Source organism: Saccostrea cucullata, unplaced genomic scaffold, assembly GCF_032062105.1.
Source record: "Saccostrea cucullata isolate Sc308-1 unplaced genomic scaffold, CSIRO_AGI_Scuc_v1 ctg525, whole genome shotgun sequence".
In the NCBI taxonomy this organism is placed as follows: domain Eukaryota; kingdom Metazoa; phylum Mollusca; class Bivalvia; order Ostreida; family Ostreidae; genus Saccostrea; species Saccostrea cuccullata.
The window spans coordinates 9,305-153,483 of record NW_026932767.1 but is presented as its reverse complement, the minus strand read 5'-3'; the positions used below and the strand labels follow the sequence as shown (position 1 = coordinate 153,483).

The window sequence follows — 144,179 nt, the reverse complement described above, 5'->3', positions numbered from 1 at the left end:
CCTATGTAATAATTTGTTTGATTTTATGATATGATATTGAGAATGAATATTTTCTAAATTGATAAGCTGGAGTAAGGGTAAAATATAAGTAATTAATATTTCTTATCCAGTTTCTTTCGGTATGAAATAAATATTCATCTAAAATTTCATTTTTGGGGTATGGAGAATTAAGGAGATAATGGGTTCTACTGATAGAGATTGTTTTCACTCTCAAGAAAATACAGTCATAATAGAATGAGATTTTTTCACTCTAAAGAAATGAAAAGAGAAATTAAACCTGTCAAAATATTAGTTGAACATGATGTAATCTCTTTATGCTTTGACAATTCTCCTTTTGTATAAAAAGATTTTCTCAGTAACCTAATATATTTGATAAAATATGAAATTGTCTGAATTTGAATGGAATTTGCAAATACTGAATCTCAGTTTAATAACACCCAGGAATTTATATCTTGACCTGCGGGAATAATTAACAACACAAATATGTGGCTTTAGATGGTGAGGTTTTAGATTAGTATCAGAGAGAGAGAGAGGTGGAGAGAGTGAGAAGCTAAAATCATAAAGTGATTGAATAATCTACGAAGAATAAAACCCTCTTTAAAAGCCAGGCTTTGTGATTGAAAACTATAAAACAGTCGCTGTTTAATTTCTGCTGTGTTCCAGCAGATACTTATCTGTCCCTTTAACTTGGGTCCCTCTTTTGTCCGTGGGATGGTTTATAGCCTTATTTTAACTGCTCTATGAGCAAGTTCGTGTTTATTTTCCTTTATGAAGGAACAATTACAATTACTTTTCAAGATTTCAGAGCAAATGATTGTTAATGTTATGTGTGCATGCCAAATACTGCAATAATTTTTTTTTTTAAATACATGCATTGTATTTTATTTCACAAGTGATCACTTATCTGTAAAAAGAAAAATTGAAATGAATTCCAAATATTTTGAGATGAAAAAGTTTAAGGCATTAATATAAATGATTCCATCTTCTTTCCCCAAGGGACCCCTACCCATCTGGTCTATCTTCTGTGGAATAAGTGACAATAAGGTTTTCTTTCATTTTTGGACAACAGCTGTCAATTATTGAAAAGATAAATGTACTGGAAAATGATATTTAAAACGTACATTGAATTGTTTTATCTTTCTCTTTTGGACAACAGATGTCAATTATTGAAAAGATAAATAAAATGTATTTGAAAATGAGATCTGAATTATTGATACTTGATTTTAATTTTGTGTAAATATGCTTTTTAGGAATATATCTAGCTAGACATTGATTTGTACTGGTAACTATATATCTCTTCACTGCTACTAACCCTTTTTAACACATATTTTTTTTTATCCACATCTGTTTACCCCAAAGCCTTGCTGTTTAAGATATTAATCTCACATTTGCTTCATCATGGTGACATTGAAAAGAATACTTTTGATTTCAGGGGCAAATTTATTTTTATATTATGGTTTATTTTTTTCATGCAGACCTTTTTCGATTGCTTATTATTGAAATTAAATTAAAATTTAAAAGGGTTAACAAGAAACGAATTCCAATTTCTTGAATGATTGAAATAGGTCTGTAAAATTGTTTAAATTCTAAAAAGAATTAACTCATGGAGCACTGTTTTAACTAACTTGCATTCTGGAAAACTGCAACAACAGTAATAGTGTATTTTGAATAATTTTCAGAAAATCTATAAGTGAAGCTTATGAAGAATACCCCTTAAATTATAGCAGGTTAGTTGATTACACAAACAAAAATATACAGATGCGAATGTCTTTCTGATTTATGTATGATTTTACTTAAAATATGAAAGTAGTGGGGGTACCTGAGAAGTCATGAATTTGAAGTAAAAACAAATCTATGGTAGAGTTTATTCCTTTTCCAGAATTAAGAGATTTCTTTCTCATTTCCAGAAAAAAATGAAAAATATTTAATTAAAATTTTTTTTATGCTCCTTAAATTTTTTTCTCTTTCTTTTCAGCAAATGCATGAATAACGAATATGAAGCCTATGTGTTAAGTGTTGGGGATTTTGATGAAAGGGTGTTTTTGGGCAGTGAGGCTGATGAGGAAATAGGGACCCCCACAAAATACAGAGAGGAAGGTGCCGGAGAGCTGGCAGAAAAACTACAGGCCAATCTACAGCAACATTTTGATGAGGTCAGGACATTGCTCCTATATATACTGGTAGTCATGAATGCTATTTAAAGTTTGTTGAAATAAATTTCCAAGTAATATATGAAATACCACAAGTAAATGAATATAAGAAACTTTGATAGCATTAGAATGGTCAAATTATGGAATAGGAGACTTGATTTGCTATTCATTGTTATTTGACCTTGATCAGAAATGAAAGAAACTAGGAAAGTGCACCAAGAAGACTTAAGTCAAACTATGGTTGTTTTTTTAAACATGGAAAAAGATCTCAATGACCTCATTGTTTTTGGCAGAAACACACTTTCATATTGATCTGATGATCTTCATGCTATTTCCACACTGCATTTGTTCAAATTTCTCAAAAATGGAACCACACCTCTACTTAAGAGGAGCAATGTGATTTTTATGTGGTTGATGTAAAGGATGCAGTATGTACTTTTAGTTCTGAACAGTATACATGGAGATGATATGGATGTTCTATCAAACTTTGGCTGAGATATCACTAACCCATTGTAAAATTATTTACATTCAATCAGCTATCCTTGTCTAAATTCTATAACTGTATACCTAGCAAAGTACACATGGGTCAGGGAATAAAATAGTAGTACATATTGGATTCACTTTCTTCTGCCTGTAATCATTAACAACAAAAGCATGAAATATTTCTGAACACTAGTTTTCTGCAAAGGTTGTTTAAAACAAAAATCAGTCAGCTTTGTTCACATTTCTTTTGTGTGTGTGTGAAATGCTTGATCAAGGCAGGTTTTAGCTAGTACGGGAAGAAGAGGCAAAAAGCATTGGCCAGTGTCCAGTGTGGCAGTGTTATAGCTGGATTTGGTGTCCCAGCATTTAAAAGTGGTGGGACCCTGCAGGACACAAACTTAATGTGGTCAGGGATTGATAACTCCCTATTGTGGCCTTATATGTATGTCTTTAAACTGGCACACTTAACTGTTAATTATACTATTCTTGGTAAAGCCTATGTAACATGGGATCTAATGCTTTTTATCAAGGTTTAATGGAGTTTCACCTGCTATGTGTCAAAGTTTTATAAAGGCTACAAAATCAGGAATATATAGCATTTTCCGAGAACTTTGGGCTCTATCAATTATCCTCTGGTAAAATCAATTTAGTTGGTTTGCTGGTGTGAACGAAGAATCATGTTGACATATACCAAATCAAAGAAAATATTTAGTAGGATGCATTGATTATTATTATTATTATATGCTTTGGTTATTGCATTTAACAAAAGAGACAATCAATTTGAATCATTTAAAGAAAAATGTATCTGAAGCAATTGAATTATAGATTATATATAGAACAAAAATTTCCCCCTCAAAAATCTTGTACCAGGTATCTTTAAGAATTCTAGAAAAAAAAAATTAATCTTGTCTAGGGGAAAAAAACATTAATAATCACAATACATTCATGAAATTGAAAAAAAAAATGAAATGAAAGTTTGATTACATATTAATATTTAGAATTAACAAACACTGGTTACTTTGTAATCATCATAATTATTAATGAGAGATCTTATTAGAATACTAGAGACTGAGTAATTTGGAGAGCTTGGTGATACAAATATTATTATTAAATGACTATTGATTCCTGCAACATCTACAGGTAGACAACAGGTTTAGGCAGGTTTTCCCTCTCGCTGTGCTAACAAAGAAAATCAGCTGATTGTGCTGATCAGACAGGATTTATTTCCTATGCGAAGGACTATCACCCACTGTTAATTAGTCATTAGGCCTCAAAAGTTGATTTGACAGTTGTGGATCACCCATCAAATTGTGAAAAGCAGGATTTAAAACTCATTGGTCTCAAAACGAAGTGATTATTTCTTTTAAAGAAATTAGCAGATGTTTAAATTACAAACAATGATGGAGACCCTGTGATTGAAAGATAGGATCGTGTGTTTTTAGCACAGAGAAAACAAAACCAAAAAAAAAAAAAAAAAAAAAATCATGGATAAATTTTGGAAAACTTCCAGCAGCAATAAAACCTATATAGGCTTTGTTAGTGTAGAATGATCAGTTTCCTTATGAGCTGACACTGAACTGGAACATTACTATCATTAGGAAATAGTCTATGCAGTGAACTTTCTCCTGAATATGCAGGAAATAAATTTAATATGATGGTCATCTATGAAGGACAGAATCCAGGGGCCTGCAACTTCGTAAGACCACAGCTACACTTTCCAAATCAGTGCCGGAAAAAAACGTCCAGGCACAAAAAAGCTGTCCGGTGTGTTTGTCAGAATCACAGTGTGTGGCCATTCACTGATAGTCCTTGTTACTCTCTCTCATTTGAACAGACCAAGTCCCTGGCCCCCTCCACCCCTCTGACGGGCCGGCGGTACCTGAAGGAGAAAGATGTGAGTACCACGCCAGTCTCCACCGCTACACAGAGTGTGGGCAAGCTACAGAATCTGTTAGTGGGACGCAAGGCTTTACCCAGTGATGACCTGCTGGATATATTTAGGTAGGTATAACGTAAATATATCAGAATTCCATTCCTTCATATCTGGTTTGTGGTTTCAAAGCTTAATGAATATTTTTCAGATTATATTAATATTCAAATCTTGTTATCTCAGAAAATATTGATTCAGAAGAATATCTTAGGATTTAAGATGTCTTGGTTAAATAATTAAAGAAAACATGGTTGAGGCTTCCAACTTACTTTGATATATGCATAATATTGGAAATGTATTGGTGTTCAAGATGTTGATGTTCAACTGTATGTCTATAAAATAAATTTGAAGGGGGAAAATTATTTAAAAATTATAAAAAGACTGGGTTAATATGTCAGTTGCAACAGCAGGGTCATTTGTATTTCTTTAAAATGTGTTTTTATGGAGAAAAGAAAAAATGATTGGTCTTTTCTCAAGACTAATTATGAAATTTTATTAAAAATTGACATGTAAATATATAAAATTTCTTATAAGGATATCAAATTTAGATAAAAAAATTTTTTAGCTTCAAATATGTATGAAAATAATAATAAAAAAAAAAATCCACTTTAAAATGGTATTGCAAGTATCTCCATCCCTTCCCCCAAGTTTTGCCAAGAGCAACTTAATTTCTCAACCCGTCAAAGTTCTTTTATAATGAAGTTGAAAAAAGGATATCTTTTTAACACACCAATGTGTTTACTGTGTGTGCAGCCAGGTAATCTGCAAAAAAAGGTCAAGACATCAACTATTTTTGTCTGAACTTTTGTATTTAAATCTTGGAAGTCTTTGGTTTTCAAAGGAAGTATTTCAGAAACCCTTGGCTTTTAGTACTACATAGATTTAAATCTTGTGTTTTTAAAGAACTTGCTGATTTGCAGTTTTTTGGTCAGTAGTCACTTTCTGTAGTATATGCCATATAGAGACAAAAGTTTTTTTTTAAAGAACACTAACACTAGGGTGAAAATGAAAACAAGGAAATTCAATATGTTTCTGGTCACTTTCCAATTTCTGTAAGTTACTTGGGCAGGTAAGAATGGCAATTATGATTCACCCTTGATGATAAAAACGTGTTCATGCTGAAATACAATTGAGAAAAAGAAGCACTTTTAATTGCTAATGTATACAAAATTTGATAAAGCAGAGTAATTTGTATGAAAATGTAGTTCATTCTTTGAAGTTTTGAGATAAAATGAGAAAAAAGAAATTTTTAAATTGATTGTAATTATTTGAGTAAACACTTAAAATTTCCAATGAAGTGTGGGGGTATTAATCCTGACATGCTTCTTCTTTTGAAATAAATTTGACACAGGAAATTTAGTGCACACAATTCAAGTATCAGTTAAATGAACATAACAAGCACAGGAATTTTTAAATGATCTCTCGGTTCAATGTATGCCTCCTCATCTCAACTCTAAATAAAGAGAAATAATAAGGCCAATTTATTTTATTCAGTGGAATTGAATTGGGTTGTTTAAATTGGCTTTCTCTATGTTTGATCTTGAAAAACTGATTAAAACAGAATTAACAGTTTAAAAGATACATATGATATTTTTGATTCATGTGTGTAACTGTACTTATCTCCAGTATTGACAAATGGTGGCCTTGGTATGAATATTAGATTTATTTGAGAATAATTCTCTTTGTTGTGTAATTTTCTGATGGATCTGAAACAAGATCATAAAGTAAATGCAGTTTGTTTGTGTACCAAAGTTCTGCATTCATTTTACATGTGTCGATGCTACAGAACACATAAACGGTAGGGGAACTTCAATATTCTTTCAATAAAATTTTGGCAAAGAATGATATGAAATGAATTAGTGTAATTTGGCCCCACATCTAAGTTATATTTGCTAGGGTGGACTCTGGTAATGAAAATTCTATATTAAGTACAGACCAAGGCAAAGTGACAAGAATAGATTGAGGAGTTTGTAACCCTTAGGCCATACCAATTTGTAAAATAGTTCTTCGGATTTTCAAAAATAAAAAGTGAGGCGAGCGAGCGAAATTTTTTTATAAATATTATTTTTTATTTTGGGTTTCAAAATTATGAGGCGAGCGAATATAATTAATACATATATATATATATTTTAATAAAGTGTGATTTCAAAGAGCGTGAACCTAGAAAAATTAAGATAGATATCATTTGCATACCACATGAACTTATCATTCTTAACTTTTTGGAGATTTTTTTTAATAAGTAAAAATGTGTCAAATTTCAATGACTTTACTTTCATAAATGTAATGTTTTGAAACATCTTCTCTGCTTCCATTTCTATTGCTGTGTATGAAACAACTTTGTACCCATTGTTTTTAACTACAGTACACAGTGTTGTGCAATTAAAAAAATCAAGTACTAGCCCACAGGCTAGTGGCAGCTGCAAAGTTACTAGCCCAAATACAGGGGCAAAAATTAAAATAAAACTATAAAATAATGTTGAAAAAGAAATTAATTGCTGATAAAAGTCAGGGTACTGAGGTCATTCTTTTTAAAGTCAAAGTTTAAATTCTCAATATCAAATTCAGTCATGTTTAAATTATTATGAAATAAAATTAAAATGAACTTCAATAAATTATCTTCCCTTTCTCTGATCATTGCACTAGCTCATTTAGAATGAAATTAAATTCATTTTGTTTTCATCTTAAATCATTCAAGACAAAAGAAATATATTTTATGTGAGTCACAAAACACTTATCTTTCAGTTGATTGAGTGATCGTAAATAATTTAAAGATATAGCTGCATGCATTTACCATAAACGGAGGAATAGAGGAAATTCGGATTAGGAAAAAAACGATCGCTTTTGGAAGTAAATAAGTCAGGTAGTTCTGCAAAACGGATAAGATTATGGAGATTTATTGACAGTAGGAGTATGTTGTCTGGAAAATATAAACTGGTTTGGAATTTTATAGCCAAAAAACGAGTTAAAATACCGGTTGTGCTTTTCATGTATTGCATGCGTAGTTATATTTTTTACTAGCCCGACGGGCTACCTCCTTGTAGAAAACCACTATCCCGACCCCCAAAAATGTTAGCCCCGGGCGTCAGGGGATGCTAATTGCACACCCCTGGTACATATGATCAGTTAAACAGACATGGTGCAAAACTTCACAAACTGCTTCAATCTCACTGTAAATCCCGCGCATCTGTCATACATGTGTATTTGGTGCAAAAAGTTGAGAAAAAAAATTGTTGTCGGATTTTTTTGGAAGCGCGCGCGGACATTTTTTTTTAATATTATAATTTGCATTTGTAATAAATAGAAGCGGCGAATCCGACGAACTATATTAGAAATTGGTATGGCCTTAGCTACATATATAATGTTTATGATGTCCATCTTTCATATGTCTGTCCCATTTCATATTAAACCTTAGTTTTAAATAAACTATTTAAGATAAATTTATCAAACTCTATAGACTGATACATGTAAATGAGAGCTATTCAAATCTTAATGTTTTTTTTATGTTGACCTTTCCTTTGAACTTTGACCTTACTTTACTTTAATTTACAATTCACTCAAAGAAACTATTGAAGACCTTTCATTGATGCTCATACTATGATGCAAATTGCTGAAAATTATTTAGTTTTATCTAAATTTTCTGATTTTGACCTTTGTTATGACTTTGACCTCAATATTCCTAAGTGTGTACCAGTAGTTTGCTCAGTTTCAATGAATATTTTTGTAGTTTATTTAGTGTATCATATCATTTAATGCACACAGTCTGAATCAGCCTTAATCAATAGAAGCTTTCTGTATACAGTTCATGTTTTAGTTAGTAAATGTGTATATTCAGTATATCAAACATGCTTAATGTGAGAATTCTTGTTGTAGTGAAATAGGTACAGATCCCAAAACGAAAATTATGGAAAGACTTGATGAAATGGGCAAAATTTTCTGCAACCATTATGTACAGGTAAGTTATAAATAAAGATCTAAAATATTTAGTGGGTATATTTGGTCAACGATGGCATCGCAAAATGAAGCAAAGCAGCATTCGACATCCATCCAGATGCAAATGACTTCACTTCCATTTGTAGAGCGCTAATTCACTCAACCACAAATATTTACATTCAATGTGATTTTCCTTATGAAATTCATTAAAAATCCACGACGTTCAAATTACTATAACACACGCGAAACCTTGTCACCGCGCGTTAGAATACATAGTAGGAACTATATGCAATTTCAATACTCTAGGAACACCAAAATGTAAAATATTTTACTTCAATTTAATGAAAAACTATAACCCTGAAAAATTAATGTAAAAATTCACGTAACGTGCGTTAAGAATTAATTTGTCACTTTTTTCCGCGCAATGTTTGTTTGCGTAAGTTAACTTTGCAACGTCATTTAACGTCATTTGACGTCACAAATGGCTCTTACATCTATTAACCACGGCAGTTTTGAAAGGCGCTAAATTCACATTAAAGATTAACGAAATAAGCAATTATGAAGAACAAAAATTAGAGAATGTAAATATAATCATTGAATTCATATTTTTGGATGTCTTCGGTCCTATAACACACGCGCGGTATTCAATTTTTCGGCACGGCCAGGTGTGTTATAGGACCGAAGACATCCAAAAATATGAATTCAATGCTTAAATAAACACACATGATTTCATTGCTATATACCCCCAACTGTGTTGTGAGGGAATAATAAGGGGACATGAAGGCTAACTTATATGTCATTTTGAAGACACTAGAAAAGAAAAACACAACTAAATGAATATGAGTGAAAATTATTTATGTATTTGAAGGAAACTGAGGACCATGCAGGTTCACAGATTGAGTTTGCCCAGAAACGGCTACAGTTAGGAGAATGTCTGTACTACAAAATGGTGGAAAGTATACTGTTTAATGAGAGAAAGAGGATGGATAACAAAGAAGGCAAAGCAGCCCTAGCGGTAAGTGACTTCTCTTAATTCAGATTACCTGACTTTGTCTTGAGATTTTTAGATTATTATTGAGATATCAAATGTGCTATGCTGATAATGGATTTGTATTTGATTTCTAGACACTGATGGAACAAGATATATTTCATAGAACATTGTTTGCTTGCTGTTTAGAAATTGTTATCTTCTCCTACAATTCTCAGAGGTGAGTTATATGTATTGAAAATCTTTAGATACTGTTGAGGTACTTTTTTCTATGGGGTCATAATTCCACAGAGTCTCTGATTCTGTTCAATCTGCTGGTAGAAAATTACGCAGATATCTTAAGACTCTTTTTATATACCTTATATTTGTATATAGTTCAATGGGACAAATTTCCGCGGCAAATTTGTGACTGCGTACATCGTGTAAATTAATACAATGTACCACGCAGAAAAAAAGTACTTGTACAGTATATGTATTGGAAATTTCCATATGCTATGTCTTATTTAATATTGTACATACAGTGATAAATGATATAAATTGTTTATTCGAAATATTTGAATTTTTCAAACAGAGAGATTATGAAAATGTTCTAAGTGCAGTGATAATTATATGAAATATTTCAACTAAGGGCATGTACAAGGAAAGTAATGTATTTTTAAGGTCCTTTCCTTGGATAGTGGAAATCTTCAACCTCAGTCCTTACCATTTTTACAAAGTGATAGAGATAATTATCAGAACAGAAGAAGGATTATCTCGAGATGTTGTCAAACATCTCAATCATGTAAGTCTGACTTTTCTCTCCTGTGAAAGGTCTTGAACAGAGTGAATATAAAGAAAATCATTTGAGTAGATACATTATGACTCAGTACCTCAGAGATCATCATTGTCATAAATGATTTTACAAACAAACAATAAATCAAAATATTTGTATTCTGCAAGTTCTGATTGAAACATTTGATTGCCAATATATGTATTCTGTTAGGGCTGTCACGGGTACCCGAAATGACCCGGAACCGCGGAACAATTAATTCGGGTCGGGTACGGTTCCGTTTTTCTGGAATTCAGTTCGGTTCCGATTTGTATAATAGAGTAGATTTTACTATAAAATGGCGTCAAAAACAAGAGTTTTGTTAGTATATTGTCATTAAAAGGCAGGGTTTCAGATTGGCGTCGGCCATTTGCCAATAAAAGTTTACCTGCCATGTTGGCCTATAAGTTTGACATTGAACAGACACAATGGCCGATTATCTTCTGTATGTAAAGGCCAGTCGTATAATTTTTCCTCCATTCAGATCCGATTGTTTTTCTCTACTTTCTGCAACTGCCGATTCAATCAGCCAATGACATTTTGGTATAAATAGATCTTGACAAAATACTCTATAATTTTATTTCCAAACCCAACTGCAAGGAGCATAAAGTAGTGATGAATGTTTAAAACATCGAAGGAATTCATTCCATGTTGTTATTTTTACTGCCATGATTGAATATGGGGTCAGACTAATAGCAGGAAACGGACAATGTTGCAAGGTTTTACTAAGGAAAAAAATAGTCTAGGTAATCTTTAAACGTAATTATACATTGAATATCATCAGAGATACAAGTCTAATTTTTGGATCACTATTTTTAAAAATTGTAATCCCAAGAAATAAATACATTTACATGTAATGAAAGGTGGGACTAATATAAGTTAAATACCCATTGAATGGAATTAAAAAAAAACAATTCCCATTCTGTTTCAATATATTAATTTTGTTTAAAAGAAACAAAATAATATTTCCACCTTATTAAAAGGAAAATTAATATGCATGTTTGAATATTTTATGTAATAAAATGACTATTTTGTAAAAGTCTGACAGAAATCTGAGTTAGTTTAACTTTTCTATTGGCCTATAATTTTAGGAAGTTTAGGACAGAATGGCCTATAACTTTTCTGGTAAATATGCCAGATGTCCTATAGTTACTTATTTCAATCTGAAACCCTGAAAGGTGATTTAAATAATTTGGTACAGTTGTTGTCTAGTCAGGAGGCTATTTTAAACTAGTTATAATGTTGCAATTTCTAAGATTAAATGAGAATATTCTTTTTTATTGCTGAAAATAATACAAATCATGAGCTTTTCTTCCATTACCTACCCGACCCGAGAAACCCGAAACCGAACCTCAAAAAATCAGAACCGACCCGACCCGAAAAATTTTGGAACCGTGACAGCCCTATATTCTGTTGATTGAAAAAACAAAGTTTTTTGAATAACATTAAACCAAGTAAACTTTAAAAAAAACATTTTGGCATTGTTGTCTAGAGAATAATAAAATTTAGTTCATTGATCACAAAGTTACTTATACACAATACGTCATAAATTACAATGCTGGTTATGTTCATTTAGATTGAAGAGAGTATTCTAGAGAGCCTGGCTTGGCGGGGTGATTCTCCATTGTGGGATGCCATCAAGGAAAGCAGTGTTCCCGGTTGTGAGGATGTTGTGCTGCCCAATGACCATGATGGGGTGAAAGCCTCACCCGTCAAACATCCAGCGGTCATCAGGGTTACGGAAACTCAGCCTCAACAACCAAAGAAAGGTAATATTGTCACAAGTGCAACATTTTCTCTATAAGAAAACGTTTTCTAAAATATTAGATGTTTTCAAATTATTGTCATGACTTCGGGGGAGGGGGTGTGGTGGTTATGAAATGAATAATTTTAACTTGTGGTTATTTTTATCTTATAAATTAATGTTAGGTAATACTTTCAAGATGTAAAAGTATTTTCAGTTTGAATTCTTAACACCTGCTAACAGTAATCTACATTTTGATTTGGATTATCCACAGATCCGTTGATGTCCCCGCCAGCAGGTGTCTCGGCGGCCGATCGCTTCAGCTCCCCGTCACCAGGGAGTGCCAAAAGAAGACTCTTCAGTGTCCTGACCCAGCCCCTCGATACACCATTGCCTGTACCAGTGTCCTCAGAAAATACTCCCACAGAAAACAGCACTAGTTCAGGGACCAAGACTACACAGATTATAGCCTTCCAGCAGGCTCAGACAAACGATGGAAGACAGGTACAGGGCAAAAGTCACAATCCAAGGAGACTACCAGAGACAATTTACCTAACAGTTTTTAAAAAATTGTCATTTTATTCTATTAGATATACTTAAGTGTCAATATATATATATGATTATCCCCTGATAGCTACCTTCATATAAATATTTTTGAATTCTGGTGTATAAACTGTAGTGGAAAAAAAATGAGACTTGTTTTCAGCATGTTCATGAACAGGTACATTGAAATAAGGAGCCATTAAAGTCAATATGATTTTTTTTTTTTTATCTCAGATCCTCATCCCAGTCCATACTATAATCCATTCAGGAGCAAAAGATGACAAAAAAGACCCTGCTAAAAATAGACCCAAGAAAACAGGCTCGTTGGCTCTCTTCTTCAGAAAGGTTTTGTATAGTTTTGATACGTTTGAAAAACTTAAAATTTATAAATGATTTTATGATTGAAATTTTTCTTTGAGGCTTATTTTTAGCTCACCTCAATGAAGTTGGGGGAGCTTATGTAATACCCTCGGGGTCGGCGTCCCAGGTTAAGGTTAAGTTTTTTGGAGCAGTTTTCTTTTTAAGTACTTCTATGTCTTATATTGATTAGACATGCATGGAAGATGCTTCTAGTGTGTTTCATTGTACCAGTCAAAGTTTCAGATGCTGCAATTTCAGCAAAGGAATGACCAGGTTAATGTTTTTGGAGCAGGTTAACATTTTTGGTGCAGTTTTTGGTGTAGGTTTCATTTCCAAGTAACTATAAGCCCTATGTTGACCAAACTTGCATGTATGATACATCTAAGGATGCATACTACCAGGCTTGCTTCGGATGCTGAATCTGACCTACATTTTACGGTTGAGTGAACAGGTTAAAGTTTTTGGTGCAGGTTTCATTTCCAAGTAACTATAAGCCCTATGTTGACCAAACTTGCATGGATGATACATCTACGGATGCATACTACCGGGCTTGCTTCGGATGCTGAATCTGACCTACATTTTACGGTTGAGTGAACAGGTTAAAGTTTTTGGTGCAGGTTTCATTTCCAAGTAACTATAAGCCCTATGTTGACCAAACTTGCATGGATGATATATCTAAGGATGCATACTACTGGGCTTGCTTCAGATGCTGAATCTGACCTACATTTTCCGGTTGAGTGAACAGGTTAAAGTTTTTCGTGCAGGTTTCATTTCCAAGTAACTATAAGCCCTATGTTGACCAAACTTGCATGGATGATACATCTAAGGATGCACTACAGGGCTTGCTTCGGATGCTTAATCTGACCTACATTTTACGGTTGAGTGAACAGGTTAAAGTTTTTGGTGCAGGTTTCATTTCCAAGTAACTATAAGCCCTATGTTGGCCAAACTAGCATGGATTATACATATAAGGATGTATACTACCAGGCTTGCTTCGGATGCTGTATCTGACCTACTTTTTGTTGATGAGTGAAAATGTTAGTTTTTGATGCATGTTTCATTTCCAATTAACTATGAGTCCTATAATGAGCAAACTTGCATGGATGATACATCTTAGGATGCACACTAATGGACTTGCTTCAGATGCTGAATTCGACATACATTTTCAGATAATAGATACATTTTCAGATAATAGACCAGGTAAAAGTTATGGGTGCAGGTCTATTTCCAAAAAACTATAAGGCTTATATAGCATTGTATAAACCAAACTTGCACAAATGTTGCATCAAGAGATGAAAACTCTCAAATTTGCTTCAGATGCTGGATTTTAATTACATTTTCATGAAGAAGAACTAGTTTAAATTTTTTATGTAGTTCTATTTCAAAATCAGATTAAAATTGCTTAAATATTTTCATTTTTGGAATGTACACTTCTTGTTGGTTAATTGTGTGACTTTGCCTTACTTAAAGACAACATTCGTTGAGGTGAGCTCTGTAATCTCTGATTACCTATGTTTGTTTATAAGTTCTTTGTTTATCCTTTTCAGCTTTATCATTTGGCTAGTGTGAGATTACGAGATTTGTGTGAACAATTATACATTGATGACATTGATCTTAGGAGGAAAATGTGGACTTGTTTTGAGTATGTTCTTGTTAACCATGTGGAGTTGATGATGGACAGACACATTGACCAAATTATTATGTGTGCAATTTATGTAATGGCTAAGGTAAGGAATGATAATGAAAGTGATACTAAAAGTAAGAACACCACAAAAACAAATTCAGTACTCTTTTACTAAATACATGTATTACACTAGTATCTTAGGAAGGTTTTACAGGAATTAAAACTTAAAATCTTAAATTTGAGTCCTTTCATGTTTCTGTGTGTAAAGATAATTGGTTGAAAAAAAAAACGAAATAAATGCATGTAGTTTTAAATTTTGTAATTTGTTCAAATTACTTAACACAGCAGGAAATATCTGTTCAATAGTGAGTTAAGGATTCAAATTTCTATTGCTATGAATAAGATTTATAATTGTTGTAGGTATCAGACCATCCACAGTCTTTCACAGACATCATGCGATGTTACAGACTACAGCCACAAGCTGAAAGTCACGTAAGTCCTGCTGGGAGGAGCATTCCTTATTAGAATCGAGGAGTGAAGAATTTATATTCTTTATATTCTTATCTTTCACTCAATCTTCTCTTTCTTATTTTTGCAGGTTTACAGAAGTGTTCTACTGAAATGTCGCTCTAGAAGGAAATCGGGAGAGAGTGACAGCAGTAAGAATGGCACAAGTGGCCAATCTTCCCCAGTCAACATAGAGAACACAGATAAAAGTAAGGCATAGAATAGAATTGATGATTAAACATGTCTTATCTTCTACTGAACTGCTATTTCAGAGGTCATATACTTTCTTTTCTCAGAGAGATCAGAAAAATTGTCAACAATGAGATCAACAAGTACGCTCCCCACCCCTCACCCCGGGAGCCACCCCCCTACCCCCACCATTCTGATTCAGTCTGCTAGTGGGGGTGAGGAAGGAGAGGAGAGGGGTGATCTCATCATGTTCTACAATAGGGTAACTTATTTTTCAAAGCATGTTGATTTTGAGGAAATGTTTTCTGGGAATGAAACAATTTTTAGCTTTACATCATTTCTTGTAGGTTTTCGTAGAGAAAGTTAAAAAGTTTGCACAGAAGTTTTCTGCTCAAAAGAATTCTAAGGTAAGTATTATTTGAAACTAAGTGTCTTTGAATAGAAAGTTTGCTGTACATCTATAAAAACAATGTTCCTGAGATGATGACTTGGCTTCCATTTAGGAACTAAATTACATGTATATTCAGAAATTGACATTCCTATAAAGTAATATGTATGGAGTGCCAAATTAAATCAAAGTAAGTAAAAGAAGATACATTATAAAATTATTTTGAGATAACTATTCACTTACTGTGCACAACCATTGATTTAATTATGATAGGAGTAGGAGGTTGAGTAGTATCCTCTGTGTCACCCAGAAAAGTAGTTGAACACTGCTTGAATATCAAAAGAAGTTGCTTTAAATATTCAAAGCACTGTAATTACCATGGTATGTCACATTCAGGTTTATGTTTTGCGAAAGCTGTTTTGCTACATTATTGGTATTGATCCACGTATATTATTACAGGATTGTCCACCTCTGTCACCTTTACCAGTGGTCAAAAGTCAGTCAGCCTCTCCTAGGCGAGTGTCCAGTAAACACCCTATTTATCTCTCTCCGCACAAACCAACCTTACATGCAACACCCATGGCAACTGGATTGTCTTACTCTTTTCAAAAGAGTCCTGCAAAGGTACATGTAAATTAAATATATACATGTAGTTTTTGGTACCAAAAAAAGTCGTATTTAGCAAGGAAAAGTATGGAAACTGAAAATGTCTTTTAAAATATATAATCCATTCCTGTTTTGATAGGATTTAAGGGCCATTAACAACATGATAAAAATGAAAGACTTTAGGGAGGGTAAGAAGATTCTGGGTAAACGTCAACTGGATGTCACCATGGAAGAGGAGGATGCTCCACAGACCAAACAGCTGTGTACATACTCCTTCTTAAAAAGGCTACAGAACGTTAGCAGCGACAGACAGGAAGCCAGCGTCCTGAAACTGGACTAATTCATCTCTTCTTCTGTCATTATTCTGTCATACCGATCTCAAGAATTTTTTTCTGTTAAATTGAATGGATCAATAGAAAAACAAGGACGAGTTCAATATGTATTATTTTAAATGCAATATCCTACGAATGGTAGTCCCAGGAATATTCGTGCAAAATGTAGATTAAGTCCTTGTTTGGTAATTTTCAGTGTGCAATCTTCAGTAAAACTCATTTAGATAAAACAAACATTGAATTAACTCATCTTATTTTGATCAATTGTCCATTATGTGTACAATTCATTGTAAATCACACAATGTGCAGATATGTATAGTAGATGTAAGAACAGTTTACATAGGAATGGAATTCTCTTTGGAATTGTGCTGATCAATTTTGCTGTATTTTTGTACAGTGTGTAAATATGTGTACAGTATCATTTTGTATAGTCAGGGATTTTTTTTTATATAAACAATATAAAAATGAATTTCCTTTGGAAGTATTTTATTTGTAAACGTCATATTTATCCAATTTTTAGCATTTTATAAAATGCATAAATGCCATTTTAATTTTGAGAATATGTGGAAAAACTTTGTCAAATCATGTTTTTCTTACTAGTATACATTTTTTAAAGATGTCTTGATTCATTTCAGTCCTATCTGTGTATACTTACAGAATGTTCATGTGCATGTATGTATGTCAGAGAAGGTGATAAATCCCTGTAACTGATTATTTTTGGCAATTTCTTTTCCTCAACATTTCATTGTAGAATTCTAATTTGAATCTTACAAAAACTATCTCTTTTCTACAAAGCAATTGCAGATTTCATTTTCTTAGAATAATTGTTTTTAAAAGGTGTAAAAGTTCTATAACGTAGCCTTTTGTTCTGAGAATATGCCAATGAAATGTCTCCATCTTTCTGTCCATATCGGTGAAAAATTTGATAGGTTTTACTGTGGAATCTCGGGGAGTGAAAGTTTTGTGTTTCCTTAACACATCTTGTTTTGAAATAATATTTATATGGTGCTCTTTGTTGAATATATATTGTCAAATTAATATTACATAAAATTTTTAAAAAATATTTGCATATTAATTTAAGGTCAATAAGTTGTTAAATTTAGTGCAACCTTTTCTTTAACTATGAATATTTGAAGAAAAAAATTGTTATGAATGGAATCACAATATGAAAAATGTCATAGTAAATAAAATATACAAAGATTTTTTTCTTCATTGATTTGTTGTCAGTCCCCAACTGGTAAAACTGGAGGGTATTAATTTAGATTTAGTATCTGCTCCTGTCAATGGGTTTATTTCACTTGGTTTTCCGGACCTTTCTTTTATATAGGCCAAATTTTGGTATACTAGTTTAATTTTTAACTGTTTAAAAGTTACTTAATGTCAGAGTCAAAATCATCTGTTTCTTTTAAGATGTCTGTTTGGTAATACGAATGATTTATAAAAATTATGAGTATAGTTCAAATGAAGGACCACACCTTTTCCAAGGGGAGATAAGTAAGGAAAATAACATTTATATGAAAGCTTCTTGACTTAATGTAGATTAAGTTTTTTCACATCATAACCCCATGGTCCATTGTTTACAATAGGGGATCAAGTTTTATCAAAGAATTTAGGAAAATATCTTTAAAAATTTTTTTTGAAGAACAGCAAAGCTGTGATAATTGATACATCCTCAGATGGTTTTTGATTCAGGTTTGTTCTAATCATGACCTTTTTGGGGGGGGGGGGGGGGCAGAATAGGGGTTTGAAGTTTTACATAAGAAAATGGAGCAAAAATCTCTCAAGAACAGAAAAAGCCATGTTTAGTCATATTGACATGTAAGTAATCTCATGTAGTGATGATTCAAATTTGTTCAAATCATGACCCTGGGGGTAGGGAGGAGCCACAATGGAGGATAAGATTTTTAAGCTCAACTGAGCTGAAAGCTCAAGTTTTTTAGCTCACCTGAGCCGAAGGCTCAAGTGAGCTTTTCTGATCACATTTTGTCCGTCGTCCGTCCGTCTGTCTAGCTGTCTGTCTGTCCGTCTGTAAACTTTTCACATTTTCGACTTCTTCTCAAGAACCACTGGGCCAATTTTGACCAAACTTCGTACAAAGCATCCTTGGGTGAAGGGGAATTTGAATTGTTAAAATGAAGGGACATATCCCCTCGCAAGGGGAGATAATCAAGAAAAGACAAAAATAGGGTGGGGTCATTAAAAAATCTTCTTCTCAAGAACCACTGGGCCAGTAAAGCTGAAACTTATGTGGAAGCATCCTGGGGTAGTGTAGATTCTAAATTGTTCAAATCATGACCCCCGGGGGAAGGGCGGGGCCATAATGGCCGATCAAAGTTTTATATAGAAATATATAGGAAAAATCTTTGAAAATCTTCTTCTCAAGAACCACTGGACCAGAAAAGCTGAAACTCATGTAGAAGCATTGTGGGGTAGTGTAGATTCTAAATTGTTCAAATCATGACCCCTGGGGGTTGGGCGGGGCCACAATGGGGAATAAAAGTTTTACATAGAAATATATAGGAAAAATCTTTGAAAATCTTCTTCTCAAGAACCACTGGGCCAGAAAAGCTGAAACTCATGTAGAAGCAGTGTGGGGTAGTGTAGATTCTTAATTGTTCAAATCATGACCCCTGGGGGTTGGGTGGGGCCACAATGGGGAATAAAAGTTTTACATAGAAATATATAGAAAAAATCTTTGAAAATCTTCTTCTCAAGAACCACTGGGCCAGAAAAGCTGAAACTGATGTGGAAGCATTGTGGGGTAGTGTAGATTCTTAATTGTTCAAATCTTGACCCCCGGGGGTTAGGCGGGGCCACAATGGGGAATAAAAGTTTTACATAGAAATATTTAGGAAAAATCTTTGAAAATCTTCTTCTCAAGAACCACTGGGCCAGAAAAGCTGAAACTGATGTGGAAGCATTGTGGGGTAGTGTAGATTCTAAATTGTTCAAATCATGACCCCCGGGGTAGGGCGGGGCCACAATGGGGAATCAAAGTTTTACATAGAAATATATGGAAAAAATCTTTGAAAATCTTCTTCTCAAGAACCACTGGTCCAGAAAAGCTGAAATTCATGTGGAAGCATTGTGGAGTAGTGTAGATTCTAAATTGTTCAAATCATGACCCCCGGGGGTTAGGCGGGGCCACAATGGTGAATCAAAGTTTTACATAGAAATATTTAGGAAAAATCTTTGAAAATCTTCTTCTCAAGAACCACTGGGCCAGAAAAGCTGAAACTGATGTGGAAGCATTGTGGGGTAGTGTAGATTCTTAATTGTTCAAATCATGACCCCCGGGGGTTAGGCGGGGCCACAATGGGGAATAAAAGTTTTACATAGAAATATTTAGGAAAAATCTTTGAAAATCTTCTTCTCAAGAACCACAGGGCCAGAAAAGCTGAAACTGATGTGGAAGCATTGTGGGGTAGTGTAGATTCTTAATTGTTCAAATCATGACCCCTGGGTGTTGGGCGGGGCCACAATGGGGAATAAAAGTTTTAATATAGAAATTTATAGGAAAAATCTTTGAAAATCTTCTTCTCAAGAACCACTGGTCCAGAAAAGCTGAAATTCATGTGGAAGCATTGTGGAGTAGTGTAGATTCTAAATTGTTCAAATCATGACCCCCGGGGGTTAGGCGGGGCCACAATGGTGAATCAAAGTTTTACATAGAAATATTTAGGAAAAATCTTTGAAAATCTTCTTCTCAAGAACCACTGGGCCAGAAAAGCTGAAACTGATTTTAAGGCACCTTGGGGCAGTGTAGATTCTAAAATTTTCAAATCATGACCCCCGGGGGTAGGGCGGGGCCACAATGGGGCATCAATGTTTTACATAGAAATATATAGGAAAATCTTTGAAAATCTTCTTCGCATAAGAACTACTGGTCCAGAAAAGCTGAAACTGATGTGGAAGCACCCTGGTGTAGTGTATATTCTAAATTGTTCAAATCATGACCCCCAGGGGAAGGGCGGGGCCACAATATGTATTACAAGGGGGGAATCTGGTAAAGAACAATATGACAAAAGATTCTCAGGTGAGCGATGTGGCCCATGGGCCTCTTGTCTGATCACCTGTTGTCCGTCCATCTGTAAATTTTTCACATTTTCAACTTCTTCTCAAGAATCACTGTGCCAGTTTTAACCAAACTTGGTACAAAGTATGCTTGGGTGAAGGGAAATTTAAATTGTAAAAATAAAGGGCAAAATTCCCTTCCAAGGGGAGGTAATCAAGAAAATACAAAAATAGGGTAGGGTCATTAAAAAATATTCTGAAGAACCACTGGGCCAGAAAAGCTGAAACTTAAATGGAAGCATTTTTGGGTAGTGTAGATTCTAAATCAATTGTTCAAATCATGACCACAGGGGGTAGGGTGGGGCCACAATAGTGAATCCACGTTTGACATAGTAATATATATGAAAAAAATTTAAAAATCTTGTTTTAAAGAACCACTGCTACAGAAAAGCTGAAACTTATGTGGAACTATCCTTAGGTAGTGTTGATTCTAAATTATTCAAATCATGACCCCCCGGGGGTAAGGCGGGGCAACAGTATGGAATCAAAGTGGCCAAAAACTTAAAATATCTTCTCAAGAACCACTGGTTCAGAAAAGATGAAACTTATGTGGAAGTATCTTTGGGTAGTATATATTCTAAATTGTTCAAATCATGACCCCAGGGGGAAGGACGGGGCAATAATAGGGAATCCAAGTTTTACATTGAAATATATAGGAAAAAACTTGAAAAATCTTCTTGGAACAACTGGACTAAAAAAGCTTAAACTTATGTGGAAACATCCTGGCGTAGTGTAGATTCTAAATTGTTCGAATCATGACCCTTGAGGATTGTCAAGGTCAAGATAGGTATAACAAAGGGGGAAATTTGTTAAATGACAGAATGGTCAAAGTTACTCACGTGAGCGATGTGATCAATGGGCCTCTTGTTTTCGCCCGCTGTATTTTCGGCCTTTTAAACTTGCAAACAATTTTGCCCCGTCTTAAGTTCGTCCAGTCACATTTCTGTTTAAGAAAAATTGTCCCGTATTCTTTAAATTCCCTCCGTTTTAAATTCGCCTAACCAAAGGTAAGGCGAAAGGGGCGAAAATAAAACGGGGCGAAAATTTCCCCGTATACAGTAATTACATACCTCTATGGAAATATAAAAAGTATACACTGGAAAAGAATGTTGGGCATAAATCCAGTGAGATTCATGAATTAATGAGATTGTCTACTCATGGGGCATGGACATTTGCTTGATTACATTAGAGCGAACACATTCATCTATTAAAATCATAAACAGAGAAATTTCTCCCTCAACAATAATATCATTACAATCTACTTTGAATAATTAACCGATTCAGTCAAACAAATACACTTTGTCCGAACAACTTATTTGTCCAAATAAATATAATAATTCACTAAACGAATACCAAACAAATAGTACATATCTAGTCTCTACCTTAAACTCCTTAGTAGCATTGTAGAATTTTAATTATCAAAGTTTACTTGATCTTAATTCAATTAATTGGAAGGAATACATTAAAATGATGTCAGAAGTGGGGTTTTTTTTTTTACGTAATACAAGAATTATGTATGATATTTTCTTGACTTTGTTATCAAAAGCAAACTCATCTGAGACCCTAGCCATAGTGGTCGATTTTTTAAAACCCTACAAACACCAAGTTAATGACATTGCAGAATGATTGTCTGAATTTGATACAAGCTAAATTAAAAAAAAACATATATAATAAATTTAAAAACATATGTAACATATCAGTTTCATATTTGGATATTTTATTTAAAAAATTAACGGTAATCTAACACGTCTAAGAACAACCATGATGATTTCAACTTTTCTGTCGCCAACTTATTCTCTTAGTTCCTTATCAACTGCATTTTGATTTTACGCCTCACGTTTAAGAGCTAGCGAGCACTATCGTATGAACGATTTCTAAAACGAAGGATGCTTCTGACAAACAAGTTAATGAAACAAGGACATCAAAGGTTTCATTTTTAAAATCATTATTTATCAAGTTCTAGGAGATGCGATGATCTTTTCAGTATATACAATCTATCATTATTTCAAATGCTGGCAAACGTTTTTCACACTTTTGTTAGGACATTTATTTTCACACTATTGTTAGGTCAGTAATTCCAGACTGAATTGTCTACGGATTTTTCCGTTATTTCCCGATCATGACAAGAAGCACACGGCGGGTGTGACCGGTCGACAGGGATACTTGTGTAGCTACCTACGACACAATGGTATTTTTTTTCACTGTTCAGTATATTTTGTATTTATTTCTCTGGCATTCACCAAGACTTGCAGTGCTGCACAGAGTTCATCTGACGTTTCAGGGCTTTTTTACGCGTTTTGTGATATTTTACGTACCAGTTTTTCCTGGCACATAAAATATCGAAATTGTGAAAAAAAAATCATCTCGAGGCAAAGACCTCAGTGTTTAAATTAAATGGATACGTGGAATATTTTAAACCTTTTTTTCAACAGGTGCCAGGGATCTTATTATTAATGTACCATAGTTTATGTATATATTCAAAATAAAGTCTCGGGTCCTTTTTTGTGAAGAAAAATCTTATCTTTTTCTAGTTTAAAAATTCTATGCTTATTTAAATTCTATCTAGCTTGGAAAAATCAATTGAAAAGCTTATTCATAATTTTATTGAAGTCAATTTGATGTTTTGCATTAATCTTATAATACATTTGAAGCTGCTTACACATTATTTATAAGATATTGTTTACTGAAAAGGAGGGCAATAAAAGAGGAGGGGGGGGGGGGGTTATTGCTTATCAGCGTGATGCTTTACAACAAAGTTAATTTATTGATAAATCCAAGCTAATATAATTCTACCAAGATTATAAATTACCGGCAATCCTAAAAATCCGGGTTTTTTTATTACTTTATTTCATTTAATTTTGATATATTTAGTTTTATTACGTTTTTTTTTTTTGCTTTTTCACAAAAGTAAATTCCTTGAAAGAGTCCAACTTGCGTACTTTAGGCCTTTCAATAAAAAAAAAAATCAAACCAAGGGACATAACTCGTCTATGAAGGAGGCATTCGAAAATACTCGGAAATATTGGTTCATTTGCGTGTGAAAATGACAGAGTTTATTCCGAAGGAGAATCGGTTACCAATGAAGTAGATTCTATTGTCAACAAAGAGTTACGGAGCGCGAAAGTGTGCGGACGGTGTAAAGGAGCAGAGATAGAAAATCGCAAAATACACAAGAAAGGGAAGATCCAGACAGGTTTGGTCCATACAAACATGTTTAGTGTTGGGGCAAACTTTATTTATAAATGTATTTTATTTTCCGAAATCATAATACAAACCCATAACTTGTTATAATTGTTATAATTCATTGGTTATCAAAACATACTGCAACATCCATGGAGCGATGCATGATACATGAGCAGTAGAGCTGTGCTTGTCGGGCATACAAAATTTTCATGCACAAAAAAGGAAGATAAGTAAGTCAACATGCAGATTTACTATGTATCAGGTTCGACAAAAACTAGGCCTATATGTAAAGAAGAGGAACATTTATTGAACATGTTGAACTATCAGTTTCCGCTACTCTGTTAATTTGCTTGCATTTTACAAGGCAAAGATATTGAAAATTAATCTGCTGTTTGTATATATTTACTAGTAATTGATTATAATTATTTAACATTCGATACATTATTCGATGTTTGAGACATGACCTAAAACTTCTCTTAAGATTCCGGATTTTTACACAGTGTCCGCTCCGAACGTTAATTGTGGAAATAACCCGGATACTGTTACCATGACTTCACTCGAGTTATAGGCCGCAAAGGCTTTGGATGCACGGAAAGAAGGGGAGGTTAAAAAATAGAAATATAAAAGAGAACAACAGGTTTGGGGATCTTAATGCGTTTTATTTCAATGTTTGTATCTTATGTTTATAATTTTTAGACAAAATAAAAATGGAAATAATCAAAATATCATTATTTATGCATTGCCATATACATAATAAACACAATTTAATTGCCCGAACTTCTTCACCTGAAGCGAAAATAATCCATACCACGTTACCCTCTAGAATAATTTTTGATCTGTTTTTCGTTTATAACACATACTACTAGTATTAGCTGAATTTGAATTTGAAAAATGGTTTATTTTTTCGTATGAAAATCAAGCAATGAAATTACTGGGCTAAAATATCACTGCTAAAATGACATTTCAAAATGTTCAGATAGTCCAAAGTGCTTTAAAAAAAGATATTTTCCATTGCAAGGGTAAATTAAACAAAAAAAGGTAACAGCTTCTAATGTCCCTGGTTTTGCCCATACTTGCAGTACACACAATTCATCAATTGGAAGATGAAGTTGAATATGATTCATATATCCCAAGTCACAAGTGCCAGTACGTGGTAAAAGTTGCTAATGTCCCTGGTTTTGTATATGCTTTAGACAAACCCAGTGAATTAAAACCTAATTTGAGGCATTCACCCATAAAATTTCAGACTTTGATTTGTACTCAATCTTGACTGTGATAGAGAAGCCAAGAAACAAAACCGATTGCAGAATACATGCCAGCAGTACACGACTGAAGTTTATTTTATTGTCTGATTATTAGTGATCTTGTATTTTTTCCATTTTTAGCTGAATATGCAGTCATTCCCGTATAATTCATACAAATGAAAAAACGCTATGTCGCCAATACATTTCAATACATTTCAAAGCTATGGTTACTGATATTCAAATTATTCCTTGACCCTTTATGTTAACATATTTTGCCACACAAAATAATATTAGCTGTTATATTTTTTTATATTTTTTCTCCGAGTATTTACACAAAAGGAAGTCCGGAATCGTGTAAAAGGCGATGTCGCCAACGTATACCTTGCTGGTTAAATGTGCATAACCTGGTCGCATTTTGTTCTAAACAAACAAAAATTGTTTTAATTAATGAAGAAACATGTCAAAATCATATAAATGAAACTTTAATTGGTAAATGAATAACAATTTTTTAAACAGACCTTGATCATCGCTGTCGCCAAATTTCACCTAACCTACCGTAACAGTGTTTGAATAGTTTTTAAGATAATACAATATATCGTTAGTAGAGCTAAAACTATGTTTTTGTGTCTAATATATATTAAAACTTTAGCACAGAATCCTTTTTTAAGCAAATTAATAAATCCGTGTTCAAAATTTTTAAAAATACGGATTTTTTATAATGTCGCATATAAGAACCTAACCTACGTGACAGTGATTGTGAAGAAACGGAGGCTATGTGAAGTACTATTTCAAGGCAGTTGATTGACACCAATGGGTATGTCTAGTAAACAAAAAACAAATGTAAGGAAAGTTAAACAACAATTCAGAAATAAAGATATTATTGATGGTTCTAACCTCCGTAACCTCTAACCTGCGTAACAGAAAATCAACAAAATCTGACGTGTGCAATATTTCAGGTGTTTAAATCTACCAGATAATGCTAGAAGTTTACTCTTTAAGTTGACAACAAAATGGAATATAAGAATCATAATGAGTTTAAAGCATAAAATAAAGGTATTTTTGAAAATGTTGTGGTAAAAATGGCCTTAACTTAGATGTTTTTGCATATTACAAATAATAATTATAGTGTTTCTTTTTCGTTTTGTAAATGTCTAATATTCCGTAATGCGTATGGGCATAAAAAGGTCACCCTTATGTGAACTATCAGCGGTATACAGTGAAATTATGCTCTTTTGTACGTAAAACCAGCGATGTTACGGAGGTTGGGTTTTTCTGCAAAAAGTGAATTTTCGTGTCTTTTAGTGAATTTTTCACATATTCTGATATATTAAATAAGTTTTCTTACAAAATTATGCTTATGTGTGACCATGGTGACAGTTACTTCACAATGATTCAATAAATCACTTCATTATTACAGGGTTCATTAAGGTATTTCGTAACGGAGGTTAAAATTATTTGGTTTTTTTTTTTAAATAAATGTATTTGCCTAAAAAACGTTAAAACAAATATTTTTATCCTTTCTTTACAAATAAAGTATGTTTTCCAATTATTCTTATTTAAATTCACCATTAGGTAAACGCATTCACACCGATTCTTCGAAACGAATTTGTAACGGAGGTTATAGAAGTTTAAATCTTCACTTTCAAATTTGCAGTTAAAAAAGACAGTAACATATTAATAAATATTTGAGTAAGTTGATTGACCCTTAGTAATGCTGAGCGACATAAGTTTGTAAAGCTGATAGGAAGTCTAAAATTCGCTTTACTCTTTTCTTTAAATATTCATAATAACCTCCGTAACGAAACACACTTTTTGGTAAATTGCTTTAAAAAAGAGGGGAAAACAGTTTAGTTTTACTCTTAATTGTGTAAATACATTATTTTCAAAGTGTGTTTGACACGTTTTACAAAGTATTTTTATCTCTTAATCTCCAAAATGAGTTTGTGTAACCTCCGTTACAATTTTGGAGCAATTTGTATATCAACTTTTCTTTGAAAAGTGGTCAATTTTATAATCATAAAAGGTCTTTCATTCTAAAGATATATCCTTTCATTTTTCAAATCAAGTGGTCAAGTAATGTAATATTCTGATTGCTTGGCAATATTCCTACTGGAAAATAGTGGTTATTTTATTGTCCAAAAATTCTGTTATCTGGATTTACACATATTTAGTCAATATTTTTTATCTTTGCAGTTCAGAATTTCTTCTGTTATAATTTAGCTGTATATTGATAAAGCTTCGAAGTTCAATAAAAATTAAAACATGAACAAAGATTTTAATAACTTTACAGCTGCTTTAACTGAGTTATAACCTCCGTTACGGAGTTCTTGCATGTGGTGAGTTGGAATGGCCATAAAAACAAAACGAAGAAAGATTTACGTGTAAAATTTCATTTTATTAACAAAGGATGTTTACTTTATCAATCAAACACAAAATTATATCACTGCTCTTAAATTCGTTTTTCAATACAATGGACTTGGTAATTGTATGAATTATACGGGAATGACTGTATGATGAGCATGGCCCACCAAGAGAGATGTGTGCATTGTTGATGCACTCAAGTCACAGTCTGCAATAAGGAGTGCTTGCATTTTGTATTCCAGTTGCTAATGTCCCTGGTTTTGTCTATGCTATGGACAAACCCAGTGGATTAAAGAACTGATATGAGCCACTCACTCATAAATCTTCAGACTGTGACTTGTACTCAATCTTGGCTGTGATAGAAGCCAACAAACAAACAACACCGATTGAAGTATACTGGCCAACAGTACCCATTTAGAAGATGGTAAGTTTATTTTTATTCTTCTATTTTTAGTTGAATATGATGAGCATGGCCCACCAAGAGAGGTGTGTGCATTGTTGATGCACACAAGTCACAATCTGCAATAGGGAGTGCTTGTATGTGATATTCCAGTTGCTAATATCCCTGGTTTTGTCTATGCTATGGACAAACCCAGTGGATCAAAGAACTGATTTGAGCCCCTCACTCATAAATCTTTAGACTGTGACTTGTACTCAATCTTGGCTGTGATAGAAGCCAACAAACAAACAACACCGATTGAAGTATACTGGCCAACAGTACCCATTTGGAAGATGGTAAGTTTATTTTTATTCTTCTATTTTTAGTTGAATGTGATGAGCATGGCCCACGAAGAGAGGTGTGTGCATTGTTGATGCACTCAAGTCACAGTCTGCAATAGGGAGTGCTTGTATGTGATATTCCAGTTGCTAATGTCCCTGGTTTTGTCTATGCTATAGACAAACCCAGTGGATTAAAGAACTGATTTGAGCCACTCACTCATAAATCTTCAGACTGTAAATTGTACTCAATCTTGGCTGTGATAGAAGCCAACAAACAAACAACAACGATTGAAGTATACTGGCCAACAGTATCTATTTAGAAGATGATAAGTTTATTTTTATTTTTCTATTTTTAGTTGAATATGATGAGCATGGCCCACCAAGAGAGGTGTGTGCATTGTTGATGCACTCAAGTCACAATCTGCAATAGGGAGTGCTTGTATGTGGTATTCCAGTTGCTAATGTCCCTATTAAATCACAGTCTGCAATAGGGAGTGCCACAGTCTGCAATAGGAAGTGCTTGTATGTGGTATTCCAGTTGCTAATGTCCCTGGTTTTGTCTATGCTATAGACAAACCCAGTGGATTAAAGAACTGATTTGAGCCACTCACTCATAAATCTTTAGACTGTGACTTGTACTTAATCTTGGCTGTGAAAGAAGCCAACAAACCAACACCCCAGATTGAAGAATACTGGCCAGCAGTACCTATTTGGAAGATGGTTAGTTTTTTTTTTATTCTTCTATTTTTAGTTGAACATGATGAGCATGGCCCACCAAGAGAGGTGTGTGCATTGTTGATGCACTCAAATCACAATCTGCAATAGGGAGTGCTTGTATGTGGTATTCCAGTTGCTAATGCCCCTGGTTTTGTCTATGCTATAGACAAACCCAGTGGATTAAAGAACTGATTTGAGCCACTCACTCATAAATCTTTAGACTTTGACTTGTACTCAATCTTGGCTGTGATAGAAGCCAACAAACAAACAACACCGATGAAAGTATACTGGCCAGCAGTACCTATTTAGAAGATGGTAAGTTCATTCTTATTCTTCTATTTTTAGTTGAATGTGATGAGCATGGCCCACCAAGAGAGGTGTGTGCATTGCTGATGCACTCAATTCACAGTCTGCAATAAGGAGTGCCACAGTCTGCAATAGGAAGTGCTTGTATGTGGTATTCCAGTTGCTAATGTCCCTGGTTTTGTCTATGCTATAGACAAACCCAGTGGATTAAAGAACTGATTTGAGCCACTCACTCATAAATCTTTAGACTGTGACTTGTACTTAATCTTGGCTGTGATAGAAGCCAACAAACCAACACCCCAGATTAAAGAATACTGGCCAGCAGTACCTATTGAGAAGATGGTAAGTTCATTTTTATTCTTCTATTTTCAGTTGAATATGATGAGCATGGCCCACCAAGAAAAGTGTGTGCATTGTTGATGCTCTCAAGTCACAATCTGCAATAGGCAGTGCGTGTACGTGGTAAAGCAGTTGCTAATGTCCCTGGTTTTGTCTATGCTATAGACAAATCCAGTGGATTGAAGAACTGATTTGAGCCACTCACTCATAAAACTTCAGACTGTGACTTGTACTCAATCTTGGCTGTGATAGAAGCCAACAAACTAACAACACCGAATGAAGTATACTTGCCAACAGTACCTATTTAGAAGATGGTAAGTTCATTTTTATTCTTCTATTTTTAGTTGAATATGATGAGCATGGCTCACCAAGAGAGGTGTGTGCATTGTTGATGCACACAAGTCACAATCTGCAATAGGGAGTGCTTGTATGTGGTATTCCAGTTGCTAATGTCCCTGGTTTTGTCTATGCTATAGACAAACCCAGTGGATTAAAGAACTGATTTGAGCCACTCACTCATAAATCTTTAGACTGTGACTTGTACTCAATCTTGGCTGTGATAGAAGCCAACAAACAAACAACACCGATGGAAGTATACTGGCCAGCAGTACCTATTTAGAAGATGGTAAGTTCATTCTTATTCTTCTATTTTTAGTTGAATGTGATGAGCATGGCCCACCAAGAGAGGTGTGTGCATTGCTGATGCACTCAATTCACAGTCTGCAATAGGGAGTGCCACAGTCTGCAATAGGAAGTGCTTCTATGTGGTATTCCAGTTGCTAATGTCCCTGGTTTTGTCTATGCTATAGACAAACCCAGTGGATTAAAGAACTGATTTGAGCCACTCACTCATAAATCTTCAGACTGTGACTTGTACTCAATCTTGGCTGTGATAGAAGCCAACAAACAAACAACATCGAATGAAGTATACTTGCCAACAGTACCTATTTGGAAGATGGTAAATTTATTTTTATTCTTCTATTTTTAGTTGAATATGATGAGCATGGCCCACCAAGAGAGGTGTGTGCATTGTTGATGCACTCAAGTCACAGTCTGCAATAGGGAGTGCTTGTATGTGGTATTCCAGTTGCTAATGTCCCTGGTTTTGTCTATTGGATCAAAGAACTGATTTGAGCCACTCACTCATAAATCTTTAGACTGTGACTTGTACTCAATCTTGGCTGTGACCAAAGCCAACAAACAAACAACACCGATGGAAGTATACTGGCCAGCAGTACCTATTTAGAAGATGGTAAGTTCATTCTTATTCTTCTTTTTTTAGTTGAATATGATGAGCATGGCCCACCAAGAGAGGTGTGTGCATTGTTGATGCACTCAAGTCACAGTCTGTAATAGGGAGTGCTTGTATGTGGTATTCCAGTTGCTAATGTCCCTGGTTTTGTCTATGCTATAGACAAACTCAGTGGATTAAAGAACTGATTTGAGCCACTCACTCATAAAACTAAATGCGACGCTGTAATATTCATTGTGACTTCAAGAACGATGATCGAGTTATAAAATGAAAGGGACAGTTAGCTATAGGTACTGTGAGCAATGAGCCCACTGAATGATACCCCCAGCCTCCCTTATGAATATAATGGTAGTATCCATGTTTTATTATGGGACACCCAAAAGATGTGCCGGATCAAAAATTAAAATAGGAGGTCACAATTGCATTATGTAATAAAGATTCTGTAAAAGTCTCATTAAATTTCATTCAGTGGTATAAGAGGAGTTGCGGATAAAAGATGAGTACCCAAAAGAGTGAAAGACGGACGGACGGACATCCCGATTACTATATACCCTCACGCTTTTCAAGTGGGGGTATAATGAGATTTAAAAACCTATAGCCTTGGGAGCCGTTGTTATTTCATAAATAATTTGAATAGATGATATCACCTATTCGAATAAGTGATATCACTTTTTTCGAAAAGGTGACATACCAATTCAAATCAAATACGTGATATCACCTATTCGAATAACCAATTCAAATCAAATACGTGATATCACTTATTCGAATAACTGATATTACCTATTCAAATTATTTATGAAATAACAACGGTTCCCAAGGCTATAGGTCTTTAAATACCAAAACGGCGCCTCATATAGTTTTGAAACTTATCAGTATGTTTAAATGAAGCTTGTCCATTAAATTTATCACTGGACCTGCTGATCAGCCACTCCATCGTGTGACTTTTGTTGTGTATTTCCAGTTATAATTTCTGTTGCAACAAATGCGAAGCAATGAAATATAAAATACATACGGATTTTCCAAATTTTTTTTTAACCCATTTCTGTAATTTTTTTTAAAACCTATCTAAAAATTAGATCATTTTAGCAGATTTCTCCAATTTACTAGTATGATCAATTCGTTCTTATAAGTTGAATTCTTGAATTGATGCAACTTTCACTGCATGGGTTCTGATGCACTTGTAGGATTTAAACATTATAATGGACATCCTGTTGATTCCGTAAACTCTACCTTGATATATATACCCCCGGTATGTAATTGCAATCATTGGTTCGTGAAATATGTGGAGAAGGACCTACCTTGTTGATTAATAGATAAAATGTCGATGTGACCTGATTTTGAACAGGATATTTTTTGGACATATGAAAATAATGAGTAAGAATCTTTGTAGTTCTACAAAAATCCAACTTCGTACAATAAATAAACTAGAGGTACTGTGACCACTGAGCTCACTAAATGATACCCCCCCCCCCCCCCCTCATATGGTTATTTTGGCAAAGTCCGTGTTTTGCTCTGGGGGACCAGGAATAAGTGTCAGATCTAGAAGTTAAGTAAAAGGTGCACAATGGCATTATGAAATACCCTGGTAAAGAATCTGAAAGTATCATTAATTTTTTTCAGTGGTATAGGAGGAGTTGCGGATAAGAGCTGGGTACCCCAAAGTGTAACTGACGCGTACATCTGTACACATTACACAGTGAATGAAATTTAATTAATAAGACAATTGGTGCTAAGGATTTCATATTTCACATGTTGAAAATGCCTTTTAATTGCGTAATTTTTTTTACCTTTTGACCTTTATCTTAGAGGTTGTCCCACTTTTTAAAAACAGTACTTTAACTTTAGCCATAAGTTTTGAACAGTTAGTACTAGGTCTTTAAAACTCCACAAGTATATTCCTTGTGACAAGACCTCGCATTGGGTACCATCAATTTTGATCTTGATTTTGATCTTGGACTTTGACGTACGCCATAAGCTGCCATACGGGGAAATTAGTGTTCCACATACACATCTTGTTCTTTCATCAAATATGTTAGTTAAAAAAAAGTACAATTGATTTTTTCTCTAACATTACGCATTCATAGTCTCTTAAAATATGCAATTATAATTTAGAAGAGATATACATGTATGTGTTAATCTGTAAATCCTTTTCTTAGATTTTAATCATTTAAGTACTGGAGTACGTTTAATGGTGCGTAATGTGGCGGGTATTTTACTTTTATTTTCTAAGAAACTAGGATGTGTATCAAATATTTATTTAAATAATTGAACTTCAGCCGAATTCTTTATAACCTAACTTTTGTTAGTACGCATAGAAAAGGTTGGTAATTTCTTTGGATAATGTTCTTAAGCATGGTAAGTATGTATAAATCACTTATTTTTTTAGACATCAATTTATAATCTTCTCAATGTATTTACATGTAATTTGTCTAAAAAATTTCAGATATATTTATTATTCCTTTTTGGAAAAGGTAAATTCAACAGAAGTTGCATTTATCATATTTATTTACATTTTTATCAAGCTTTTACTACAAAGTTCAAACCTATACTTCTGAATCAAATTTGAAAGAAATTCGCCGTAAGGGTGTGCGACAGAGGGAGGGTGTGTGTGTGAGTGAGTGAGGGTGTGTGTGTGTGTGTGTGAGGGTGTGTGTGTGTGTGAAGAACACCACAACTAAATTCTGAAAACACATTTATCATTCAAGCAATTATTTCAAGTCACTAATTGTCAATTACTAGTAAAAAAAAAAAAATCGAATGTCTTTTACTCAGAAAAAATCCTAGGGGCCTACATCTGCATCTTAATACCATGAAAGAGCGTTCTAGAAACAATAGTATTGTCTTTGCAGGATAAGTCCATTACTTCTAATATTTGATTGGGTAAATGTCATTAATATGTTAATGTACAGTTTTATTTTTTATTAGTCCAAACTTTATTTTCCCTTTTCCTCTAATCTTTCTCATTGTTTAGTTTCATCAAAATTTGCATCAAGTTCGAATGGACAATGACATAATTTAAAAATACATATTATATATAGTATTTGGTTTATGCATTTATGAAAATTATCCCAGATATAATACATGTTATGGATAAGTACTAGTATTATGTTTCTTTACAGAATTCGCACCCACTGTTTCTCATTCTGGTAATACCTATCTCCATTGAAGGATTCGTCTGTGAGAATAACGCTTCCTGTATGACGTCTCTAATAGTTGAAAACGCGTTTACAATGATTGATCCGTCTACGGGACTGATCTATGCCAAAAATAGATCATTGTATCCAGTAGTCGGAGGAGAGCCTGTTGATATAATGAAAGTAATAACTGCTGATGGGTGGAATACCACAAGACCGCTCATTACCGTGAATGGAACTATGCCAGGACCTTCAATCTTTCTCTACCAGAATCAGACGATCACCATCATAGTCAAAAACAACTTGGTAAACAAAGGCGTCACCATTCACTGGCATGGAATAGACCAGCTTGGCTCGGCTGCCATGGATGGAGTAGCTTTTGTGACCCAATGTCCCATTTTACCAGGACAGTCTTTTAACTATACGTTTCAGCCTCGTTTTAGTGGTATTAATTGGTATCATTCCCACATGGGCAACCAAAGAGACATGGGATTGTATGGTGCCTTTACCGGTCGACGTTCTCCAAAAACCCAAGATGCCTAAACTGACAAAGTTTGATGATTTTAAGCCAATACATACCCGAGATATTCAAAAGTAGGTCACAGTGACCTACTTCTTGGTTGACATTCCATGAAACCATAAGACGCCTCAACTGACAAAGTATGATGATTCCGAGCCAATAAGTACCAGATATAATTAAATATAGCATAAAATGTCAAAAGTAGGTTAGAGTGACCTACTTTTTGGTGAGAAGTTCTCCAAAAACCCAAGGTGCCTAAACTGACAAAATTTGATGTTTCTAAGCTAATACGTACCTGAGATATTCAAAAGTAGGTCACTGTGACCTACTTTTTGGTCGACAATCTTTGAAAACCTAAAATGCATCAACTGACAAAATTGATGATTCTAGGTCAATAAGTACCAGAGATACTTAAACAAGAGGCCCATGGGCCTTGAATCGCTCTTCTGATAAATTGTACAATCTATCACTTCTATTAGAAGCCTCAAACTCTATTAGTATCATAAGACCCAAAATGCATCAACTGACAAAGTTTGATAATATTTAGCCAGTTAAGACTGAACATATTATAATATAATTATAAAATACCATAAGCAGGTCACAGTGACCTACCTTTTGATTGAAATTGTCTGAGGACTCAAGATATATTGACAAAGTTTGATGATCCTAAGCCAATAAGTACCTGAGATATTCAAAAGGAGGTCATTGTGTCCTACTTCTTGGTCGACATTCTCTGATACCCTGAGATGCCTCAACTGACAAAGTTTGATGATTCCAAGCCAATAAGTACAGATATAATTAAATATAGCCATCAAATGTCAAAAGTAGGTCATGGTGACCTATTTTTGGTCGACATTCTCCAAAAACCCAGTATGCCTAAACTGACAAAGTTTGATGATTCTAAGCCATAAAGTACCTGAGATATTCAAAAGTAGGACACCATGACCTACATCTTGGTCAACATTCTCCGATACCCTAAGATGACTCAACTGACAAAATTTGATGATTCCGAGCCAATAAAAACCAGATATAATTGATTATAGCCATCAAATGTCAAAAGTAGGTCACTGTGACCTACTTTTTAGTCAATGTTCACCCAAAACCCAAGATGCCTAAATTTACAAAATTGGATGATTCTAAGCTAATAAGTATCTGAGATATTCAAAAGTAGGTCACTGCACCTATTTTTTGATAGACATTTTTCTGAAAACCCAAGATGCCTCAACTGACAAAGTTTGATAATTCTAAGTTAATAAGTGCCTGAGATACTTAAATATAGCCATAAAATGTCAAAAGTAGGTCATCGTGACCTATTTTTCTGTCAACAATCTCAGAAATCCAAGATGCCTCAACTGACATAGTTTGATGATTCTAAGCCAATAAGTGCCTGAGATACTTAAATATAACCATAAAATGTCAAAAGTAGGTCACAGTGACCTACTTTTTGATTGACAAAATTTGATGATTTTACGTCAATAAGTACCATAGATACTTAAATATAGCCACAAAATGTCAAAAGTAGGTCACCGTGACCTATTTTTTGATCTACAATTTCCGAAAACCCAAGATGCATCAATGGACAAAGTTTGATGATTCTAAGCCAATAAGTATGGGAGATACCTATATAAAGCCATAAAATGTCAAAAGTAGGTCACGGTGGCCTACTTTTTGGTCATCACTCTCCGAAAACCCAAGATGCATTGAATCACAAAGTTTGATGATTCTAAGCCAATAAATACCTAAGATACTTAAATATAGCCATAAAATGTCGAAAGTAGGTCATCATGACCTACATTTTGGTCAACATTTTTCAAAGTCCCAAGATGCATCTACTGACAAAGTTTGATGATCCTAGGTCTGAAGGTAATCAAAATATGCCTTTTAAACAATTTGAAAACAAATGCCTGCAAAATTCAAAAAGTAGGTCACAGTGACCTACTTTTTCATAAATATGTTTTAAGGTCCCAGGATGCATCAACTTACAAGATTTGATGATTCTAAACCTCTCAGTGTCTGAAATAATGGGATTCAATGTTTTAGAAAGGATTAGTCATAAAGTTTCAAAAGTAGGTCATGGTGATCTACTTTTAAGTTGACGTTTTTCGAGGACCCAAGATGCATCAACTGACAAAGTTTGATGAACATAGGCCTTAAAGTGTCCAAAATATGCCTCCAAATCAATTTGAAAACAAATGCCTACAAAATTCAAAAAGTAGGTCACAGTGACCTACTTTTTCATAAATATGTTTTAAGGTCCCAGGATGCATCAACTTACAAGATTTGATGAATCTAAACCTCTCAGTGTCTGAAATAATGGGATTCAATGTTTTAGAAAGGATTAGTCATTAAGTTTAAAGAGTAGGTCATGGTGATCTACTTTTAAGTTGCCGTTGTTTGAGGACCCAAGATGCATCAACTGACAAAGTTTGATGATCATAGGCCTTAAAGTGTCCAAAATATGCCTCCAAATCAATTTGAAAACAAATGCCAGCAAAATTTTAAAAGTTCACCGTGACCTACTTTTGGGTTAACATGATGTGAAGTCCTAAGATGCATCAACTTACAAGATTTGGTGATCCTAGTCTTTATAGTAAGCAAAATATCAATATTTTTATTAAGTGTAAATTTTGGTCAACTTTGAAGTGACCTTGAGACCACGCCCTTTGCCCCAGGGTCATGCCTTGAACAATTTTTAATCTTCAACATATCCCGACCCTTGTATGTAAGTTTGGTGAAAATCTGCCTAGTGGTTCTGGAGAAGAAGATTTTTTAGCAACCAGTACTTTTGGTTTTATTTTCCTGATTATCTCCCCTTGTTTTAGGGTCCCAACCCTAGTTTTAGTATAAATGGTAGCCCTTGGGCTAAGGATACCCTGTAACAAATTTGACAATGATTGGCCAAGGGGTTCTTGAGTTATGGCCCATATTCTAAAAAGTTAACGCACACCGCACGACGCACACCGCACAAATGGCCATAGCATTAGCTCTTTGAGCCTTTGGCTCAGAAGAGCTAATAAAGCCATAAAATGTCAAAAGTAGGTCACCTTGACCTACTTTTTGGTCGTCACTCTCCAAACACCAAAGATGCATTGACTCGCAAAGTTTGATGATACTAAGCTAATAAATACCCAAGATACTTAAATATAGCCATAAAATGTCAAAAGTAGGTCATCGTGACCTACAATTCTTGTTTTCATTACTTATAATTTCAATAGATTTTCAGATTTATGCATTATATTTCCTGCTATAAGAAATTCATCATAACACTATTATGACAGAAATATCTATGCTCAAATTGAGTATCCAATATTTAAGAATTACTCAAGTTTGAAGATACATGTATAAATGAACATTATCTTGAATGCTAAGACAGATAGGAAGCAGGTACACTGTATTGAAAAAATGTTAATATATGTGTATGAGGAGATTGACAGATCTCTTAATGAAGCACTTCCAAAAAGAAGAGTACAGTCAATATAATGTAAGTGTTGCAAGGAAATAATTGACCAATTCTGTCCATATAAGGAGGCTGAAAATCAATCCTCTCTTTCTTTCCTTCTTAGAAAAGCAGGGAAACTTCACTATAATTGAGCTCTTTGATGAGGCGAGACTCTGGCAGCTTGGCATCCACAACTGTCCTGCTTAAGGATGCAGAGAGAGGTGCAGTGGGTTAAAAAGAGGTTCATTTAATGTCTTCAGTCCCCTTTTCTGTAATTTCTAACATGATCTTCCCACCTGTTGCCTGTCAAAAACATTAGATTCAGTTGAAATCATCACATGCAATAAACAATAAACATGCAATATGCAGTAGGAATGTCAGTGAATATTTGAATATTCATTTGAAGGGTTGAAATTCAAATATTCTGAATTTTCATATTTCTTTATACATGTATTCTGCTGAGATAAAATAATTAATCTTATTTATTTAATTTAATTAAATGCATAGTAGATATCTTACCGACTTTGAACTTTTCACCAACACCACCTCTCTAACATTTGGTTTCTGGTCCCTGGCAAGTGAGAGGAGCAGTCTATTGTGGGGGACATGTGACCAAGTCTTACCCAGGCTGACTTTTCCATCCCCTGTTACATTGTTAACAATCTGAATAAAGGAAGAAGAAAATTAGATGTCATCGATATTATAAGGAAAAAAAAAAACACTCCAAAAACAATGGAAAGACAATCGGTTAATTCCACCTTAATGGTGATTTTCTTAAGGATCGGTTTTGCTTTTATCACTTTTGAACACCTCCTCTAAAAGCATATTTAGTTGTTCGAATTAAAGAATATTTGATAAAATTAATAATGTACAGAATTAAATGTGTGCATTTGTCTTGCATGCCGTATATGAGTAGCTTTTATGTTTTACATGTAATTCATTCCACTTTCATTTGATTTGTTGACTGTAAGCCAACATGGTGATGTTACATTTAATACTTATTAAAAAAGATTTTTTGTGGTTGTTGGAAAAGAGCATACCAGTACAGCTAAGCTGAAGTCTGCAGCCAAACGCTTGATTTTCAGAGAGAGCTGAACCATAAGACCATGTCCTGAAAAGAATTATCAGAAAAATTTTAAGTGAGAATAGTGATTGAAATGTACATACATCATAAACTAAAGACAAACTTAAAACAGTTAATTTTGTCTCAAAGATTTTTTAAAGATCCTTTTCTATACACTAATGCATGTTTTTCGGACTTAAAGAACATTATGTTGTATAGAGGTATAAAGTACTGATGTTTATCTATAATTTTCGATATATATCTCTTACCATCCATCTGCTGTCCACCCAGGGAGGGGTAGATAACTGCTGTAACACTGTCCACAATGATCAGCTTGACCAGATCATAAAATGGGTCATCCTGTGTAATCAAGTACATGTATAACAATGTTTACCTGACATCAAATGGTACAGTAGCTTTAACAATTCATCACAAATTCATTATTTTTATTTTCTGGCTCATGAATTGGAAAATGGAAAAAAAAATACTACCTTTTTAATCATATTTTCCTTGACTGTTTCCAATGCTGACATAAGTTGAAATATGTCATGTGCCTCCACAACTTTCACTGACTGCAGGATATGCTCTAACTGCTTTAAAAACATTACAACCAAATAACAAGCCTAAAACAAACTTATGTCAGTACATTAAATAGCTAAAAGATATTAAAATCTAATATGTGTACATGTAACTTTACAATAGTAAAGTGATATGGTTATATAATTTTGTATTCTGTTTCTGTCAATGATATAATAAAAAATATAGTGGTTATCACAAACTGCTAAAAAACTTCAAAATATTAGGCTACACAGTTATAACTATAATCATGCCGAGTTCAGTGTGTGAAACTAGTAAACAAAATTTTTCTTTCAAATGAAAAATCATTCTATACATTCTGAAAGCATGCCTTTCAATGTTGTGGAGAAGCGATAACAATGATATAAGCTTGTGAATTTAGAAGGTAATACTCTTACTTCCTCTCCGTACTGAACCTCAGCGATTCCTGCAAGTCTGTCCGCAGAGAACCCGCCACACGTGTCAATGTACACAATATTCTGCTTCGCTGTACTCACCGCGGAAACACAGCAACTCAGGCAAAACTAGGAGACAAATTTGTTTATTTCCTTAATGTAAATCAATGGCATTTATAAAACACATTTTGATTGGTCAATTTACTGGTGTTTGAGGCATCAGAATGATCAATTATGAAAGTGAAAGCTTTTGATTTTGACGTCACAATTTACTGCAAAACAAAAACACAACACCCAGTGACATATTTCATGTTGCAAAACTAACAAAATAAGAAGTGAACGTTGAACAAATGCATAAATTGCAATAAGAAGAGAATAACTATCGTCTTTTTTGGTATTTGCGACCATTTCTGCTAATTTAACGGTTGTAAATATCTATTTTACTGGCTCTGCATTAACGGTTGCAAATAACAAATTAGAAAATATAAATGTATAGTCATTCCCCTATTCAATCATAGCGGCTGCCAATTTTGACCACGGCACAGCATTTTATACATATTTTTTATTCTTTCAAAATGCACATGTGTATAATCACAAATATACCTAGTATGTATTGTAATGTAAATGTATCACAATATAAAATACAGTTTGTGTGTTATTCAGTGCCCTGTCTTACCTGTGTTTTACCTGACGATATTTCTCCAGCTACCTCTGTAATTTCTGACGAGTACAGTCCACCTTCCAGCAATTCATTTAACCTAAAATGAAATCGACAATGAAGTTTTCAAAATAAAACAAACGTCTTTTTTAACAGACCATATAACTCACAAAAATGTTAAGAAACTCATTCAACTATATGAAGAAAATTTTCTGAGTGAAATGCATGTCTACACCACATATTTCAATTAAGATTCTAAAATATCTTATTGTGGCAGTCAGCCGTGTTCAATTCCTGGTGGCCAGATAGCTCAGTCGGTAGGGCACCTGACCAGAGATTCAGGTTCGAATCCTGGTCTGGTCCACTGCATTTTTCTCCTCTCCCCTATCATTTAATGACAGGTGAGAGGCCTGCCAGGGATGAGCCTGGGTTAGGGTCTTTGAGGGATGAATCCAGGTATGGTATGCCGCATTTTTCTCTTCTCCAATTAAATTATCAAATAGAATATAACACATCAGAAATCTACCTTAATCCCTGGGGACACTGCCTGTATGTTTTGACAATTTTTTTGTTTTTAATTTTAAGCATACAGTTACACTAAATTTTGGTCACAATTAGCATAAGACACACTTAGTATGCTCATTTTGTAAAAACTTATACCTCACACATTCAACAGGTGCCAATGTGTTTTTCTTTTTTTTTTTTTACATACATCAGCAATGAGCATATTTTGTCATGTTGATACAATATATCACGATTTGATAGCCTATAAATTACTTATTAACTGGTGTTGGTATGATGGATGATGAGGCAATGGCTGTCTGATAGAAGTCTGCACAATTTACTGGGAATGTAGAAAACTGGGCCAGTAGAAGTCTTCTGATGACTACAAGATCCTGTAAACAAAATATCAATTATAAGAAACTTAAACATGTTAAAGCAACAATATATTAATTATTATTAAGCTATAAAATGTACCCAATAAATGTTACCACTTAACACTAATGGGCAGGATGTGTTACACTGTATTTAGCATAAGCATGTAAAAAAAATAATTATACATTTACTTTACTATAAACATATATTCTAAGTATAGTAGATGCATTTTTTTAACAATTAGGATGGGGAGTGCATATGACATCGAGCAACGGTTGAACAAAATGTTCATTATAATACGATATTTTACAATGCAATGATAAACATGTATATTATATCAAAAAGTTTTGTAAATCATTAAATGCATAATTTTGATGAAAAGTTAGTGTTTTATAACTCAATCATAGATCTACATCATATCACACATGTATCTGGCACATAACGTACAATGTAGAGGTACATGCCTTATACGGTATCGTAGTCTCTTGAGCAATATGTTCCATGTCCATTCTTACAAAATCCACAACTGTTTTAATACCTGCTGATTTAAGTTTACCAGCAACATCTTCTGTTATGTGCGAACATAGATTCTTGCGAATGGCAGACATTTTGTTTTTTGGCGCCAAATTAGTTTTGTCACGTTCGGTTGGAAAATCGAATTCCGGTATAGTCCTGGTGCCCGACTAAGACCAAAAAAACTTAGTTGATTTTGAAATTTTGCAATAATTTACGGATTCTGTTTAAGAACTCTAGCATACAAATATCTTACTACTACTACACATCTTTTTAAAAGATTCACATCACTTTCAATATACATGTAATCTCATAGTTATAAAAGCATAATTAATGCATTTTAAGAAGTGGTATTCTTGTAGCCGAATCAGAAAGGATTAGTTATTGTAGCATAAAGGGAAGGTGAGATCCAGAGACGGGCCCATGGAATGCAGGGACCCCCCCCCCCCCATTTATCCGAGTATAGTATTTTACTACGGTTAAGTTTCCTTTATATGCTTGTTGCCCCATAAGTTCAACCACAGACAAATTCCTATATCATTAAGGTTTTATGTGTATATTTATTGCTGGTCAATTTTTTTGGAAGCCTCCCTCCCTCCACACACACTTTTGAAACAATTGCTACGGGCCTGAGATGTGTAAAATATTAAATTTTATGTAATGCAATTATAATTTAATTTTTGATAAATAAAATTTAGTTGAAATTAATTAATAAGTCTAAAACAAAATAGTAATCGAGATCGGGGTGTTAATTATGATAATATAATAACCTTTAATGCACTGAATCATGAATCTTGCTCTTCCTTGTCAAAATATCGTTATATACAAAAATATAAATATTTGGGACAAATGTTGCAATATCATTTTATAAAACTCTTTAATCATGTTGTATTTACATAAATAAACAGTCTAATTATATTTTACATATACACTTTTTTCTATAGTACTCTGAAGTACTCTATCGTGCTCTTTTCTTTTCTATTCCCCATTTTCAAAAGGTGAGTTATTTCCCCTGAAGGGAACTCTTTTACTGTGTTTAATACGCATGCGCTTTAAATAAAGTCACTTCCGCGGACGTTCTTGATGTAAACATGTTCATGGTGTAATGCCTCTGTCATATGGAAAAATGTTATTGTGTTTGTGAATAAAAAGAAATCTTAACTGATTCGTATTTTTTTTAAATTGCCCACTCATTGTCTCTTTCTGGATTTGTATTAATCTGTATAGTAGTATAATAAGGCGCTGTGTGAGCCCCCCCCCCTCCTTACAAAAAACAGAAAAGAAACAAATTACTGATAAAATGCTGATGCATATTCGAATAGGCCTATTTAAAAAAAAAATAAATTAAAAAAATATAAATAAAATAAAAAACAAATTTTCGGTAGTGGATGTTCTGCAGACGGATCATCACTATTTACAAAATGTGCAGAACAAATGTAAGAATTTTTAGTTTTTACGAATTAATCTAGCATGCTGCAGCCATATTTTCTTCTCTGCATCTCTAGGAATTTTTTGGAGACTGATGACATGTCCATCTACAGTTTTACCCCGACATTGTTGCATATACAGCAGTAGTTCGTCTTCCGCGACCGATACCAAGAAACTGCGTTTTTGCTCGATTGTATGTCATTAAATAGAACTTTTACTTACAAGAACACATTTGGTGACAATTAAAGGCCTATTTCATTTGAATTAACCGTGTTTTCAGAATTTTTTATTTGTAAAATAATTGATTCACTGCATGCATAGTATTAAAAACTTTGAATGGAATTCTAAATGAATAATTTAATCTCATGTGCTCATGTAACGAAGAAAGACTAATTAAAATAGCATCGACCTGAATTCGTGTTACATATGTCGTATAAAGTCTGAGCTGCATTTAATCAAATTTTTAGTGCAGGATCTAAGCATATGTACATGCATATTCCCGAGGAAAATACACATTTTGTTTTAGATCAGAGAATTGACAGCAGAAACACGAAATTGATACAATAATTTCCTAACGTATTTCTTGTTAATTAACGGAAAACATTCTCAAGTGTTATTCATGTTTTACTTTTTCTATTGAAAATGTTCATTGAAAGCTGCCATCCCCCCCCCTCCCCAACACACACACAGTTTATACTACAGTAAAGTTATATAAGGGAAATGTAGTAATGTATGCCAAGGAACTGGTACTGAAATAAGTAGCTTTTCGACTTTGGGCAAGGTTTTTCTTTGCTTGTCTACTTTTCCAGGTAAGAAAAAACATATTTCTTTGGCTGCCCCCCCCCCCCCCACTTTTAAAGACGATGATACGTGCCTGGCTAATTCGTATAGCTTTCTAGAAAGGGGGGAGCAACAGACCCTTTATAAAATCGCTTATTATCTAAAAAAAAAATTGCAAACCGTTTCCTTCTTTTAAAATTTTTAATGCAGCGTGTAAGTTGATCACTATTTTGTTGGATTATCGTAACGTGTAGTCCGCGGAAGTTGTGCTAGTGTAGAAGAGTTCCGATTTTGAGGGGAGATAACTCACTTTTGAAAATGGGGAATATATGTCCCTGCTTTCAAAGCAGTTTACAATGCAAGTTAATAAATTAATTTTTAAGGGTTTTTACATTTTTGGTATAATAAAAATAGTAAAAATATCTGATGGTTTATTTTTGAAAATTAAAGAACATTTCAGAGAACGTAAAAGTCTCGGTACACAACCATTTTTATTTTTTTTTTATATTTTCAAAAACTTTACCTCTCTGAAAAAAAAACAACTTTTTTTTTTATCTAAATAGGATAATAAAATATTCTAAACCGTACCAAATGCTTTCAGATAATGATGTTGTCACTTTATTTGCCTAAAGAAAAATCAATTATTTTTCAAACATACCTTTTAAAATTCATACTTGTAGAATTGGAAACTTCAGTATAAAAAAAAAATTTCTATCATAATGTGCATTTTCGTCATACTAGATAGTAATATGTATGACTAAAACAATACACATTTTCTCATTTTACGGTAGTTTCATGTACAATCTGATTAAAATAAGATCCTTTGATCCGTTCACATAGATCGCTACACCTTAAAATAAGATCCTTTGATCCGCTCACAAAGATCGCTACGCCCTTGTGTAGCGATCTATGTGAGCGGATCAAAGAATCTTATTTTAATCAGATTGTTTCATGTAGTCTCATAAAACATAAAGATACTGAAATCAGAAATGTCTCTGCATGCTGTAATTTTTATTTCTTTCCGATTTTATTTCTCTCTTACAGGCAAAGTCGTTTTGAGTCTTGAATTTGTTCATGTTCTCTTCTTGGTCAAAAATTTTCCTCAAAATATGTGCAAACCTTAGGATTTTTACAACAACAACATCAAAAGAACAGATGTTAACTACATGTACATTGTATAAAGGTTAGCATACTCCCAAACAAATCATGATAAGGACCTAGCTGGAAACAAGTGGTAGGGGAAAAAGGGGCTAAAATCACAGCTTACAATTACAAGATAAAAAAAGACCCTGAAATTCATCTTCGCTAGCCAAGGGTTTCTGATACGCTACTCTCCTCATAATGCCTGAAATTCTGATGAAAAATTTCAAGGAACATACAAGTAAAAAACAAGCTCACTGCTATAGAACAAGAAAATAAGCTTGGCAGGGCATTTTTAAATTTCTGACTAGAACGCAAAGCTTAAAATTGATATCAAAATAATTGAAAATGGGGAGAGGACCTGCCTATTTTTATTTATAAGTTAGGAGCTTTGCCTCCAAGGTTAAAATCCAATGGAGGCTTTTTATATAAAGCTACATTTCATTCTTAAAATTCATCAGAATATTGGAACTTCATCCCATGAACCCATCAGGGGATTTTCCCTGGCCCTCTTTGAATCCCCCAGCCCCCTTGCCTAAAAAAAATGCATCCCCTCCTTCTGAATTCCTGAATCTGCTCCTGTAGCACCATATTCTACCACTAAATACAATCATAAACTTGTTCATGCATAGTATTCTAACTGTGATGATGTATTTCATACATGCACAAAAAATGTTTCCAATACCAGAAGCATAATTGTTAATTTTGAAGATTTTATCACTTGGAAAATGAGGGTATTTAATGCTGATTTTATCAGAGTAAAGCCTCCTTATCTTCAACCCACTGAATGGGACTGAGAAAAAACTTCCTACATATTCAAGGAATCAAGATTTCCGGGTAAAATACTTAGGGTGCGTTCAGAGTATTTCCAGTGGTACCATCACCTCTTTGCCAATGGTAACAATTTGTACCGTTGGTACCATTGGGCCCATATGTACTCTGAACGAGTTTTGGGTAGAGTTGGTAGGAAACTCACCAATGTTAACAATGGCACCATTGGAGTACCTTTTGTGACATTGGTGTATACTATTGTTAACATTGACAGATTTCTATCTTAGAAGAAAAACCAAGAGTTTTATTCTTGCTTCATGCATCATTTTGCAGCAAAAAAAAAAATGCTTTCAAAAATACTTTTTAGTAAAGTACTTCTCCGCAACAGAATTTTTCTCCAACTCGTCTTCCTGATTGTCAAATCGACTCAAATGAAAAATAATTAAAATAATAAAATTTTGATTTTACATTAAATACACTTAAAAGTTATTAAAATAAATATTCTGAAACTTTCAGTCAAGAAAAACCACATTTAAAAAAGACGTTTCACACCTATATACACAGAGTTTATGTATAGGCCCCTATTAGTGATTAGGTGTGGTAAAAACATTACATGATTTGTTACTTTTTCAACTTTTTCCCCGAGGGATAACTTTCATAGAATAATCTTGTTAATATTAATTTTATAGATAGAAAACGATTTATAGAGTAAAAATGAACTAAAATAAGCATAAAATTTATTAAAATTTACCAAATACCGCCCCGTAAACCTAGAGATCTCTCGGGTTCTCTGTTTAGTAGGACCAACTTGATCAGTACCCGCCATTTTGTTTGACGTCATTAAAAAAGTTACCATCGCTAACAGAGCTCTAGTTTGTCTGCAGAAAAATCTACCTATGGTAAATTTTTTGTGCAAACTTTGGTACCATTGGCTTACCAATGGTGAGAAATTCTACCATCGGTAACTTTTGTTAGCCAACGGCAGTACTCTGAACGCACCCTTAAAGAATAAGGGGTTGAGATTTCCAAATAACTTCGACATACATATACATCATGTATATCCATGATAATTATGATATAAGCATTCCAGATACTGAAGTTCAATTGTAAATTTTATTTATCTTTACAAAATTTATCTTAAACAAGTTCCTAGTAATTTTGGAAGAATTGTTTTTAGTTTGTTAAATTGAAAATTGCTAAAATTCCTGCAAATAAAAAGAAAATAGGTCATTCACAGTCACATCTTTAATTTAGAAAAAAATAATACAGCATTCATAAAAACCAAATATTGTATAAACCAAATACAGTATAAGAGATTTTCACTCCCAGCTCTTGGTCACATTTAAATGTTCTAAATAGTCTTTCATTGAAATATCCTTTGGCCATTTCTTTTCTTTCTTTGCCTCCATCATTTTTTGAAATTTCTCTTGAGGTTTTCCTAATTCCTTCATGTAACCATGTTCTTCCTCCTGCAAAGTATAAATGAATAAAAAATATTGTTTCTACAAAAACAATCAAGGTTAAGGAGTGAAAAAACTGTTTAAAAAATTGCAGTATCTTAAGATAAATGTTGAATTTATATTTGACTGAAACATGAATTGTTTTCATGAATTAAAATGAGTGGAATTTGCAAGAACATGTACAAAATACATAAACAATAAAAAAAGGATAAGCATATTTAAAAATTGAAGCTGTAAAACATTTCTTTTTTATTGTGCTAGATTTTATGAATGTATAAAAGTCAAGTCAATAATGTTTTAGAAGACAATCTTTACAATTCCAATGATTTTGTTCAAGATAAAATAACAAATAGTATTGTACTTTATTTCTCCATCAATGTACTGGTTCATTGATAGGCGCAGTTAAAAAAAAATCATGTGCAGGGCGGGACAAATAGAGACAAGAAGCAGGGCTTCTAGCACGTGGATTGGTGGAATCAATACCATGTAAATATAAGGAATAACTGTCTTATTTTTCGATTTCATGACGATCATGATCAATCGATTGGCTTGCATGATAATTTGCATAAATGCCTTCAGTAAGCCAATCGATTGATCACATCATGAAATTGAAAAGTAAGACAGCTATTCCTTCAGAAGATATGTCTTGAATACTAATACACTTGTGTCAGTTTAGTTCAGCTGTCAGCATAATGCATTTATTTCAAAAGAATAGAGAACTTCAAAATTCCTACAGATTGAAACTTACTGCTGTTAGATAAGGATTCTGTAGAATTTTTACATTGGTTTCCTCTCTAATGAAGGCTCTGATAGCATTAGCTTTCTGTGTTGGGGAGACTACTGGTAAAAGTCGTTTTTTGCTAAAAAAAAAATAATAATAATAAATAAACTCAATGATATTTTCACCTGTAATATAGTTATATACTTATCAAGCGTAAACAGTCTGAATATTAAAAAATACACATGTAATATGATTGGAAATGCAAATTTACTTCATTTAGAAGTAGTTCACGATCCTGTCAGGAATACAGAGGACAACTATAAACCTATACCATTGATTAATAGTTATTTTATACTGTTATCTTAAAATAAACAAAGTCATTTACCCTGCCCTGACTAATCCTGGCCATTTGGGTCTCTTTTTAAAATACTGCAGCACTCGTGTCAAGTGCATGCCGAGTCCGTTTCACAAAGTGAAAGTACATCAAATTTGTGATAACTCATTCTTTATATATTCGTAATTTTCTAAGCCATTACCATGACTGGATGGGACAATATCTTAAACAAGAATTCAAGATCAGATTGCTTAAATTTAAAGTCTGACTGTAACTTTGAAATCATTGAATTCACAATGAATTACGCGTGTATTTTACCTAAAGGTAAAATTCTAGTTTTGGTACGAGTTAATATTTTCCTTCCTCACAAACAAGATGGCTGCGCCCTTGCTGCGGTGGTTGTTTTTACGACCGAATGTCATCACAAGGAATGCCTTTCTGGCGGTATCTCTTAAAAACAACAATGATGGTGAATTCATTTTTTTTTCGAAATGCATCGTACACTTATTCCAATCATTTGTCATGACTTCAAGTTTTGTTAAGTAATGTCCAGTCTAGTTAGAATAATCTAACTGTGTCTCGGTACAAGCCCTCACCACAGTTAGAATACGTCCCATATACTTGCAATGTAGCGAATCGGAGCGGATCCGCTCCGAAACGATTTTGAAGAATATAAAACGATTTGCACTGGGAATAACTACCAAAATAAACAAAACAAACCTTTTTGAGACTGCTTATGCCTTTTATCCCAAAAAATAATACATATAAATACGAAAATCCAATTAATTTTCTCAACGTTTTTCTCTCGATTCAAATTACCTGCCATGTTTACATTCGGAACTCTCTAGATAATCTCAGCGAGATGGGTAGAGACTGAAAATTTGGACTGACGTCTACTACCCATCTCAGACCAGTGCCATACAACGTGATTCGGGCTTTTTTGCTCCGACTTCGGCAGCTCGTTTCAATAAATACAGGCTGAAATAAATTATCTGCCCGCCTCAACATTTTCCTTTGAACATCCCTTAAAGTGTCTATCACTATAAAACTTTCCTTTCTTACCTTTAAAATGTTTAAATCCAGTAAAATATAAAGTTGTTTATTTTTCCTGACAGCATAATGGCTGTTTGCTATTCATTTAAACCTTCGCTGCTGAAGAGTTCCACAATAATCTGTTTCCAATAATTCATACTATAGATCATTCTTATAACATGTATAAGAAATAGTAGTAGTACGAATTATTGGAAACAGATTATTGTGGAACTCTTCAGCAGCGAAGGTTTAAATGAATAGCAAACAGCCATTATGCTGTCAGGAAAAATAAACAACTTTATATTTTACTGGATTTAAACATTTTAAAGGTAAGAAAGGAAAGTTTTATAGTGATAGACACTTTAAGGGATGTTCAAAGGAAAAAGTTGAGGTGGGCAGATAATTTATTTCAGCCTGTATTTATTGAAACGAGCTGCCGAAGTTGGAGCAAAAAAGCCCGAATCACGTTGCATGGCACTGGTCTGAGATGGGTAGTAGACGTCAGTCCAAATTTTCAGTCTCTACCCATCTCGCTGAGATTACTCTCTAGATTGTTCCTAGTAAATGCACCATGCGAGTTATCGCCCGTCTTTCTTTTTGCTACATTACAAATACACAGAACGAATTCTATCGTTAAACTGGGTCTGTAGGACAATATCATTTTAACGATAGAACATTCTATCTATGTCCAGTCCAGCACAATCTCTAGCTGCAGATCTGTACCTAGCGTTATGGTTTTATATATTTGTCTTTGACCATAATGGTCAAAGACAAATATATATAAAACCATAACGCTACAGATCTGCAGCTACACAATCTCTTGATTAAGCTATATACACTGTAGCTTTAAACAGCTATACAGCTTTATTTAGCTATTTAAAATAGCTTAATAAAGCTATTAATATGCAGTTTTTCACAAAAACGTTTCTTGTAAGAAATAAAAATTAAGTCACAAGTAATTGACTTTTCATATATGTACTATTCACTATCAAAAACACAACCCAAATCATAAAAAATTCTAACATTGCAGCTGTTGAATACTTGTATGGTAAAGATAAATTTCCATTGTTTGATTAACTGTGCATTATCTTGGGTTCGGTGAGGGTTGGATAATTCTGATTGGTTCTTTTTGTGTTGAACTGTTACTAATCAATTATCCTGTTGGCCATAAATGACCTCCTTTTTAATTTCATTCAAGAAATAACTGTGTGGTCACTCTTCAATAGCCCCAAAACTTTTAATAGCTTAATAAAGCTATGTAGCTAAATTGTGCTATATAGCTTAATTAAGAGATTGTGCGGGACCTGATGTCCACCTTTCTTGGATAGATAGAGCCACAGGCACCTATCTGCACTTCACAGTAAGCATTGTAGAAGATATTTATATTTTTCGTTTTATTGTTATTTTACTTAGCTCCTTGTCGTTTCTTGAGGAATTCTAAAAGTCTACCTCCTTTTCTGAAAGAACAAGTCAAAAGAAGAGAAGAAATTGGTCCAGAGCCTGTTAGACATCCATCAGAATATGGTTGCTGGTAAGGAACAAGCAGTGAACCATTTTTCTTTCATGTTTACTTTCACAGTTTTTGCTTTCTTCTCATTCTATTAAATCTCATAAGGTTTTGTTACTAATAATGTTTATTTAGCATATTCGTTTTTTTTTGTCTCTTTTCATGCACAAGTCCAAAATCATTATATTTCAAGATTAGTCAGTTTAGTTTTTAGAATGAGAGAATTGTGTTGAAAATATAGAAAGGATCTTGGTTTTTTTTCAACATTTGGAACTTCTCTTGAAACTGAAAATAGTATCACTTCAATTATTTTTAAGAAGTAAAGTAGTATGCTTTTACAATTTCAGTTTGAGATTGTTTTAATCTTACCTTAAAGGGATAAAAAAAATACTGCAAACAGGGAATTTTTCTGCTTTATCTATGGGTTAAATATTGAAATGCTTCGTTCACTCTGGAAAGCGTAGGAATTTATACACAATTTCAGCATAATGAATGAAACATATACATAAACTCACACAGACACATGAAAATAATCCATTGTATAATTGATTTATATAGAAAGTCTGCTTTTAGGAATTATGATGCTGAGCTCTTTGCATTTGGCAAAAGGATTGGGGAGGAGTTTGATAGTGAAACACTGGAGGAAGCTTTCACGGTCAAGTAAGTCCAAAGCAGCACCCTCCTTTTTGAAAATTGGTAAAAAATTAAGAAGTAACCAGCCCCTCACCCCTACCCTCCTACTCCCAAATATTAAATGTTTCCAATATGAGACTCTAGTCCAGCAAGTAATGAGATATTTGTAAAATTAATTATATCATGTATAGATACATGCAGTTTGATTGATATTATGATTATGCTACAGATCATCCATTGAGAAGGAAATCGAGGAAAGAGAAAAAGTTGGTGTAGCAACAGAAGTTTTGGGGGCCAGATTTAATGAGGAGCTGTCAAGTGAAGGTACAATCATAGACATTTGTTAGTAAATTTTGTGTTTATCTATAACTGATACAGAGTTATGTTTCTGTTTGGGATTGGAACCTGAAATCTCTGGCACAACAGTCCAGTGCTGTGCTGATCAAGCAAAACCCACCAGCTCAAGCTACTAGGAAGTCAGTCTTTTTACCATGACAGTGTCTTCCTTTCAATAAAAAGTATCTAGCTTGCGGAATATCAGGATAGCTTATATTATTATGAATAGTTAATGAATTATATTTAAATTAATTATTTTGTAGGAGAGAAAATAGTTGAGAAATATTTGAAGGCATACCTGAGGTGTAATTTTCCATACATGTTTGAGGAAGGTATAAGGTCAGTGCTTTTATTTACGTTTTGCATTTTAGGAGTGGTAGATTATCTAATATGGTGTTGAAGATCAGTTTTATTTTATTTCTAGTGCCATCTGTGAATATTTAATGAATCAAGAGCTGCTAGCCCATGTGGGAAAATTAATTGGAATAACAGACTTAATCCAGTCAAAGGTAGTTGTGTGTTTCAGTTATGTGTCATTGTATATATTTAATTTTCATACAAAAGCGACCAACTCAGAGTAAAGTAATTTGTAATATTTTGCATGATAAAGTATCGAAGATGTGAATAAAAACTAAATATGAGGGAAAGAGTAAGTTATTATTGAAATACATTCCGATTTACACATGGGGGTTGGTAGAAGAGGGAGGGGGGGGGTGAAGCTGAGCTTTTAAAATTTTGAATCCACTCTTGCCTATACATTCATTGTACTATATACATGTATTACACGTTATACTGTAGATTATTTTACAGTATATATAACTTTAATACTATGTAATACTGTAGATTATATATAGTCTGATTAACTTTTTACAATCTCAGTGTTGACATCTTTTTTAGTACTATCCCCCAACAGAAGAAGAGATGTGTACCACATTCCTGGCTGTTGTGGCTGCACTAGCAAAAAGTCAGGTAATGCTTGTTTTTGTTCAACTTTTAAAATAATTTTGTTGCATCATTCTTGATTTTATGCATTGTAAATATCTTTTTATCGAAAACAGCCAATCATTCTTGTCAATGTATTATGATCATACAGATTTTTATACCACACGCAACTAGTTGCGTGAGGTATAATGTTTTTGACCCGTCCATCAGAGTGTTTTTTTTTTGTCAGCGCAACTCCTCATAAACCGCTGCACAGAATTTCGTCAAACTTTGCAGGTATTTAGATGTGCATATTACCAGGAAATTCCGATTCCATTATTTTTTCCGGGAATTTCCGCACTTTTTAACTTAGGCATTTGGCCATACCTTGAATATAGAGATGAACAGTTTGTCAGCGCAACTCCTCATAAACCTCTGCACAGAATTTCGTCAAACTTTGCAGGTATTTAGGACACAATGTGTAGATGTGCATATTACCAGGAAAGTCCGATTCCATTATTTTTCCCTGGAATTTCCGCACTTTTTAACTTAGGCATTTGGCCATACCTTGAATATAGAGATGAACAGTTTGTCAGCGCAACTCCTCATAAACCGCTGCACAGAATTTCGTCAAACTTTGCAGGTATTTAGGACACAATGTGTAGTTGTGCATATTACCAGGAAATTCCGATTCCTTTATTTTTTCTTAGAATTTGCACACTTTTCAACTTAGATTTTTGGCCATACCTTGAATATAGAGATGAACAGTTTGTCAGCGCAACTCCTCATAAACCGCTGCACAGAATTTCAACAAACTTTGGAGATATTTAGGACACAATGTGTAGATGTGCATATTACCAGGAAATTCTGATTCCTTCATTTTTCTGGGAATTTTGGCACTTTTCAAATTAGATTTTTGGCCATACCTTGAATATAGAGATGAACATTTTGTCAGCGACATTCCTCATAAACTGCAGCACAGAATTTCGTCAAACTTTGGGGATATTTAGGACACAGTGTGTAGATGTGCATATTACCAGGAAATTCCGATTCCTTCATTTTTCTGGGAATTTTGGTACTTTTCAAATTAGATTTTTGGACATACCTTGAATATAGAGATGAACATTTTGTCAGCGACATTCCTCATAAACTGCTGCACAGAATTTCGTCAAATTTGGAGATATTTAGGACACAGTGTGTAGATGTGCATATTACCAGGAAATTCCGATTCCTTCATTTTTCTGGTGTTTTCAAATTAGATTTTTGGCCATACCTTGAATATAGAGATGAACATTTTGTCAGCGACATTCCTCATAAACTGCTGCACAGAATTTCGTCAAACTTTGCAGGTATTTAGGACACAGTGTGTAGATGTGCATATTACCAGGAAATTCCGATTCCTTTATTTTTCTGGGAATTTTGGCACTTTTCAAATTAGATTTTTGGCCATACCTTGAATATACAGATGAACATTTTGTCAATGCACAGAATTTCGTCAGACTTTGCAGATATTTAGGACACAATGTTTAGATGTGCATATTACCAGGAAATTCCGATTCCTTTATTTTTCTGGGAATTTCGGCACTTTACAAATTAGATTTTTTGGGATATCTTGAATATAGTGGTGAACATTTTGTCAGCGCAACTCCTCATAAACAGCTGCACAGAATTTCATCAAACTTTGCAGATATATAGGACACAATTTGTAGATGTGCATATTACCGGGAAATTCCGATTCTTTCATTTTTTCCGGCATTTTCAGCACTTTGAGTTTTGGGGGAGCGTGGGGTATGTGAGCTTGCTCACTTTTTCTTTCATTTGTAAATGTATTACATGCACTTTTTTGCCTTTTGAGACTTTCATACTTTGAAATGGATTTTTCTTTTCAATGTTAGAATGAGGAGAGAGCTGGTGTGTTTGTGGTAGACTTCCTCATTCCTCGTCTGGTGGGGAAAGACATCAATGAAATGTGGAAGTTAGATAATCCTATGGGGTTGCTGAGTGCCATTCTCCAATCCAAGGGATTGGCAACCCCAGAATCCAGGTACGCATGTTCCTATGTCATTAATGAATGTACTGTTGATACATGTATTGTGTGAAGAATTTCTTGCAGCTGGATATATTTTTTTGTTCCTGAAAGTATGGCACTGAAAAATGTAAAAAATTTTGATATTTAGAAAACTGAATTTTATTTGCAAGGAGATAAATTCAAATTCTTTAGCTGATAAAGAAAATTGTCTGTGTTCATATTAACTATTTAAAATTAGAATCTGATATTTGAAGACATATATGAATCTTTGATGAGGGTAGAGAAGCTAGACGTGCAAAAATTCCGTATTCAAATTCACGAAACTATTACTGGAATTCTCTACCTGAGTTTGTTTTTATTTTAAGGCTTCTGTGGCAGACAGGGTGCTCCTCCATAATGTCTGTCTATCACGTAGGAATCTACTCCGATAAAGAACTCATAGGGAGGTGTAAGTACATCAATACACTTAGTACTGTAAAGCCCCTATTATTTGTGTCATCTTTTATTCGCCATTTGTCAGTCTGCAACAATTATTATTCGTGACTGAGGAAACATTCTCTACAAATGCAAAGCAAAATAATTGGTTTGCTGCAATTAATATTAGCAAGTTAATGCGTCAGGTCACAAAACTCGCAAATGTTTCTCACACATGAATAAAAGTTGTTTTACAGTATATGAAGTGTTGATTGTATTGAAAAGATTTGTATGTTTTTATTTTCATGTTTTAAATACCAAATAGCGAGTTATTTTAGCGGTGTGCTAATTTTGGCTTCTTTTGGCATTTTGTTGATAGTCCGCTAAAGTTAGTCAGTAGTCTTCTTAATGTCCATTTGCAGAGGGCTGAAAGCCTGCGACTGCTAAAATAAATTATGCCAAAATTATTGGCATACCTTTGAGCAGGCAAAACGCCAAATTTTACATCCACCAAGAAAACCTGCTATACCGTAGATCATATTACGAAAACACATCTTTTCAAGCAAAGGATTTTCAACCCACCTTGCTCCCCACAAAGAGTTAAATTGGCAGATTATGTCAATAAAACTGTGCTCAAGCCTTTTGATTTGTTTCTTGGATGTATCTATGAAAGATTTTATTAAAAGGCTATTGATTTTATAAATATGAAAAATTCTATGCAAATTTTAGATTTTTCATGGTTATAAGGTCTTGTTTCTTTGGGGGGAACAAGTTTTTGAAACACCCACATTTTTTTTTATCTATTTCAGCCCCTGGAGAGACCCTCACTATAGCTGAAGAACAAGCTGCCAGAGAGGCCCTCAAAAACTTCATGAAAACCGACGATGCGCGACCACCACTGCTACCAAGCTCCAAAGTCCCACTGGGATCCCTAGATCTGGAAAAGAAAAATCCCAGTGCAGAACTCTTACTGAAACTCTACTCACAATCAGACCCTAGTTCATAGGCCAGAGTAATATGTCTAAGTAATCTAACATTAATACAGAAGAATAAAAATTAAAACTGGAAACAAGATGCATTTGTGAAACGCTTTAATTTTTCCAAAATGGCAGCTTATGGCAAAGATGCAAGAAAAACTCCAAGGACAAAGTCAAAATATCCAAATTGTTGGTACCAAAGAAGAGTCCTTTCACCTGAAATATAACTGAATTATGAAAGCCCTAGCATTCAAATGCATGGCCAGGATTTCAATTTTTCAAGAGTAGGTCAAAATTTATGGTGAAATCTAGCTGCAGAACTGTAGCTCTCCAGAAAAAAAATATATTGACACGGTTTGTCAATATATTTTTTTCTGAGAGCTACAGTTCTGCAGCTAGGTGAAATCTTGGTTAATCATTTAATTTTTTAATCAAATATTCATGTATATACTTTTTTTCAGAAAAAAACTTTTATTCAAACTCTACGACAGTATAAAATTTGGATATTTTTATTCATATTAAAGAGCGGGGGCAGGTATTGACCCTTTATCATTTTCAAGTTTTGATTTCTTTCTAAGTTAATTTAAAAAACTGCAGGCTAGAAACTAAAATTTTGTATCTGTTTTTCCCCACACGAGTTTGGTGTTGGTGAGTTCTAGTAGTTGTCTCCATTTATTCCTGTAATGCTTTGGCATAAGTTGTATTTGTGGTGTTTTATCCGTTTCTTAGACACTAAAACATTGTGATGTTTAGAAAATACTGAGAAGTAATTACTATGTATGTCCACCTGATTGGTCAATAATATACATACTACTTAGTATGCAAAATCGGATGTATATAAGCTTATTGATTCAGGCCAATTTTAAAATAATGTCTGTTTGCTTTCTCTCGACGCAGGATGGAAAAAATTGCGTCGGTATGTAGGTGTTAAAATTGTTTTTTTTTACCCTAGTAAAGTTCAAATTCATGAACTTTTAAAAATGCATAAAAATTTCTCCCTGGGGGTTAAAAATGTTTTGAGTCGCGCCATTTTCAGCTAGTCGATCGGGAGAGGGCTACAAAAACAGCAAAAATAAATAAATAAAATAAATAAATTAATAAAGAAAATAAATAAAGACAGCCTCACAGAAACGTGTAAAGATGACAATGATCTTGTTAGGGTTGAAAGGTATGGATGAAAAAAAAAACAAAAAAACAAGCAATATAAGGACTTCATCATAATTATCATGAGTATATGTACTTATAGTTTAGAATGGCAGTCTGTAAGTATATGAAACATTTTTTTTACACAAATTAATGGCCTGCGTGTGACTATTTTTGCTCTCCTATCATATTAATTTAATGGTCTGGCCATGTTATTATAAATTTTCTGAAAGCTTATTTGACAAAGTGCGTATTGATTCACAGAGGCTCGTGTACAGATCCGTAATATTAATCCCTAGCACTTTTTCTCTGACTGCGCTTGACTTGCCGTGCAAAGCTTTATAATCCTCTCTCCCACGACAAAGTCAAAAATCCATCCCACAAAATCGTCCAAGTTTATATTTTATTGTACTCCGACTTTTTTCCTATTGATTTAAGGTAAAAAGCTTGATATTTTGTTCACATTTGTAACTCTAAATAAGGTGGAAGGATGGGGAATTGGCATTTATCATGAATGTGCAAATTCATGGTTGATTTTATCAATTATAAACTAAAGACACTGTGCCGAGCGCACTAAGTGATACCCCCGCCTTCCATATGATTATATTATGAGAAAGTCCACGTTTTGCTCTGGGAGATCCGAAATACTAGTAAGTGTCAGATCAAAAAGTAAAACAGTAGGTGCACAATGGCATTATGTAACAAAGAAGCTGTGAAAGTACTAGTATAATTAAATTTTATTCAGTCGAAGGAGGTCACAATGGCACTATGTAACAAACATTCTATGAAATTTTCATTAGATTTCATTCAGTGGTATAGGAGCCCCCTGAGTTGCGGATAAGGGATGGGTACCTCAGAGCGTAACAGACGGATGTACGTACAGACAGATGGACGTACAGCTAGACGGACGGATGGATGCGTCGATCACTACATACCCTCCCACTTTTCAAGCGGGAGTGGGGGTATAGCAAGACCCCCACCCCCCAAATCGCGTTTCTTTAGCTCCGGCCAGCATTTCGATGAAGGCGACCAACACGGACTGTTTTCTTTTTCAAATTTTGGCATTGAATTATTTGTTTCAGCCAGTTTGTGAAGTCATGTTACTTTTTCCAAATGTTGATATTTTCCCCATGATTTATTTTCAATATCAAATTATGATAGACATTTGTGCAAAAGGCTAAAAAAATCTTAATGCGACTGTCGTTACATCAATACAACTTTAGGCTCTTCTTGCTCCAGACGTTGCTCGCAATCGCATGAAATCACTCTCTCTCATTAAAAAAAATACATTTATAAAATAAGAATTTGATACTGATCTTTTGTAAGCAAATCTGCTGTATTTTATTAAAGCTAAATTGTCATCTGCTATATTATATCAAAGCTGAATCGTCATCTGCTATATTATGAATATTAAAACTGAACATGATTCGTAAAAGAATGTGTCCGCCATATTCGATCGGACTCTCGCTATATCTGAGGACCTCTCTATAAAGCGACCGAATTAGTCAGTGTTCAATGTAATCAGGCGTTACCGGTGTGTAGACGGACGTATGCTATAAAGCACTCGGTAATGACAAAAAAAAAAAATAACTATACTTCTTCTAATGCAGGAAAGTAATATACCAAAGAAACTTACAATAGTTGCACAGGTTAATGCATTATACAAACACAAATACACGTTACTGCAATAAAATGTATACAAAGGAAATGCAAGATAACCAGCACGAACACGAGTAGCCATTCCACGCCGATACCCGTGACAATAAAAAAGTCATGGGTATTGAATACTAAGAGTATACCCTGATGCTGATATCGTAGATGGTAATTGGCGTATGCCTATTTACGAGTCATGCTCAGCTTTAAATAACTTGATTTTCGTGCCTTTAAGGATATATGTATAACCACGTAGTTTGGGTCTAAAAGATGTGTCGTTGATCGGGCAAGAGGGAATGTTGGCAGGGGAAGTGAGTGGCGTCGTTGGCCGGAAGTAGTAGAGCCGTATTCCAAGGACTCTTCCCGATGACACATATGAAAGGTCCAAAGTAACGAGGAATAAGTATGGTTTCCGAATTTATTATAAAGTCCCAACGATGGAAATGACTAACATGGAACAACAATTAACAATAACCAGTTGGATATGGCCATAGCCTCCAAACTGTTAAAAGTAGAAATAGTTACAGCATGATGGGGGAACGAGTCGGACTTGTGGCCGGTAGTACACCCGGCCTCCGAACTGTTTAAGTAAAATTTGACAATTGTATTTATGGGAAAATGAACAATGAGTTAAAAATGACAGGTGTTGACAATGAGTTAAAGTGATACAGTAAACAAATACTTAAATGCTTTGATGAAATGGACATAAAGAAGGCCGATAATTAAATAATTGCGTAATGTTTGTAAAAGTGATTAAGAGGTCCTCGGGCATAAACACTCTGCCCCTTTGGTGTCCGACAGGTGTCACTCAGTAATTAAGTTCGGAATTAGAAATAACACATGAGAAATACTTGTAGAAATGCAAACTTTGAATTATAATATAAAATTTAAATATAAAACAAAAATTTAATATAACATTTAGAGTTCAAAATGAATAATAAGAAAAACAGTCATTTTCACTCGGTGATAGTTTCCCACCGCTCCGGGAAAAACACGTCCTCGTGTTTGGAATGGAAAGTCACTGCACAAATAGATGAGAGTAGAATTTATCTTGACCAGTTCTTGATAATCTGTATAAAGGTTTCGATGGTTAAAGTTTGAACGGTCCTGGAATATTGTTACGGATCGCGTTTGTCTTCAGGAATAAGGTCTGTGAATTTAGTCCAAATTAGTTGTCCATGGCTGAGGCAGCACAGTTGTTTTCCATCGTTGACGGTTGAGCTGGTTTGTCGAACGATTCTCGGGGGAACTCGCTTGCTGCTGAGGTCGGGATCTGACTACTGCAAAATATATGCAGCAGCCCCGGGCGTTGATGTTACCCTTGGGATTCTCCACCATTTATAACCACGTAGTTTGGGTCTAAAAGATGTGTCGTTGATCGGGCAAGAGGGAATGTTGGCAGGGGAAGTGAGTGGCGTCGTTGGCCGGAAGTAGTAGAGCCGTATTCCAAGGACTCTTCCCGATGACACATATGAAAGGTCCAAAGTAACGAGGAATAAGTATGGTTTCCGAATTTATTATAAAGTCCCAACGATGGAAATGACTAACATGGAACAACAATTAACAATAACCAGTTGGATATGGCCATAGCCTCCAAACTGTTAAAAGTAGAAATAGTTACAGCATGATGGGGGAACGAGTCGGACTTGTGGCCGGTAGTACACCCGGCCTCCGAACTGTTTAAGTAAAATTTGACAATTGTATTTATGGGAAAATGAACAATGAGTTAAAAGTGACAGGTGTTGACAATGAGTTAAAGTGATACAGTAAACAAATACTTAAATGCTTTGATGAAATGGACATAAAGAAGGCCGATAATTAAATAATTGCGTAATGTTTGTAAAAGTGATTAAGAGGTCCTCGGGCATAAACACTCTGCCCCTTTGGTGTCCGACAGGTGTCACTCAGTAATTAAGTTCGGAATTAGAAATAACACATGAGAAATACTTGTAGAAATGCAAACTTTGAATTATAATATAAAATTTAAATATAAAACAAAAATTTAATATAACATTTAGAGTTCAAAATGAATAATAAGAAAAACAGTCATTTTCACTCGGTGATATATGAACCAAAAGCCACCAAAACATTTTCCATATCGATCTGTCTTAATCTGGGAAAGGATTATCACTGCAAGATTCTCCCCCGCATTTTATCCCCTCCCCCAATACTTGATTACATGTACAACCCTGAAATCCCCAACAATAAATTTCTAATCTGCGTTACATATCCAGCGAATCTTTATTGACTTTGTTCTGCCTACTTCTTACATTACTGAGGCATATCTAAATTTCCCATCATCAGTAGCTTTAGCAGTACATGTATTGTCTTAACGTCTTAACTGATATTATTTCAAACGTGTACTTTCATATTTAATGGGGAAAGTTGTTCAAAAAAAGATAAAGCAATAAATGAAGAACTTTAAAGATAGAAAAAAATGGATTTTAACTTTTAATGACTAATTTTCAGGACACATAGCCTTGTAACTCAAGATACACCCTTATACCAAACCAAAAATTTGCCCAATATCTGCAAGCTTTTGGGAAAAAAATGCGGACCCCCCCCCCTCCCCCCAAGTCAATTTAGCACAAAGTGAAAAAAAAATATCATTCAAGACAATAACAGGAATAATCAGCCTGTCCTAGTAATTTAAAAAATAAAAAGACAATACCTAAATGGTTTCTGACAATTTTGGCCTAACTTAACAAAAATATAAAATAGGGTATTTTTGTTGCAGTTTCGGTTATCTGCGCATGCCTAAGGGAATGAACTCGTAACCCTACGGCTAGAGGTGAAACCTGCGTCATTATTTGCTAAACGCATAAAATGTGTAAAAGTTCTCATCTTAGTAGAGGCCGGCTATAAAAATAATTCATTTGTTGATGATAACTATCATTTTGACCGTTACTGAATGGAATGTTCCACTGAGTACCTGGGTTCAGTGCACAAACATAATCATGGCTATTTCTACCAGCTAACCTGCATGTGTAGACGACATTGTGTTCCACACACAAACTAGACTACGTGCAGCAAGGTAGGTAGACGAACTAGCGAAGTGATTTTGTTTGTTTTTCTGTTCAATTTTAATTAAGTCATAAGTTGTAAAGTATTTTTTCTTGGAAATTGGAAATCTGAAACTGAGCTCTGCGTGGGAATTCCATATAGACTTTCATTTTCAGTCGAAGATTCTCTTCCAGCAGAGTAATAAAGTATTAATATTTATCTCATAATTTATGATGAAATTTAGATGAATTCATTATTTTTATATCAGAACGATTGATTATACAAATACGATATATATGCTTAAATTATTGGTATGAGCAGCTGGAGAGAGAGAGAGAGAGAGAGAGAGAGAGAGAGAGAGAGAGAGGGCTATACAGTATCAATAATATATTGTATAAATTAAAGAAAACGTCAACATCATTAGAAATAGTTGATATTAACCAATTTAAGGTTGAGTTATAATATTATTATGCCCTCATCTTCAATATCTTTTAATCTAAAAGACTTATAGTGCAGAATCAAATGGTGTACACAGTCTTATTGTAAGAGAAGGTAGGCGCGGTGATTTAAATCCTCACAGTCGTGTGTAGAGATCCAATTACTTCGACATTCCACAACAAATGAATTTTGCTTCACGTAAACAGTTTATCCGTGTGTCTTGGCAGTTGCGCAAAGTACATGGATATGGTGGAAATTACTACAGGGAAACCATATTAACCACTTAATTAAAACGGTAACATAAATCAACTTTTAAAAAGTTGAATTCAACATGATATTTCAACTAGAACGAATTCCAGGAAAAGTAATATCGATTCAATCTGAACCACATTTTCTTCATGAAAACTGCCGGAATAGACTGGCAGTACCTGTCTCATTCGTATATCGAGGATCAGACAGGCAAGCCAGTCTACTGCCGGAAATGCAGGAATTATTTTACACCATTTGAGTTAAACGTAAATTCTCAGTTATATTCCTACAATGACGATAACAGGAAAATCCAAATGGGTTAAAACATAGTATTTTGATTCTCAAAAAGATGTGTTTTTCCATATAAAATGCAATGTCTAGACTTTACCGTCCATTTAAATACCAGTAATGCACGATCACAAAACAGATAACATTACTTGATTTTTTTTTAAATAAAAAAATCCACTCAAATTTGACGAGATGGTTAGTTTTTGGCAATATTCAGTTTTGAATTTAAATTACGTTAGTAAAATTTACAGATGTGGTTTTATTATTCAGGTAATAACGTACAAAGAAGGAGGAAAGATTTCTTTTCTTTGGAACGTTTCGACATCACAAAAATATTGATTTTTGGTTACTGAGACCAGGAGACAGTCTACTTCAGCCAGTCGAAGGCAGGTAAAAAAACCTGAAAATAATCCAGGTGTAAAATTGATTGATCTTCATAGCAGACCAGTTCTTTATTCGTGAGACAAACATCTCTTAATTTGGGCTTTCAGTTCAGTTTCATCAGACATAAAAAACCAGATATGTATCTAGTTTCATCACTCAAAAAGTTCAAAACCCAAATTTTGGTAAATAAAGTACAGCAGCATTGTAGAAACTAGACAGGTGTACCGTGTACTGTACATAAAAGCAAAATGAGAAAAGGGGAATGAAGAAACCAAGGAGGACAGACAGCTCTTTAATTTTTCAGTTTAATTTTTTAACGGGTGAACAATACCGGGTGTATTAATTCTACTCAAAGAATGTATCGTTTTAATGTCCAAAACCGACGTCTATTAATATACCGAGAAATCAAATTAAAAAAATCTACATATTTTTTCTCCCATCCCCTATTGTACATGTAGTTTCTAAATTTCAATTTTTTTACTTCCACGTACCGTAATAACCAATTAGGCATTGATTTAGATTAGTTTGATTAATAAAGCAGGAGTACGTTGTTTTCATCGATTTCTCATAGACGTAAGCTCACACCCTCATTTTCTGTATGAACTTATCAATTTATGTTTCAAGTGCTCATATATATATGGCAACTCAAAACGGTTAAATTCAATATTCTCATTTATAATAAAAGCAATGAAACTGTCTTAGGTTTATTATCTAATGATAAGCCCGCAGAACATTAATTGGCAAAATTGGAAATATACAGCTTACGTCATTTCTATCTGTTACAATCAAAACATTTTAGGTGATAGACAATGAAATGGGCGGATACAATTTGATGCGGACGTGGGGAAAACATCGGATTGAAATTGCAGATCGAAATTCATTTTCAATCCACCTGAGCTGTTTCCAATCTTGTTCCAATCTGGTTAAATCTTTTTTTATCGTCTGGTAAAATTCTGAGAGAAAATTCTTAGCAAAGATTTTATTTAGACCATTTCTTGCTAGAGAAACAGAATTTTGAAATATCTAGTAAAATTATTGCTTTATTTAAAAGGACTTCTGTTCCAGAAACCGCATTTTATCCCCCCCCCCCCCCAGAAAGCTGCTGCGGATCTTGAATCTCGAATTTTGAATCTTGAAATTTAAACTTCAAATTCAAAACTCGTTTCTCAGATGAGTCCTCTGGACCTCAATCTGATTAAATCAGATCTGTGTTACGCTCCGAAATTCTGATGGTTGCTGTACAGAGCGACCATCAGAATTTCGGAGCGAAACAAAGATCTGATTTTAATCAGTGTCTGGACCTCCGTGTGTTTCTGCTTTTTCCATTTGAAAATATCAAATATTGCAGTTAAAGAATTTCATTTATCAAATACAAGACTTCATCATATTCCCGAGAAATTTGCTACCTTGGGGAAATCCATGTCCCAAGGACATGTATATTGTTGATTCTGTGTTTTTGTTTCATTTACACATGTATGATTTTACATGTTATTTATGAATCTTTATGTTTGGCTGTTTGAGCACTTATATTTTTGTGTGATTTTCTTTTCAGGAGCATGACTCGATTCAAAAAGCCCTGTATGTTAATCTTGGTAGGCTTCAGCCTTGGTTGGATATTGACGTACATATTTTACAAAAACGCACTGGATATGGCGAATATAACTATTTCGAAGTTGCAACTAATACGCAACACATCCGTTTATAATAATTTAACTACTAGTACCTTAAAAAATAATGTGCCAACATTAAGTCATCTGATTAAAAAACAATTGATTGTGAGTACTGTTTCAACCACCAAACGAAACGTTGGACTAATTAGTGACAAAGAGGCGGGAATAGTGTACAGTAGAAGTCAAACAAAATGGGAAGTACAGTCCAGTATGTGTAAAAGGAATACTAGTGGTTTTTATCGAGCAACATTGCGAGTCCCTCCTGGCTCGACTACGATATATATTTATGATCCAAAAATTGACATATGGGTGAGTGGTAATGTGGTTAAATACGGCAGCTGGGAAGGAAATAATATAAATTTAATTATAGATTTGTTAATACGTGAACCAGACATCCAATTCGTTGACATTGGTGCCAACGTAGGCGTGTTCACTCTCGCGGCGGCGCTAGCGGGAAGGCGTGTGATAGCAGTGGACGCCCTCGACATGAACGTTCAGAGGCTGTGCTCTTCTGTGATGGAAGGTAATTTCAGTAGTAGGGTTAAACTCGTATACAACGCCCTTTCGGACGTACACGAAACCGTTTCGCTTGGAAAAGATAAAAACAATGTAGGAGGGACATTTGTAGCAAAGAATAAAAATTCAAATAAAGTGAGAGGCAGTCAAGTTGTGGGAAATTACGGTACTGTTCAAGCAATCAAACTGGATGATATTTTGTCTCTGCCAAATTTTGACTTTAAGAAAGTTATAATGAAAATTGACGTTGAGGGCTATGAAAATAAAGTTTTCAAAGGAGGTGAAGAATTTTTTAATAAAGTGGATGTACAGGCAATATTAATGGAGTGGCTTTGGCTCAGAACAGGAAGTGCTGGTGAAGAAATCATAAACTTCATGTTAAAGAAAAACATGGAACCCCACATACCTAATAGGATGCCATCACCACTTCCGATTCACGACCGTGCGAAATGGCCCGCAGATATTTTATGGAGGAAAAAGACTAATAAAAAAATGATTTAACATATATGTCCTTTAAAAAATAATAATTAAGTTTATCTGATTCACTCAGACGACCTATCGCTATATCTGTTTTCGTTCGTATTTGATCCATCGCCCGCTATCATTGGAAAATATTCTGCTTCTTCTGTTGGAATCCCCATGGGCACCAGTTGCGCCGCATTTTAATAGACACATGAAGCAGAACTTAAACAAAAAATATATGAGAGGAAAACACTTACTGTATCCTTGAACTAGACATGTAGATATATCGACGACGTATTATTTATAGCAATAGTTATTTCCATTCTGTTCACATGTCGACACGATTTATTCCAGAGAGGTTGAAATAGAAGATACCACAGAGTCTCGACATATCTGTTCCATATTTGGATATTTTATTAGAAAAATACTTTAATGGTTAGCTTCATGATAAGCGTGATGACTTAGTCTTTTCAATCGTCAACTTCGCTTAAATACCCTTATCACCTGCGTAAGAGGTTTATAATTCTCTCAGTTGATTCGATGCGCAAGAGCATGATTTACGTACAAAAAATTTCTAAAAAGAGACAAGCTGTTGACCAACAGGTTGATGAAAAAATATAAGCAGTATCGTTTAAAGTCATCATTTTGCAAGTTTTATTGTCGAGATATTAGCATAATGACCTTGACAGTAAATACAATCCATCTTTAAGTCAAATGCTGACTGACATAGTAATTATGCTATTATATTTCAAAACTGAATTGTCAACAAATTTTCCCGTTATTTCCCGATCATGACAAAGAGCACACGACGGATGTGACCGGGCGGTAGGGGATGCTCACTCTTCCATGGCACCTGGTCTTACCTCTGATGTGTATGAAGTCCGTGTTTGTTCTGCACTTGATGTGTACTATTTAGATAGTCTTTTGAGCTTGATTTCCATTCGTTATCTACTTATAATTCATTCAAATCTTGACCTCCTAAGGGTAGGGTGGGGTCATTATATGTTGTAAAAGTTTTAAATAAGATACCTGGTATATAGGAAGAAGAAGCTGTTGGTGAAGAAAAGAGCCATTAGCTAATCAAGTGAGCGTGATTGTCCATCGGCCTCTTGCTGTATTGTGTGAATGTTCCAAAACAATGTGAATGGAGCTGATAGAGGCCAATGCTTCCTCCGATGTATTAAATTGCTCTCATCTACATGTATCACACCTGGTGATTGATATATTTTGGCGGCACAGATACAGATTGTTTAGAAAGTAAGAAGATTTCTATAATTAAAAAACAACAAACTTTTTTTTTTTTAAAAGTAATATACATGCGCCTCGGGAAATAGATTTGCTCTCAGGGGAACCGGAATCTTGCTGACTCCCTTGAAATGATATACCAGGGGTACTTGACTAATTCAGTGGCGGATCCAGAAATCTTGAAAAGGTGGGGGGGGGGGGGGTTCAGGGTAGGGGTCCTCAGCCACACCAATAAGACCCTTGATTTTTCAAATTGTATGTATTTGTCGAACGCAAAAGGGGTGCCTGGGCCCCCTCTAAATCTTCCAGTGTAATTATACCGATATACAAATATAGACTATTTTCAAACCCCGTAAATGCAATTATATTTTATTCACATTGTAATATAAAGACGTGCAATAAAAATACTGATTACTCAAAATGTAGTGAAAAAGACAGATTCAATATTTTTTTTAATGATTTGAATCAATTGTAAATTTGATACAATGTATGTGCAAGCAATTTTGATTTACATGCATGATAAAGTAACGTGAATCATCTATCTCTCAGTACATCTCGGTAGTTTTAATATGATAATAATCATTGGTTGCTCCGAATAGGTGTGTATTAGTTCATCAAAATGATTTTGTAGGGAATCGGTCTTTTTACGGTGATTTACAGGAAATCGACAAAATATATCAATTTACTTTTATATGGTGAAAAATCAACAGAGGTATAATAAAGGTTGGTTACTAATTTAGTGGATATTATCTAAATAAACTAATTTAAAAGCCATGCAGCTCATCCAGATAAAGGCCTAGATCGTTAGGAAATATAACATATTTGGAAAAACATGCTATTATTTCCGCACGTTTCCTATTTCGCCTTGAAAAGTAACTGCATAATTTCTACAAATGAAAAGGAAAGCTGTTCAATCATCGAAGCACTGTGACAAGCATAGGGTGACAGCTTTTTCTTATTGTTAAATGAATCTTATTGTTATACCTTTAAAAATTTGCTCCTATACAAATCTATACGAAAAAAAGTCTAACATTTTTAATGTTTTGCTGAGCGGGCATAAAAAAATCGACGTTGGACCGCTCGGAGAGATGTTGGACCGCGCTTACGTCATAGAATGGGCGGAGCTTAATCTCATTTTCATTCGTTGGTGTTAAACAGTGACAGACCTGATGTTACATCACGGAATACAGTACAAAATACATATATGTCAAAAAAAAAAAAAAATAAAATGAAAGGTATAACAAAACATTTATTGACAGAGTTCTCGGGCAAAATGCGTTTTGTCGGACCCTCGAACCAAACTGTCTGCCCTCGGTCTAACGGCCTCTGGCAGACAGTTTGGTTCTTGGGTCCGACAAAACGCATGTTGCCCTCAAACTCAGCCAATAAATGTAATGTTAACCTGTTCTGCACAGATGTAGAATATGCATTATAAGAGACATACCGGTAACTATATTTTTCTGAAAGTCGGTGATCTCTATCTTGTCATGAGTCAGAACAAACATGACACCATTGGCGGATTTAGAGGGGGCAGGGGACCCGCCCCCTTTTGTGTCCAAAATGTACATAAGATTTAACTAGAACTGTCCAAAAGGGACAAAATACCCCCGCTGGGTTTTTCAGAGGTGCCAAATCATGAATATTTTATGGATCTAAGAGAAAAGAGAAATGCTAAAACATTTTTGGTGCAAATTATATGTAATTGCTTATATTTTTAATTAATGAAACAAAGGTGCAGCCGTATAAAGAAACAAAGACTAAATAATAGTATATATACAGATCAGACACGAATTATGAACTTTTTCTGTCAGTGACCTTGAACTTGCATCAATGACCTTGGTTCAAAGTCATGACGCAACCTCAGGTCAATGGGAACTCACCACATTTATCTATAAGGCAGATATAGACCAGACATGAATTATGAATTTTTTTGATCTATGTCCTTGTCAAAGTCATGACACACCCTCAGGTCAAAGGCAATCTTTGTATAAATGAGGAACCCTCCAAGTTTATCCATAAGAAAGATATGGACCAGGCACAAATTATGAACTTTTGCCTTTCAGTGACCTTAAACTTGCACAAATTACCTTTAGACAAGTTCGTGAGACACCCTCAAGACATAAGCAATCTTTGTGTAAAACAGGAACTTACCAAGTTTTTCCATAAGAAAGATATATACCAAACACGGATTATGAACTTTTTCTTTCAATGACCTTGAACTTGCACAGATGACCCTTGCATCAAGGTCATGACACACCCTTAGGTCATGAGGAATCTTTGTGTGAAATGGGAATATACCAAGTTTATCCATAAGCAAGATATGGACCGTACACGATTTTATGAAATTTTTCTTTCAATGACCTTGAACTTAAATGACCTTGGCTCAAGGTCATAACACACCCTCAGGTCATAAGCCATCTTTGTGTGAAGTAGTAGATTGAAGTTTTTCCATAATAAAGATATGTACCAAACATGAATTATAAAAATTTTCTTCCAGTGATCTTGAACTTCCCCAAATGACCTTGGATCAAGGTCACGACATACCCTTAGGTCATGAGCAATCTCTGTGTGAAATAGGAAGTTACCAAGTTTATCCATAAGAAAGAAAGATATGGACCGGACACGAATTGTGACATTTTTCTTCCAGTGACCTTGAACTTCCCCAAATGACCTTGGGTCAAGGTCATAACACACCCTTAGTTCACACATCTTTGTGTGAAGTAGTAGATTCTAATGTTTCCTCCGTAGGAAAGATATGGACCGGGCACGTTTGCACAGACAGCTAGACAGACAACTAGATTCACAGACGGACAAGCTGATTCCTATATAACCCCAAACTTCGTTTGAAAGGGGGGGGGTATAATAAATCAATATGTTTGGTGTCGGCCCCTACCCCAACCCCGACATTCACTGTTTGGTTTTGATAGAGATGAAAGCTGAAGAAAGACATACGTTTTTCTTTGCAAAATCTTAGCCTCGGGGAATGGGTTGAGTAAACTTGAATCCACCATTGAATTATATATTTATGAAGTTTGAAAGTTTACTGTTTTCTGAATCATCATATACCTAAGAGGAAAAGTTTTGGATGAAATGTGCATATATAAAATTTTCTTCGTAAAAACCAGTATGCAATTTTTTAACCTATGAACAATTTTTGAAATTATAAAATCTATAAAACAAAAAAAAAATTGCATATTTAAAAAAATGCATCTGCTTAATTCTGTACTTTCAGTTACTTGACCATGCAGCACCTAAAAAGCTTGACGCGATGCATTATTCCACGTACGTGCATATATCTCTATTTTTAAGTTACAGTACTACTAGTACTGTAACTTAAAAATAGAGATATATGCAATTTTAGAGTTTTCTGGTGTTTTGTAAATTGAAATCGTGGTTTGTTATCACGAACCCGGACTATCTTACTCGACAAATATTACTTCTTTAAATAGGTAGAGAAATTCCAAATGTTCTGGTAAAACATGAAACTATCTTTCTTCGTTGATGTTTTAACTCTTGTAGACACAAGTAAATGCTAGCTGGAACGTGCGTGGGTTTAAATACAAGACCTAGGATATAGTGGTTAGTAGAGGGTAATGCATTGTCCACGAGGGTGAATGTTGTTGTCCATAGCCGAATCATTTAAATGGGTAAAATTAAGACAATGCATCATGGTTTGGATACATCAACCACTGGCATGACTTGGAAAGGCGCTAAACCTTTTGGATAAAACATCTGGTATTATAAAATACTGGCCCCCGTTTTATTTACACCGAATTCAAAGAAAACTGTCAACCGAGGCGCAGCCCAAGAAAGTTATTGTCAGCCAAGGCGCATATAGCAACCTCGGTTGACAATTGTTTTCTTGGGGAGAAAATTTTCAATGTTACACTCAACTATACATGCAATACTTATTGAATTATACTGAATTTATTATTCAAATACATTTAAAAGTAAACCTTGCGATGAATTCTGCGTAGTCACTGTATATTTTTTTGGGAAAATCGCCCTTTGTCAAGCAATGATGGCTGTTACTACGCTCGAGGGCGTGGCTTCATCATTCAGCGGGTAAAAGTACATGTTTTTAAGCAAATGTTTCTCCACTGATCAGACACATGTAAAACTAATTTAAATGAAAGTAGGAGAAAGTATATACCAGATGTTCACTAGGACATTCAACGAGCGTTTGATCAATGAAGAGCATGTTATATGTATATGATGGCGTGGTGGATTGGACAGGCATCGAATGTCAGCAACACTTTTTTTTTTTACACATATTTGATCGAAGCAGCAATCATAACCCTACAATTTGGACCTGTTGAAGATTGAAGTATATTAATTAATACGAACTTATTTCAAGTTATTTGAAAATGGGTTTTAACTTTCTATTTATGTGTTTATTTCAGGAAGGTCAAGTTTTTCACCTATTATAGACTTAGAACAAGAAGTGTTGAATATTTACATTGGTTATATTAACTCAAGAAAGACCTCATTTAATCTGTAAATTTGATGAGACAGTTTAATACATAATGTACACTAATTTTATTTACCAAAGCTGTTTTACCGGGCAAACAGAAACCACGTGGTCGGTTATCGTTTGAGATAACGGACCTTGTAATAAATTTTTACGTACACGTGTCTTTGTCCGAGACGATTTTTTTCTTTTAATTCTGATTGATAGAGCTGGAAGAATCAAATGATTTTGTGATATTGTTTGATTTGAAATTTGGATACTCATTTTGTCAAAAATGGTTTTACATTCATAAGGAAAGGTCAGTCATTTTCTTGTGTTAAGATTAAAAACCTACACGTGGTACGCGCCTTAGTTGCCGAGCACTTGAGGGTCGAAATCAATATCTCGTATCAGAATAAATCTTAATGAATTTCTAATCCTTATTTTACAGGTAGCAGCCACGATGAAGTTCAATCTAGCCGTCAAAGTTGGCTGCTTGGCGTTTGGTTGCTTCGTCGTAGGATGGTTCATTGCGAGTCTACAATGTGTCCATAATCCAAATCTGTCTCCAGTGGTGGATGATAGTGTCAAGTTCTGGAGTAATCCAAAAACTACAAAAGCACTACAAAAAGACCCCATGCCATCTGATTGCTTTATATATCAAAGAGGTGAAAAGGATTGGAAGCCTAGTAACATAACATGTGACGATACATCTAAGTTTATGAGAACTTCATTACATACAAGTTCTGGGGACACGCCCATTTTTATCTATGATCCTCTAACAGATAAATGGGTCAGCGGAAGTTTATATCGAGATGGCAGATGGGAACCCCAGTTTGTTGATATAATTTCAAACATTATAAGAGAAGATAAGGATCTTCATTTTATAGATCTTGGGACAAACTTAGGTGTTTTTGCCTTATCTGTCGCTAAAATGAACAGACAAGTAGTTGCAGTGGACGCACTTGCAATGAATGTCGAGCGATTGTGTGCTTCCATAAAAGCAGGGAATTTTACTAAAAATATTAAAGTAGTATATAACGCCTTATCAGACGTTAGAGAAATGGTGTCGCTTGGCGAAGATAAAGGCAATGTCGGTGGGACCTTTGTAGCTAAGGATAAAAATCAAAATAAAGTCAAAGGTAGTGAAGTTGGTGGAAATTACGGCTCTGTCCAAACTGCCAAACTTGACGACATTTTAGAGCTTCCAGGATTTAAAGCCAAAAAAGCTGTGATCAAAATTGATGTGGAAGGATATGAAAATAGAGTGTTCAGGGGTGGGGAGGAATTTTTCAAACGAGTGAATGTGACAGCAGTGCTTATGGAATGGTTGTGGCTCAAAACTGGTCCAGAAGGCCAAGAAATAGTAGAATTTTTTAAACGCCATAATTTTGAAGCCACTGTACCAACAGATAGACGCGTTTTACCCATTGACCAGAGAGGTCAGTGGCCAAACGATGTTTTATGGCGTAAAAAAGTTTGATGTTTATTTTATTTTAGTATAAAAATTAGGCAAGGAGAGGGTATATATGAGATGAGTATTAAAATATTTTTTTTTACAAATGTTTTTCTTTTCATCTATTGTGTTTGGATTTGTGGATTGGGGGTCCATATCAACTGAAGAGTGTCGAAACTAATATCAAAACAGTCGAGGAAAAATAAGCAACCTTAAATAATGTTCACAGTCCGTCCACATTATGCAAACAGAACGAAATAACAATCACCCACTCAGTGAATTGAGATAATATGCTACGGATTACGAAAGATAAAATACGTGTGAGAGTCGAATAACTTCAATGATTGGCCTACATTTCGATGTTTGTCACATAATATTGAAGATATAAATCTTATGGAGAATTTTCTGTCATATATATTGTATTAAAAAATTGATGAAATTTTCCTGATCCGAGCAGACAATATTACAACATAAGAATTGTTAAACCGCAACGTCACTGCTACGTCACAAGTGATTAATCATCGTTCAATATCGGCGGCACAGAAATAGCCGAAGTTAAGACCTGCAAGAGTTGTCACCCCTACTAATGTTATTGTGATTTAAATTCAAGACACGTGGGTTAGGTTGACCCATTCAAAGGTTATAGAATGGAACCGGTTTTATAAATAAAATTGGCAGTAAATAGGAAATTGGTATAGTCTGTTTTGAATACCGTCTGTTTCTTGTGAAAAGATGTCCTATGAAAAATGTGTTTCCAGACCTTTTTGAAGGACTTTCATGATTTTCAATAGAAAATGGTGGCTAAAAGAGGGGGGGGGGGTTAAAATAACAATATATCTTATCATAATTTACTGCGAAAATTAGAGCACACTTGCGACCGATACGTTGGTAAAATGTGTAATATCATCTACACAGACAAACCTTTGTTTGCCTTATATGGTTATTGTTATTAATACGCACAGAGGCTCGTACCACGAGCAACTGACCAATCGTTAAATAGCAACGTTTACGCCAAATACATGTTTACATTTTACTTCGAACACGTGGTTCAGGTCAAGCTATGATTATGTCAATGGGGTGGAAAATTTAAAAAAATATTATGAACAAAATCTTTATAAAGATGTCACGATATAAATATTTAATGAAATGTACTTTGTCAAGTTAAGAACAACACATCATTTTAAATGGACAACAAAAAAACTATATGTGGTTATTTCAATAGTACAACAAAAGAATTAATAGAGACGCAAATCGCTTTCAATTGCAACATGACTTTGAAAAACCTCGACTTCCACCGTTTATTCAACAAATGAATTGTTTGTCATTGTGAGCATGAAAATAATACAATTTTTAAAAGATGCTCTTTATTTATGAAATGGATGGAAAAATGGTCTTTGTGCCTTTCCGATCGCCATACGATTTTCCCTTTCTTTCACTAAAATTCTCGGTCTTCACATTTTAGTGCCCCTTTGCTAACACCATTACTATGACCAGAAATTGTATCATAGAGAATACTTAGTTAAGTTTGAATGAATTCAAGAGAGATCAATTGAAGTACATTTCTACAGAAATTATAGGGTGGTGAAAACTGAAACGCAACATAACTCTTCTGTTTACTATGTCTCCACGTGCAAGTCACTTCCTAGCCACATTTCCGTGAATAATTTACCCTATCTCGCTGTAGTCTCGCTAACTCTCGCTAGAGCAACCGCCAGAGCTACTCTGAACTCATCGGGTTTTATAATGTGCAGAATACCGAAAAAAAAAAGGTTCCGAACACATTAGCAGGGGTGGTTGTTACTGGACTTTTACGAGAAGCGCTGACTTTTACAGTTGACGACTTACTTTTACACTAGGACAGTGTACGGAAACTCTTTTACGATATAAATATTTAGCTCAACACATCATTCAACAAAAATAATGGGTTATTTCAAAGCAAGGTAAGTAAAAGTGCCCCTAACACCATTACCATGACCACTAGAAAGGTTTCCTGGTCTATTTTCAAGTCTGTACCTCCTTAGATGACACAGGTTTAAAGTCAGCCGTAAAAGTCAGTGCTTCTCGTAAATGTCCACTACCAGCCAGGTAAGGAAGAAGTGAAGAGTCTGATTTGTTTTCAATTATTTTTGAGATATGATAAAAATGTAAATAATTTTGTTCTTTCCCAGCTATTGTTTTATATTTACTGATTAAGCCATAATATTCCATATAAAGTAATTGATAAAATAGTGTGTATTGATTAAATCTTAAGTGAGCACTGAAGGGTATATCAGAACAGTTATAGACTGGGATTCGGGCAAAATATGAATTGTTGGACCTGAAAGTGAAACTTCGTCTAATGAAGGAAAGTAAGATACCCAAGAAACTTAAAATTATAGTTGTACAGGTCAGTACAGTATACAAACAAACACAGATACATGTAACTGCAATAAAATGTAAACAAAACCAACACAAGATAACCAGCACGAACACAGGTCGCCATTCTACGCAGATACCCGTGACAATAAAGCAGTCAGGTGTGAAGAATCTGAACAGGCCTCAGGATATACTCTTCAGATTCGTCACACCTGACTGCTTTAGTGTCACGGGTATCTGCGTAGAATGGCGACCCGTGTTCGTGCTGGTTATCTTGCGTTGCTTTTGTTTACATTTTATTGCAGTTACGTGTATCTGTGTTTGTTTGTATACTGTACTGACCTGTACAACTATAATTTTAAGTTTCTTGGGTACAATGAAGTGCATTGAAGTGGTAAAATTTTCCATTTGGATGAAACGTTCTGAGTCATGTTTTGAACTTCAATTATAGCATAACGACACGCCCATTTCTTTGGAAAAGAGAAAGAAATATTCGTCGCAATGTTTTAGGACACCCCACTTTCCGCGACAAGCAACATGAGTTACACTGAAATGAAGATTTTTTAATAAGAAAGAGCTATATATAGAGTCCCCGCTTCTGTAAAACACGCATTGAAACGAATTTGTACATAATTGTGATTTTATCATGTTTATTGGAGTTAGCATTACATGTATCAGTCGAACACGTGCTTACTCGGTGTTTATGTAGACCGCCAATTTGATTGGCTATTATTTTTATGGAATACCTGTTCTACAGGTTTTCGATTGAATCATTTGACCGATTTTTCCTTTCTAAAGAAATGGGCGTGTCTAAAGATAGCTCAAAACGTTCCATCCAAACGGAAAATTTTACCACTTCAATGCGCTTCATTGTATCTTACTTTCCTGCATTAGACAAAGTTTCACCTTCAGGTCCAACAATTCATATGTTGCCTGAATCCCAGTCTATAACTGTTTTGTTATACCCTTCAGTGCTCACTTAAGATTTAATCAATACACACTATATTATCAATTACTTTATATGGAATATTATGGCTTAATCAGTAAATATAAAACAATAGCTGGGAAAGAACAAAATTATTTACATTTTTATTATATCTCAAAAATAATTGAAAACAAATCAAACTCTTCACTTCTTCCTTACCTGGCTGGTAGTAACAACTCTGGCAGGTCTTAACTTCGGCTATTTCCGTGCCCGATATTGAACGATGATTAATTACTTGTGACGTAGCAGTGACGTTGCGGTTTAACAATTCTTATGTTGGACTGGCATGCCAGTCAACAGTGAAATTGTTAGAGCGATGTAATAAATATTTCTTTTGTTGAACTTTTTATTAATAGTAATAAATATATACCGTAGAAAGCTATTTATAAGGGTATAACGATACGTTATCATTGTCGCTACCGAGTGCTGTATAGCATACGTTCGTCTACACCGGTGTCGACTGATTACACTGAAAAGAGAATAAGTCCTGTCCTTTATATAGGGGTCTGCAGGTATAGAGATTCTCCGAGCAAAAATGGCGGACACATTCCTTTAACGAATCGTGTTCAGCTTTAAGGTCAGACGAGACGTTCCTCAAAATTTGTTTTGTATATATTCATAATGTATGAAAAATATTCAAAATTTTAATAACATTCTGATTTCTAAACCAGTTTCTAAACGTTTTTAAAAAATCCAAACACTTAAATATTTGAAATTAGAAAATTATTTTTCTTCCCCAAAGGATTATGTAAGAAAAACTACCGCTGATATCTTGCAGAAATGCCTGGTAAGGTACCTCAATTTTTTGTGAGTAAACATGTTTAAGGTAGGATTCTTCTCATATTTCTAATATTTAAAAATTAATGAAATTTTCACAGAATCAAGAAGACAACATCAGTAAGTGATAGTATCAGTGAAATTAAATTTGACCGTTTTATATTAAAGGCAAGGTCAGGTCAAGGTCATTATCTTTTTCCATGACATTAAGAATAAAAAATAACTGTTGCCAATCATGTGATACCAACTTCTATTTCAAAAGTTTAATGCTTGTTCTTTTTGCATAAAAACATATTACTATATCAGGTCTATAGCACGATATTACCAAATTTACATAAATAATTTTACTTAACTGGATATTGGCTAATCCGAATTTTCTCTGTTTTTCTTAATTTTTTAGGATATATTAGTTATTTTCATATGCTTCCTATATTTAACTTTTTTTACATTCACATATAATAAAGTAGTCTTATAAATGTACAAAATGACACAAAAACAAAAAGTTTTGATCGTTTACTAAGAGAGAAAAAAATACTTTTTATGGATTTTTGGCTCAAATCTGCACTTTGATAGGAAGCGTTTAAAAGCTAACAAATTTCTAGTTTGTTTGAAAAATCATATTTATTTGATATATTTTGAAAGTTTAGTCCCTCATTATTAATTTAACTTATATTTGAAAATTTCTCCAAGTCTTTGATTGTGTAAAAATTGTACCTAAATTTATTGTCCTATTATAATTTTGAGAGGCAGAAAATAAGATTTTTTCATACGCCACCATTCCGCCAAAAATATTGTCCCTGCTAGTTTTCAAACGCAGTTTACCATTCCTATTTAAAGTTGTACAATTGTGATTAGGAAAGAAAAATATGGTCTTTTAAATTCCTTACACCGCAATATATAAGACATATAAGCAAATTTACTTTGAATGTTTCATCTAGTCAGAAACCAGAGAAGAATCCTACCTTAAGTAGCAATACTTCAATGACAAACTCTTAGAAAAATTTATCTATTATTAAGGAACGTCTCGTCTGTTCTTAAACCCCACCTCTTTGCCGCACGAGACAGCTGTCAATGTTATTGGTTACTAGTATTCGATACACTAATTGGCATTTGCCCGAATTTTTATCCCATGTATATCTCGACAGTGAATGAAAGCTGTGTTAATTTCAGATGCTAATTATGTAACTTCGAGAATACCATGCTTTACTGAAAGTCCAAACTTACCTGAGGATTGTCTTACATGTATATAGCTCCTGCTTGATTTCAAACTATCCATTTTTGTTTAAATTGAGAAGGAAAGAAAAATAATATCCTTTTAATCCCTGACATCTTAATGTTTAGTGGTTTTTTCATGATTTTGATATTTTGCGTGTCGGGAAAATAGACTTGTTCAGATACTATAGTTTGTGTTCCCCGCTTTAGGAAGAAAAAGAACATGCGCAAAGGGGGGGGGGGGGGGTCGGACTCTCCATCGGATTTGCAGGATCATTAAATGTTTATACTGAGGCAAATAAAAAAAAATGCCAGTATGCATATATATATACATGTATACATTTTTTTACTGTATCAGTAGAAAACTGTACATTTCAAAACAGCTCATAGAGACAAAGGGGTTACACTATCGATAATAGTGCATATTTCATGCCTATTAAAGTACAAAAATTAGAAAAAAGGTGACACGACACCAAATTTCCAAAACAAAGGGAAAAGAAGGGGGTTCATACTTAAAGTACATGTGCTCTTCGTGTGGTACTTTTCATACAAACGGGGAGTAACTCTAAAACTTTCAGTATATTCTATACTAACAATTTCCAATTGGGGAAAACCTGGGCCGGGATACTTTGTGAAGGGCAAGCGGGACCATAACAAGTTTTTTATTTCATTGCAAAAGCTCAATATAGCAACACAGAAATTAATGCACGGATTTACAACCTTGACTTTTTACCTTTTGACCTCAAAATCAATAGGGATCTTTCTCATGCCGTATTTGTGGTATAAAATTTCATTGCAAAAGCTCAAAGACTTTTCGAGATACCTTGCGAAAACGAAAGTGTAACAGACAGAGAGACGGACGGACAGAAATTAAAATCCCCTACTTTCAGCGGGGGAAAAATGCGTTCTTTGTTAGAAACGTACAGTGGTTTCTATTTTTTTACCGAAGACACTAGGTCACATTACTTACTGTAGTCAATATTGACAAAAATACACTCACTGCAGCAATGCATAAGCATTATCGTGTATGGTCTCAATGAATATAAAGATGTCGTGAAATTGAGTTCCCCCATTTTCTTTTCGAGATAATCAACTGACTTTTAGCTGGTACATATAACTCGTTTATTCGTTTATGATTGGGTCATTCAGAACAAATTTGAAAGCCAATTATTCCTAAACATTTTCCCTAATTCAATATGTTTGTCTGTGTCAAAGTCTAACAATCGGCACAGGTGACGTTTCTGATGTGAGTATTACGATCATCTTTTTTTTTCTTCAAATTTTAGGCCATTTCAGTGCAATCGTACTGTTGCAATATTATGACTGACATTTCATTGTGATTTTTCGTGCATGTAAAAGCAATTCCTCTATAGGATAGAAATTTAGAAACTACATGTATAATTGAAACAATCATTTGTAAGGCAAATTTTGCTCACTCTTCCATAGCACCTAATTCCACCTCTGATGTTTCGGAGGTCATTGTTTGCTCTGCTCCTATTTTGTATTGTTTTATGGACTTTTGATCTAGTATACTGTTCGTTATCTTGTTTCATGATACAACAAAATTGTTGTAAAATTTTTCAACCAATTTTAACCCAAGAAAGTTTATATTTTATGAGCATTGACCGAGTGGTTCAATCACCATGCCATTTTAATACTCATAGGAATTTCCTAATCCTTCGTAAACGCAAGGTTCATCATTCATGCAAATATATCAGGAAACAAGACCCTTTATTGATTTGAAAATTAATTAATTAATTATTTACATACACATCTGGCCCTATGACAATATGCATCACGTTTCAAATCGGGAGGTTTTTTTGTTCTCCTTGTACCCCTTTCATTTTTCCATAGCATGTATCAAAACAGAATCTATAGAATGATTTACATTTATAAATAAATAAATATTGTTTTTTTTTTTTTTTTACATTGAATAGGATGGGAAATTATTTTCTTTAATTAGATATCCCCCTTCTCTGTTTGAGTTAACTATCGAGTTTTTGTCCTTCTTTCGTCTATTTTATTTTGATGCAAAAGATTTACTAGTATTTAAAAATCGACTTCATTATATATCTACCTTCGACACTCTAGCTCAGCTAAATGACTTACAATGTAGATTAGTAGTACTTTATTCAATTTTTCATTCGGTTAAAAAAAAACGCGAAATTTGACTCATAAAGCTCCCGGGAACAAGGGAAAGCTGAGAAATGTCGATGCAACATCTGCATGTACATACACGATGAGAAGCATGCTATAAATGAGATATCTGTAACAGATATGTGCCACTGAAATTGACTTATTGTCATTTATGAATTTTGATGCGATTTTTTTCATACTTATTGTTACACCATTATTTACACACTGAATTGTCGACGGTCCCCCCACCTTATTTTCCTACAAAAACACACGGTGGGTGTGAACGGTCGGCGGGGGATGCTCAATCATGCATGACACCTAATCACACCCCTGATGTTTAAGAGGTCCATGTTTGCTCTGTTCAAAATTTTGTTTTGTTTAATAGACTTTTGAGCTTGAATACTGTTCGTTAGCGCCATATATTTCATTGTAATAAAGTTTTGCATCACATAATTTTGCATAAAAAGTTTATTTTTTCAGAAATTGCAGTAAGGTGAATTTTGCAGGTCATCAAACGACATTCAAACAGCTGCTTGAAATCTATAGAATGCGAGTAATTATTAAAAAGCCATTGACATATTGATGATGATAAGTTTTAAAATTAAAAATGGTAATTAGTACAACAAACATGATTGAAGAAGACAACGAACATGATTGAAAGAAGACAAAAGGCAAACCAGGATGAATAAATTACTTAAGATGATTCATTTCAAAGTATGTAGACAAGTGTGCATTTTTATGTAAATTGAAGATTTAAGATTAAAGAAAATGGGAAAGGTACAATATAAAAAAGGTTCATCTTCTGTAAAGCGTCTGAAAGACAACCCCCGGCCCCCCCCCCCCCCCCCCCCCCCCCCCCCTGAAGAGACGAAAACATAAAATTCTTTTCTTTTAAATGAAAGTTAATGAATTATAATTTAGTGAATTACCGTAAATATCTTATATATTCGTTTGCATTTTTACGTCCATATCATTGATCAATTCGACAAACTAATACCTCCCTTTCAGTTTGAATATTACCTGTACCTGCTTGCATCAGATTTATAGCGTTGGTAGAAAATCAAGTAATGGTAATCAATATAAAGGCGACCAGACAGGTATTACGGGATAATTTGTCGTCTAATACCACTACTCTACATATTCTGGGCCAATCGTAAGTTTTCCTCTTATTGTTGAACCCAGATTCTTTAAAACCTCAAGACACAGATACGAGTAACACTTTTTGTACTTTTACTTTGAGTTTCAGTTGCAAGGTGTATACTTTTACACGAATTTGGGATGTATCAGCACCGAGGGTCTGATTCCCTACGGAAGCCCGTTGGTGCCACGTACGAAAAATATTTTATCTGGCGGCCGCCACTTATTATTTGGCGGCCGCCACTTATATATCTGGCGGCCGCCACTTATTATTTGGCGGCCGCCACTTAATATATGGCGGCCGCCAAAAAAATTATATGGCGGCCGCCATATATTTATCTGGCGGTCGCTACATAATATCTGGCGGCCGTAAAATATTTAACTGGCGGCCGCTATATAACATCTGGCGGCCGCCACATATTTATCTGGCGGCCGCTACATAATATTTGGCGGCTGCCAAATATTTATCATACTTTATCTGGCGTCCGCCAGATAACATTTGGCTACCTGATGCGCGCGCATGTTTTAACGTGTGATTTCAGAGGTGGATACAGTGTGAAAATCAACCAAAGAGATTATTAGGACCCGACACTTCAAACCACACTTCTAGTAGATATGTTTTTGCATAGAGCAGATTAATATTTGATTTGAGAACTAAATAAAGTTGTGCATTCTGGATTTCCAAGAATGGTGTTCCAATATTTAAGAATTCTTTTTTATCATAAACTTTTTTATCAATAAGCAGCGGCCGTGTCAACATCCATCATATCTTAACCCAATAAAGACACAATAACACTCACATTTCACTAGTAAATTATGTGGCGGCCGCCAGATATTAAGTGGCGGCCGCCAAATAATAAGTGGCGACCGCCAGATATATAAGTGGCGGCCGCCGAATTAATAATATATAAGTGGCGGCCGCCGAATAATAAGTGGCGGCCGCCAATATTAAATGGCGAATATAAATTATGTGGCGGCCGCCAAATAATAAGTGGCGGCCGCCACTTAATATCTGGCGGCCGCCAAATAAAATATTTTTCGTACGTGGCACCAACGGGCTTCCGTAGATTCCAATTGACTTTAATATTTAACAACTAAGCATACATACTGAATAAAGAAAGAAAAAAAAGAAAACGGTTAATGAAGAAATTAAGTATCATGCGAACGTTATTGAGCGAATGGTGACATTGTAATAATGGCATTTATATAATAGAATTAAAGCAGATCGAAGATTAATTAAGTGTCAATAAATATCAACAAAAGGCATTTGATGGAATAGGTGTCCTTCTCAAACTATGCCTCGGGTGGATTAAGACTTTGCGGAATTTATAAAATTTATCACTATTGCCGAACTATTTGAAAAGTTTTGATAACAATTTACACAAAGTCCGAAAAGTTAATTTACACAGTAATTTAAAATATGTCCAAAAAGTCGTATTTCACACCGTACAAACGACATGAAAATAAAATGTTCTCCAATGTATTTTTATGGAACTCGAAATAACGAGGCTTAAATAATCACTAAGTCAAGTTCCTATTTTGGATGTAAATCTGCACGTCTGACATTGAAAAAAAAAAACCATGCTGCGTCGATCGTCTTGATATATCGCCGATAAATTCATTGTTTGTGGCATCATTGTTAATAAAACGTTTACAATTTATACCGCATAATTATTTTTAAGGTCAAGATCTAGTAAATGACTTTAGAACAACTTTTCAGTGCTAAATCCATTATGACGTCATAATCACTTTCAACTTTCTTTTTCCCGTACTTTACGGCTCTAATAGAATTATGTAGAAAATAAAGTATTTCCATGGAATTCAATTTGAAATCACATGAAAAGTAGTCCCGATACCTATCTTAAATTTTACATTATTTTAAAATAGAGACTAAGAACATACATATTACCATTTTCCGAAAAACTGTAGGCAATCTGGATACATTTTCTTTGCCTGATATGGAAACAACTCCCATTTTCAATACTGGTTTTCTTAATTTTTCATTGAAAATGACAGTTTAAAATATGGTTTTTCATTTTGTTTTTCTACAAATTATGCCCCGAAACATATATTTTGACCAAGCTAATGTTATAAAGCATCATTCAAGGAATTAATTTCTTAAATTTGAAAAATCTGTAGGCACCTTCCATTTACTAGATCTTGACCTTAAAGCAATCTTTGCATTCTTTTTATAAAAAAAAATCCTGCATCTGACGTCGGATATGGCAAATTTAGAATATAGAAAATATTAATATATTTTTGAAGCAAAAACAATATTACAATTTGATTTTTTTAATGTGTATTTGTAGATTCATATAACAAAGTAAAATTTATTGAGAAAGGGGGAGGGGGTAATTTTCCGCTATTAAATCAAAACTGGTCGTACAAAAATTATACAAAAAATTATGAAGATTATTTTTACTACCAGCTACCTAAAGAAAGTTTTTTACCAAAATTAAACGACAGGTTTTTTCACAAAAAAATTTTGAATTTGAAAAATACGCAATTTTCAAGGCTATGAAAATTCATAGTTTTTCAGTTTAAGGTCTTTAAAAATTGTTTTGATGATATGTATATCAAAAAGATGACTATGTTTTTGTGTTAAATGGTGAAAGGAATAAGCCAATAAAATTTGACATTTATATCTAACCTGGCTTTTTTGAAAATCAAGGTTTAAGTAGTTCATTGATTAAAAATTTTCTCTCCTTGTAAACAACTAAAGGGGGGTAACTTTTGGAAGTTCCTGTCCAAAAACCACTCGAACGATTTTGTCCAAAATGTGCATACATACAGTAGATATAGTCAAGTACTAAATATACAAAAATAACGAAAATTAAACGACAGGAATTTTTTGGGGTAGGTGTGTTGTACATCCTTAAAATGCTGCATTCATCATAATTTTGTGACCGACGAATTCTTGTTGAAACGGAAAAATACATCTAGGGTATCATGGTTTTCACTACTTTATTCGTCGCATGTATCAGACTCATCATTAGATATACCTGGTAGTATTCTCCCTCAACTATATACAACATTTCTAAGCATCACAATCAGAGAAACACGACAGACTACTGAATATGAATATATACTCAGGAATTAGTTCTGTCCCCAGTAGATAATTGCATTATTGTTTATCAATTATGGATCTATATACATTTGATACGAGGAGTGAATATTTAAATGTGTAATAAACAGGTCTGAAATCAATATTAGCTATTAAGAGCATTAACAAAAGAACATTCCAACAACGGAGAGTCAGATAGAATTGTGTACAAAATTAAGATTCGAATTTCTGTGATATTGACACGAGCAGAAAGGCGTGCTGGAACTCGGTTTACAAAGGCAGACTGGTCAATACAATTGAGTAATCCATATTTACCACTTATTTACACACGAGTCAACGTTGTTTGAAGCTGGTGGTAAATCCAGAGTTCACAAACAATACGCATTTAAAGTATTTTAAATGTTTGTAACACTCAGCAAGTAAAATGACCTTTGCGCTCAACACTTGAGGATATGAGCTGGACAATCTAGGAAACAAAGAAAAAAGTTCAAGTGACTTATGCGTGTATATATCCATGTATTTGAGGAAGTTTGGGGAAATACTGTTCTTGTTTTACTTAAATACTATTGAATAAGTAAGTACTAGTACTAATCAGTGTGAAATCCTTCCTTGTTGAATGATTTATGTAAATAATACGGTTGATCGTTACTTGTGGGTATTACTATAATGGATTAAGTGGGACCGAAAATTAAATGACTAAGGAATGTTTCTGCTTGTGAAGTCCGAAAATTTTAAACGTTTAACTCAACATGGAGCTAAATAAGATTTGGACAGTATTTCTCATGATGGGTGCTTTCACTCTAGGATGGTTTCTATATGGCATTGGAAGAGAGACTAACATTAATATTTCACACCATGGCCAGACAATATTGAATGCTGGGATTCGAATATTTAAAGGGAACAGTAATACAGAGTCAATGAAATTAAATGGAAATTCAAGTATCCCAGACAAAAATTTAAAGTTGGGAATTTTAAACGTGCACAAAAACAGAAATCTATTGAAAGAAAGAAGAAATACTACCGGCATTACCTCAGAAAAACAGGTCACAAGAAAAACGGTGTTAAATTATCAACAAACAACTAAATTGATTAAGGTTTTACCAACATTTGGACCCATATCTGTTCGACTGTATGCTAGAAATGCAAAACAATGGACTAGAGACGAGAGAACCTGCAAAAACTACCCCAAGTTCATGCAGGCAACATTAAGAACCTCGGCGGGGGCTGTTCCGATTTTCATCCATAACCCCAAAGACGACATTCATGTTAGTAACAGTGTTCTTAAATTTGGCTCCTGGGAAGGAGGCTTCATTGACCTCATTCTGACCTTTCTTAGACAGGATCCAAAGTTACAATTTTTAGATCTTGGTGCCAACATTGGAGTTTATTCGATGGCCGTTGCAAAATTTGGTAGAAAAGTGGTTGCTGTTGATGCACTGGCAATGAATATCCAAAGGCTGTGTGCTACTGTGAAACAAAACAATTTTACAGAGAACGTTCAGTTGATATATAATGCTCTTTCAGATGTTCACGAAACAGTTTCCCTTGGAGCAGACAGAGGAAATATAGGTGGAACCTTTGTAGCAAAAGATAAAAATCCAAACAAAGTGAGAGGAAGTCGAGTTTCAGGTAACTACGGAAACGTACAGACAGCGACTCTGGACGACATACTTGAACTTCCGGATTTTAATCTGAATAAAGTGATAATAAAAATGGATGTTGAAGGTTACGAGAATAGAGTTTTCAGAGGAGGTGAAAACTTTTTTAATAAAGTCGACGTGAGAGCGGTATTAATGGAGTGGATGTGGCTAAAAACTGGCCCGGCCGGACAGGAGATAATAGACTTTTTAACTCGTCATGGATTTCAACCAACAAGACCGTCCTTAGCTACGCAGCTTCTGCCTCTTAACAACAGACTCTCTTGGCCAAATGATGTTTTATGGAGAAGGAAATGATAACAAATAAAAGTCTAGTCGACGTACATTGTTATATATAAAAAAACAATTACAAAGAAGGGTATTGGTGAAAAAAAAATTAAAAACAAGAAAACATGTTTTTGTTTGTTTGAGTTTTGCTATTCTAGTGATGACAATATTCATTGTTATCTAGTTAATCAAATTTACTTGGGAATAATTTAATCATCTCCCTTTCGTTAACTGTTTTTATAATATCCTTCCATTCATTAGCCATGGCATGGGTAAGATTTTTATAAATATAGTTATTTTGATACAGTTGATAGCTCTCATTCTAATTTAAAAGGTGATATATATATATATATATATATATATATATATATATATAAATTAGGATTGAAGTCCTCTTCCTCAAGACAATGTAACTACAATGCAAAATAAAGAATATAATCTTAAGGGCCTTTAAGTGCGAATTCATTTCATTAGCCGTAATCAAAAATTGATGAAAATGATTTTGTATTTTGGGACAAGATTTTGAAAGAACGATAATTAATGTTTCTCTGAACTTTTCGATCTGAATTTGAGCCAACTTGTCTAATAGTCAGTATTTCGGTATTGCATTGATAAGAAAAAACAAAATAGTATGAAAATGACCACAACCACCCAGGCCCTTTAAGTTATAAATACACAAAACGATCCATAGAGTAATCCAATTTACTAATAAAAGAACTTAATTTCAATTAGCCATAAGGTAAGTTTGGATGTCCTTTTCTCTTGTTCTTTTTTAATTCATTTTATTCCCTATACTAGTATTTATTTATACTTCCCCCCTGTCATTACTATTTTTTGCATTTAAAGACTTAGATGTTTGCTTTCTAAAAAGGGTAAATGCACATGCAGATCATGTATAATTTTGGGAGCAGTCTTTTCATACATAATTCGAAATGGCGATACATGTATTACCTATCTCAAAAGACGATAACGTCTATTCGAATAAAATAGAAGACTTCACCAAATCACAATGGTCATTATGGTCGATACAATGATCTTGTCAGCAAATTCATCTGTTACATTATGAAGTCAAATGCTGACTGACGCTTTTCATACCAATTGTTAGGCCATTATTTTTTACACACTGCAATGTTGACAGATTTTTCCCGCTATATCCCGATCATGACAAGGAGCACACGGCGGATGTGACTGGTTGACAGGGTATCGCTCTTCCATGGCACCTGATCCCATGCACCTCCATGTTTTAGAGTGTTTGCCCTGCTCCTGATCTGTATTCTTTGAATGGACTTTTGAGGTTTAAAATACTGTTCGATATCTAAGCATATTCCTTAAATACATGTATTATTTCTTTGTGTTGTTTAACGTCCTTATCTAGAATTTTTCATTCATATGGAGACGCCATCGCTTGCCGGTGGAGAGCTAAAAATTTGTATCTATACTCGGCACTCAGGGCCATTGATCAATGGATCTTTTTCTTGGTAACATCTACTGCGACACAGGACATCGGTTTATACGGCGTCATCCAGGGATTCCATATACTGCAGTGGATTTGAATCGGCGACTTAAGGTCTCACTCAAGGAAATATTTTTATTACATGTAATTGTTACTATAGTAAGAGAAAATAAAATAAATGCTGAGAGTGAGACAAAAACTTTAGATAAGAAAAAAGACGTCTATGCGGCTTTCTGAAAGAAAACTGAGAGTAAACATACCTACCCCACCAAACACATGTGTGAATTTCATACGTTTTCGAACAGTCTACTCACCATCCAGAAAGTTGCATCATGTACATCTAAAAAAAAGAGTTCGCTTTAATTCAATGGCACAGTTCTGCTAATCATATGATGTTCCTGGTAGTTTCTTGTAAACCTTAAAAAAGTTTCCGACAATGAAAATAGAGAAAAAATTGTCTGTCTATCTATATATATAGAACTACAATTGAAAGGTCATTTTGATCGGCTATTTCATTTCCTTGCGTAAGACCTATACATTTTATTTTAGAGCAGACGCTCTATAATAGTCAGAAATATCTTAGGTTTCGCTGGCTTTTTAACGATTTTGATATTTTACATTTTCCTCGCACGTAAGATATCAAAATCGTAAAAAAAAGCCTGGAAAACAGATATTTCGGACTAACGCCCTAACTACTGCACAACGCAGGTGACACCCCCAGAAAGGAGGTTTGCCGACTAATCTTCACTTTTTTCTAAACATAACATTTGAGTCTTGAAAATATGATAAGCTGGTATCTCTCCTCCTTTTCGAGGCACAGTCAAGACACATATTTATTGATTGACACTTTTTTTCAGAAGAAATTGTGTGAAAATTAATAATAAACAATAATCATGAAGTTAATATAAATGGTGAAATAATTATGTATCTGCTGATCATGAGTGTGACTATTTTTTCGTACCATTGTGAAGAGTATATATTAAAAAAGATGGCATACATGTTCATTTACTGATCGAATATATCAAAATGTAGTTTTAAATATCTTTTTACACGTTAAATCTTTTGTAATTCGGATTTTTTAAAAAAATCAGAACGTTTGTGGTGAATCTATCAAAGCAAATTTTACTTATAGGAAAGGAAATGCATGTAAACTTCAGATAAGTGTTTTTATGTGATTCATGTTTACTGGTATCTATTAGATTGTTTGTCAGTTACATCTTTCAAAATCCAATCTTTCTCTTTTTTGTACAGAGAAATATTTTTTATACAGACTAATAAAACAAAAGATGAAAAGTAAACTATTTGAAGTATGTAGGAAGCGAAACAATTCCAACTACAAACTAGAACATTTAATTTTGCGACGATAAAAACTCTTATGGAAATAGAATGGTATTAGTCTCTGTTTTATTAATAACGATGGTCTCTGTATTACGAGTATTACAAAATATTATAAATATTATTTCATATATCATATTTTCTAGATGCATAGCCAATTTCGCAAATTAATACTATATAATGCTCTAAAAATGTTTTGAATACGTGAGTTTAAGTTTGTAATGATCGTACATTGCAACAGGCTATTATGGAAACGGGTACATTGTAGTTAATAAAGCTTGTTTTATTTATTACGAGAATTAATAAAATAATTATATTAAGGGAAATATGTAAAAATGTTATCCCTCGTTACCCATTAGTGACCAAGGCGAAGCGGGGCAGATCCCTAACCCCCAAACTCCCACCCCCTCCAGACCCGCGCATGTAAATGTACATTTCACGTAAGTTTTTTCATGATTCATAAGGCCTAGGAATCTTTATTTTTTTAGTTACATCTCTAAAATATTTTATCATTCTCTCTTTTTACAGAGAAATCTTTTTTGTAATTACTAGTTATAGAAAAACTTCTAGCATGTTGTAATTTTTTTTCTGCAATAGCTGCGAATCCATTCCCGTACTAACTATCAAAGAAAGACGTTTTATTGTTTATATTTATATCTGTTTAAATAATCATTTAAATACGTGGGATTAAAAAGATTTATTATTGTATATATGCAAACGTCTTTGTATATTTCACTGATGGAACAGCCACTGATCAAGAAATCTGTACAGTGTAGTTCATGCACTGATAAACGCAATGGGTTTTCTTAAGAAATAAATAAGAAAATATTCAGTGCATGTAAATACTAAGTACAAAGCTATAATAATTATAATATGACCTTCCTATTAAGAGGAATACACTCGCTTACACACTTACAAATGTATAACACATCCCCGAATAGAGTATATAATCCGGAATTTTTTAAAAGATTTTTTGGTGCTTTAATTTTCTTGAATTCATGGATTTGTCTCATCCCCGTAATATTTACACGAACTAATAAACTGGATTCATTTTTCCTTTTGTAGGAACAAGGTAGACACAAAACGCGTCCCATAAATTTGTAAAATTTACGCTATTTTTCCACAGTTTCTAATGAATAAAAAAAGAAAATAAAAGTCATAAACCTCTTCATTCATTTATTAAGGTTGTATGAGGTAATTTGTAGTTATAAACACCCCTTTTCCTGAAATAAATTAAGAGCAAAAATTACAAATACTTCAGAAAAAAATGATAATGTCTGTAATTATAGGAATATACCCAGAGTATCTGAAAAAAAAATTCAAGGCAAAAAAATCAAAAGCATATGCTTGTACAGTTATCAAACATTTTAAAATTTAGTGATGAATTGTAAAGTAAAGCTTAAAATGGGTATAGCCGAACAGGTTCCACATGACGTAGTGCACCCATTCTTTGATTTTGCCCGATTCTTACGTGGACCTGTTCTTCCTAGTTTCACAGGAAAGGTATTTGAATTAGAAAATACAACTTCTTTAAACTAAACTGTAGATTAAAGCGGGACAACTCTAAATACAAAACAAAACTTTTCAAACCGAAAGTTAATGTTGTGACGATAGAACTTTGGAGGAACAGGCTTGTATCGAAATAAAAGAGGTAAATTAATGATATTTGTTTTACACATGTATCTATGACTAGTATTATTAGGATATACTTTTTATGAAATGTATGAAATTGTCATCCACTGTTGAAAACGTTAAATTGGCTTGGGAAGCCGCGATAGCTGGGGATAACAATTTCACCGCTAGTCTAGAAAATTTCATAGGCAATTTTTAGCCGGGCTTATTGCTCAAAGAGCAGTTGCCGGCTTATGTGATCCTGTTCAAGGCAGGATGTTAACCCCATAGTCGCCATTTCAAAGTTACGTGCAAAAATATAGTTCTTACTCGCAACCGCTTTTGAGATAATACAAAAGCTAATTAAAGCAACAAAAATAAAACGAAGTTTTATCTATATAAAATAAACATTAGTAGTGATAACTTTGAAAACTTCATAAGTCAAAGAACATAGTTCATTAGCGTAAGGATTTTTGATAATCAGTGTTACCGTAGTTCTCTACACATACGAGGTAAAGCAGGAGAGGGAACCAGACTGACCTGTTTGTTTACATTCAGCTGCGGTACCAGATTAATTCTGATTCTGACAAAATCGGACCGTGGTATTAGGATTGAAAAACTCACTGTCAGTGTCTTATCATAGATATTGAAAGTTTTAAAAATAATTTTTTCATCAGAATATAAACGTGATTCATGTAAGAAATCCATTCTATTCTGTAAATGAGCCCGGCTCTCTGTACTTCTGAGTACTTTGATTTCTATGGATATGCTGAATACATTTATTTCGAATGAATTTAAAGAAAAATTCATGCTGAAAGATACTCGCATATTCTTCAAAATTATCAATTTATATACTGAGCATTGTCCGTCGTCATATATTAATTTTTAATCCTTGTGAGTGCTGGGCGTGGCTTTGTACACTGTTGAGTAAAATGTGCCTTTAACCAAAATAAGAATGTTACGAAGCTTCATTTTAGTTATTAAAAAGGTAATATTACCTATCAGTACAATTTAGTTGTTAGTTTGCCCTTATTGTCACACTTCAATCCACCTATAGTTTATGAATGATGCAAAAATAATTGAAATATCCAAAAGGAAAAAAAAACAACGTGTATTATTTTCTTATTGAGTATTTTGTCGGATTCTAGATTGAGTAGATAGAAGATTCGTTCTCTGCTAAAGATGGCCGCCAGTACAACTAAAGCACAAGACGTTATCCTGTGTCACCTCTGTGACAGGAGACCCGCCCTTCTTCACTGTAATCCCTGTCAGGTCAACTTATGTGAAGAATGCGTCGGAAAACACTATATGACGTCATCGTCCTCTAATCACGAGATTGTCAAATACAGAGAGAGAAAATTCCATCTATCATTTCCGAACTGTAAAGCCCATAGTGGCGAAAAGTGTTCCGTAAAATGCCAGAATTGTGATGAAGAAGTTTGCATTAAATGTCTCAGCGGAGCCCATAATGGCCATAGAATTATAGAAATTAAAGACATTGTTGAAGAAAAGAAAAAGTGTGTGGAGAAAGACACTTCTTGTTTAAAAGACATCATTCCAAAATTTGAAAAAGCAGATATAGAAATAGAATCCAAATTAGCTGCTTTAAATGCTAAATGTGACGAATTAGAACGATCAGTCACAGATCATGGGCAAAAATGGCAACGATTAATTGAAGAAATCGTGGCAAAAAACAAGAAAGATATTGCAGAAATAAGAGGAAACGGCATTGAGAAACTGAAAGAATACCAGAAGGAAATCAAAAATGCACTTGAAAACCTAAATGAAATTGCTCTGCAGAACAGGAAGATTTCTCAGTCCATGGACGTTAGTCACATCACAAAATATAAAAGCAATATTCAGAAGTATCTAAAGATCCCCTTACGAATAGATGTAGAACTACCGGATTTCGTTTCCAAAGACATAGATAAAGATAAACTTTACCAAGATTTTGGAAAATTAGTAGAACCCAAAATACAAACAGAAACGATCTACAGATCAGATGTATCCAATGACCTTCTAGACAAAGCCGTAGAAATTGCAGCCTTCCAAACTGGAATTACACGGTTAATGAGGATAGCATGTCTAAATACAGAGGAGATGTGGGTATCTGGGGAGAATATCAAATCCATTACTCGATTTAACATACAAGGTTCTGTACAGGAGACCGTTACCTCTACTTGTCTAAATCAACCTAGTGATATTTCAGTTTCAAAAGAAGGACATCTGCTGTACACTGATGCAGCACACATGGTAATTAATGATGTGCACCAGACAACAGCACAGCTCACAGCACCACAGGGATGGGAACCAGTAGGACTGTGTTTTACACAATCAGGTGACGTACTGGTCACTATTTGTACACATGATGAAGAACATTATAAAATTGTCCGTTATGAAGGTCAAACAATAAAGCAGGAGATAGAGAAGGATGACCGAGGTAAACCACTATATAAAAGAGGAGAAAATATGCTGTTTGTGACAGAAAACAACAACGGGGATATCTGTGCCTCTGACGTCAATGGTAAGATAGTCGTTGTAGTGAACAAGGCAGGAAGACTCCGATTCCGATACAAAGGACATCAAACGATGAGGAAGCAGTTTTCTCCTACCAGTATTGTCACAGACTTGGCGGGTCGTATAATAGTAAACGATAACGGGAATTCATGTACTCATATCATTGATCAAGACGGTCAGTTTCTTCGTCGTCTGGATTTTGGTGGAGCTTTGAGTCTGGATACACTGGGACGACTGTGGGTGGGGGAGTACAAGAGTGGAAATGTGAAGGTCATCAAATATACAAAATAATAAATGTTTTGATTTCTACAATACAATATGTATGCAAATACTATAACAATATTCACATACTTAGTCTAGTATTTATATGTTATTTTTTTAACAATAATGAAAATGTTTTAGTGTTTCATCAATTGTCAAAATACAGGAAAAATATGATAAATGGGCCTTAAATTAATTCATTTTAAGATATCGAAGATGCAACAATATGATAAGATTTTGATATACTGGGAATAAATCAACGTTTTAGTTATAAATTTCAAAAATCACAAAAACTGAACAATTTTGAAGGTGTATTTATTGAAAAAAAAATTCTGCTCATGAATATTTTTCTTATATTGTAATGATAATATCTAAAGAGGCCAACTATGGAAACAATCTTAATTCGAATTTTAAAGTACTGAATAACCGTAATTTCTCTAATAGATGTTGCTGGAGTTAAAGATGGACTATTTATTCAGAATATTTGTAAAGTGTAACTTTCGATGTCGCATCCATGTTCTCTTACGATTAATAAAAAATTTAAAAAGAGCCATAGCTGCCTTACTGACGACACGGCCGACTCAAGTATTTAAAAGGACTTTCTTTAAGTACTCTTTAGAAGTTGTACAAAATCGTGCTATTCGATATTTTTTAGGACTACATAGATACGCATTAAACAGTGAAGTTGGATGGATAACACCGACATACAGGCGCTGGATCAACATGATTAGAAGATGGAACCGATTAATCGAAATGGACGATGACAGACTCACCAAAAAGGTTTTCTTATGGAATTATCAAAATAGTGGAACCTGGTGTTCACAAATGAAAGAAATCCTATACAAATTAAATATGCAAACCAATTTTGATTACCTCCAAATATGTGATTTAAATCAAGCCAAATGTGGATTGTTTGCGCTTTGCGAAGAAGAATGGAAATTGAAAATATCGTCGTTACCCAAATTGAGAACATTTGTGACCTTTAAAAATAATTTTGAAATGGAACCTTACATAACCATGGACATGAAAAAACAAGAACGCTCCACAATGGCTCAGTTTAGAGTCGGTATCCTTCCGTTACGAATAGAAACAGGCCGATTTAGAAACGAACCGCCACAAGAACGTTACTGTGTTCTATGCAATGACGAATCAGTAGAGGACGAAAAACATTTCTTATTTCATTGTAAAACCTACGAAAATATTAGAGAAACTTTTTTTCATAATGTTAATTTAAATAGAAATATAGCTCCATTTGAAAATTTAAACATTTTAATGAAAAATTATCAGAGACAAACAGCCAAGTTTTTAAATTTATGTTTTTCACTAAGACAAAAATACATGTGTATATATCAATCAAATTAACATAATGTCCATCATGCGCGCTATCTTTAAAGGATTAAGTAATACTGTACATATATTCAAATGACATATAGGTCCAATGGGCCGGGTGTGATGTATATACGTTTATATTGTATTTACTTGTTTATATTATACACATGTCACTATAATAAAATATTAACTTACTTACTTACTTACTAGAAGGAAATCATCTGTTTCTATTTATAGATACATGTACCTTTTCAATTCAAGATCAAACTACATGCATATAATCATTTGTGGACCAGTGTTATATTTTCATTGTTGCAAGTTTGTTACATGACAATCATTTTACTTGTTCAATACTCTTATTTTAAAAATATGTTTTATATGTTTTGTACCTCATGTACCATTTACATGGTTTTGAGTGAATAAATTGAATTGAATTGAAAAAAGATTTTTAGAAAATTTTGAAAATAAAACAAGCCAGCAGTTATGGCTATGGGTCATTAAAGGGTCATTAAAAGAGTTTAGGACTGTTTTTTCCAAGGTGCACTGTTGTATTATACATCTCTTATATTATTTATACATGCTTTATAAAATAAAATAATAAAAGAGAACTTAAAAAAAAACGCACAGAGAGAAAAAAAAATGCATAGATAAGAATCACGCACTGTGAGACTCGAACTCACGATCAATATGTCTACAATTCAGCAATCATACCTCTACGCCACGAAGTCATAGTGACCCTATGGATGAATTTAAGACAAACTTGAATCTTAAAAAAATTTAAGTAGAAAAATTAAATACATTTTCAACATTTTCAATATGAAGACCACATTTAACCAAAATTATCTAAAGTGTATTTATGTATATAAAGGAATTTATGTGATCTAAATACGTAATTAATTGCATATTTTTATTAATTACCAATTTGTTTGAATTCCTGGGTCCCGAAGGGTTTTTCCGGGTTTTATACTTAAGCGTCCTCTAGTAACGGCTATTAGCCTTATCCTTATCAGAATAACATTTCGGCTCCAAAATGTGGTTTACAAATTTTACTTAGGTGTGAGTATTTATATTGTGTCACTCATGCAGAGTAGGGTTTTGATTCAAAGATATTGATTTATTGTTCGTTTGCAGATTTGTGTAGAACAGTGAAATATCAATTTCTATCTGAATATCTCAACGAGAAGGTTCTGTATAGAGGATATTCGGGTTGCATTACATTGATATGGTAGGCTCGCAGAAGTTGATAAAATTAAACCCGATTTAGTATGTATATACAATAAGGTTCTAATGATTTGTGTAGTCTAGATATTAAGTTATACGACTGGGTTGAGAATGTTTTACTCGCTGAGAAAAATTCGGGGTCATTTGGTGCACAGTGTAATGTCAACATACCAAATTCTTCATAGTAAACCACCAAGTAAACCTGACAGGTTCTTAATAGAATATGAATCGTGCAATTTTAAGGTGTTGTTGGTGTTAACAGGCTTTTTAATGCTAAATCAGGCAGAGAATTTGGTTATCATGGTTAGGTTTTAAGATTTTTTTTTTCATTACTAAAGACTTTGGTCATCAGAAAATGAAAATAAAGTAAACTGTTAAAATGGTGTGCACCAAAAAGGAGCACATGGTTACACAAACTATTAGAATAGTAACAGGATGTCGGTTGTTTCAGCACTTTAAAGCTTGTAGGCAGATTGTATAACTTCAGTACTTATATTTATAACAATTTAGTGTAATATGGTCAAGTTTGGGTAGGTTACAAGTGCATATAATGTTTTTGGTTTCATTAAAGAACTAAGGCCTGTGGATTGTCAGTATACGATAAGAATTTAGCACTGCAAATGCATGTAGCTAGAGTAAATTGCCTTTGTTGTTCATCATGTAGCTATTACAGTCAGTCGCTTATTTTGATTTCATTATTTGCCATTGGGTTGGTTGCATAATTACACAGATAAAGGATATTAAGGTATTCATATTGTATATTTATGCTTTGCTTGGTTTTTTTTTTGGAACTTGGAAATGCCAATAGTGATTTATTAGCCACATCAGACTCATAATAATAATAATAATATAGAAAAAAAAGAGGTTGGTTAATTAATTTAAGAAATCCTCTATGGTTTTATATGCTTGTATACAGTATATATATATCCTGTATGGTTTGGTTACCAAGGTAGTCCATATATAGTTGAACAATTTTTTGCTATATATATCCTATATGGTTGGATATGCTTGTGCACGGTATGTATATGTATAAATATTTCTGTATGGTTTTGTAACCAATTTGTCCTATATGGTTGGACAATTAATTTTAGCTATCCTATATGTTTGGATATGCTTGTATACAGTGTATATATATATTGAATGGCTTGGTTACCATATTGTCCTATATGGTTGGACGCAGTATATTTCTATCCTGTATGGTTGTAATTAATTTGACATATCCTGTATGGTTGGATATGTGTGTATACAGTATATATATATCCTGTATGGTTAGGTAACCAAGATGTCCTATATGGTTGGACACACTATTTTTAGCTATCCTATATGGTTGGATATGCTTGTACAGCAATATATATCCTGTATGGTTGGTTACCAATTTGTCCTATATGGTTGGACAATTATTTGCCATATCCTTTATGGTTGGACATGCTTGAATATGGTAAATATATATACATATACATATCTGGTACAGTTTGGTAACCTGTTTGTCCTGTATAGTTGGACAATTAATTTGAGATATCCTATATGGTTGAATATGCTCATATAAGGGTATTTATAATTATATGGGTCATTTTCAAAAAATGTCTACTTTTTTGTCTTTTGATCAGAAAAATAGGAAAAACATTTTTTAGAGTGAAAGTTTTTTTCCCGTTGGTTAATATACATGGTCATACAGCTTATAAGTTATTTTATGATCATCTCCCAGGTGTTTTATAAAAAATATTATATGCATTCTGAGTAAAATTTAACTGTAAAACCATGTCACATTAACAAAAATTTTATAACATGCTTATTTAAATGATAGGGAAAATATTACCATGTGAAGATATGTACACATTTTGCACCTCATGTTAATTGAATTTATTTACAGATTAATTTAATATGATTGTTTTACTTATGCCGCCCACTAAATACTAGTATTGTGCATTTAATGTTCAGGAAGTGACATGTCCCTCCAGTTTATGTCATTCCTGTTACCCAAAAGAAAATGTTAAAATAAAAGTTATCTCACTTTCCTAGGAACTGTTTTCATGATCCACAATATATCATCATTTTCTATTGTCTCAAGTTTTTGAGCGCCATGATTTGAAAGTGAGTAAAGAAAGGGTTCAAAGGTCGATACGTTTGTCTTATTGGTAGAGTATAATGAAACTATGTCCTATCTGTTACCTTCTTAATATGCAAGTACTGTTTAAATTGTTTATTCTGCTAAAACAATTAGATTAACTAAGCTACAAAGAAATTGTTTCACTGTCTCGATGATGCAAAAAGAGTACGTTATACTAACTAATTGGTGATTTATATGAAATACGTCCATCCTGTTACTGTCATTCCTGTTACCATTAATATGGTAACAGTAAGGAAAACTGGACTTCATATCATGAGTTTTAACAATAAAAACAATTACTTTTATTTTTCTAAGTAATATAAGTTTAATAACACATGTTAAAAAACTTCGTAAATCATATTGAAGTATGTTAGTGCTTCAAATAGTGCCATTACTACTTAAACATGCACTCTTGTAACAGAATGGACAGAAATTGTAACAGGAGGGACAAATTATCCTGGTATTTATATACTGATTTAAGTTTTATCATTTGTTGTTCTTAAAATTATGAAAAATTCTTAGTTTTGCAACAGCATAGAGTACCTTTAATAAACAAAAATTGAAGTGATAAATATTTTAATAGCACTTTACAATTAAATTTCGTAACAGGATGGACATAAATGTCTTTTATTGTCTCGAATTTGCCAGATTTGACAAAATCATGTTTTTATTCTACATTTATTTCTCTTTTCCTAACCAATAAAGTTTAAAAAAAAGTCAATTTTTCTTTAAAATGTAGATTTCATTGTCCATCCTTTACACTGTTTTGTCCATCCTGTTACTGTTTTGTCCTTCCTGTTACCCGAGTCCTTACTGTTACCAGTATATTTTCCTAGTTTAAATTGCTTTGGCAGAGCACCTATTTAAATAACTTTCTGTAAATGTTTATTATAATCACAAAAATAATGTACAAGAATGTTTTTTTCAACTATAGCATATACATATTCAGCAATAAGGCTTTTCATGAAGAAAAATCCATAGATTTTGCTTCTGTTTGGTATATGGTAGTTTGACATGCTTTTAAACGCTCATATATTAAATGAATGTCAAACATCTTGGCATTCAATGATATTTTTTTCATTTTTTGACGATATACAAAAGATTATTTGATAAAAATTTTGAAATAGAGTTTTACAGCTCTTTTTATGAAAGTAACAGGAAGGACATTAAAATTTAAATGACTAAGATAAAATGTCAATATTTTTTAAAAGAAATATTTTCTTTTATGCAATGCAGTGGATTTTAGGAGTTTATTACTATATCATTCAAATAAAGTTGAAAAAATCATAGTAAAACCACTTTCATTTTTCAAAAATATGTCATTCAAAAAATAGACTTTTTTTGAAAATGACCCTTAAATAAATATGTTAATCATGTGATTGGGTAACCAAGTTTTGTTTTACATGGGTTGGACGATTTATTTGGCATAACCTATATGGATGAATAGATTTAGATACAGAATTTTTATATCCTTTATGCTTTGGTAAATGAGTTTATCCTGTATGGTTGGATAATTTATTTGACATATCCTGTATGTTTGGATATGCTTGTATAGAGAACGTATGTATATATAATTATATATCAAGGATTAATACTGTATGGTTGGACAATTATTTGACATATCCTGTAGGGTTGGTTATGTTAATATTTATTTAATATTTATTGATCATGAATGGTTGGATAAAGAAGTTGTTCAGTATGGTTGAACACTTTATTTGACATATCTAGTATGATTTTAAATATGTTTACAAATATCTTTATCGTGTATTGTAAGATAACCAGATTTGTCCTATATGGTTTGACACTCTGCTTGACATGTCCTGCTTGGTTGGACATGCTTATGTTCTACATATCCTCAGGTGTATGTTTGCCTTATGTGGATAACCAGGTTTGTCTTGTGGTAGTTAGACAATTTGTTTGACATATCCCTTATGGTTGGATATGCTTATAACTATATCTTATAGGTTGGGATAGCCTAGTTTTGTTCTGTATGTTTAGGCAATTCATTTGACATATCCTGTATGGTTTGATATACATAGCTAGCTTAGCCCTGTCAGGTTAGGCAGATATATTGCTTGTGTACGAGTACAATAATTTGCTGTCCACTGATTGTTTTGTACATTTATTAATCCTTGATGGATGGTTAGGTTAGAACATAGTGACTTGTATAGTTGTAATAGGAAGTACCTCTCTGTTTAAGAGTGTGGATATATAGCTATAGGTACATACACAATGATAATAACTATATTGAATTAAAGCTTCTAATCATTAACCAACATTGCATTTTCAATTGTAAATTTCATTACGGTGGACTTGTTTATGATTTAACACAAAGAAATTGGCAGGGTTTATTAAAAAAAAAAAAAGACAAACAAACATACAAACAAAAACCTGGGACTAAAATGGTACTAGTTGATACTCCTTCTTCAAGGATCAATTTTTATTTTAGCACTGATTCCATAAATGCTTTAACAAAAGACTTAGGAAGAGCAATATATTGGCCTTGGAGCACCACCTTTTGTCAGTCTTGTGCCTACCACCAAAATAATGGGTACACATTGATTTTAACTCTAACATTTCAGTAGCACCCAGAAATACAGATCAAACAATCAATACTATATTTCAGTGGAAAACAGCAATCTTTGCCTTTAATTTCTGTCTATACTAGAAAATTCCCAAATGAAACACAGTTTTGTGTAAATCATGCAGAGACAAGTCATGATTTGGCATCATCTAGAAGTAAACCTTGACAAACTGTTGATAAAAAAATTAGGATATATAGACAAGTTTAAGGGTATGTCTTCGGAAATAGTTAGTGTGTAATTTGTGCTTCAGGCATTTAAACACAGGGATCTAGAGAGGAAACTACAGGTCATTCCATCTCCCCCTTCTGATCAAGGTTTAGACTAAGGCTTTCAAAAAAAAAAAAGAGAGAAGCAAATCTCCATAGAAATTTGCTAGCCATATAATAGGGAAGGGCTATGCAAGCTTGAAAACTGCAAATTCCAATGCATTTGTTTAGAGTGTGGGAACAATTTGCAAAGCCAAAATAATTGACATTATTCCTTAAGTAATGTAGTTATGTTTTTTTTTTTTTTTTTTTTTTTTTTTTACCCCTAATATTCCAAATGTCCTTAAATATTTATTCCTAAGCAATTATGTCATTATTAATGACATTCGGTTTCAGAATTAAGCATGGATTTGATTTACAACATCAGGGTGCAAGATCTTTCATACCATCTGAGTATCTCAGCTTGGTGTGTATACCCAGTCACAAAGAGGATCATGAACTACTGGGCTTTCACTGGGAAAGTCTCATATTATATGATAAGGTTTTCACTTGGGTTGTCTAATTCTTTTGCTAACTTTTGCAGATCTCTCTGTGGTCTTATAATGGATTGGTAAAGTCAATGGACATTTTCTCTGAATTACTTGTGTTGGATAAAAAGACTTCATGGGCATCTACAAAGCTAGTATTTCTTAAATTGAATTTGACAAGTGGTAATGGAAAATCCAATATGTTGCTACCTGAGAAATTGGAGAAAAATAAAGCTACATTTGCAAAGAAATTTAAACAAACAGTTTGTATCTTAATACGGTGGTTATTTGAACATATACCATGTATAAAGGTTACATCAAAACACATGCATCTCCACAGCTGATTCTTGGGTAATGGTTATTGTTTGTTAAAAAAAAAAGAATATAGAAAATTCTATGGATCTTGCAAAAAAGAAAAAAAAAGAATGCAATATTACCCTCATGAATTATTCCCAATTGTTTTGGCTGTTGAATTATGGGACTTATTTAAAGAATTCATTTGTCATATTCCAGTCTGATAATACAGCTGTTTATTGCATATTGTAAACTTAACAAACACCAGAAAATTCATTTTTTTAGAAGATTATTGTTGGTTCTTTACAATATTTTGGGTAAAGAGTGCTTGTGGATATTTAAGATTACAAATCTATATTTTTCAACTCTCAAAACACAGCCTGTATTTTTTTTTTTTAGATTCCGCTTTAGCTCTTATTGCAAAGTAAGTGTACAGGCATGCTCTAAATTGTTTTAAGGGTTTCATTCAGGGTGATCAATAGACCAAGTGCATTAAAGTGGTCTCCTTGGGACAGGTTTATATGTCTTATGTCTTACCTGTACCTATTCAGTTTAGGAAAATCAGCTAGCTCTATATCACTTGGCAGCATGGATATACTATTTTTAAATGCGAAACACCCCCGATTTCTTGAATCGTTTGTTAATCAGTAAAATGTCAAGTGGAGCAAAAAAGTTTGCTAGGTCAGTTGATGCGTGCAGCCTATTACTTTTAATATTCGAAATTAAAAAAAAAAAATAGTGACAATACCATAGATAGCCAATTCTTAGTAACGGACATGTTGCTACAGGGTTTGTTCCTTTTTCCCGTCTTCCTTGGAAGACGGTATTATATAGTTGAAGTTTTTTACAGTCTTCGGACTATGCACTTCCTCTCTTTTGCGATTGGTAGAAATTGCAGGATGTGAAAATTTTCAATTATTTCATTGGTTGAAATGCTGTTCAAGGCAAGGGGGATAACTTTCTGATGATCTAATTTTCGTACGACTTAACAATTTTTGCAAGATTTTCAATCTTAAAAAAATGACAAAACGAAGAACAAAATCAGCAGCAATAAATTCTAAATAACATGCTATTTTTTTTAATAGCAATAATCAAAAAGGTCTCTAATTTCATTGTAAGTAAAATATTATTTTTATTGCTTGCAGAGTTTACAATTTGTTATTATTCTTTTTCCCTTTCTTGTTTGAGGAAGGTAACGGAATCAGCCGAGGTGAACCGAAAACTCTCGGCCAGTCAAAGTTTACGGAGATGACCGAGCGACAACCGCGGTAGGGCAAATGCCAGTAAAAAGCTAATTTAGAAATTCAAAATCAAGAAAAAAATGATAAGGCCTGATAGGTATATCAGTTTACTGTTTAAGATTGTTGCTAAAGACGGTAAGCTTTTTTAAAAAGCTCTACTTGTTGTAATTTATCTTTGCTGAGAGGAAGGGAAATCGCGGTTCATTCAGACTCAAACCCATAATTGCTGCTTTGATGAAATATACCTTTTCAGGCTCGACAACAAGGGAGTTTAAAGGAGTCTTACAATGAATCAACTTTCAATACAATTTAGGTAAAATAAAATTCTATCTAGAAATAAAATCCCAACCCAATTGCAGTAGGCGAAATTAGCTGCAAAGGACCCGTTTTTGCTACAGCAAAACCCTGGCACATTTTTTAGTGTTTTTAAGACTCACAAAATGAGACATGGGATGGTTGCAACTGGTGTCATTCCAGAGAACATTAAGGTCCCTATTTTCCCGCCTATTAGCACATATATGTTTTCATTTAGGGTGGTAGAAAGTCCGATTGTAAAGGAAAAATGGTTGAGAAAGTATCCCTTATTCTGTATTATTTGAATGTATTAAATACCTAGATAGAGGATTCTGTCTGAGGCGGTATCCTCTATTTTTCTGCATCTTTTTTTAAATTTAATTGTTAATACTATAACCTCATAAAAGCGTCAATTTCATGCTTTAAATATCATAATAATGCATGAGAAAGCTTAACATTGCATAGTTTATCTACCTTCACTTTATACTACACTTACATACAGATACACGAAGTATTCGGTGACTGTCTGAGGCGGCACTGAATACATTCGTTGTTGAGTATCATATCGAGAATTGTATTAATATTTCATATCATTTTGAATTATTTAAATGCTTTTGTCAAGATATGCAACTATTCTATTCCTGGTACGTACGTAAATGACTTTCTCGAGTTGTGTATGAATTTATCTGCCTTCACTTTATACTAATATACACTTGCATACAGGTACACGAAGTATTCGGTGACTGTCTGAGGCGGCACTGAATATATTCGTTGTCGGGTATCATATCGAGGATTGTATTAATATTTCGTATCATTTTGAATTATTTAAATGCTTTTGTCAAGATATGCAATAATTCTATTCCTGGTACGTACGTTAATGACTTTCTAGTTGTGTATGAATTTATCTGTCTTCACTTTATACTACACTTACATACATGTACACGAAGTATTCGGTGACTGTCTTAGGCGGCACTGAATATATTCGTTGTTGGGTAGCATATCGAGGATTGTATATAGTTTATATCTCTTTGAATTATTTACATGTTTTTGTCAAGATATGCAATAATTCTATTCCTGGTACGTACGTTAATGACTTTCGATTATGTATTTATTTTATTTTAGTTAGTATTTTTATTATCCATCCTTAGAATTCCATTGATCTATGTTGTGAATAGTTTTGTTAGTATTTACATCGTTATCAAGCTGTATACATTAAGTAATTGAAGCACATTTCTGGGTGGGGCGAGGGACCCTTCTCTGTACGTTCATTGTCCCTCTTGTGGGATGTTTTTGGGCCCCACCTTCTGCTGCATTCTGATATTGTAAAATCTGTAATCTCATTTGGCATTAATATATGCTTTATACACACACACCCTCTTTATTATTTAACATGCTGCAGAACAGAGCTGCAAATGTGCTTCAGGTTCACATGAACCGAATTGTTCATCAGTTTCAGTATTTAAGAGCACATAATGCAATGAAATGCAGTTAATATCCAAATAAAAATATTCAGAGGTTGTTTCTCTGGTTAAGGTTGGTCTTTGGGTACAGTTTGTTAATGTTTAGGGGGATACCTCAGTATTTACTATATTCTCCATATAAACTGAACGGTTTTTATATCTATCATATGAGGGAACTATTAATATTTAAATATTATTTTTGTGTGATTTGCTTTAAGGCATGTATAAACTAACATTGTATGATAAAATTTTGGTTAAACAACGTATTAATAAAATCACTACTAAAGTAAGCGAAAGTAACTATCAAATGCGCTATGGCTCTCTATACACTAAAGAATTATTTTATTTTATTCAATATAATTAACCTAGAGCCAATGTTAGGTCTTACATGAAGCACTATCCTATGGAATCATGTGATTAGAACAAATAAACTTAAAACTCCTGACGTACATTAGCATATTAGAATCTGCTCAAAGTATGCAATACAGAAAGAACACGATGGCTACGGAAGTATAGGTACATGGCTACATTTGCATCATAAAATATTTACATCCACTGAATATTTTCTTCTTTATTTCTTAAGAAAACCCATTACGTTCATCACTGCATGAACTACATTAGGCATATCACCTGTACAGATTTCTTGATCAGTGGCCGTTCCATCAATGAAACGTACAAAGACGTTCGCATCATTAACACAATAATTAATATTTTTAATCCTACTTAAAATGATAATTTAAACAGATATAAATATAAACAATAAAATGTCTTTCTTTCTTTGTTATTACTGGAATGAACGGTCGCAGCTATTGCAGAAAAAATTTACATAACCCGCTTACGCGGGTTATGTATTTTTTCTGCAACAGCTGCTTCCGTTCATTCCAGTAACAACAAACAAAGAAAGCATTTTATTGTTTAATTAAACGTTATCTATATTTTTTTAATATCTTTTAACATTTTAATAATGTTTATGTATTCAAACGGGAGTAATTGATTGATTGATTGTATACTGTTTAACGTCCCTCTCCAGAATATTTCACTGATATGGAGACGTCACCATTGCCGGTGAAGGGCTGCAAATTTGGGCCTATGCTCGGCACTCAGGGCCATTGAGCAGGGAGGGATCTTTATCGTGCCACACCTGCTGTGCTGTGACACGGGGCCTCGGTTTATACGGTCTCATCCGAAGGACCGCCCCATTTAGTCGCCTTTTACGACAAGCAAGGGGGTACTGAGGACCTATTCTAACCCGGATCCCCACGGGGATCAAACGGGAGTGTTAATGAAGTGTTAGTGCTTCATGATAAATATGCAGGCGTGAAGCTTGTAGTTCATGTACCTCATGAATTCTCAAAAATTTAACTCGCATCTTCCATTGTTTTTCTGGTGACTTGCCACCTATTTTTGTCAAACAAAGATCATTATTGAGAAAAAGTTGCCATTTTTTTACTTCAATCATATCACAGTGGAAATATTCTTACTCATCCCATCGTAGTTTATGAAAACATGAACCTTTTCCAGTTTGCATAGATTGGAAATGTAAATATCTAGAATGCTTTCGATTAAGGACCCTCCCTACACAAGTGCATTTTTTTTATTGGACATTGAGAAAAATATATTGAATAAAGGAGTTAATATTGAGCTAATTTAATTTGCAATGTATGGTGCGTGGTATTTACCCCCGGGAAAAATGTTCAAAGACAATGTTATCACAGTATCAGTGAATAGAAATTTAATAATCACTGTTAATTACTTCAAAAGAGAAAATACTATTCAAAGCTAATTCACTCTGAATTAGCTGCTTTTATCGAAGGAAGTGCATATTTAAATGCTTTACCTAAATCTCAGTACTTATTCCTAGTGATTATCGTTCTTGTAAAATATTTTAGTTGATCATTCCCCCTTTTAATAAAAACACCTGAGGGCGCTTTGGTTGCAACTTCCTTTTTCAATATTCCAGCATCATCTTGGGTCGGTAAAAATTTTCCAGCTTGTTATTGTGTATTATTAATTTGAAGCAGTCATTGAAATTATTAACTGATTTGGAGAAGGCATTTTTAAAAGTGATATTTTCAGCTTTTAATATAGGATTAGGTATAGTTAGCCAATTGTCCCCAATGTTAATGGATTTCCTGGGGGGGGGGGGCGTGGACATTCTGTAAAGCTTGTAAGATGGGGTCTTAGTTATAAATAGAGGGTCTAGTTAGATAAAAATGTATTTAAAATACATAGTTAAATGTGAGGGGGGGGGGGGTCGTGGCCAAGCCTAATATTCAATATTAAAATCGGGACTGGGGGTAACTCTAAAATTAACGTTACATGTCGATGCGGATAGATATGATCGATATATTAAAACTAGGGTCGTTTGCACGTACTAGATTGATTTAATAACTAATATTTTAACACGATTTTTCTATACCCCGCAATTATCCGGGCATTTGCTGAGCGATCTGACAAGTGATTTTTTTCCGGATTTGGTTTTGTAGTTTAGTTTGAACATTCAACTTCCAGTTAGGAAAAACACTACTTAATGTTTACTTTCAGTCTTTCAGTTTTAGTCCACTAATTGACTAAATATTTTATTACCTGTGAATCGGTTTCATAAAAGGTAAGTGGGATAAAGAACGATACTTCTGTCCGTTAAGTCAATATCAGAATTGAAACTTTATAAATTTAGTTTAATTTTAGAATTGCGCATAGATTTATTCTTCTAGTTTTGCTCTCGAAGAACAACAATTCAGGGGTTCCATTTTTAATGGTAAAACTCAGGAAATAAAATATAATTAATGCACTGAAAGCAAGTTATTTATTGATAAAATTGTTTTAATATAGTCATGACTTCTTGTAAATCAGTCTGACATGGGAAATTTAAATCCACTTGTTATTTACCTATTGTTAAGTTTATAAAATACAAATAGGTAATATTGGTATTATCACTTAAATTACCATAATTGACAGTTGACATGTTTCTCAACAGTGTTTGAAATAACCGTGCTCCTGACCGCCCGAGATGCACGAATTTATATGTATTGACGCCCAGCAGGACGAGTAATCTAAAAATTTCTCATAAATTACAGTTCATTTCAATATTTCCACTTACCTGCCTCCTTAACTATTTGCAATTTCCCTCTAGTTCCCCATACAATGCGTCGATATATTTTTTTAGAGCAACTACGGTATCACCTCCAGTTATCCCCCTTAACTATAACTCTTCAGTTTTCTCTCGACGCCATATTGGACATGCGGTTTTCCTCATACAATGCAAAATAAAGTTTATATTGGCGTTTTTGGAAGCGTTTATCCCGTTGTAATTATGGAGAAAGAGTTTAAAGACTGTTCTAAATGTTCGGGTAAGATGAACATTCTAGATGATCACGTTTTTTGTTATAAACATCGTCTCTGTAACGAGGCCTTTCCATGTGACACTTGTAAAACCTGGTCAAAGGAACGGCGGGATAAAATAACGAAGATGATCGAGAAAGTGTACAGAAAACAATTAAAATGAACAGTAAGGTGCCTCAGTCCGTCTGTGGAGACGGCATGGCAGTGCAGGACGTAAGTCCGTCTGTGGAGGCGGCAGTCCAGGAGTCAAACGACAATGCCTTACTGAATGCCGAACGTAACAGACCCGACGTCGTGGATTTATCCGCAATTATTCAAGAACAAGTAAGACAGCAGGTCGAATTGTTACTTAAACAAAAGAATGTTGATGAAAATTTTAATGATCAACATAACATATCGGCATTTGCAGCAAACGAGGCAAGGTTGACCAGAGGAAATGAGACCACCAATTCCAAAACGGCAACCATAAGCAGACCTCATTTTGACAAGTTTAAGGCTTATGATGAACAAATGTCAGCCTTTGAGTCCAGTGTTGCAGATGTGTTGTCTGTTAATGCACGAGATAATGATTTTGAGGATATAGATTCTAATGCATCATTTGGTGGTTTGTGTACCAATTCAGATGCGGCCGTAGAGGTGCCTTTTGGTGCACCAGATTCTTCTGATCCGCTACAGTGGAACGGTTTTGTTTCAAAGATGGCAAAAGTGCTCAATATTGATCTTGAAGCTGAGGATCCATTAGAAAATGAAAGAAAATCATTTATTTCTTCGCGATTGAAGGGAGACAAGAGTGACAAGAAAAAGTCTCTCCTTAAAATGCCTATTGAAGGAACACTCATTGATATGATTAAGATGGTTGAGAAAGAAGCAGACCTGTTTACTCTCACGATTTCGTCGTACTTTGTACGGATTTTTAGTTTAAAATACGTCTCACGTTTTCCTATTATGAAAATACGGAAATTTGAAATATGTTCGTTTTGGAATTAAGCAGTTAGTTTTCGTTATGGTCTGTTTTGAAGCGCTAAAAAAGATAAAAGATTTTAAGTGTTTAAGTGATGTAGGGTTGCTAAAACGCTGTGGTATTATAATATGACAAAGACCATGTTGTTAAACCAAGTTTTTGTAATTAGAAAAGCTGGTTTTTTTCTCTTTTAATATATGTAAAATCGATGGGAAGTTACCGAATCTCACGGAGAAATCTGATCCAAAATACTGAGAGACGACGATATGGGTAAACAGGTCTGAAGAAGATACTTCGGGGCATTTGAAAAATAGGTCAGTACGTGGCAGAGATGATAAAGCATTTATGGTTAAAAAGGATGACTTTGACGCCTTTTGTAATCCTCCAAAGTTGGATGACAACATTGAGGAGGGATTAGTAGTAGGCCAGAAGGGTAGTTTTGGAAAATCAAAAGTGAATCTTTCTCCTTTTCATAAGGAGTTAGATAATGACTTTCGGCGAATTGACAATTCAGCAAGAGCCTTATTCAGAGCCATTTCATATGGCACTATGATAGCAGCTTTCTTAGATGAGGCTGAATGTGAGGATGATCGAGTGGAAGGACGTAAAGCCCTCATCAACTGTTTCAGAAGCATGGCTGATTTAACAGCAAGAGTGATGGCAAATTCAGTCTTGAGTAGAAGAAAAGTTTTTCTTAAAAATGTAGATTTTATAAGCAAGGCAACGGAGAAGAAATTGCTAAAACTACCCATTTTTGGCAACCAGTTGTTTAATGGACAGTACTTTGATTCTCTCCATACTTCTGCAGAGAATCTACGAGATGCTAGAGAAACCCAAAATGTTTACAACGCATCAAAGGGTTATAATAAGAACTACAAGAGTAGAGAAAATAGGAACTCTACCGAGTTGAGCAGGAAGAGGAAAGCAGATGTAAATGAGACCTCTGCTCATTCTGCAAAAGTCCCCAAGTCTAATGAGACTAATGCCTTAAGTTCTGATCACAGCAAGGACAATTTTCGTTCAGGACAAGGGAACAGGAAAAATTCTTTTCCAGGCGAACCTTTGGGAACCAGAAAGGGTTTCCAACTCCAAGGAAGTAAATCTCGTAAACAGCCAGTCTGTAAATATGTTTCCCCAGGTAGGGGCACGTTTGCTAGAATTCCACAGGAAGTGGACCGTAATCACGCAGGATCAGTGGGTAATAGAAACCCTAAGGGAAGGGTTAAAATTGGAATTAATGATTCAACCCAATGTAATTATCAAGGAAACATGTGTACCAAGATATGGTATTCACGAATCAGTTATTTTAGCAGAAATAAACATGTTGTCAGGAAAAAATGTTATAGAACCTGTGCCTGCAGGGCAAGAAAACGAAGGGTTTTACAGCACCATTTTTGTGGTGCCAAAGAAACAAGGAGGGCTTCGGACAATTCTAAATCTAAAACCTCTAAATCAGTTAATAGTGCCGCGACATTTCAAAATGGAAACTTTGTGTTCTATAATGAAAGCAATGAAAAAAGGGGACTTTGCAATCTCACTAGATTTGACCGATGCCTATTTCCACATTCCAATACACACAGATTTCCAGAAATTTCTAAGATTCAGATTTCTAGGCCAGAGTTACCAGTTTCGAGCAATGCCATTTGGACTTCGTTCTGCTCCAAGGGTCTTCACAAAGATAATGGCAGTTCTAGCGGCACACTTGAGAAAAATGATAATCCAAATATTCATGTACCTAGACGATTGGTTGATGATCAATCCAGACAAGAGAACTCTTCTTCAACAGAGAGACTATGTATTACATCTAGTTCAGGAGCTGGGATTATTAGTGAATTGGGAAAAGTCGTCTCTAGTGCCATCCCAACATATAGAGTACCTGGGAGCACATTTCAATCTGGTAGAGGGCATTGCGACACCAACAAAGGCCAGGTTTCAGAGTATTTCAGACATAGTGCAGACTTTATCAATAAGTCAACACACTCAAGCAGTAGTTATCCTCAAATTGTTAGGACTGATGGCTTCATGCATTTATTTGGTTCCGATGGGAAGGTTACACATGCGTCCCATACAGTTATACCTGTTGGCAATGTGGAGACCAAAGATTCACCCTCTTACTCATGTGATAGTGATCCGGCCAATCCTAATTCAGCACCTTCAGTGGTGGATGAATCGGGAAAACTTTTTCAAAGGAATGCCTTTACAGGATCCGCCAATTCAACTGACATTGATAACAGATGCCTCAGAACAGGGTTGGGGAGCACACCTGGAGAACTGGGAGACGTCAGGGGTCTGGCCGCAGCAATATCAACAGAAGCATATAAATTGGCTGGAGCTAAAGGCAGTTCAGTTGGCTCTTCAAGAAGCTCTGTTTTTGATAAAGGGAAAAGTGATCCTTATACGGTCAGACAACACAACAGTGATAAGCTATATCAACAAACAAGGGGGGACACACTCACCAGAACTGTGTTATCTAACTTGGGAGTTGTTCCAGTGGGGCATGGAGAACAAAATTACAATACGAGCTGTTCACATTCCAGGGAAGAAGAATTTTCTTGCAGATGCACTTTCCCGGGGGAAAAAAGTTCGAATGACAGAATGGTCACTCAACAAAACTGTTGTAAATTTATTGTTCCAACAATTAGGAACTCCATGTATAGACTTGTTTGCAACTGCGCAAAACAAGAAGTTGCCAGTCTATTGCTCCCCGTTTCCGGACATCAATGCTTTTCAAGTAGATGCCTTAGCAATGAGTTGGGAAGGGATTTATGCTTATGCATTCCCACCACCTATTCTTGTGCCCAAAGTCTTACAGAAGATACGGGAAGAGCAAAGTATTGTACTTCTCATTGCTCCAATGTGGCCCAGACAGTCGTGGTATCCTCAGATAATAGATCTTCTGATCGACGTACCAGTCAAACTACCACTGTGGCCAGATCTTCTCTCTCAAAATCGCAATCAGATTTTCCATCAAAATCTAGAAACTCTCAATCTTGTAGCATGGAAACTGTCAAATTGCAACACAAGTCAAGAGGATTTTCTGAAGAAATTGCAGAAATTATGGCAAATGCCAGAAAGACATCTACACAAACAGTTTATGATGCAAGACTCAGAATATATAACAGTTGGTGTAAAGAACAGGGTGTTAATCCCATTACAACATCTATACCAGAGTTAGCACAATTTTTTATGTATCTCTTCAATGTGAGAAAGTGTAAACCACAGACTATAGCTGGATACAAGTCAGCAATAGCAATAGTTCATCAGAATGGGAGCAGTATTGGTACAAGTACAGAACTGTCTTCATTATTGAAAGGTTTATTTAATAAACACCCATCTGTACGTCAGTTGACACCGAACTGGAATTTACCACTGGTTTTGTTAACTCTCACAAAACATCCATTTGAACCACTAGAGTCAGCAGATCTAAAGTTTTTGACTCTTAAAACTGTTTTTCTGGTAGCCATAGCTTCAGCTTCGAGAGTGAGCGAGATTCATAGCCTCACTTTAGATGATGGTCACTTTAGAATAGAGAGGAAAGGAATAAAAATGTTACCAAATATGGAATTCCTGGCAAAGACTCAAACTATAAATAGACCATGGGACCCTATTTATATTCCTGCATTTGATTCATTCGCCACAGATTCAGAGGATTTAAAATTGTGTCCTTGTCGTGCATTGAAGATTTATATCAATAGAACGAAAACTATTCGGAAGTCAAATAGGTTATTTGTGACATACCAACAGAATAACCACAAGGAAGCATCAAAAGACACTATTGCAAGATGGATAGTTAGCATGGTTCGTTTTGCTTATGATAATGCAGAAGCAGCAACATTGAATCTAGTTAGAGCACATGACACTAGACGTTTGTCAACTTCCTGGGCTTTGTTCTGTGGTGTATCTGCAGAGGAGATTTTACGGGCAGCACACTGGGCATCTGAATCTACCTTTACATCATTTTATCTGAAAGATGTTCCAGATCATCAGTCCATTTTTGCCAAGGCAGCAATTTTGGACTCATCAAGGAGAGGGAAGCAAAAATAGGTAATTATGTACCTTTTATGTACTTTTGTCACTTACTTTTCCTCTCCCACCTCCAAACTGGGCTGCAAATTCTTTTGCAAATAGTTAAGGAGGCAGGTAAGTGGAAATATTGAAATGAACTTGGATTTTTGGGGGTAAAATCCGTGATCATGAGATATTTACACTTACCTGCCTTACCCAGCCCACCTCCCCTCTCGAGGAAGTTGAAAGGTCAGAACCTTTTAAGTTCGTCGAGAGAAACTGAAGAGTTATAGTTAAGGGGGATAACTGGAGGTGATACCGTAGTTGCTCTAAAAAAATATATCGACGCATTGTATGGGGAACTAGAGGGAAATTGCAAATAGTTAAGGAGGCAGGTAAGTGTAAATATCTCATGAACACGGATTTTACCCCCAAAAATCCAAATTCAGATCGATATTTAAAATTCTGTCATCAACAATTACTGGTTGCAAATTGTGACAAGCAAATGGGTACAATTCATCATGCAGCCTATAGGTCAGGAATCGAATATGTACCTTATCAGCCCTATATTCACATTTTTGCTGTTTAAAAATTTTCAAAGACAAATTATTTAAAAAAAAAAAGGATTTCAGATAAAAATAAGGTACATTCTAAATACAATTTAAAAGTTTCTCTCTTAAATATTTTGGATGGTTTTATCAAATTCTAGCCAGATAAATTTATACCCACTTCCAGCAGGACTGTTGTGCTCATGTAGAAATCTGGAACACCTCATACATGTAGAATCTGATGATAATTCCTGGTGTACGGTTTTGCCTAACTAAGCAGTTTTATTTCTGCTATATCTCCTTTTAACCTCTCTTTAAATTTATAGGTAGTGTCTAACGAGTTTAGGCACCATACATATACAGTGTTTTCCCTTATTTCAGAGTAAGGGGTTAGAGATCAGTTGTAACATGCTAGGAGCTGATGTTTATGAACAAATTATCTGTCGAGTACCTAACAATAAATTTTGTTTCAAAGCAACATTTTTGTCAATTGAAGCGGTCAATTTGCCTGGTAACCGGTTTTTAAGGAAAACACTGAATCATACTTTTAATGCAACTCTGATGTGCTAGACTGTAGAGACGGCCTAAACAGTTTAACAAAATGGAAAATTTCAATTCATGACAATCTATTTAGCTGATTCCTTTGTTAGCAACAATGTTTATTTTTAAATATCGTTCATGAATGTTTTAGACATGCATGCATCTATAGGTTGCACATTGCACAAGTATTATTATAATAGCCTTTACACTAAAATCAATTTAAATACATTAATCCTCCAAAATAAAGCCCATTGTCCATCTAAAAATTCTTATAAATTTATAAAACAACTACTCACACAGACCATTTTACACTTACATCTTGCATCATGCCTCAGGAAACATACACACTGCATAAAAAAAAAAAAATTGATCATGACCTCCCAGCTACACTGTTGATGTGTAGCTTATGAATTATGTTGAATATTGTGAATATGTGTTGTTTGATATTGTTTGAATATTTGATTGGGGCATGCTCGTTGTTGGCTGCCCATTGCCCTTGTTGTATTTGAATACAGCCCTTAATAAACATACATTAAACATACACAATGCATTAAAAAAATCTGAAAAAAAATTATCATGAACTTCCAGCTACATTATTGTGTATGTAGCTTATAAATTATGTTGAATGTTGTGAATATGTGTTGTTTGTACATTTGATTGGGGCATGCTCGTTGTTGGCTGCCTATTGCCCTTGTATTTGAATTCATACAGCCCTTAATTTACATACAATAAACATACACAATGCATTTTTACTAAAAAAAAAAAAAAAAAAAAAAAATCTGATCATGACCTCCCAGCTACATTGTTGATGTGTAGCTTATGAATTATGTTGAATATTGTGAATATGTGTTGTTTGATGTTGTTTGAATATTTGATTGGGGCATGCTCTTGTTGGCTGCCCATCGCCCTTGTTGTATTTGAATTCATACAGCCCTTAATTTACATACATGTACACTAAACATACACAATGCATCAACTGTTAATCATGTTAATCATCACCTCTAGCTACAATATCTTGAATGTCATGAATATGTGTTGTTGATGTTTGATTATTTGACTTGGGGCATGCTCATTGCTGGCTGCCCATTGCCCTTGGTGTATTTGAATTCATACAGCCCTTAATTTACATACACTAATTTAAACATACACAACACAAAACATTCCATCCTTTACATACACTAAACATTCAAAATGTACACACACTACAAAATTACTAGATCTGCACCTATTTCATTGTAGTCTTTTACATGTTCTAATTATTTTTCAATTTTTATGAAAATGAAACTTATCACATACATGTACATCATACAATCGAAATATGATGTGCAGCTGATTATCATTTATTTATTTAGAAAACAAATAATTTAACAATTTATTATGCTTTGTGCAAATATTTACTTTTAATTTCATATACTACAAGAATATATTATTTAATCAGCGAAGCATAAAAGATCACTAGTGTTCACTAAGTCTACAATTGTGTATTGGAATTAATTTTTGGCAAAACCTTAGAATCACAAAAATGCTTGAGTATTAATTTTTATGGCTCCAACTGGTCATTGATTGGACATACTTCTCGTACAAATTCTAATTTGAACATTATTTACTTTCTTGCTGGAAGTGTGGCATATTTCCCAACTCTGAATATTAGTGGTGAGGGTGTCCTAAGCTAGCTACCATTATATGGTATATTAAAATATTATTTCTAAATCAACCGTATTGTGCCATGTTTGCTAATCAGTATAGCTTTAACCAGAATTGTAACTTAGTTTGTTAAACACAGATAAACCTTCTTTAAAGTTTAGATTTTGTAAATTTTATTGCCGTTTTACTGACCGTGTTAGTAGATTTAACCCATAAGTAGGTCATATTTTAACGTTTCGTACCAATTGGTAGGCCCTTGTTTTTATTCTAAATTTCAATACAATGTCCCATTGCGCCAATCAAAATATATAGGGCTTGAGGCAAATTTCAACAGGCATTAGGGAATGCTTTCTCTCAAGCACACGATCCTACTCAAAGAAATTCAGGGGATACTTGTTCAATAAAATGTTCACCTTTGTATGGTCACATGTATACTTATCCGAGTTGGATTGACAACGTTCGTTTTCTCCGGTTTTCTCATAAGGTTAGTTTGATATACATGTACGGCTGTATTCCAATAAATAGGTAATTTACAGTAATAAGGTTAGTACAGTTTCCTTTTAATTCAGTTATAAAATAGATTTTAAATATTTAATCTGTTTCTGAATTATGTATTTTGCTTATATATTCCTGGTTTCTACATGTGTAGTGATAGACATGCGTACATGTTTCTTTGATCTACTCATAGCCAAAATCTATACTATTTTATTAGGGTCATCACACCGAATCCATGTATAATTCGGGTTAGGTTTAATTTTACAGGTAATCAATTTCATCAATCATGATAGGTATTGGCTTGGACATGGCTACTTCTGCCGCTCTACCCCCACCCATATGGTGGCGGAGTTCCCTACCACAATAACTTGTGGTTGGGAACTTGTGGCGTAAACGAGCGGCACTAAGTAAATATCCTTATATGCAGTCATGTAACTCATGAAAGTTGAAAAGTAAACTTTGGATTTAGATATACATAAATAAGTGCTTGACCTCTGCACCTCCCAGGGTCAAGGCTTTTACCACTTTCTGATATGGTGTTTGTGAACTTTGACCTTTGAACTTTGAACCTGAGTTTGAATATTTAATATGTAATATTTGCTTTGTTGTGTTGCCAGAGACACCAATAGCTTTTCATAATTTGTGTCTCTGGATAAACAGCCGTGCCCAATTTTCGCCACAATAAAATTTATTAAATACATCCTAGATGTTTTTATATGCACTTATCTGAGATAATATTCAAAGCTAATTCACTCTGAATTAGCTGCTTTTATCGAAGGAAGTGCATATTTAAATGCTTTACCTAAATCTCAGTACTTATTCCTAGTGATTATCGTTCTTGTAAAATATTTTAGTTGATCATTCCCCCTTTTAATAAAAACACCTGAAGGCGCTTTGGTTGCAACTTCCTTTTTCAATATTCCAGCATCATCTTGGGTCGGTAAAAATTTTCCAGCTTGTTATTGTGTATTATTAATTTGAAACACCCACCCACCTCACCCATTTAGAATAGATATTGCTTTTCTGGTTTTTTAATGCTTTCAGACGAAGACTTACAGTGATTATCAAGCTCAACATGACAGGACTTACGGGATGAAACTAGGACCTTAGGGAACAGCCATTGCCAAGGGGATTGAACCACAAGTATCTCGATGGACTCACAGCATTCTGGACTTTCAAGATATTTAATGCGAAAGTGATGTGAGGAACAGCCATTTATATGGAAGTGATTCATCCCAAGAGCAAGTCATGCATCATTTCCAGGAGCCAATAATTTTCCTCTAACCGCAAACATTAAACAATAATGTGAATTTATAGTATCCGGTACGGCTGTCCGTTTCTTTCCAGCTGAGATGTGCGTAAACGAGCGGCACTAAGTAAATATCCTTATATGCAGTCATGTAACTCATGAAAGTTGAAAAGTAAACTTTGGATTTAGATATACATAAATAAGTGCTTGACCTCTGCACCTCCCAGGGTCAAGGCTTTTACCACTTTCTGATATGGTGTTTGTGAACTTTGACCTTTGAACTTTGAACCTGAGTTTGAATATTTAATATGTAATATTTGCTTTGTTGTGTTGCCAGAGACACCAATAGCTTTTCATAATTTGTGTCTCTGGATAAACAGCCGTGCCCAATTTTCGCCACAATAAAATTTATTAAATACATCCTAGATGTTTTTATATGCACTTATCTGAGATAAATGTAAATAACACTTTCAGTTAATTTTTCTTGGCCTTTAAAATATTAAGAATACTTGAATTTATTACAAACTGAGTATTATTTTTTAGAATTTAGATCTAAGGGCAGATCACTAGCTTTAACTGCAGAAAAATACCTTAGAATCTTAGTTCAATGTTTGTGTTAAAAAGAAAAATGAGGAGTCCTCGATATGCAAAATGAATATATTATAAATACATTTATTTGAGAGGTATATTTCTTTTGGTCACTTTTGATACATATCTCCTCTTTTACTTTAAAAGGTATCACATTTTTTTTTGCTCTTACACTTCTGTGTCGGTAGGCAATAAAAGTTATTAAATAAATAGTTGTTTGAATTTTATTTATTCCACACTGTTACATCACTTCTGTAATAAGATAAGACTATGTATACACAGGTCGAGGAAACTACCTTATATGGATATTGTTGTCATTGCGCACAGAGGTGCTCACAGCAAACAATGGTCCAATCCAGTGAATGAGCCGAAAAGCATGATGGTCTACTACATGTTTATTTTTATTACAAACACGTGGGTTAAGGGAAATTTAGGATGCGATTTCAAATGACTGCTGGCAAGTCAATTTACAATTTTTTGAGAAAAATATGAAGAATAGGAACTAATCAAGAATTCCCATGCTCACATTAACAAACAAAGTCAGTTTTCCTTGTTAAATAGTACTTTGAAAAACCGCTCACAAAGTCTCCACAAGTAAAAAATAAAGGACTCTAGTACTTGATAATCGTAAGTTTGCCATGTAACTGGCTGATTATTTGTTGCTCAGTTAATTGTTACTATAAAAATTTAAATTTCATGCATTTACAAAAAGGACTTGAGTTGCACGTTTTTTTTTTTTAAATTTACCTCTATATTAATTCTCATGTTCATTGATCATCGAACGTGTATTGAGTAGCATAATGTATGTTTCGAAGTTGTATACGTTGTAAACATTGTCAATACGTGAGCACACCTCAGAGTTGGTTTTTATTTACCGATTAATAGCCACGTGAAATTGACTTTTCACTGACAGTACAGCATGGGGAAAGCTGTAAACAAACGGACTTGTACAATGGAGTGGGGAATACCCTAATTTTTATCATTGCTAATCATTTGTATGTAAATGTGAGCATGGGATTAGTAGATAATAATGTACATATTATATTAAGCGTGTAAAATGCTTGAAAAAATGCATCACGTCTTTCCGAGAGCGATTTAAAAAAAAAAGAAGACTTTTCGAAACACACACGTAATATTTTTGTAGTAACCTATAATGCAACTCATTGAGCTGATTGGTCGATTAGTCAGTCACGTTGGTTCTTCACTTTAACATGTAAATTTATTCCGACGTCACAGAAAATAGTTTCCTCGACCTGATACATCGATGATATAACAATGATAAAGGTAATGATAATACATGTGTATGAAATAAAATAAAAAGTCTTCTGTTTTATATATTAGGTTTGCTGTCATCTTTCTAAGCTCTTGGTTTGGATGAAGGAGTCACATTTGGGATATTAAATAATTTCCTTACAAAGTACACTTGAAAACAAGACGTTGCTAAAATAGAAACAATCTGGAAAACGGACCAATACATGACATAAGCATTATTTCCGGTCAGTAAATACCAGTCCTTTATAACGTTCATTCTGCTAGTGGCTTGGTGCAATCGTACTTGGTCTATGGACTTTTGAAACTCTGAGATTGAAGTCTGCAAAGAAGCAATGAATTTATAAATACAGAGGCATTTAGAATAGTGTAAAAATTAATTGTATAAGGAGTTTGTAAGTTTTCATATAATGAAGTTCTACAATGTACTCCCTGTTCTTGTCAATTTTCATTTCTTTCAGACAAACAAGTTAGTGCAATTCCATCGCAATTTCATACAATCTAATCTTTATTCTTAATATTTACACCCACTTCAGATTCTAATAAATCAATACTTTTTAATCAATCGACAAACGCCTATTAGAACGTTTTACAAGTCACTTGTATAAATTTCTTATGTAATTTGCTTTTCAGCCAATAGTACAATATTTAATCGACTTAAATCTTTACATTTTCCAATTTTATATATTTTTTAAATAAACATATAAATAAAATTGCCTTTTATTGTTAGTACGGGAATGAACAGTTACAACTAATGCAGAAATAAATACATAGCACGCCTAAACGACTTGCAGCAAAAGAAAAGTAATACTGCACAATCACGTTTAGATGTCTCACCATGAAATTTTGAACTGTTGTTTGCAATCCCTCTATTTCGGCTACATACTTGGTCCATTCTTCTTCAACCACCGTCACAATATAAATGTATACAAGCTTCGATAAAAATCTGCTATGAATATTTTGAACACATATCTGATAATTGCCTGGAATAAAAGGAAAAACAAGGACTTAATTGAAACAAATATGCATATTGCTATGAGAAGTAAATATATATTAATTGTACAAGAAGGAAAATCCATTAAAAAAAACAACAGTATGCATTGCAGTGTCCAAATATATGAATGATGATTTTGTTCGTTACCAAATCTGAGATTTCATTTTTTTTAAATTCTTAGATGACTTCCAAAATTAATGTTGCAAGTACATGTTTCCGTGTGATGTTTAATATCTACAGATCGACTCAATAAAACCTCAATACAGATTTTAAAGCCTATATTGAATCTCTATCATATTAGCCATACCAGTGACAGGAGCCGTGTATTCTATACTCCCCTCTGATTTGTAAATAATTTCTTTGATCATATTATTATAACCATCCTTCACATAAAAGTCTACCATACGATCACCGCCTCGAAGAACCTGTAAAAAGAATGCAGGAATCATGGATTATGCTTTTCATTAGATGAAATAAATTAATTCATATTTATTTACCGGATGATGAAAATAGATTAAAGCGTTCCAGGGACTTCTAGTATCCATAGATGAAGGATGACCCTTAGTTAAGGAATGAAGCTTATTTCAACTTATGTTATACATGTACGATATAACATAACTTGGGGCAGTTTACGCTTTATAAACCGCGAAGCGTCATTGAAAGAAATAAAGACGCGTGTTAAAAAAAAACCTAAAATCAAAGTTTTTTTTTCAAGAATAATTAAGAGGCAATAATTGAGTTATGCCTATTTATTGTTTATAGCACAAATCTTAACTTCAATATAGATCTTTAATCACATATAAAGAAGATATTGGATGACACCATAACTATTCATAAAATTGCATGTTAGCTTACGGATCGTTGTATACTTGCATTTTCATTCCAGAGATTAAAGAGTCAAGAATATGAAATATCCCGAACACAAACATCGTCATTTACAAAAAAAATTGTTGATTGGTCGACCGATGTACCGAATCCCAATCAGAACTCGAGAAAATAACCTATGAACACCGTATGCCAAGGGATTTTGAGGAGAGTAGCGTATCAGAAATCCTTGGCCAGCGAAGATGGGTCAGTAAACCATTCAAAATATTTTTATCAACTGAATATGCTGATACGTATTAGTGAGAGATATTCAACTGTTTCAAAAACTTTTGACCTTGCACTTTTCTGTGACCTTGACCTCACTAGTCTTTAATTTTCAATTTCAAAGAAACGAAAACGAAAGTTAAAGCTATCTTGTCTAATCCTAAAAACCTTGCATTCTGAAACCTTGCCTAATTTACACGATGCAAATGTATATCCCATTCAAATAAATTCAATCGTAAATTAAACATATCATGTGATCGAAATGCAATCTTATCAAAATTAGATGTTCCGAATCCGCTACCGCTTCTCAAACGGGAATTGTACGTGTTTAGCAGCAAAAGATAAAAAGGTTATGAGCCAAATACTGAAATAATGTAAATTGATTTCATAAATTCCACTGGAGGGTAATAGCTAAAAAATGAAGCTGGTCGCGAGTACTTTAACAGAATTTTAGCCATGCATGTATTTACAATAAGATATTAAAATGCTTATGACTGCAAGGTGTTTTCTATATTTCGATTATTCATACATCAATTTTTAATGAAGGGTCGTTTATCGTCGTAACAATCTAGCCTAAACTGAGTTGTCACTGTACTTGATATATATAATGTATCGATTATCTCGCTAGTCTGTGACAAATTTTCCGTCCAGATGATAAACAATATGTTCTCAACATATGTCGTGCTAGGTACGGCGTGTCTTTGGAATCTATTTCTTCAAGTGATACCAGAACGAGTTACTGAGGAGAAAACTGAGGATTTTAGCTTTGATAGCCTCCCCGGGGCTCAGCACGAATTCAAAATCGAGGTTCCTGCAAGCCAGGAGGAGTGTTTTGTACAGAGAGTGGCACACAATGCTAATCTTTATGCTTCGTTTGAGGTAGGCGGGACGTACATATGTACGTACAGTAGATACAAAATGCTAAAAGCAAAAACCATGAAACACTATCTGGCATAGACAATACCCATGAAATACATGTACTGTTGTTTATACATGTACATGGTTTACAAGTTTAATTTCAAAATTCTAAAGAGCGGGTTACAAGGGATTTCAATAGTACATGTAGTTACATGTAATGTTTATATTACATAACTGTAAAAACACACATTTTGGTGGGGTAAAATTTCAAGGCTGGAGGACAAAATATTGGTTTCTAAGGATTTGATTTCATTGTTGGAAAATGTTTACAAATGTACATGTAGTAGTAATGCATATATGAAATTTAGATTTCGTGTTGGTAATGAATTTTTTGGTCTCTCCATACCTCGTAAACAACGAAAATTACACCCAATAAAAATTAATGATTTCACAGTATTTAAGGATATACTAGTACCTTAATTACTCTGTCCCAGGTCAAAAATTAAGTAAAACGTCTGTTGCCGCGCATCGTTCGTACATGTTTTCTACATGCTTGAAGCTTGTTTTAGAATATATAGATTATAACAACGTTCAACTAATTTGGACACAAAGTATTTCTTGATAAAAGAATAGTAGAAGAAGATGGGCGCATTTGGCGTGTGATCTGTAGGAATCATTTGTACGAAACCTTTATGGTTTAAATGTCCATGATTTGGTTGGCTGAACGTAGCGGGTCAGATTTTACATACACATCCATATTTTTTTTCATTTAGTTTGAAAGACCACACATTTGTATTTTTTTTTGGGGGGGGGGGGGGGGGGGAAGTTCATTTTTCGTGGTCTTTGGGTCTTCTCTCCATTTTTTAAAAATATGTATTCGTTTCTTTGAATTAAAATACACTCAAATAACGTTTCAAAATCATGGAGAGAGGACCCAGAGATAGAAATATTTTAGAAAAACGTGTATAAAAATGTACCATTTTTTTACCAAATGTCTGATCTGGCCAGTTTTCAAGTTATTTTTTAGTAAATCAAAGCTCAATTTCGGGAAAATATTTTCCTTTCCTATTGCACAGGAACCCGATAAATAAAAAAAATATAAAATTTCATGTGACATGTCGATCAAATTTTCTCTTTTCAATTACGCCCAGATTCCTGCCGAATGCCAATCAAAAGCGCCCTCGTTCTTTGTTAATTCCGGGGCTCACTTTCTTTTAGGGCAGGGTCGCCCGCGTGGCGCAGTGGATAGAGCGTCTGCTCTAGAGTCGCGAAGTAAGGAGTCAATCCTTACGTCGCGGGTTCGAATCCCACTGTGGGACGTGGAGACCGATCCTTCGGATGAGACCGTATAAACCGAGGCCCCGTGTCGCAGTAGGTGCTGGCACGAAAAAGATCCTCCATCACTGCTCAAAGGCCCTGAGTGCCGAGCATAGGACAAAATTTGTAGCCCTCCATCGGCAAGTGGTGGCGTCTCCATATTAGTGAAAAATTCTCGAGAGGGACGTTAAACAGCATACAATCAATCAATCTTTTAGGGCAGGGAAATGAAATGAAATCTCTCAAGTTAATACATTTATACAAATTTTATATGAAAAGATAGCTTTATATGAATGTTTTCCACTGTCTACAAGAGTACCGTCATCATGGTCATGGGTGAGATACTTATAGTTGATCATGCATTTGAATTTTTCCCGGGTATCTTTGCTTACAAGTATAGTATACGAGCAGTGTGATATATAGTAAGCGACACATTGCTACGTCCATTTCAGATGATGAATTTAAATAATTTAATTTCAGTTGTAACACGTCATTTGATCGGTTACACATGTAAATTATTGTGACCACCACTTCATTATTTGATTATCGTCTGCAAATGGCTAAACATATCTCCGGAATTTGCAGAGATACTAAATCAACTAAAAATTACTTTGGGACACTCCTCCCCCTTCCCCTCGAGATAGGTTTTTAACGTTTAGGAAAGGAATTTAGGTTTTTTTTTTTTTTTTGCTTGTCAAGAAATTTCAGGGATTGACTTGGTTGGAATCCACACCTTGGAAAAAAAAATCCTGGATCTGCACATTGACACGTTATTTACAGATGTCAAATAACGTAAGATTACACATTTACATACAATACTAAATGTTATCATTATTTCGTCAAATTTTTTTGCAGAAAACTCTTAGTTGTCCTCTGAAACATGCCTATAAACATGTAGTGTTGGACATTTCTCAACAAAAACTATCGTCACCTTAAAAGTATACACGCTATAACTTGCGCCAGTTTAAATAAGATTGGAGATTTATATACATGTTGTATTTTGTTTATCAATAAAAGTTACGAAAATACTGTAAATTACATCATTAAAATCAGCGTAACGCGTTATAAAGTTATCAAATTATAATTATTTATAACCCTGCTAGGAGAGAAATTGCTATTTTAAAATAAATCCATCACGTGACGCCGCCGCTACTTTTAGATTGATAAACAAACATGGCATATAGAAAACAGAAGGTAGGTCGTTAAAGATACTACTCTCTTTTGACGTGGATGGCAAGCGTCTTACTCTTAATGATACTTATCTTTTAATGTAATGAGTATCAACCATCTACTCTGTTATGACACATATTAACCTTTTATTAATAATTGTTGTCAAAATGCAACATTATATAAATGGTGCCTGTTTTGTAGGGTAACATTTGAAATTGACACCCCAAGGAAAACCATTGTCAACCGACGCGTCAGCGGAGGTTGACAATGGTTTTCCGAGGGGTGTCAATTTCAAATGTTACCCTACAAAACAGGCACCATTTATTTTATTATACTGAATGTCTTATTGATTTAGGACGTCAGCAAAAAAAAAAAACGTCGATCGTCTTTACGTTCATGTATAGAAAGCTTTCACACTCACCGGTTCACTAATCTCCTTATTGTTTGTTTTATACTCGAATTCGAGTCATTTATCATATAAAGTTTCGTTATTTCTGGCTCGCAAGCATGTTTCCTACACTCGCAAGCATGTATCGTCTGTCGTTTGTTGTTTCTATTATACGTCTCTGTTGTTTTCAAGTAAGCTACATCGGACGCAAGCTTTTATTGACGTCAAGTTAATTCCGGTTCTTTCAAACGCGCAACTGACGTTTTGAGAATTCTACGGTGAACCGTACGCGCATAATTTCCACGCATGTGGCATTACCGTTGTGTTACCCGTTGTCACGTGTGTTGCTAAGGCTCAGGGTAATCGAACGGATTGTTACCTGCGTCTAAACCAATCAGATTTTAGTATTTAACATGAAAGTATAATAAACCTCGTTGTCTGATTTCCCGAGGACATGCGTGTCTTTATATAGGCCTACTGTTTACGCACTTCCTTTCTCAATATTCATGAAAAGACTGAATTCTTAATTGCCAGATATTGCTTAATTGTTTTGTTATTACAACGACGTCTATAGTAAAAATTTTTGGAAAGTATTATTTTTCATTACACTTCATGTGTTTCAAATCATTAATCATTTTGTTTCACACAAAATTCGGGGTTCCTATAGCGTGTAGGACTTTAATTAGTTTGTACTACAGAGGAGAATCGTCCATACCTATATGTCCTTCCGATGGAATTCATCTGGTACCTCGAACAGAAAACCGTCAAGTTTATACTCATTAACACGTGCATAAATAATTGTGTTTCATCTTGTATCATGACTGTTTCTTATCGCTTTTTCTCTCTCCTATATATCCATTTTAGAATTATTTTGTTACTACCTTTACTAGCTCAGAGTAAATGAATAATTAAATAATTTTCTTACAACGTACACTTGAAAACAAGACGTTGCTTCGATAGAAACAATTTGCGTAAAGCTTATTTCCAGTCAGTAAAAACCAGTCCTTTATATCGTTCATTTTACTAGTGACCTTTTTTTATCTAAACATTCTATTTTACTTCTGAAATAATTGTTAATTGATGGGATGGTTGCCCCCTCCTCACTCCCTTACTTTTTTGCGATACACTCAAAATACTCATACTTCATGATTTTAATTCTCTATCAGAAGAAAGTGTATGGATATAAAAGAACAATAATTATGATAATAGTATAATCAGTGAAAAAAATGTCATTCGAAGAACGGCCTGTATATTGTTGTCTATAAGCACTGTGGAGGTAGCCAGCGTTTGAATATGATTAATTCTTATATTATTTTCTGGGGGAAAGTTATTCTTTTCCCAAAAAATTTTAGGTTGATTTTCTTTTCTGTGACGTATCATATACACATCGAATCTCTAAACAACTGTTATAATGTTGTATCTGCTGATCATATGGAATAAATATATCTTTAGAACAACTGTGTGAAGAGTACCTTTCTTTAGTACATGTTATGAGATAGCTTTGAAAAGATAGTATGCACTGATCGAATATATTAAATTGTACAACATGTAGTTAATTTCTTTTATACTCCAAATCTTCAGTAAGTTGGTTTAAAGAATCTTAAGGTCTATGGTAAATCTATCAAAGCAAATGGTAGCAATAGAAACGTAATACACGTATATGCATACATGTACTTCACATACATGTATGTGTTTTCCTAAGACTCAAGGATTTTTTGTGTTTGGTAAAAATGACTCAAATGTAATATCACAGACTGCACATTTAGAGGTTTTATAACTTATAGAAGAATGTATAAATATAATATTTTAACCATAAAATTAAGACATTGGCTATTTCCATATTTATTCCTCCAATACCTAAAATAAATGATTTTTGTTATGGGCAACTGAATGTTTATCTGCTGGAGATAATATTCAAAGCATTCAAGGAGTGATTGTACAAGATCACATTCCCATAGTATATATGTTCAAGTGTCTCTTCTTTTCTTTGACAAAAATTACAGTGCTTAGAAGCTAGCCTATCTTTCTGATTTTGAATAAGAAAATAATTAGTTGCCAATATTTTATCTAGAATTCTGTACTGAAACCATTGGAGTTTTTTTGTAACTTGGAATGGTAATTAATGAATTATTTTGTATTCCTTGCTATCCAGTTCAAATAATTCAATCCACTTCTTGCAACCAGCTGTTATAGATGGATTTTGATTTACAATTTCATAAAAAATCTTTGATTTTTTTTTTACAGTTGTACCAAAAAAAATAACATCTTTCTCCCCTTTAACAGAGAAATATTTTTTTTCATACAGACTTAGGATAAATTAAAGACAAACCAGATTTGTTACAAAGAAATGTTACCTTGTTACATGCATGTAGGAAGCGAAACAACTCTAACTACATATAGAAAATATAGCTTTGCAAACCGAAAGTTAATTGTGCACGTGGCAAAAGAAATTCAGGCTGAAATGGACAAAAGGTAAAGATAGTATTTGGTTTATATAAATTATTTTATAAAAATGTACGATTTTTAGGGTAACATGTGAAAATGTTATTTCTTGAAACCATGATTTTCCGAGGCGTAGCAAATTCTGCGAAATTCTAGTGATGTAACCCTTTCAAATGTTTTTAATCCAAAAGTGTATTTTATGACAATCTAACTTTGCAGCTGATTTTGAAACAGATGGGTTAAAATCTGTTTGATTTATTACAAGTATATTAACCGAGGAGTAGCCAATATTTAAAAATGTTCAGGCGCGTAGCGACAAGTAGGCCAATGGATTGGGGACAACACCTTTTTTTCTTCTAAAACTAGCTTTCTACTATTGATTATTTATTGAAATACCGGTTGGACATAAGGGCAATAAAATTTGGTACTGAAAGGTGTTGGAACCTCATCTTACCCTGCATTCCTCTATCATAACGAAATGGGATCTTTGTGTTTGAACAGGAATTATTTTTTTTTTGCTGGTCGAGTTTTTTTAACAAGTAAATTGATATTTTTCTGTGGCCGTCTCCTTTAAAAAAACGATGCGGAGCACAACGTCCCCGATGTTACCCTATAAAAATCGAATATTTTATTATACTGAAATTACTGAAATTATCACTGACAATGAATTGACAAAAAAAAGACACACATGACACATGAACCGTACATGCAAACATTCTTCGCAGTTAAAAATTTACCCGTTATCATGCATACTTTTAGTGTACATGTTGCGCTGTAATATGATCAATACCAGTATCTGGATTAGGGGGCCTAGCTTTTAGCTGGAGCCGGTGGATGTAGCTGTTACACGCTGTAGGGTAATAGTCATTTTTGCCAAAGTTAATCTGACTTCTTCAAATGAAAGTATATAAAACACAAAGTTATATATATAGTATTCAATTTTATACTAGAATTAAGTTTATTTTTCCAAAATTAAACATCACCCTACATAAATGGCAGGCATTTCACAAAAAAAACCCATTAACATTAAGGTGCCTAGGACTCAACAAATTATCCATCAGATTCTTCATTTTTTAAATATGGTATCTTAAGCTTTCAACTATCATTTGGTAAAAATTCATTTAATTTAATTTCAAAATTTGATCTTTTTTGAATATTTTCATATGATGTTGTTCGTCTAAAGGAGATAGATATAGTCTAAAAGTGATCATCCCCCACCCTCTTAATGAAATGTTATGAAGAGCTGTTTTGGTATTTATTGCCATATAGCGATATCACATATTTAAACAGGTAATATTACATATTCAAATAACATGTAACTAGAGGCATTGTGACCAACGAGATCACTAAATAGTGCCCCCGCCTCCCATTTGAATATAATGTCAGTGTCCATGTTTTGCTATGGAAAACCCAAAACATATTTTGGATCAAGAAGTAAAAAAAGAGGTAACAATGGCAATATGTAATAATAATTCTGCGAAAGTCTCAACAAGTTATATTCAGTGGTATGAGAGGAGTTGCGGATAATAGATGGGTATCCCAAAGCGTATCAGACGGACGGACATCCCGATCATTACATGGATATAACCTCCAAGATTTTCAGGCGGGGATATAAAAAGTTGGTATGACTTATTCAAACCTATTCGAATAAACAATTTCATCTTTTCGAACTGGCATGTTAACTAATTTGAAATATTATACAAATATAGTATTTATGTGGACGATCCATAGATATGTCGATTTCACAGAAAAAAATATAGAATGAGAGAGAAGTGTAAAGTCTTTATGCTTTCTGTGAAGTCGATATATCAATGACCGAATCAAAGTGTTTTTCACGACTTTAAACACAATATATTTTCAGAAACTCGAATCAATAACATAAATCATAATTTTCTAAATAATATCAGGCAAAACAGCAATCAATTGAATATCCAGTAAAAACAAAATCATGTAGGTGATATCAGATAAAAGATGATATCACCTATTTGAATTAATTTTATCCCCTTTTCATTAAGAAATGGCGATATCACTTATTTGAATTACTGATATTACACATTTGCATTTCTTACAACAACTTAATTTCGAATAATTCCTTCTTTTTTACAATCTTGCTTAAGTAAAGGATGAAATTTTTAAAAGCATATTAAGTAAAAAAAAAAAAACATTTTAAGCATTGATAATTTTTTTTTAAATAAACAAACTTTTGAAATAGATTATTAATTAAAAATACTCTGGACTTCATTTCAGCCCCACCCTATACTATTTTGCGCATTAATTGATCGCATAAACGGGATATTCCATGTGAGGTTTCAGTTTTGGCACGAAGAATGTCAGGGAGATCTGTTTTAAAATCATATGTACACAAAAAGGAATCTTTAGGGCAACAATTCTTCTTTTTGTTATAGCTTCTCCCTCAAGGAACACACACATATCATTCCTCACCCTCACACACATTTACACATTCACTCAGCCTCCTTCAGACATATGGTTTATATATCATGAATATGCATATAATCCATGTGAACTTCTTCATTGAATGAATAAGATTGTAGTGGGTAATTTGTACTCCTTTTCTATAAATGGAATTTAAAGCAAAAGTTACATATATTGCAACCTAAACTGAGAATTAATCAGGTATTTAATTATTTTTAGATTGAATTGGTAGAAATTTGTAACACTGCCAAAATGGCCACCAGTACCACTAAAGCACAAGACGTTATCCTGTGTAACCTCTGTGACATGAGACCCACCCTTCTTCACTGTAATCCCTGTCAGGCCAACTTATGTGAAGAATGCGTCGGAAAACACTATATGACATCATCGTCCTCTAATCATGAAATTGTCAAATACCGAGAGAGAAAATACCACCTTTCATTTCCAAGCTGCAAAGCCCATAATAATGAAAAGTGTACAGTTAAGTGTCAGAATTGCGATGTAGATATTTGTCTTAAATGTCTCAGCGGAGCCCATAATGGTCATAAAATTATTGAAATTAAAGACATTGTTGATGACAAGAAAAGGCTGCTGGAGAAAGACACAGCTTATCTTAAAGAAGATATCCTTCCAAAATTTGAAAATGCAGATACAGAGTTAGAATCAAAAATTATTGCCTTAAATGCTAGATGTGACGAATTAGAACAATCAGTCACAAAACATGGGCTAAAATGGCAGCGATTTGTTGAAGAAATCGTAGCGAAAAACAAGAAAGATATTGCAGAAATGAGAGGAAATGGCATAAAGAAATTAAAAGAATACCAAAACGAAATAAAAAATAATCTTGCAAGACTAAATAAAATTGCTCTGGAGAACAAAAAGATTTCTCAGACCATGGACGTTAACGACATCACAGGATATGAATGCAATATTCAGAAGTACCTGAATATCTCCTTACAAATTGAACTGGAACTACCAGCTTTCGTTTCCAGGGACATAGATCAAGGTGAATTCTTCAAAGAATTTGGAAAACTTAAGGAACCCAAAATCCAAACAGTATCGATCTTCAGATCAGATGTATCCACTGAGCTTCTAGACAAAGTCATAGAAATCGCATCCTTCCACACTGGAATAACAGAGTTGATGAGGATGGCATGTCTAAATACAGAGGAGGTGTGGGTAACAGGGAGGAATAAAACCATCACTTGTATCAATATACAGGGTTCTGTACAGGAGACTATAAGCTCTAAATGTCCGAGTTTTCCTGATGACATTGCAATTTCAAGTGGAGGGCATCTTCTGTACACTGATACATTAAATAAAGTAATTAATGACGTCCACCAGACAACAGCACAGATTGCAGCACCAAAGGGATGGGAACCATTAGCACTGTGTTGTACACAATCAGGTGACGTACTGGTCAGTATGTGTACACATGATGAAGAGCATTATAAAATTGTCCATTATGAATGTCAAAAAATAAAGCAGGAGATCGAGAAGGACGACAAAGATAAACCACTATATAAAGGAGGAGATAATATGCTCTATGTGACGAAAAACAACAACGGGGATATCTGTGCCTCTGACTGCAATGCTGGGGATGTGGTTGTAGTGGACAAGGCAGGAAAACTCAGATTCCGATATAAAGGACAACAAACGATGAAGAAGCAGTTTGAACCCAGCAGTATTGTCACAGACTCCGCGGGTCGTATAATAATACAGGATCACGGGAATTCCTGTACCCACATCATTGATCAGGACGGTCAGTTTCTCCGTAGTCTGGATTTTTGTGGACCACTGAGTGTGGACACACTGGGACGACTGTGGGTGGGGGAGTATAAGAGTGGAATTGTGAAGGTCATCAAATATACAAAATAAATGATTTGATTTCTTCAATATAATCTGTGAGGAAATATTATGTAAAATATCTATTTATTATTATTTATTAAGCAACTATGAATAATTTAAGTGTTTGAGGTCGATTTGATAAATTGTAATCATATAGAAAAAAAAATGTGCTGAATGGGACCTTAAATTAATGTAAATATATATATATATATATATATATATATATATATATATATATATATATATATATATATATATATATATGCGAATTTGGACCTTAACTCATCTAAATACTAATTAAAAACTGCGACAACGGATAAGGATATACTAGTAAATGTGTTGAGAATAAATCAATTTTTGAATAAATAAGAAATCATGATGTTTTCTTTATAGAGTTTTAAGTTTTGGATATAAATATCCTTATCATGATGATATGATAAAATGTAAAGCGATAGTCTTTTTGATTACAATCTTAATTCCTATATGTAATCATAAGTCTAATAGATAATATTTCTGAAGATTTCTCTACTTTTTCAGAATAAACAACACATCACATATATACCGGTACAACATGTATACCGTAACATGTATGATGGTAAAAATTTAAGAAAACTAGAAATTCATTGTATTATTGACATTCTATTTCGTTTCTGCTTCTTAATCCTTGAATTAGGACTTGGTCATACGTGAAGTGCAATCAAAAGCCCTTGAATTTCATAGTCCATGAGCCACTGGGGGTGGTCGGAACCATTTTGGGTGAATAAACTTTATAGTGATATTTGATAAGGTATACCCCTAACTAGTGAGAAAAGGTATGAAAGCATGAAATCTGTTGTGAATTTAATGCTGGAGACACAGTTATTGCCCTTTATTTGCTCAAATTAGGTATTTTAAGGTAAATATATTTGCAACCTGCAAAGTATTTGTCACACATTTACCAACCGTGATAGAAAGTTCTACCAGAAATACTCCTTGATATGATGAATATATTAAAAAAACATTAACTGAGTTACTAGCCGTGATTCTAACAAAAATTGCATATTTTTATCACTTTTATTCAACAATTACATGTACCTCAAAAATTTGTATAAAGAAAAAGATAATTATAAACGCACATATACTTGTTTAGTTATTCGTCCGTCGGTGACGACGGTGACCACTGTTTCATCTTCGTGGGGGAGGGGGATGACCTGGACGGTGGGTGCGGAGGTGACTGGTCATGCTGATCCTCGCACAAGCAGATGATGGAGTTTTTCGACTAGAGCCACGCCCCCTTCTTTGTAAATCTCAGCTGGGATGGAGTATCGGGCTATCGACCAGGTGCTTTGCCAGTTAACAACAGACTAATTGCTTTCTGGATCTCATCCAACGTGGGAACGGCATCCAGTGACTAGTTGATGAGAACCTGGGAAGACGGTTGATGGCTTCCTCGTTGATGGTAGAAGGGCGGCTCAGAACGCCAATGAAATGTTCCGCCCACCTGTCGAGTATCTTTTCCTTCTCTGTGATGAGTGTTAAACTGTTAACCCGTCATCACTGAGAAGAGGGGATGGGCCTGATGAAGTTGGCCCGTAGACTTCCCCAAGTCCAAAAAAAAGTTCTTCCTAGGCCTGTCATGAGATTCGGCGTCGCGTTGGATCTCATCAGCTTTTGCACTCAGCCAGGAGTCCTGCATATCCTGAAGCTTTTGCTGTACTGTGCTGCGAGCGTTCCTTAGAGCGGCTTTCTTGGCTGTGGAGGTGGGGACATCTATATGAGCCTTGTAAGCATGATGTTTGTCCTCAAGAAGCTGTGTGATCTCGGCTCGGTTCTCATCAAACCAGTCTTTGTGTTATTTTTGGTGGAGGGCCCAAGACACTCGAAGGCTGTATTGTACACTGTATTACGAAGTGTGTTCCATGCTGCTTCCACGTCGTGGTAATCCAGCACGTGCACGGTGGAGTTCAGGCGTTCCTCCAGGGTGTCAGCAAAGTACTGAGAGGTGAAAGGCAACTTGAGCTTATCAACGTTGAGACGTTTTGAAGCCTTAGTTTCCTGAGGACGTATTCTGAGTTTAATACGAAAGTTGAGAGGTGAAGTTTAGAGACAGTGAAACGGTGAACTGTCCAGCACTCCATGCTGCACATAACCTCGGTGAACAAACGAACTGTCTGTCTGTCTCTCTTCCTGACAATGATGTAGTCCTGATCCTTGTTTCTTCTTGTTCGCTTTGTTATTTCGACCGCATGTGTAGGGTCCCCATCAGCCGTGGTAAACTGGTTAGGGAAAATTGGAGCAGGCAACGTTTGGGATACCTTTTATAATCACTCCTCTTGCCATGGAGGTGAGCAGTGCGTTCCTAAAGAGAGCTGCTCAGTAGCACAGGTGGCTGCCTAACTCTATCGCTGCTCTGGTCGGTGAAGAGCGACTATATGGCCTGTGCCGCCTGTGTGCAGGACCGCGACTACCAACTTCCAGTGAACCCGCGCCTGTCACCTTCGTTGCTCGCCTGTCGCCACAGGGCTTTAGGTGGATGAAAAAAGGGATGGAAGATGATCAATGACTTGCGCGATGAGTTTAATTTGATTAAAATGAAGAAGGGTTGCGCGTCGCCGATCTCACTCTCTAGCCCGTAACCATCTAGATCCAGTGGCAAGACAGATGTCAGGACGTCTGGAGATCTAGACAGATGCAGCGGATGACCAAGACGTGCTATATGTGCCTTGCCTTGCTCCAAGCATTCCACGGTGCTTGCTGTGTCTGCCTTCTTCTCCGTTGAACCACAACGGTTTCCTCCGCAGATCCGCCGGTGCACAGTCTCTACATGCGTTATAGGTAGGCAAGCCCTCAGTCAACAGGGTTTGAGACCCGTCAGCGCTTTGTGTAGAGAGTGCTCTCCTAGAGGGATCTCCCCAGAGGGTACGGATTCCCTCTAACCGGACTAGTGGAGGGAAGGGGCGTTAGGCCATTTCAGGTCATGAGACACAGCACACTGCCCACAAAGCACATATATGATTGTGCACATATGTTGCTTAATTTTGATGTCAAAAATATTTAATAATTATATTACACGTTTAATCTAGATGGATATATGTGTCCATTATCACCATGGTTTAGCATAAAATTACATAAATAAAACATTTTATATATATGTAACATGATCTTCATTTAATAAAGAATATACGCAGAGGGTAAATCATTGTAATTTTCCTCCAATTTTCATTTTTAGGATATGGATATAGATTTACTATTAAATCAAGTAATATATATTTGTTACTAAAATAATGTTTTAAAATGCTAAAACCTGATAAAAATTCTTTAAATAAAATGACCATGTAATATGTTTTTTGTGTGAAAATTGTCACAGTAGTAATTTGTTTCCTTTGATCAAAATTTCGAAATTGCGTATTCCAATTTTATGATCAAGGGTAGAATTACATTCCTATATAATTTAGACGCCTCATTACAGAGCTAATATTGAATAATAACTGTACAGGGTAATAGCATGGCCTGCATTCAAAAGAATTTTCAAGAAAATATCATCCGAAATAAGTTAGAAATTGCGTATTGAAAAACCAACCTTCTTTCAAAGACACAGCTGAGAGAAAGAACAAATTGGGTTGGTGTATATAAACGGTTTATACACCATTAAATCCACAATCAATTTAATGCTATCATACATTTTCTGAAGGTAGAGATGTATGTCCTTCAAAAATTAACTATGAAAATTATTCACCCGAGATGGTACTGATACCGAAAATTCATGGCCTGGCTCATGGACTAACAGTTTGATTTTTAAAAATGATTAATTCTAGAATATTTTTTTAAACTGGCATGCAGTATATATAGTTTCTGGTCGACATCGCCCACCAGTATTTACTGCCAATACTTTAAACATTTGAATAAAAAATAATGTTTACTTTTTACCTTGCATTGAGATTTAAATAATAATTTTAAAAATCGGGAAAGAACAACTTGGTTTTCATGAAGAATATTTAATTGGCTCAGTTAATGTAATTTTACTACGTTTGAAACTCACTTCTTTCAGCTAAAAGTGGGATGTGGGGGGGGGGGGGGCGCAAAGTAAAATAAAATGCATAGAATTGAATGTTATGGGTGAAATGAGTACATGTAGTTGGGAACGTGCAGACAGCGACTTTTGACGACATACTCAAATTTCCGGTTTATAATCGGAATACAGTGATAATAAAAATGGATGTTGAAGGTTACGAAAATAGAGTATTCAGAGGAGGTGAAAACTTTTTTAATAAAGTCGATGTGAGAGCGGTATTAATGGAGTGGATGTGGCTAAAAACTGGCCCGGCCGGACAGGAGATAATAGACTTTTTAACTCGTCATGGGTTTCAACCAACAAGACCGTCCTTAGCTACACAACTTCTGCCTCTTAACAATAGACTCTCTTGGCCAAATGATGTTTTATGGAGACGGAAATGATAAATATAAATGTCTAGTCGACATACAATTTTATACTTCTGTTATAAAAAAAACACGATTACAAATATAAGAAGGGCATTGGTGAAAAAATAAAATTTAAATACAAGAGAGCATATTTTCCGTTTTTGTCCACTTTTCATTAAGACTGTATTTAGTAACTAGAGAGTCTGCTATTGCAATTAATCGCGTATATCGCCCGGAACGTTTCCCCTGTTTCCCCTGTTTCCATTGCAACTACCGGGTATTGATAATTTTAAATTTTTAAATGCGAATCACACAACTACAATTTCTAATAATTAACATAAGAAAGTTTCATGGCGATTGTTCAAGGGAACAGAGAAAATTTTTATGCGAACAATCGCAATATGTCGCTTCCGATTTGTTCGGGGCGACATAATGAGTCAAGGGGTGCCGATACCGATTTTCTTCTTAAAATGGTTTTCATTGGGTTTGTATATGTATTACATGCAAAACTATATTATGTGACACTGTAAGTGTTTGAGCTTTTGCTATTCTAGTAATGACAATATTCATGCATTGTTCTCCATAGTTAATCAAATTTACTTTGGAATCATTTAATCCTATCCCTTTCGCTAAGTGTTTTAAACAAATGAATATCCTTCCTTCATTAGCCATGGCATGGGTAAGATTTTTTTATAAATATAGTTATTTGAATATAAGTGATAGCTCTCAATCTTATTTAAAAAGGTGATATATATATAGTAGATTTGAGTTAGTGATATCGCCTACTTGTTTTGAATAGGTAATATCATATACAAATATTTGCATTTCTTACAATAATAATAGGTATTGAATTGCCTATTTCTCAAGACTATGTAACTTCAATGCAAAGTAAAGAATATAACCTTAAGGGCCATCAAATTGCGATTTCATTTCCTTAACAGTGATTAAAAATTGATGAGAATGATTTTGTATTCTGAGACAAGATTTTTAAAGAACGATTATTAAAGTTTCTCTGAACTTTTTGCTCTGAATTTGAACCAACTTGTCTAATATTTCGGTATTGCATTGACAAGATTCTCCGAAAAATCATGTTTTTCTGCACAATTCGTAATTCCTACTATAGTTCATTCCTATAGGAAATAGTAGTAAAACGAATAATTCAGAGCAGACTATTGTGGAACTCTTCAACATCGGAGGTTTAAATGAATGGGGCATTACAGAGGAAAAATAAACAACTTTATATTTATTTGGATTTAAACATTTTAAAGGTAAGAAAGGAAAGTTTTATTGTGATAGAGACTTAAAGGGATGTTCACAGGAAAAAGTTGAAGCGAGCAGATAATTAATTTCAGCCCATATTGATTGAAACAAGCGGTTGAAATCTGAGCAAAAAATCCCTAATCACGTTGAGTGGAAGTGGACTGAGATGTCGTAGTGGACGTCCGACCAAATATTTTAGTCCCTACGACGTCTCGCGGAGATTACATTAATGTAAAGTACTGTGTTCCATAAATACATACAGTGTAGCAATTTTTGTGTCTTGTTTAACGTTCTTCTCGAGATTTTCACTTATGTAGAGAAGCCTCCCTTTGCTGGTGGAGGGCCAGTGACGTAGCATCGATTTTAAAAGTCAAGGGGGCAGTCAGAGAAAAAAAAATTAGCTTACCTGAAAAAAATTGAAAGGCCAAATAAAAATGCCCAGACTAGAAAATCCTATTCATTGTATTACAATTAATGATTAACATCTCTCAGAAGAAAATGTATCATAATTAATAGAAAATGACTATTTTTTCAGAACAATTGTGTGAAGAGTACCTGGCTTAAGTTCTATAGCCTTGATGCAGATAGAATTCACTTATCGAATGTATAAAATGTTGTTTAAAAATATCTTTATGCAGTTTAAATATTTTGTACACCTTAAATTTTTTGTTGGTTGGATTAAAGAATCTAAAGATCTGTACTGAATTTATCAAAACCAAATGTAAGCATAAGCAAAGCAATACATGTATATGGTGTTTTCTATGATTCATTGGTAGTTTAGTAAAAAAAAAAATCAGTAACCTCTTTGAATATTAAATCTTCCTTTCGTTTTACAGAGAAATATTTTTTTTTCGTACAGACCTTACTGTTGCTGTAGAACTTAGCGTTATGTTTTTATAGATATATTAGTCTTTGACCTGAATGCTACAGATCCCGTTCACAAGCAGGTGCTTGTGGACAGGATTGTCATTACCTTCCCCTTTTTAGCTCACCTGACCCGAAGGCTCAAGTCAGCTTTTCTGCTAAAAATTTGTCCGTTGTCTGTCGTCGTCGTTGTAAACTTTTCACATTTTCATCTTCTCATGAACCACTGGGCCAATTTTAACCAAACTTGCCACAAAGTATCCTTGGGTGAAGGGAATTCAAGTAGCCTCCTTAGTTAGAGTTAATTCAAGTTTGTTCATATCATGACCCCTGGGGGTAAGGAGGGGCCATAATGGGCAATCAGATCTTTACATAGAAATATATATGAAAAATATTTAAAACTCTTCTTCTCAAGTATGTAATTAAGTAATGAAAAATTCAAATCCCCCTCCCCCAACAAGTAAACTTTTCAATACTGGGCTTATTTGTGTTTTTTGACTAGTCTACGTGCTCAGGTGAGCAATGAGGCCTCTTGTTCATCTATGTTCATAGAACAACATACCGTGAAAAGAAATTGCATATGATTGATATCTTTATATGTGATTTTCAAATAGATCGAACATACATTAAGTTGTCAGATATTATAAATGAAAAAGAAATTCAAAATTTTCTTTCTTTTTTTAATATTGAAAAGGGGTGGGTGTTAGCGACAACCCTGTCCACGAGCGCTGGTGATTATGTTATGCAAACGAGGGGCAATTTTTAAAGCATGATTACCTGCGCACCGTTGGTGAGAATTTCTTCACTTTCTGGCTTTCCAGCATTGGACAATCATCTACCTTTCATTTCCTTTATAGACACATGCCTTCCGACTTGTTTTACAGTGATCCACTTCTCAACGCTTTTTAGTCTTCTGTACGGACCAATAAACTCGCTTGCTACCTCCGATAAAAATAAAAAAAAAACTGTTCTAAAGTAGGAAGCGAAATAACTCTAACTACAAAATAGAGCATTTCAAACCGGAAGTTATAATAATAGCACTGGTTCTCTGCCCTTGATTCCAGTCGCTGCCGCTAGGAATTACAAGGACAGGTAACCTCCGCCGCCATGACAGTGGAAAAAATCACGCATAGTACTGCGCATTCCAAAAATAAATGGAGAAGAATGTTAGGTGGATCCAGCGATTCAAATAACAGAGAAAACAGAACGTAGCATATCTTACTTGTTGAATACTGTAGATCACTAAATTTTCGCGACACCTTATTTTCGCGAGATACTCATTGACTCTTGATTAGCGAGACAAAATTTTCGCGATTTGTGGTTATTGCTCTATATATTCTTAAGGAGTACTATTATACGCGAGAATTAAATTTTCGCGAACACACTGTCTCGCGTAATTACGCGAAAATAAAGTTCTCGCGAATAAAAAGTGATTTACAGTACAACAATTGAATACGGGCGGGGGAAATTATTCAAACAACATATAGTAGGGACTTTATTAGTAACTTATCATTAACTTACAATATATATTGTCACTATGAACTTTTAAATGTTCCGTAGTGTTAAGCATTGTAATCCTCCTATTCGATGTGCACACCATAACACATGGAGTTAGAGAGACGAGTTATAGCATTAATCCCCGTAAACTTTAGAACATAAATAATGATAAAGAACAAGTGTTATAACTAAATCGATGATTTATCATATTAGTGGCAAATATGCAGGTAAATTAATCATGCATACATCTTGATTTGAATTATTTTGGTAGAATATACGCATATGGGACCTATTCCCGCTTTACATTCAATGGCTTTTGAGGCAGTACTTCTTTACGGTTTTATAGATGCTTAAAATCCGTCTACATTCTTTGTTAACAGCAGTGTATCATGTGTAGAGTGCAGAGAGAAGGGTTTATTTACTTCAGCATATCTGGATTTACGCGACTCTAAATATAGATTTTTTCAGTGCTGTTTCCTGTGACGCGATAAAATGGTTGGTTTTTTAGGGCGCTTGCGCCCGTTAACCAATGTCAGGGTACCAGTCTATTATAATAACGTTGTAACAGACTTTTTATGGCAACAGAAAGGTATAGTTTTTGTTTTATTCATAACGAGTATAACAAAAATATTCATGCTTTATGGGTAACATCTAAAAATATTATTGTATTACTGTAGACAGTATATTATTATGATAATATTATAGTGTTTACTCCTTCTTTTATGTTAGTACATTGTATCTCTTTATTGAAATTGTCGACAACACAATGCATTCAATGTAAACACGATATCATGAATACATCGTCTACAACGTTTCATTCATTATGTTGACATCGTCGACATCGCGATGATGTCAATGTTTATGCGATATCGAGTTTATATCGATTTAGTGTTTGCAAAGTTTACATTAAGTTAAGTATTTCTTATTATCTCACCTGAGCTGAAAGCTCAAGCGAGCTTTTCTTATCACCCATTGTTCGTTGTCCGTCCGTCTGTCTGTCTAGCTGTCTGTCTGTCCGTCCGTCCGTCTGTTAACTTTTCACATTTTCAACTTCTCAAAAACCACTGGGCCAATTTTAAGTAAACTTGGTACAAAGCATCCCTGGGTGAAGGAGAATTTAAATTGTTAAAATAAAGGACCAGGCCCCCTTCCAATGGGAGATAATCCAGAAAATACAAAAATAAGAAAAAATCTTCTTCTCAAGAACCACTGGGCCAAAAATAATAAAATAATAAAAATCATGACCTCCGGGGGTAGGGAGGGGCCACAATAGGTAATCCAAGTTTTACATAGAAATATATAGGAACAATCTTTAAAAATCTTCTTCTCAAGAACCAGTAGGTCAGGAAAGCTGAATCTTATGTGGAAGCATCCTGGGGTAGTGTAAATTCTAAATTGTAAAAATCACGACCCTCGGAGGTAGGGAGGGGCCACAGTAGGGAATCCAAGTTTTACATAGAAATATATAAGGATAATCTTTAAAAATCTTCTTCTCAAGAACCAGTGGGCCAGGAAAGCTGAAACTTATGTGGAAGCATCCTGGGGTAGTGTAGATTCTAAATTATAAAAATCTTGACCCCCGAGGGAAGGGAGAGGCCACAATAGGGAATCCAAGTTTAATACAGGAATATATAGATAAAAATCTTTAAAAATCTTCTTCTCAAGAACCAGTGGGTCAGGAAAGCTGAAACTTATGTGGAAGCATTCAGGGGTAGTGTACATTCTAAATTGTAAAATTCTTGACCCTGGGTAGGGAGGGGCCACATTAGGGAGTCATAATTTTATATAGAAAGATATTGGAAAAATCTTCTTCTCAAGCACCAGTGGGCCAGGAAAGCTGAAACTTAGGTGGAAGCATTCAGGGGTAGTGTAGATTCTAAATTATTAAAATAAAGATGGGGGTTGGGAAGGGGGTAGGGGGTCACAATAGATGTAAGTAGAGGGGAAATCTGGTGAGGAACTGCATCACCAAAGTTACTCAGGTGAGCGATGAGGCCCATGGGCCTCTTGTTTTCTATATTGACATTGTCAACAACATAAGTTTGATAACGTTAATACCATGTCATGGTTACATTGTCTTCATAGTTTTCTTTTACGATGTTGACATCGTCGACATCGCATTATTGACAATGTTGATGCGATTACACCGTTGCGATAACGACTATGTAAATGATGTTAACAAAAATGGGTTCAATTTACAGAGCTCCAGATAAGGTGCGTATTTGCAGAAATACGCATTAAATTTTACAAAATACGCATTGAAAATTAAAATAGAGCGTACAATTACGCATTAGCAATCATAGATACGCATTACACTACGAAAGTACTGCGTACAACAAGTTGAAGAATACAGGTACGACTTACTTAATGATACTTAGTGACCAGGAATATTCTAGTAATGACGACGACGATCTCTTTTTCGGGAGGAAGAATCGGAGATTTAGATTAAAATCAATTTCTATGTAGAAAGACTATGCACTAGGCATCTTTTTTTTATTATGGGTACATAGCCAATTTTTCATCTCTCTCAACTTGCCATATTAATGAAGATTCTCTGAGTAAAATCAATGTTGACACGATGTCGACGAGATATCGTCCAACTTTGCAACTTCGACAATGTAAACGATGTGAAAAAGAAAACCGAATCCAGCTTTGAAACAATATCTTCTCGATATCGTTCAACATTGCGATGTCGACGAAATACTAGTAAACAAGAATACGGAATGCAACATTGTAAGGATATCGACTCGATATCGTCAAAAAGTTCGATGTCGACGATGTTAATGATGTAAACAAGAAAATAGAGTACAGTGTATCACGGATGGACGAACAGACAGACACTGGGTAAAGAGATCATCAATTGTCGCTATGCTCTTCAGGTGACACAAAAAGTAAAAACACTGATGCAGTATTCATATTAATTATAGAATTCTTATTTACAGGTATGAAAAACAAATGACCATCTAAAGTGCGAAAATGGCGACCAGTACGATCCGGGCCCAGGAGATTCTCCTCTGTCACATCTGTGATAAGAGCCCCACTAAGCTTCACTGTAATCCCTGCCAAACAGATTTATGTGAAAATTGTGTGGGAAAACACACCATGATGTCATCATCTGCCGCTCATGAAATCATCAAGTACCAAGACTGAAACTTCCAGCTTCTTTATCCAAATTGCAAAGCTCACAATGATGAAAAATGTTCTTTCAAATGTCAAAACTGTGATAAAGAAATATGTATCAAATGCCTTACTGGCAAACATAATGGTCATAAAGTCTTTGAAATAAGTGTTACAGTTGATGAAAAGAAACGTCTTGTTGAAGAAAACACATCTTATCTTCAAGATGTCATTCCAAAATTCAAGGAAGTGGACGAAGAAATTGAAGGCAAAATGGTGGCCTTCAACACCAGATGTGATGAATTAGAGGAATTGGTATTAAAGCATGGAATAGAATGGCATTGCGTCATTAACAATGTCATGATTAAAAAGAAAAAAGAAATTGCCAGAATAAGAGAAGACGGAACAAATGAGCTAAGAAAATACAAAATGGAAATGA

The 144,179-nt window shown here is 34.3% G+C and overlaps 11 protein-coding genes and 1 long non-coding RNA gene across 14 annotated transcripts in view; 9 read left to right on the top strand and 3 right to left on the bottom strand.

The window, feature by feature from the left end:
• The window catches only part of LOC134236077 (retinoblastoma-like protein 1), a 29,819-nt gene extending 12,791 nt beyond the window's left edge, over positions 1-17,028 (top strand). Inside the window, exons 8-24 of one of the 2 annotated variants that reach the window (XM_062718256.1) lie at positions 1,680-1,727; positions 1,976-2,153; positions 4,468-4,634; positions 8,434-8,515; positions 9,362-9,508; positions 9,619-9,701; positions 10,142-10,262; positions 11,866-12,058; positions 12,308-12,537; positions 12,811-12,921; positions 14,484-14,663; positions 14,981-15,052; positions 15,159-15,276; positions 15,364-15,518; positions 15,604-15,663; positions 16,104-16,268; positions 16,390-17,028. In XM_062718256.1, coding sequence (XP_062574240.1) covers positions 1,680-1,727; positions 1,976-2,153; positions 4,468-4,634; positions 8,434-8,515; positions 9,362-9,508; positions 9,619-9,701; positions 10,142-10,262; positions 11,866-12,058; positions 12,308-12,537; positions 12,811-12,921; positions 14,484-14,663; positions 14,981-15,052; positions 15,159-15,276; positions 15,364-15,518; positions 15,604-15,663; positions 16,104-16,268; positions 16,390-16,590 — 2,311 coding nt within the window. In that variant the 3' untranslated portion in view covers positions 16,591-17,028. The remainder of the gene's footprint in view (positions 1-1,679; positions 1,728-1,975; positions 2,154-4,467; positions 4,635-8,433; positions 8,516-9,361; positions 9,509-9,618; positions 9,702-10,141; positions 10,263-11,865; positions 12,059-12,307; positions 12,538-12,810; positions 12,922-14,483; positions 14,664-14,980; positions 15,053-15,158; positions 15,277-15,363; positions 15,519-15,603; positions 15,664-16,103; positions 16,269-16,389) is intronic. The other variant, XM_062718257.1, reaches the window with a different exon arrangement.
• Positions 17,029-34,008: 16,980 nt separating this feature from the next.
• LOC134236069 (uncharacterized) lies at positions 34,009-34,455 on the top strand. The gene has a single exon (XM_062718246.1). It carries the CDS (start codon positions 34,009-34,011, stop codon positions 34,453-34,455), a length of 447 nt encoding a protein of 148 aa, XP_062574230.1.
• Positions 34,456-38,101: 3,646 nt separating this feature from the next.
• Positions 38,102-42,047, bottom strand: LOC134236095 (DNA repair protein RAD51 homolog 4-like). Its single transcript, XM_062718277.1, has 9 exons — positions 41,904-42,047; positions 41,341-41,459; positions 40,582-40,663; positions 39,909-40,034; positions 39,426-39,527; positions 39,204-39,294; positions 38,912-38,982; positions 38,391-38,534; positions 38,102-38,174 (listed from the first exon to the last, which is right to left on the bottom strand). Exons 1-9 carry the CDS (start codon positions 42,045-42,047, stop codon positions 38,115-38,117), a joined length of 939 nt encoding a protein of 312 aa, XP_062574261.1. The 3' UTR covers positions 38,102-38,114.
• A 5,254-nt stretch (positions 42,048-47,301) lies between these two features.
• LOC134236076 (large ribosomal subunit protein mL63-like) lies at positions 47,302-48,765 on the bottom strand. Its single transcript, XM_062718255.1, has 3 exons — positions 48,638-48,765; positions 48,280-48,391; positions 47,302-47,540 (listed from the first exon to the last, which is right to left on the bottom strand). Exons 1-3 carry the CDS (start codon positions 48,703-48,705, stop codon positions 47,391-47,393), a joined length of 330 nt encoding a protein of 109 aa, XP_062574239.1. The 5' UTR covers positions 48,706-48,765; the 3' UTR covers positions 47,302-47,390.
• A 176-nt stretch (positions 48,766-48,941) lies between these two features.
• On the top strand, positions 48,942-56,532 carry LOC134236075 (large ribosomal subunit protein mL44-like). Its single transcript, XM_062718254.1, has 10 exons — positions 48,942-49,055; positions 51,032-51,149; positions 51,699-51,785; positions 51,988-52,082; positions 52,358-52,433; positions 52,519-52,603; positions 52,992-53,063; positions 54,911-55,059; positions 55,410-55,492; positions 56,268-56,532. The coding sequence occupies exons 1-10, from the start codon at positions 48,962-48,964 to the stop codon at positions 56,462-56,464; spliced, it is 1,056 nt and encodes a 351-aa protein (XP_062574238.1). The 5' UTR covers positions 48,942-48,961; the 3' UTR covers positions 56,465-56,532.
• An 8,361-nt stretch (positions 56,533-64,893) lies between these two features.
• LOC134236074 (uncharacterized) lies at positions 64,894-66,282 on the top strand. Its single transcript, XM_062718253.1, has 2 exons — positions 64,894-64,898; positions 65,146-66,282. Exon 2 carries the CDS (start codon positions 65,150-65,152, stop codon positions 66,278-66,280), a length of 1,131 nt encoding a protein of 376 aa, XP_062574237.1. The 5' UTR covers positions 64,894-64,898; positions 65,146-65,149; the 3' UTR covers positions 66,281-66,282.
• Positions 66,283-72,079: 5,797 nt separating this feature from the next.
• On the top strand, positions 72,080-73,471 carry LOC134236094 (uncharacterized). Its single transcript, XM_062718276.1, has 2 exons — positions 72,080-72,255; positions 72,388-73,471. Exon 2 carries the CDS (start codon positions 72,400-72,402, stop codon positions 73,417-73,419), a length of 1,020 nt encoding a protein of 339 aa, XP_062574260.1. The 5' UTR covers positions 72,080-72,255; positions 72,388-72,399; the 3' UTR covers positions 73,420-73,471.
• An 11,801-nt stretch (positions 73,472-85,272) lies between these two features.
• LOC134236093 (uncharacterized) lies at positions 85,273-87,031 on the top strand. Its single transcript, XM_062718275.1, has one exon. The coding sequence runs from the start codon at positions 85,808-85,810 to the stop codon at positions 87,011-87,013; it is 1,206 nt and encodes a 401-aa protein (XP_062574259.1). The 5' UTR covers positions 85,273-85,807; the 3' UTR covers positions 87,014-87,031.
• A 5,503-nt stretch (positions 87,032-92,534) lies between these two features.
• LOC134236073 (tripartite motif-containing protein 2-like) lies at positions 92,535-132,757 on the top strand. 2 transcript variants are annotated; one of them, XM_062718252.1, is made up of 2 exons: positions 92,535-93,822; positions 132,267-132,757. In XM_062718252.1, the coding sequence occupies exons 1-2, from the start codon at positions 92,565-92,567 to the stop codon at positions 132,632-132,634; spliced, it is 1,626 nt and encodes a 541-aa protein (XP_062574236.1). In that variant the 5' UTR covers positions 92,535-92,564; the 3' UTR covers positions 132,635-132,757. The 2 variants fall into 2 exon arrangements, with proteins under 2 accessions (XP_062574236.1, XP_062574235.1); XM_062718251.1 differs by lacking the exon at positions 92,535-93,822 and adding an exon at positions 128,290-128,353 and having other exon boundaries at positions 130,976-132,757.
• LOC134236092 (uncharacterized) lies at positions 107,964-118,628 on the top strand. Its single transcript, XR_009985538.1, has 2 exons — positions 107,964-108,032; positions 118,004-118,628. It is a non-coding gene; the product is annotated as an uncharacterized LOC134236092 (long non-coding RNA).
• LOC134236091 (transmembrane emp24 domain-containing protein 6-like) lies at positions 120,104-121,508 on the bottom strand. Its single transcript, XM_062718274.1, has 3 exons — positions 121,367-121,508; positions 120,903-121,048; positions 120,104-120,387 (listed from the first exon to the last, which is right to left on the bottom strand). Exons 1-3 carry the CDS (start codon positions 121,506-121,508, stop codon positions 120,154-120,156), a joined length of 522 nt encoding a protein of 173 aa, XP_062574258.1. The 3' UTR covers positions 120,104-120,153.
• A 10,842-nt stretch (positions 132,758-143,599) lies between the features above and the next one.
• LOC134236067 (uncharacterized) overlaps positions 143,600-144,179 on the top strand; it is a 1,695-nt gene continuing 1,115 nt past the window's right edge. The window contains exons 1-2 of the mRNA XM_062718245.1: positions 143,600-143,760; positions 143,911-144,179. The exon at positions 143,911-144,179 is cut by the window's right edge and continues 1,115 nt beyond it. Coding sequence (XP_062574229.1) covers positions 143,600-143,760; positions 143,911-144,179 — 430 coding nt within the window. The remainder of the gene's footprint in view (positions 143,761-143,910) is intronic.

Coding starts and splice junctions, on each gene's coding strand:
- LOC134236091 (XM_062718274.1), bottom strand. CDS start 121,508: ATGATTCCTGCATTCTTTTTACAGGTTCTTCGAGGCGGTGATCGTATG. Junction 121,049..121,366: donor ATACACGGCTCCTGTCACTG/GTATGGCTAATA, acceptor CTTTTATTCCAG/GCAATTATCAGATATGTGTT. Junction 120,388..120,902: donor CAACAGTTCAAAATTTCATG/GTGAGACATCTA, acceptor GCTTCTTTGCAG/ACTTCAATCTCAGAGTTTCA.
- LOC134236073 (XM_062718252.1), top strand. CDS start 92,565: ATGGCCGCCAGTACAACTAAAGCACAAGACGTTATCCTGTGTCACCTC. Junction 93,823..132,266: donor GATAGAGAAGGATGACCGAG/GTAAACCACTAT, acceptor AGGACGACAAAG/ATAAACCACTATATAAAGGA.
- LOC134236069 (XM_062718246.1), top strand. CDS start 34,009: ATGATTGATCCGTCTACGGGACTGATCTATGCCAAAAATAGATCATTG.
- LOC134236075 (XM_062718254.1), top strand. CDS start 48,962: ATGGCTGCGCCCTTGCTGCGGTGGTTGTTTTTACGACCGAATGTCATC. Junction 52,434..52,518: donor ATGTTTGAGGAAGGTATAAG/GTCAGTGCTTTT, acceptor TTTTATTTCTAG/TGCCATCTGTGAATATTTAA. Junction 52,604..52,991: donor CAGACTTAATCCAGTCAAAG/GTAGTTGTGTGT, acceptor CATCTTTTTTAG/TACTATCCCCCAACAGAAGA.
- LOC134236094 (XM_062718276.1), top strand. CDS start 72,400: ATGAAGTTCAATCTAGCCGTCAAAGTTGGCTGCTTGGCGTTTGGTTGC.
- LOC134236093 (XM_062718275.1), top strand. CDS start 85,808: ATGGAGCTAAATAAGATTTGGACAGTATTTCTCATGATGGGTGCTTTC.
- LOC134236095 (XM_062718277.1), bottom strand. CDS start 42,047: ATGTCTGCCATTCGCAAGAATCTATGTTCGCACATAACAGAAGATGTT. Junction 40,035..40,581: donor TATCGTCAGGTAAAACACAG/GTAAGACAGGGC, acceptor TTTGTCTCCTAG/TTTTGCCTGAGTTGCTGTGT. Junction 38,983..39,203: donor GGGTGGACAGCAGATGGATG/GTAAGAGATATA, acceptor AATTCTTTTCAG/GACATGGTCTTATGGTTCAG.
- LOC134236076 (XM_062718255.1), bottom strand. CDS start 48,705: ATGCACTTGACACGAGTGCTGCAGTATTTTAAAAAGAGACCCAAATGG. Junction 48,392..48,637: donor CCAGGATTAGTCAGGGCAGG/GTAAATGACTTT, acceptor TTTTTTTTTTAG/CAAAAAACGACTTTTACCAG. Junction 47,541..48,279: donor AGAATCCTTATCTAACAGCA/GTAAGTTTCAAT, acceptor TATACTTTGCAG/GAGGAAGAACATGGTTACAT.
- LOC134236074 (XM_062718253.1), top strand. CDS start 65,150: ATGACTCGATTCAAAAAGCCCTGTATGTTAATCTTGGTAGGCTTCAGC.